The sequence below is a fragment of the Thalassophryne amazonica genome, chromosome 12, assembly GCF_902500255.1.
Source record: "Thalassophryne amazonica chromosome 12, fThaAma1.1, whole genome shotgun sequence".
Taxonomy (NCBI): Eukaryota; Metazoa; Chordata; class Actinopteri; order Batrachoidiformes; family Batrachoididae; genus Thalassophryne; species Thalassophryne amazonica.
In genome coordinates this window covers 62,539,684-62,683,862 of record NC_047114.1, presented here as the reverse complement: position 1 = coordinate 62,683,862, position 144,179 = coordinate 62,539,684, and the positions used below count along the sequence as shown (strand labels likewise).

The 144,179-nt window shown below is 41.8% G+C and overlaps 1 protein-coding gene across 5 annotated transcripts; it reads left to right on the top strand.

The window, feature by feature from the left end:
• Positions 1 to 33,106: 33,106 nt before the first annotated feature.
• On the top strand, positions 33,107 to 143,584 carry tcf3a (transcription factor 3a). 5 transcript variants are annotated; one of them, XM_034183310.1, is made up of 20 exons: positions 33,108 to 33,528; positions 51,996 to 52,092; positions 56,147 to 56,219; positions 78,932 to 79,005; positions 90,025 to 90,100; positions 91,362 to 91,402; positions 91,560 to 91,695; positions 92,902 to 92,951; positions 94,391 to 94,490; positions 105,623 to 105,759; positions 105,896 to 106,046; positions 107,228 to 107,283; positions 107,446 to 107,524; positions 132,658 to 132,734; positions 132,865 to 133,038; positions 133,178 to 133,289; positions 133,439 to 133,571; positions 136,364 to 136,602; positions 138,803 to 138,949; positions 143,241 to 143,584. In XM_034183310.1, the coding sequence occupies exons 2-19, from the start codon at positions 52,039 to 52,041 to the stop codon at positions 138,940 to 138,942; spliced, it is 1,902 nt and encodes a 633-aa protein (XP_034039201.1). In that variant the 5' UTR covers positions 33,108 to 33,528; positions 51,996 to 52,038; the 3' UTR covers positions 138,943 to 138,949; positions 143,241 to 143,584. The 5 variants fall into 5 exon arrangements, with proteins under 5 accessions (XP_034039204.1, XP_034039201.1, XP_034039200.1 ...); XM_034183309.1 differs by having other exon boundaries at positions 51,993 to 52,092; XM_034183312.1 differs by lacking the exon at positions 136,364 to 136,602 and adding an exon at positions 138,178 to 138,413 and having other exon boundaries at positions 33,127 to 33,528; positions 51,993 to 52,092.
• The last annotated feature ends 595 nt before the right edge of the window (positions 143,585 to 144,179 follow it).

The window sequence follows — 144,179 nt, the reverse complement described above, 5'->3', positions numbered from 1 at the left end:
GTTCGTTGAACGACCAGTGGAACGTCTGATACAGGCCCAGGACCAGCCAGAGGAGCGGCTGCAGCAGCGCCCTGCTCGTGCGCTTCCACCCTGGCGGTGAGAGCCTCCACCCTCCGATTAAGGAGGACATTCTGCTCGGTCACTAAGTCTAACCGAGCTGTGAAGGCGGTTAAGATCTGCTGCAGCTCACTCAACACGCCTCCTGCTGACGCCTGCGCTCCTGGTTCTTCCATAGGCCGTTCAAGCTCGGGTTGACACCCCTCGGAGTCCATGACGATGGCCGAGAAATCCTGTTGTGAAGGTGTCGTAGCACGGACCCACAACAGGGGGCGCAAATGAATGGACAATGACTAAACCAAAAGGTAACAATTTAATGTTGTGACGCTACACAACGAAAAGACACAGAAAATATGCACAGTCAATTAGCACCAGGTGACGTGTGGCAGGCTCGAAGATAGGAGACCCCCCCCCGACGAGAGAGAAGCCGTACTCCACACGGCTTCCACCACCAACGGTCTGAAGAACACCGGAGCCGCCAAGTCCTGAGTCCCCAGGTGGCCTCTGTTCCCGGCTGTCGACCCTGGTACTGCTGGCAGAAAGCAAAAACAGGATGTGTGAGTGTGAGTCCGCACACTCAGTAATACACAGTCCAACACTGATGGGAGGGAGCACCTCCACCTCCAATCATACACTCAAGCAGCTCCTGTCAGTCACTTATCTGGAGGGAGTGGGAGGCGAAGACGTCGCGGTTCCCACAACACGCCACTCCAACAAAACTGTCCCACAGGAATAAACGGCTGCAAACAGAGATCAAAACGTGGATTAATCCAAATACTGCAGAGACGGATTACCTCAGGAATGGTAGTCGATTTCTCGGCGAGGAGGTGGAGTTGCAGTCCGGCTTTTATGGTGGTGATAATGATGAACGAGTGACAGCTGGGGCAGGGGATGAATGACAGCTGTCACTTCTTCTAGGTCTGGCGCCCTCTCGTGCTTGGAGCCCGCACTCCAAGCAGGGCGCCCTCTGATGGTGGTGGGCCAGCAGTACCTCCTCTTCAGCGGCCCACACAACACTAAACCTTGTTCCAATAGTAAGTTTCAGTTTCAACAGTATATTAAACTGAAAATGCGTTTTGGGGTCAATGTGATTGAAAATGATCACAAATGTAATGAGTCAGAAATGTTTCACATTTTGTTCAGTATTGTCTTGGAAAATTTGATTGAATTACATTTTTGTAAGGTAACCTCTTTTTTTCATTGCCTAATTAGAACATCTAACAGTTTGTTAAAAAAAAATGCTATTTACTACTTTTTACATAGGAATAAAGTTAGTATTGTGCAGACTTGAGATTAGCCTTTTGCCCGGCCCTCCACAATATTTTCTGTTTCTCATTTGGCCCTTTGCATAAAAAAAATTGCCCACCCCTGCCTTATACCATAAAAAATAAAAGAATGTATACATAATGATTACCATTAAGGTAAACACAAAACATTTCCAAAATTTGGATCAAATTCCTGTAAGTAGGTAAGGTCAACAAAATGTTGCCTTCTGGCTTGTGTAAGGAACATTTAAATGAACAGTGGTTTGGGGCAGTTCCACGTGGGGATGGGGTGCTGATGTGAGGTCTTTGTTCAGCACTTAGAAATTGTCTAAGTGGAAAGTACTATAAAATCAAATTAATAATCCTTGAATTTACAGTCATAGTGGTTGGCAAGCATTTCAGCAATGTAACTGTTCTGTTTCTTTTGTTTGATCCAGCAAAGCAAGGATGAAGAACAGCAGCAGACATTTACTTATTTGGACCTGATATGCACCACCAACATAAGGAACATAACAATCTTAATTATCATCATATGGTAATGTGAAATTTCTATGTTTAAATTTTAAGTATGGTTGCATCTAATATATTCTTTATTCTGTACAAACACGTGTCCCTTCCTCTTCCCTGAATAGTGCAGCAGATAACTGAAACAATCACTTGGTGATACAAGCATGAGATTTGGCATGAATGTTCTTCATAAATCAGTGTTTGAGAAAAGAAATGCTGGCCACTTGAAAATCCAATATGGCAGCCAGATAGGGGTCAATGAAGAATTACACAGGGGTCAAAATTTAAAATTGCCCCAATCATATCGAAATCTATACCACATTATGTGTCTGATCACAAAGATTCCAAAAAGGTATAGTTTGGACTATCTATGACAATGTTATGGAGTTACGTGGTAAAAACAGCAAGAATGGTGACAAAGGTCAGTTTCATTTTGTACAGGGGTCAAAAGATAAACTTGCTCCAATTTTGGTAAAAGGTGGTGCAAATTATTGGTTGAGCTAATAGGATTAATAAATGGAATAGTTTTGACTGTGTTGAACGCTTGGTTTACAAAGTACATGTAAAACAATGTTGATGTACATTGGATTCTAGGGCATGTGACATACGAGGGCTGTCCGTAAAGTATAGGTCCTTTTTATTTTTTTCAAAAACTATATGGATTTCATTCATATGTTTTTACGTCAGACATGCTTGCACCCTCGTGCGCATGCGTGAGTTTTTCCATGCCTGTCGGTGACGTCATTCGCCTGTGAGCACTCCTTGTGGGAGGAGTCATCCAGCCCCTCGTCGGAATTCCTTTGTCTGAGAAGTTGCTGAGAGACTGGCGCTTTGTTTGATCAAAATTTTTTCTAAACCTGTGAGACACATCGAAGTGGACATGGTTCGAAAAATTAAGCTGGTTTTCAGTGAAAATTTTAACAGCTGATGAGAGATTTTGAGGTGATTCTGTCGCTTTAAGGACTTTTCACGGTGCGAGACGTCGTGCAGCGCTCTCAGGCGGCGTCATCAGCCTGTTTCAAGCTTAAAACCTCCACATTTCAGGCTCTATTGATCCAGGACGTCGTGAGAGAACAGAGAAGTTTCAGAAGAAGTCGGTTTCAGCATTTTATCCGGATATTCCACTGTTAAAGGAGATTTTTTTTAATGAAAGACGTGCGGACGGGTCCGCGCGTCGGGACGCAGCTGACGCACCGCGGCGGCACAGGAAAAACACCTCCGTGTTGATAACCATTTGTAAAATCCAGGCGGCTTTTGATGGCTTTCAGTGGAGTGAGTATATGAGAAATTGTTTATCAGCTGGAGATGTTCCAACTTGTTCTCAAGGCTTCCAACAGAGGTGTTTTTCCTGTGGCGGAGCGTCGCGGCGGCTGCGAGCCGACGCTGCAATCCGCCCGCACGTCTTTCATTAAAAAAATATCCTTTAACAGTGGAATATCCGGATAAAATGCTGAAACCGACTTCTTCTGAAACTTCTCTGTTCTCTCACGACGTCCTGGATCAATAGAGCCTGAAATGTGGAGGTTTTAAGCTTGAAACAGGCTGATGACGCCGCCTGAGAGCGCTGCACGACGTCTCGCACCGTGAAAAGTCCTTAAAGCGACAGAATCACCTCAAAATCTCTCATCAGCTGTTAAAATTTTCACTGAAGACCAGCTTAATTTTTCGAACCATGTCCACTTCGATGTGTCTCACAGGTTTAGAAAAAATTTTGATCAAACAAAGCGCCAGTCTCTCAGCAACTTCTCAGACAAAGGAATTCCGACGAGGGGCTGGACGACTCCTCCCACAAGGAGTGCTCACAGGCGAATGACGTCACCGACAGGCGTGGAAAAACTCACGCATGCGCACGAGGGTTCAAGCATGTCTGACGTAAAAACATATGAATGAAATCCATATAGTTTTTGAAAAAAATAAAAAGGACCTATACTTTACGGACAGACCTCGTATGTTACCCTGTAATGTGGCAACTAAGCATGACACATGGTGCAAACTATTCCTTTTGAAAACACTGATTTATGAAGAACATTCATGCCAAATCTGATGCTTGTATCACTAAGTGAACAATTCTGACCAAAAATCAAACTTATCTGCTCCACTAGAAGGCATGAGAGTAATATATTCAGTTAAACATGGTTGTTTTGTGGTTGCACGGTGATTTCGTGGTTAGCACTGTTGCCACACAGATCACTTCTCCCCTGGGCCTATCTTTGTGAAGTCTCCCTTTGTTTGTCTAGGGAACTCCAGGTACTCTGGCGTTCTCCCACTTCCCTAGACATGCAGGTTAAGTGAATTGGTGATGTTAAATTGACCATATGTGTGGGTGTGTGGGTGTGAATGTGTTTATCTGTCTATATATGACCCTTTAATAAACTCGCACCCTTTCTAGTGAAGCAGATAAGTATGATTTCTGGCCAGAATTGGCATGAATGTTCTTCATAAATCAGTGTTTGAGAAAAAAGTGCTGGCCACTTGAAAATCCAATATGGCGGCCAGGTAGGGGTCAATGAAGAATTACACAGGGGTCAAAATCCAAAAATGCTCCAATCATATTGAAAAGTATAATACATTATTTGTCTGATCATAAATATTCCAAAAAGGTATAGTTTGGACTATCTATGACTGACTGTTATGGAGTTATGGGGTAAAAATCAGCAAGAATGGTGACAAAGGTCAGTTTCAGCTTGTATAGGGGTCAAAAGATAAAGTTGCATCAATTTTTGTAAAATGTGATGCAAATTATTGGTTGAGTTAATAGGGTTTTAAAAAGGAATAGTTTGCACCATGTGTCATACTCAATTGTCATGTTACAGGGTAACATCTGTCACATGCCATAGAATAGCACTTTTTCCTCAAACACTGATTTATGAGGAACATTCATGTCAAATCTGATGCTTGCATCACCATGTGAAGGATTGTTTCAGTTATCTGCTGCACTATTCCAGGGTGTACCTTGCCTCTCACCCTATGGCTGGGATAGGCTCTGGGTGCCGCGCAACCCTTGAATGGAGTAAGTGGGTATAGAATGAAAGAATGTTTGTTTGTGTACCTTGAGTTTTGTCTGATCCACCCCCCAAAAATCAAATCGCTTTGTCCTTGTCATACCCTCAGTCATTTTACCATGTTTAGTCTAATTCAGATCAAACAGAGAGGCAGAACTGCAAAAGCAGTAGCCCCTGCAGGTGTGTGTGTGTGTGTGTGTGTGTGTGTGTGTGTGTGTGTGTGTGTGTGTGTGTGTGTGTGTGTGTGTGTGTGTGTGTGTGTGTGTGTGTGTGTGTGTGTGTGTGTGTGTGTGTGTGTGTGTGTGTGTGTGTGTGTGTGTGTGGTATTTTCCCACCATTCATTCATTTTCTATACCTGCTTATTCCAATTAAGGATCACAGGAGGGCTTAAGCTTATCCCAGCAGTCACTGAACAAGAGGCAGTGTACCTCCTGGATAAGCTGCCAGTGATTCACAGGGCCATCACATAGGCGGCTTCAAGCTTTTGTATCTTGGTCTGCATGGAGGGAGAAAATGTGTTGGGGTCATTCTACTGGAGGAGAATATGAAGAGTGTGTTGGGGTGAAGTGAGTGTCTGACAGGGTAACAAATGTTAAGTTCGAAATTGAAGGGGTGATGATGAATGTCATGAGTGCATATGCCCCACAGACAGGTTGTGAGATGAAGGATTAAGACGATTTCTCAAGTGAGTTGAAAGCATGAAAGAGTGGTGCTTGGAGGGGACTTCAGTGGGCATGTTGGTGAAGGGAACAGAGGTGATGAGGAAGTAATGGGTTGATATGGTATCAAGGAAAGGTTTGTGGAAGGGAAGATGGTGGTAGATTTTGCAAAAAAGCTGGACTTAATATTATCTTGAATACTTATTTTAAGAAGAAGGAGGAACACACTGACAGAGTGGAGGAAGATGCACATAGGTGGATTGCATTCTATGGAGATGCAACCTAAAAGAAGTAAGAAAATGAAAGGTGGTGGCAGAGGATAGTGTGGCTAGACAGCATCAAATGATGGTTTGTAGGTTGACTTTTGAGGTGAAGAAGAGGAGTGTGAGAGTTGAACCAAGGATCAGATGGTGGAAGCTGAGAGAGGAAGACTGTCGTGTGAAATTCAGGAAGGAGGTGAAATAGGTACTGGATAGAGGTGAAGTGATTTTAGACAACTGTACAAGTACTGCAGATATGGTGAGGGAGACGGCTAGGAAAATACTTAGTGAGACACCTGGACAGTTAAAATTTTAAAAAGTTAAAATTACTCCAGAAACACCATGCGCGCACGAACTGGATGTCATGCGCGTCAATATTTATGTGGAGCACTTCAGGGAAAAAAGCATTCATGGTACATATTTAATTAAAAGTTTAAAAAAATCTTTCTGTCTAATATCTCTCTGTGTATATATCTCATATTACAACGTGGAGACTCGCAGCTTATAGACAAGTGCGGCCTATTTATGTACAACTTTCTTTTTTTTTTTTCATAAAATTGGTGGGTGCAGCTAATATTCGGGTGTGCTCTATAGTCCAGAAATTACAGTAGTACAGGAAGATGGTAATGTGCTGACAAGTGAGGAGAGTATGTTGAAAAGGTGGAGAAAGCATTTTGAGGAGCCAATGAATGAGGAAAATAAAAGAGAGAAGGCTGGATACTGTGGAGAGTAAATCAGGAAGTGCAAGGGATACGTAAGGATGAAATAAGGACAACTACAAAGAGGATGAAGAATGAAAAATAGGACTGGGACGCCTAATTAAAATCATCAGTCAGGTATGATTAGTCATCAACTAGTCGGCAACTAAATTTGACATAGAATTAATTAAACCAATTTCATATCTTCATGCTGAAACTCAAACGTGACATTATTTTAACCAATATAGACACAAAATCACAAATAAAAAACAGCATTAGCATAAAGACAATACCTGCATTCATTTTGTAGGTTCCTTCTTAATGAAGCCACAGCTTGACACTCCAGTGGATGATTTTCAAGTTGCGATAGAGCATGCATGATGACGTCACAACTCTGTCCGGTTAGGGAGATGTAGTTTTGTTCAACACCAAGAAGTGTCAAGAAACTTTCTTGTGTGTAGTTGGAGTTGTGTGGAGGTAGGAATAGCCTTTTGAATGCCTGAATAACGATGTCAGTCACATAAAGAAATCAAATAATAGTGAAAACATGTTCATTGTGCCCAGAATGTTGGTATTTTGGTCATTGAACTTTCCTAGCAACGAATGTGAAGCCCCAGTCACACGCAACTAACAAAGGATAACAAAGCCAAAACAAGAAATCTGGACATATGTTGACTTTTGGAGACATCGTTTAACCAGCGTCCAGCTTTGATTGGTCAACTGCTCCGCGAGGCGTCATAACATCCAATCGGTTAGTTGCTCCATGAGGCATCATTACAACCAATCAGTTAGCCGCTCTGTGAGGCGTCATAACATTGGTTAGTCACTCCGTGAGACGTCATAACAACCGATCGGTTAGCCGCTCCGCAAAGTGTCATAACAACTGATTGGTTAGCCGATCCGCGAGGTGTCATAACAACTGATTGGTTAGCCGCTCCACGAAGTGTCATAACAACCGATCTGTTAGCCGCTCCGCGAGGTGTCATAACAACTGATTGGTTAGTCGCTCCATGAAGCATCATAACATCCAATCGGTTAGCCGCTTCGCGAGGTGTCATAACAACTGATTGGTTAGCCGCTCCGCAAAGTGTCATAACAACTGATTGTTAGCCGCTCCACGAAGTGTCATAACAACCGATCTGTTAGCCGCTCCGCGAGGTGTCATAACAACTAATTGGTTAGTCGCTCCATGAAGCATCATAACAACCGATCTGTTAGCCGCTTCGCGAGGTGTCATAACAACTAATTGGTTAGCCGCTCAGCAAGGTGTCATAACATCCAATCGTTTAGCCGCCCCATGAGTCATCATAACATCCGATTGGGAGAGGTGATGGTCTAGTGGTTAAGTGTTCGGCTTGACACCAGAAGATCCTTGGTTAAAATCTCAGCCTGACTGGAAAATCACTAAGGGCCCTTGGGCAAGGTCTTTTATCCCCTATTGCCCCCAGTGTGTAGTGAGCGCCTTGTATGGCAGCACCCTCACATCGGGGCGAATGTGAGGCACAACGAGAAAATAAAAAAGGATGGGGAAAGATAGAAAAAGAGAGGTCAAAAAACTGTGTGGCTCCACTCTGCGCTGCCTAACTGAACAATCCTAATAGGAAACCATGCCTACACATGAGCCCAACCTTGCCTATAATTATATGTGCATCACCACTTAAAGCCACAAGGGTCACAACAAAATACCACATATGGAACACACATGAACTCTCAAAAATCTGCCTTATCCACACACATTTTAAGTGCAATGAATCAAATACCACTCTATTACTCACTGTAAACACTGCAAACAGTCCCCACTTAACAGAGCAAACATAAATAACATGAACTGAAATTATTGATTGACTAAAATTTCATTTAGGCTCCTACACATTTACTAGGCAGACTACCCGTTTGAGCTGACTAATTCACCTGACAAGGTTCACACACTTTCTTCACTGAATGAAGGGAGGGGTGGCAGCTCCAGCAGGTCTATTCTTTTAAGGGTTAAACAAACATAAAATTGGCTTTCGACTAGTTGGCTAATAAAAAAAGTAGTCGATGTTAGCTAGTCATAGTCAACTATTACAACTAGCCATCCCATCCCTAGTGGAAAGGCAGTTGGTCTAGATGACATACCAATGGAGGAATGGAAATGATTAAGAGAGATGGCAGTGGAGTTTTTAACCATATTGTTTTATAAAATCTTAGAAAGTGAGAGGATGTCTGAGGGGTGGAGAAGAAGTGTACTGGCTCCACCTTTTCAGAACAAACGTGATGTGCAGAGCTGCAGTATCTACAGAGGCATAAAGTTGATTATCCACAGTATGAAGTTCATACTGTGGACACTTCATAGATAATTGGCAAAGCTTCTGGGGAAAACCTGGTCTTGTTAGGAGAGACAGCATCCATCCCACTTTGGATGGAGCAGCTCTCATTTCTAGAAATCTGGCCAGTTTTCTTAAATCCTCCAAACCGTGACTATCCAGGGTTGGGACCAGGAAGCAGAGTTGTAGTCTTACACACCTCTCTGCAGCTTCTCTCCCCCTGCCATCCCCTCATTACCCCATCCCCGTAGAGACGGTGCCTGCTCCCAGACCACCAATAACCAGCAAAAATCAATTTAAGCATAAAAATTCAAAAAGAAAAAATAATATAGCACCTTCAACTGCACCACAGACTAAAACAGTTAAATGTGGTCTATTAAACATTAGATCTCTCTCTTCTAAGTCCCTGTTAGTAAATGATATAATAATTGATCAACATATTGATTTATTCTGCCTTACAGAAACCTGGTTACAGCAGGATGAATATGTTAGTTTAAATGAGTCAACTCCCCCGAGTCACACTAACTGCCAGAATGCTCGTAGCACGGGCCGAGGCGGAGGATTAGCAGCAATCTTCCATTCCAGCTTATTAATTAATCAGAAACCCAGACAGAGCTTTAATTCATTTGAAAGCTTGACTCTTAGTCTTGTCCATCCAAATTGGAAGTCCCAAATACCAGTTTTATTTGTTATTATCTATCGTCCACCTGGTCGTTACTGTGAGTTTCTCTGTGAATTTTCAGACCTTTTGTCTGACTTAGTGCTTAGCTCAGATAAGATAATTATAGTGGGCGATTTTAACATCCACACAGATGCTGAGAATGACAGCCTCAACACTGCATTTAATCTATTATTAGACTCAATTGGCTTTGCTCAAAATGTAAATGAGTCCACCCACCACTTTAATCATATCTTAGATCTTGTTCTGACTTATGGTATGGAAATTGAAGACTTAACAGTATTCCCTGAAAACTCCCTTCTGTCTGATAATTTCTTAATAACATTTACATTTAATCTGATGGACTACCCAGCAGTGGGGAATAAGTTTCATTACAGAAAGCGCTGTAACTAGGTTTAAGGATATGATTCCTTCTTTATGTTCTCTAATGCCATATTCCAACACAGTGCAGAGTAGCTACCTAAACGCTGTGAGATAGAGTATCTCGTCAATAGTTTTACATCCTCATTGAAGACGACTTTGGATGCTGTAGCTCCTCTGAAAAAGAGAGCTTTAAATCAGAAGTGCCTGACTCCGTGGTATAACTCACAAACTCGCAGCTTAAAGCAGATAACCCGTAAGTTGGAGAGGAAATGGCGTCTCACTAATTTAGAAGATCTTCACGTAGCCTGGAAAAAGAGTCTGTTGCTCTATAAAAAAAGCCCTCCATAAAGCTAGGACATCTTACTACTCATCACTAATTGAAGAAAATAAGAACAACCCCAGGTTTCTTTTCAGCACTGTAGCCAGGCTGACAAAGAGTCAGAGCTCTATTGAGCCGAGTATTCCTTTAACTTTAACTAGTAATGACTTCATGACTTTCTTTGCTAATAAAATTTTAACTATTAGAGGAAAAAATTACTCATAACCATCCCAAAGACGTATCGTTATCTTTGGCTGCTTTCAGTGATGCCGGTATTTGGTTAGACTCTTTCTCTCAGATTGTTCTGTCTGAGTTATTTTCATTAGTTTCTTCATCCAAACCATCAACATGTCTATTAGACCCCATTCCTACCAGGCTGCTCAAGGAAGCCCTACCATTATTTAATGCTTCGATCTTAAATATGATCAATCTATCTTTATTAGTTGGCTATGTACCACAGGCTTTTAAGGTAGCAGTAATTAAACCATTACTTAAAAAGCCATCACTTGACCCAGCTATCTTAGCTAATTATAGGCCAATCTCCACCCTTCCTTTTCTCTCAAAAATTCTTGAAAGGGTAGTTGTAAAACAGCTAACTGATCATCTGCAGAGGAATGGTCTATTTGAAGAGTTTCAGTCAGGTTTTAGAATTCATCATAGTACAGAAACAGCATTAGTGAAGGTTACAAATGATCTTCTTATGGCCTCAGACAGTGGACTCATCTCTGTGCTTGTTCTGTTAGACCTCAGTGCTGCTTTTGATACTGTTGACCATAAAATTTTATTACAGAGATTAGAGCATGCCATAGGTATTAAAGGCACTGCGCTGCGGTGGTTTGAATCATATTTATCTAATAGATTACAATTTGTTCATGTAAATGGGGAATCTTCTTCACAGACTAAGGTTAATCATGGAGTTCCACAAGGTTCTGTGCTAGGACCAGTTTTATTCACTTTATACATGCTTCCCTTAGGTAGTATTATTAGACAGCATTGCTTAAATTTTCATTGTTACGCAGATGATACCCAGCTTTATCTATCCATGAAGCCAGAGGACACACACCAATTAGCTAAACTGCAGGATTGTCTTACAGACATAAAGACCTGGATGACCTCTAATTTCCTGCTTTTAAACTCAGATAAAACTGAAGTTATTGTACTTGACCCCACAAATCTTAGAAACATGGTGTCTAACCAGATCCTTACTCTGGAGGGCATTACCCTGACCTCTAGTAATACTGTGAGAAATCTTGGAGTCATTTTTGATCAGGATATGTCATTCAAAGCGCATATTAAACAAATATGTAGGACTGCTTTTTTGCATTTACGCAATATCTCTAAAATTAGAAAGGTCCCATGATGCACTGAGTGTTTCTTTCTCTTTTTGATCTGTATGCACCACTCTGCCCCTCCCTGAGCCTGGTTCTGCTGGAGGTTTCTTCCTGTTAAAAGGGAGTTTTTCCTTCCCACTGTCGCCAAGTGCTTGCTCACAGGGGGTCGTTTTGACCGTTGGGGTTTTTACGTAATTATTGTATGGCCTTGCCTTATAATATAAAGCGCCTTGGGGCAACTGTTTGTTGTGATTTGGCGCTATATAAATAAAATTGATTGATTGATTGATTGAAGTTATGGGAAGAGTAGTGGAAGTTAGGCTTCAAAAAGAGGTGAATATCTGAAAGCAGCAATATGGTTTCATGTCAAGAAATACCACTAGGGATGTAATGTTTGCTCTGTTAATACTGATGGAGAGGTATAGAGAAGGCCAGAAGGAGTTATACATTGAGTGTTTATGAATTTAGAGAAAGCTTATGACAGGTTGCCAAGAGAAGAGTTGTGGTATTGTATGAGGAAGTCTGGAATGTCAGAGAAGTATGTGACGGTGGTGCAGGATACGTACAAGGATAGTGTGACAGCGGTGAAATGTGCAGTAGGAATGACAGATGTATCCTAGATGGAGGTGGGAATATATCAACGATCGGCTCTGAGCCCTTTTTGTTTGCAATGGTGATGGACAGGTTGACAGACAAGATCAGACAGGAGTCTCCATGGTCCATGATTTGTGACAGAAGGATACCTGCAAGAGTAAAGGATAAAGTGCACATGATGGCTGTGAGAGCAGCTATGTTGTACGACTTAAACGGTGGCAGTTTAAAAAGACAGGAAGTGGAGCTGAAGAAGTTGAGCTTCTCTTTGGGAGTGATGAGGATGGACAGGATTAGGAACAAACATATCAGAGGGACAGTTCAGGTGAGATGGTTTGGAGACAAAGTGAGGGAGGTGAAATTGAGACCGAGATGGTTTGGAGATGTGCAGAGGAGGGACCCACGATATATAGGGAGAAGGATGTGGAGGATGAAGCTACCAGACAGGAGGAGAAGAGGGAGGCCAAAGAGGAGGTTTACGGATGTGCTGAGGGAGGACATGCAGGTTGTTGTTGTGACAGAGGAAGACAGAGAGGCCAGGGTGAGATGGAAATGGATGATCTGCTGTGGCAACACCTATAGGGGAGCAGCCGAAAGAGGAAGAGGGAACTCATCAGAAAAATGACAGAATGGTTAAATGTTACATAATGCTTTGATGATGTAATTAAAATCAGCAATATTTAATCTCCAACAATTCTTGATTGTGTATTTCCGCAGGCTAGCTTCAGCCATGGTCTACTATGGACTTGCTCTCAATACAAGTAACATGAATGGAAACGCCTACCTCAACTGCTTCATTTCAGCAGTCACTGACGTTGTGGCGTATATAGCCACCTGGCTGATTATTAATCGAGCTCCACGACCCACAGTCCTCTTTTTCTCCCTCATGTTCTCTGGCATCATTCTTGTCTCAATAAATATTGTCCCTGAAGGTTTGTATATTCTCATGGCTAAATGAGGAATCTGTGATCTGTATAAGACCCACTGTATTGTATAAAGTATATCTATACACGTATAAATATCTCGTGTTCAGATATGTCCACCGTGTCACAGGCATTTAGCTTGCTGGGGAAGATGGGTGTGTCTGGTGGCTTTGCCTATGCTTATGTGTTCTCCACTGTGGTCAGAAATATGGGGTTAGGCCTGGCCACCACAGCTGCCCGCCTTGGTTCTGCCATTTCTCCATATGTGATCTACACAGGCAAGTCCTGTCTTCATGAAACCAAGACACAGTAGATTTGTGTGTGTGTGTGTGTGTGTGTGTGTGTGTGTGTGTGTGTGTGTGTGTGTGTGTGTGTGTGTGTGTGTGTGTGTGTGTGTGTGTGTGTGTGTGTGTGTGTGTGTGTGCTGAGCAGGTCGAGTGTGAACTGACTGGGATAAGAATCAGCATCTCCATATCTGAGACTATGGTCCTCAAGGCACTTCACACAAGTAAGGTCTAACCTTGCCAAACCCCCCTGAGCAAGCACACAGGCAGCAGTGGTAAGGAAAAACTATCTCTGATGATGATGAGGAAAAAGCCTCAAGCAGACCAAACACAGAAGGGTGACCCACTGCTTAGGACATTCTAACTGTTACAAGGTTTTTACGAAGTTTTATCAAGCTGAAGAAAGAGGAAACATAAAAAGAAGAATAGCGTCAAAAATAAAGTGCATTATTAAGATGAGCATGCAGTCGTTGGTGCCACAGAAAGGGTGTCGTGAGATAAGTCCAGCACCCTGGGGTGCACAGCCAACATCAACCCATCACCTCATTAGCTTCCCTCTCATAAAAGCTGTCTTCATAGTGCAGCAGATTAGAGAATATTTACCGGGGAATCTTTCAAATGGTGATACAAGCACCAAATTCAACACAAATAGTCCTGAGACATTACTCTTGAAAAAGCAGACTATCCACTCGATTTTTCAATAGGCAGCCAGGTAGTGGTCAATGAAGAATTACACAGGGATCAAAATTAAAAGATGCTCCAATCATATTGAAAACTATACCACATTATTCATCCAACCATAAAGATTCCAAAAAGGTATAGTTTGGACTATCTTTGACTGAATGTTATGAAGTTATGGGGTAAAAACAGCAAAAACGGTGACAAAGCTCAATTTCAGTTTGTACGGGAGGCCAAAGTTAAAGTTGCTCCAATTTTGGTAAATAGTGATGCAAATTATTGGTTGAGCTAATAGGATTAATAAATTAAATAGATTTGACCATGTTGAATGTTTACTGTCCAAAGTAAAGGTCAAACAATGTCAGCGTCCATTGGATTCTATGGCATATGACATATGTTACCCTGTAACATGATAACTAAGTACAACACATGGTGCAAACTATTCCTTTTTAAAACCCTATTCACTCAACCAATAATTTGCATCACTTTGTACCAAAATTGGAGCAACTTTAACTTTGGCCCCCTGTACAAACTGAGATTGACCGTTGGTACCATTTATGCTGTTTTACCCCATAACGTCATAACATTCAATCAAAGATAGTCCAAACTATACCTTTTTGGTATCTGCATGATCAGATGAATAATGTGGTATACTTTTCAATATGATTGGAGCATTTGTAAATCTTGATCCCTGTGTAATTCTTCACTGACCCCTACTTGGCCGCCTATTGAACAATCAAGTGGATAGTCTGCTTTCTCAAAAGAGTAATGTTTAAAGAATATGTGTGCCAAATTTGGTGTTTGTATCACCATTTGAAAGATTGTTTCAGTTATCTGCTGTACTATCGTGGAAGACTGCATTACAAAAACAGACTGCAGTGGCTCAGAGAGGTCACCCTCAGCAAGGTGGTTCACGGGCAACTGTGTCAGCTTCACCCATGGCACCTCTTGGTCAGTCCAGCACCCTGTGGTCCACATCTGTCAATCTCACATGGTCACTTCAGTGCTTCAGACAGAGAGAAAAAGAGCAGAATCAGTCGGCTGGAAATAACTGCACCTAAGGTATGTGTTGACCAGCAGTAAATTGACAGAGAAGCAGAGGGGATACTAAGGTGATCGCTGGCAGCTAGCCCTGAGCTTCACTAACAGACCCAGAATTTAGATGAAGTGAGGCCAAGACCTGTTTCGTTGCTAATAAGATGAATTAAAAGGAGAGGAAGCATAGTTCCATACTATGCCAGTATGCTAGCCATACATCATTAGTCTGGACTTGAATGTCTCTACAGAACCTGTTTTATCTCTTCAGGGAGATCATTCCACAAAACAAGGGCACAATAAGAGAATGCTCTGTGGCCTGCCAATTATTTTATTCCCCCTTGGGACACAAAGTAGTCCTGCGCCCTGAGAATGCAGAGTTGGTACATAGAGTTTAATTAGGTCAACTTAGTAGGGAGGTGCTAGTCCATGAATAATTTTATAGGTTAGTAACAGAACCTTAAAATCAGACCTCTCAGAGACAGGAAGCCATCAAAATGCCCCAAGGACCTAGACCTTCATCGAGTCTAGCTTTGTGGATAACTGGTGATTGTAGATGCAAAACTGAATGAGGCGATAAGGAAAAAGCAAGAGCTGTTGCCATATACTGTATCATACAAATACAGATATGGGTAACAAATGATATATGGTAAACAATAAATTAGACATATCACAGAGCTCAGTTTGACTGCCCAAGTTGATTCTGTATTTACTGTCCTATGTCCTACTGTCCTATCAAATATTTAACACCATTATACAAAATACTAATTTGTATTTCAAATATACAATTGAAATACATCCATCAGAACTGTGCCCTTACCTGGTTATTTTATTACACATGCCTGAAATTCAACTATGCTATTATTCTGTTTGCAGGTCTTTACAGCAAGGTCCTTCCCTACATAATTTTTGGTGCACTCAGCATCATAGCTGCTGGTCTCAGTGTGTTGCTGCCGGACACCAGAAATGACAAACTCACTGACCTCATTAGCCAGACCAAACCCATATATGGTAGTCAGGAGGATATAAAGTCATCACTATTTATAAATTTTATGCATTGTAGTACACGAATGTGCCATTTTGATGTCAGAATATCACTTGTCTTGTGCTCACTTCACCAGAAGAGGGCAGCATTTTATGTCCATACCATGGAACCGTATATGGTCCATATGAGGCCCAGTGTTAAAATTACTCAGTCAGTAATGTCAGCTTCAATGAAACAGTATGTCCCGTGTACACCCTGCTGCCATCAAGATCGGCTAATATGTATTTGCAGAAACAAACAGTGCTGCAGTATATCATCTCTTTATTATGCAGGCAGGATAATTTGTTTGTCTGCATCTGGAGTTATAACCCTCCAAAAATGATTGGCTTTGTGCTTTGAGAATAACGTGTATGAGGGGCTGCAAAGTGATGACAGCAGGGAGAGTCTACCGCAGCAGAAAAATGGCATACTCTGCAGTCATTAATATGCACAAATGCAAATAAGAGGGTAATTAAGTTTGGGCATTTGGCTCTTTGATTGCTAATGCATTGCAATCTGCAAGAAAGGGGGAGGAGATGATGAAGTGAAAATGAAGAGAATAGTGTAGTATTTGTGTTTTTCTCTTGAACATGCTAAATGTAGGCACATTGAATAATTCGTATAATGTAAATGCTCTCGTAGAAACACAAGAGATGGTTAGACATTTTACACAATACACATCAACAAGAACATTTGGAACTGCCTTGCCTCAGGAACTGCTCATCATCTTTAACACATCCACCATCCAGTCTGTCCTATGCATCTCTATCTCTCTTTGGTTTGCCTCTGCCTCCAACCACGACAGGCATAGACTTCAACGAACTGTCAGGTCTGCAGAAAAAAAAAATCATCTGAGCCAGATACAGAGAGAGAACAGTTCAAACCAGAGTCAAATTCCTTGTATTCTTTGAAGATACTTGGCGAATAAAGGTGATTCTGATTCTGACATATTTATCCATGAGATAGAAGGAGAAGAATTCAGCAAGCAAGACATTGTGATTTAGCACCAGCTACGGATAAAATAGGAAAAACAGCAATGCGTTCACACTAAGACACACACTCACCTTCAACCACTTTGTCCAATTAAGGGTCACGAGGAGGGGGGATGTGCTGGAGCCTATCCCAGCAGCCATAGAGTGTGAGGCGGGGTACAACCCTGAACAGGATGCCAGGCTGTCACAGGGCCACATACAGACTAACAAACACTTTCACACGCGCACACCTGTGGACAATTTAAAGTTTCCAATCCACCTAATCTACGTGTCTTTGGATGTGGGAGGAAACCGGCGCACCCAGAGGAAACCCACGCAAACAGGGAGAACATGCAAACTCCACACATAAAAGTCACAGGCAGGAATCGATCACATGACATTCTCGCTGTGAGGCAACAGTGCTAACCACTAAGCCACTGTGCTGCCCTACACCAAGACAGTTTACATCAGGGGTAGCCAAGTTCGGTCCTCGAGAGCCACCTTCCTGACACTCTTAGTTGTCTCCCTGCTCCAACACACCTGAATCCAATGAAAGGCTCATTGGATTCAGGTGTGTTGGAGCAGGGAGACAACTACGAGTGTCAGGAATGTGGCTCTTGAGGACCGAACTTGGCCACCCCTGGTTTACATTATATAACGCCTGAGTAGATCTTTGTCACTTGATTGGTGGTTTGTGTGTCACGTGACATGGATTATTCGTAGCATTTGCCATTGTGTTTCATTTCCTGTGCAACAGTGCTTTTTTGTGTGCAATTTTGGTTCTATATGAAATGTGCTATTGCACGCCATCTCCGTGCACACTCGCACTACTTGGGATGCTGTTTAGCTAAACATGGCGGAGTTTGTTTTGCTGACGGACGATGATTTGAGCGAGCTAACTGACTGTGCTAATTGTTTTAACACACACACACAAAAAATCCACTACGCAGTAAGCTGTCTGGAGGTATGAAGAGCTGTTAGGATGAAGAGGATGAAGTTAGGATGAAAAAGCTGTACAATTTTTTGTTGGAGTGAGGAAAGCAGACGACAAATTTGTACTGAATTCGGCACAACAATGACATCACGGACTATATCATCAGAATTGTTTTTTGCAAGTTGATTGAGAATAATTTTGAACTATTTAAAGTTCATGTTGGACTGTTGACTTCAAAGCACCACTGACAAACACCAAAATGTAAGTCCCTTTTCTGTTGTTTTAAATTAATAAAATATCAAATGACAAGCACGTATTTTCGCTGCTATATAAAACAAATAATGTTTTTTCATTCTTTCTATAGAAGGAATATTTCATTCAGTGAAAGATGGTACATTCCATCTTTCGCTGAATGAAATATGCGTAGCATTGAATTCATAAACATTCATTATTTGTATATTAAAAGGACATTATCATTACCAAACAAAGCATATCAAGACTTCATATTGGTACACAAGTGTTTTGTGCCCTTTGTTATCATAACATTAAACAATTGTTCTCAAATAACCCCTTACAGAAGCCGCCATTACTCCTCAAGCAAATGCTTCGTTTTAGGGATCTCGTGCATGAAAGCGATGTCGTCTCGAGTTTCTGTTCTCCACTGTCATTATTTATGCTTTGTGTAACAAAGGACAAAAAACTGCATATTGAGTTTCAATTCTAAAATGTTGCAATGATTGTGTATGGGTTAGTGTTGGGAAGCAGAGTTGTCTATCTTTCTGGAGAGCTCAGCAATTTATTCCAGCAAGTTATCAAAATGACTCAAGCAATTAATGCACCTGACAGTCTGATGCCAATAACAACATAGCCACGCTATAGGAGACAACGTTTCTAGTCTTAAGGAGAAGGACTATAGATTTTCTGGCCGGGACTGGAGCCAGATGAGCACCGGCTCTACGATGTCGGCTTCGCAGTGCGAGACTTGCTCCTGTCCTCTGTCGAACCACCAACTGTGGGATCAGCTCGAATCCTCTCCCTCCACCTCACAACCTCCTGTGGACCAGTGAACATCTTTAGCGCCTACGCTCCCACACTCTGCTCTATAGTTGAGGCAAAGGATGCATTCTACGAGGACCTCGAGGCCAGGATTCAAGAGATTTCCAAAAAGGAGCATCTGTTCCTGCTCGGTGACTTTAATTCCCAAGTGGGTGCAGACCACAGCTCCTGGCACCAATGCAATGGACACTTTGGCACTGGCAAGCTCAATAAGAATGGTCAGCGACTGCTTGAACTTTGCTCCTACCATGACCTCTGCCTTACTAACACCTTCTTCGCCACCAAGCCATAGCACAGAGTGTCCTGGAGGTGCCCCAGGTCCCGTCACTGGCACCAGTTGGACCTCATCATCACCAGGAGATCCCTGCTGAACCAAGTGCTCATCACATGCAGCTACCACAGCGCTGACTGCAACACCGACCACTCTCTGGTCCTCACCAAAGTGCGTCTTCTCCCCAGACGAATCCACTGCTCCAGGCAGAAGGGTCATCCTTCAGCTATGACGTCAATGCCAGAACTGCGTGAGCACTTTGCCAGAGCCATCGATATTATAATCGAGGACTGCAACACTGACAGCACCACATCACGTTGGTACTACATCCGTGATGCTGTGTACCAGGCCACCACAGTCATTTTTGGAAAGAGAGAGCGTAGGAGTGATGACTGGTTTGAGGTAGGAATTGTCAAGCTGGAGCCCGTCATTGCAGCCAAGCGAGCTGCTCTCCTCGCATACAAGAGAGAGCCATCAGAGAAGACTCTCAATGCTCTACGCGCAGCCCGGAGAAATGCCCAGCGGACAGCCCGGTGATGTGCAAACCAGCAATGGCTAGTGCTGTGTCAGGACATCCAGACATCGGCTGACTATGGCAACGTCTGTGCCATATATGATGGCATGAAGCAAGCTTTTGGACCAAGCATCATAAAGATTGCACCCCTCAAGTCTGCCTCTGGTCAAGTTCTTACTGACCACAACCAACAGATGGAGAGGTGGGCGGAGCACTACCAGGAGTTGCACTCCAGGGAGAACATTGTCACTCCCAAAGCGATCAAAGAGACCAACCCACTACCCATTATGGAGGAACTGGACACCCCATCCACCATAGTAGAACTCTGCAAGGCCATCAACTCGCTAGCCTGTGGCAAGGCTCCAGGCAGCGGCAGCATTACGCCTGAGGTTATCAAAGCCATAAAGGACAGCTCCCTCCTGAACCACCTATATGAGCTACTGTTACAGTGCTGGGAGGAAGGGGCAGTACCCTAGGACATGCATGATGCCAAGATCATCACACTGTATAAGAACAAAGGGGACAGCAGCGTCTAACAATTATCTCACTTCTCAGCATTGTCAGCAAAGCCTTTGCCCGCGTCATCCTCAACAGATTGTAGCTCCTCGCTGAGCGGGTGTACCCGGAGGCCCAGTGCGGCTTCAGAGCCACCAGGTCGACCATCAACATGGTGTTCTCCCTGAGGCAGCTGCAGGAGAAGTGCCAGGAGCAGAGACGACCCCTGTTCATGGCCATCAGCTACCTGACCAAGGTGTTCAACCTGGTCATTTGAGAAAGACTCTTTGCTCTTCTGCACCAGATTGGATGTCCCCCCCACGCTCCTGAGGATGATCACATCCATCCACGACAACATGAGTGGCACTGTTCAGTATGACGGGTCATCTTTGGACTTCTTCCTAATTAGGAGCGGTGTGAAGCAGGGGTGTGTCCTCACCCCAACCCTCTTTGGCGTGTTCTTCTCCCTGAAGCTGCGCTATGCCTTCCATCAGTCTGAAGATGGCATCTTTCTCCACAGCAGAAGTGACGGAGGCTCTTTTACCTCACACGCGACCTGAGAGTAGGTGGCTTCAATCCTGTGGACCTGGAGTCGGCAGATGCAGACCACGCCGGCTGGCGGTCCACCACCAGAACCATCATCAGGGAAGCGGAAGAGAGGAGAGAGGCTCAGTGGGGGGAAAGGAGCTTCCGCCGACAGCAGAGACTCCAGCCAGCATCCACTACTATAGACACCCAACCGACAGATTACACCTGCAGCAACTGTAGCAGAGCGTGCCGGTCCCACGTCGGCCTGTACAGCCACACCAGGTGCTCAACAATTTGATGGACAACCTCGGGCCTAGAAACCATGATCTTACAGGATCAACAGAGCCAACTTAAGTAGCACCTCTGTCCTTGTTCATTTGCTTGTTCATTTGCTTCCTTGAAAATTCACCACTTTTTCCTGTTTTCTCTGTGGTGATGACAACTTTTATTGAGGTTCTCTTCAGTCTCTGAGCCATAGAAATGGTTTGTAACTCTTTTCAGATTTTTTTTTTAAGCAGTTTCTTTCATCATCCCATGTGTTACTTGCTGCCGTATTTTCTATTTCACATTGCTGTCAACATGAACATGCCAGATCTTACAATTTGTGTTTGCAGCTCATCTAAGCGCTGCTACTCTGAGTGTAGTGTGTGTGTGTGTGTGTGTGTGTGTGTGTGTGTGTGTGTGTGTGTGTGTGTGTGTGTGTGTGTGTGTGTGTGTGTGTGTGTGTGTGTGTGTGTGTGTGTGTGTGTGCGTGCGTGCAGGGGGGCGGGGGGTTGGGGAGATTTGTGTTTTTCACAGGAAACAGGAAACCAGAAGTCATAACAGGATGCCCCAGGTTTTCATACTGTACCTGATGCGTGGGTGGCTGTATGAGGGTAACCCATTTACAAAGCTATCGTGCTTATATACAAGTGAGAGCTCAGGAAAGTGTGGGTGGAGATGAGGGCACACACTTTTGGGTTAGGAAAATGGAGTTCCACTCTAAATATAGCTTTTTAGTGACTTGTGCAGTACGCTTCACCTCAGTGTTTTGGCTCCATGCTGTTTGTCCTACTTTTCTGAAAGGCAACAACCCAAACATGGTGGGATGCTTCATGTAGAGCAGTGATATGATCATTTCCATGGCAATTTCACGTGACGTGTTTCCCCAGGTGTAGAGGCTTCACAAATCAAATCTGTGGCACAAGATCCGTTTTGTCATAATGAGGTTGATCTGCTCCCACTTCTGTCAAACTCAATCTTATTGCTGCATCTATTGAATTCTGAACACAGCATTTTTGCCTATGGCTAAATACGATGCTGTAATACCATTTATGTGCATTTATTTTATCCTGAAAGGATAAGATGATGCCCAGTCTTTCAGAACAATGTTAATGTGTGCATGCCGAGCATTTGCGAGTCTCCGAACCACAAAGGGAATGACTGAGTTTTCTCATCCAGGCCGGCACAGATGTTAGTGGGGTTGTTTCCCCTTAAACCAATTGAGGTTTTCTCTAGAAAGTCTGAAACAAAACAGTGACAGTATTGCTGAAGCCTTGTTGACATAGTAACCACCAAGGTACAACTCAGAACGAAAAGCATGCAGTTTTCTGTTCATGACTGAGGACTTGTCCCAAAGTGTTTTCTCTGATTTGATGCTACTTTGGGTATGCTGATAACACAGTTTTGTTTTTCTCCACACATATTGACATTATTGATATAGTGACATTCAATTCAGTTCGATTTCAGTTGTTTATTTACACAGTGCCAAACCACACACACGAGCAAAGTCTAAACCTTAACCTCCTGTGCAAGCACATTGACAAAAATGGTAAGAATAAACTCCCTCAGGCATTTTTTGAGTTGAGCACGAGTAGGATTTATACTGCAGTTCATGGGTTCTCGTATGTTTAATAGCTTTCGGAAACACTTTCTCATCAAACAGCACAATCAAAATTGTGTATCAGATTAGGTATACACTTACTGATTTGACAAGCAACTAATAACCTGTTTTCTTTTTATTCCTTAAATCTTTGATTTAAGATTAGAACCAAAAAGCAGCTTTAGACAAAGACATAGCAACAACAAAACTTCAGAATTTAAATCGACTGCATTTATATAGCGCTTTTCCATCTGCATCAGACGCTCAAAGCGCTTTACAATTATGCCTCACATTCACCCATTCACACAAACACACTCACACACTGATGTCAAGGTGCTGCCATGGAAGGTGCTCACTGCACACTGGGAGCAACCTGGGGATGAAGGACCTTGCCCAAGGGACCTTAGTGATTTTCCAGTCAGGCTGGGGTTTGAACGGAGGAGCCTCTGGTCTCAAGCCCAACGCTTAACCACTAGACCATCACCTCCCCTATAAATTAATAAAAATATAACTTATATTAATAATAATATAATTTCCATCCAAATCATATCCACAGAAATCAAAACAATCCCAACACAATATTCATCACATTCGAAAATGAAATGTGTTAGAGGGCTGATGCAAACAGCAGAGACAGACAGGCTCATGGCCTGGTCTGTGCTTTCGGCGGCGAAAGCCAACAGAGTTTTTGGGATGATAAAAAGGGCCTTTTCGTTCATTGATAGAGATTCCTTTCTTATTGTATAAAATGTTCGTTCATCCTCATCTCGAATATTGTGTGCAGGCGTGGTTGCCATATCTCCAGAAAGACAAAAATCTTTTGGAAAAAGTACAAAGAAGGGCCATGAAGTTGGTACCAGAATTTAAAAAAAATCTGCCTTATGAGGAGAGGCTCTTGGAATCAATTCTTACCGCACTTGAAGATAGAAGAACTCAAGGGGACTTGATCGAAATGTATAAAATTCTCCACAGCTTTGAAAACGTTAATTTTAATGTGTTCTTCAAAATGAGAAGGTATGCTGGCCTTAGAGGCCATGAATTGAGCCTGGAAGTAAATAGATCGAGGTTGAATGTGAGAAAAAATTTCTTTTGCAATCGAGCTATTATGCTTTTAGAACAGTTTACCACCAGAAGTGGTTCTTTCACCCAGTATCAATGCTTTTAAAGCAAACTATGATTTGTATTATAGTGTAAATGCCACCAAGTTTTAGAATTGTTAATAACTATTTATTGTAACTTTTAGTAATGTTCTGATGTCATTATATACATTTATGTATACAATATTTTACACAATAAAATGAATTATTATGAATTTTATGATCATATATATATATATATATATATATATATATATATATATATATATATATATATATATATATATATATATATATATATATATATATATATATATTAGTAATCTTGTTCACACACCGACATACATAACCAATTATAATACCCTGCTGAGCCAATGTGCAGGGTAACCAAATCAACGCAATACAGTTAACTTCCCATTAGATATTAATAAAAAATGAAAACATGCACAGCAATAGATGACAACATATGCAGGTCACATCGGGTCTGGGAGCATGTGCTGGTGCCACATGTCACCGCATCCAACACACCACAGAATTACTTCTGGTCCTAGATGTTTCTGAACTCAGGCAGACACCCTGTCCATCACCACCTCTCAAAAGTAACCTTCTATCTATGAGGGGATATCAAAAAGTTTTGAGCCTCAAACAGAAAGAGCAAAATATTTGGATTTATAATGTTATTTTTCAACATAGTCCCCTTCCAACTCCATACACTTGTTCCATCTAGTTTGCCAGTCATTGATACCCAATCGGTAGAACTCAACATCTTGGACCCCTAACCAGCCCTCCACTGCAGCAGCCAGCTCATCGTCATCCTCAAATCTCTTGCCCCAAAGGTATTTTTTCAGCCTGGGAAAGAGGTGGAAGTTGCTAGGGGCTAGGTCTGGAGAATAGGGTGGGTGAAGAAAACGTTCATAGCCACACTCGCATACACCATCCATGGCAACCCGGCTGGTGTGGACTGGTGCGTTGTCCTGGTGAAGCAGAATGCCACAACTGACAGTGGAGGGTATCTCGTCCACACAGTGTTATGACTCAACAATTGAAATGAGCAATATGATCCTACATGAAATAAGTAGCTAAGGCATTGATGTGGATCAGGTGTGATGTATTGTAATATCCGACTGGGAAAAATGTGCGAGGCTCAAAACGTTTTGATATCCCCTCATACCTGTCACATTCAAGTGAAACATAGGCATCACCTTGGCCTTCTCCAGCTGCTGGGGTCCTCAACACTGAGTCACGTGTGTACTGGATCATACCCAAAGAAATGTGCCATATGGTTAAAAAGTAGCATCTCATTTTTCTTCCATCAGTACCTGAGGATCCTTTGAAAATACCTAACAGCAAAGACATCTAGCCATTGTCTTAGGACACTAGTGTCCAAGTCTCACATCCATACAACAAGACAGGAAGCACCAAGACTTGGACCTCCATATTCTTGCAAAGTCATCAGCATCACCAAACGCCTCTGTGCAGTGACCTCATGACTTCAGTGACATGCCAAGTCAGTCTGAGTCAATTGATTGGGAAAGTGTGTCTAATCATTTGACTGGTAGTGTAGACAACAATAAGCAATAGCAAAATATTCATATCTTTCAAAAAGATACTAAATCAAAAGCGTGGAAAAAGATTCTTGTATATGTCATTATAAAATCATATGTTAAACTTCACTTTTGTCAACAATATACACATTTCCATTGAAAAAATAAACATGAATGATATATGCTCTGATGTGTGCTGACAGCATGTGTCCCTCACCCGTCCTCCTTCACAGGCACGATGTGTCAAACCCAGGCGCGGTCCTCAGCGTCTCACAAACGAACGTCACAAGGTCGGGTTCCCGGCAATTCTGCTCGAATTACTCATGGCTTAAATGCAGAACGCCATCTCATTATCTGCTTCAGCTGAAAGTCTTTAAGTTTGCACGTGAGCATCATCCACAGGTGCTGCAAATCATGCTGATGAGGGTGAAGGACTCTTCTGCCAGCACCTTCTCCACAGATAAAAACCAGTTTGCATACCACCTGGAGAGCAAAGAAAAGAAAACAACACCATAATGTCCAGCCAAACCCCCCAACAACCAACACCAACTGTTTAGCATGGGGGTGGAAACATCATACTCTGGGGGTGCTGTTCTGCAAAGGGGACAGGGTGACTGCACCGTATTGAAGGGAGGATGGATGGGGTCATGTATTGCAAGATTTTGGCAAACAACCTCCTTCACTCAGTAAGAGCACTGAAGATGGGTCATGGCTGGGTCTTCCAGCATGGCAATGACCCCAAACACACAGCCAGGGCAACTGAGGAGGCGCTCCGTAAGAAGCATTTCAAGGTCCTGGAGTGGCCTGGCCAGTCTCCAGACCTGAACTCAATAGAAAATCTTTGGAGAGAGCTGAAACTCCAAACCTGAAAGATCTAGAGAAGATCTGTATGGAGGAGTGGACCAAAATCCCTGCTGCAGTGTGTGAAAACCTGGTGAAAAACTACAGGAAACATTTGACCTCTGTAATTGCAAACAAAGGCTACTGTACCAAATATTAACATTGATTTTCATAGGTGTTCAAATACTTATTTACAGCAGTAACATACAAATAAATTATTTAAAAAATCATACATTGTGATTTCCGGATTTTTTTTTTTTTTTTTTTTTTTTTTTTTTTTTTTTAGATTATGTCTCTCACAGTGGACATGCACCTAAGATGAAAATTTCAGACCCCTCCATGATTTCTAAGTGGGAGAACTTGCAAAATTGCAGGGTGTTCAAATACTTATTTTCCTCACTGTATACATATATGTGTGTGTGTGTGTCTGTGTGTGTGTCTGTGTGTGTGTGTATTACATGTAAATAATTATTTACTACCAAACCAACAGCATGTGAATTTGACTACTCTAATACAATTATAAAAATTCCCATACACACAATAATATAATGCAAACCAAGTAAACTGACAAAAAATAAACTAAACTAACATTTCAGAAACAACAAACATTTTTAATATTTTATTTTAAAAAATAAATGGCAGCTGAAACAGATTCAGTACAGTGTAATCTATTCATTTGAACTGGTTTGGATATTGAATATGCCTCAGTCACAGGTACACCATACAATAAGGGGGGCTACTATTACAAAGTTTTGTTGTGGCCACTAGTTGTAACACCTTGTTTGCAAATCTGATGACAACAAAAGGTGTTGAAGAGGTGGCATGTCTGTTAAATATGTAAGCTATGGAAGAGCTGCAGGACTGCAGGCCTGTTTAAACTGCTATTAATGAATTGTGCTCGAGTATGTCGGCCATAGGATATGCATGTCCAAAATGCTACCACCACCAAGAGACATTCTGTTCACAACACTGGCATTAGCAAAACACCCACACAATGCTATACACACCATCTGTCCACTGTAGCTGAAACTGGGATTCATCCGTGAAGAGCACTGCTATCTCGTGTGCCAGTGGCCATCTGAGGTGGACTCTTTCCACTTGTCTTTGGTCACTGGCAGTTACAGAGACAACAGTTTTATCAGCAGTCTGTGCGGCTGATCTCAGGCAATCCTGCAAGTTATATTGGCTGATACAGTATGACAGCTCCTGTGCTGGTTTAGTAATATGTGAGCTGCAGGCTGTAAAAGCTCTGAAACCAAATTTGAGACAGATTATAGTTGAGAAATATACATGCATGCCTGTGGCAGCAGTTCAGATAGATGACCCAGTAATACCAAGATTGTAATTTCACAAAACATGACACATTTGGAGTAATGTGTTCAACAAAAACTGACAATTTTAGAGATACTTTATACTGAGCAAAACATGCAACACAGATATGATCTTTATGGACACAGGACAGGTCTGGAAACATGCACTTGTGCTATGTATCACCACCTCCACCGCACCACAGAACTGCCCTTGGTTCTGGATAGCAACCATCCAGACAACAGTGGTCCATCCTCACCTACGGAAAGTAACAATCTATCTACATTAGCCAGGTAATATGTGGATGTCCCCTTGGCCTTTTCCATTTGCTGGGGTCCTATACAGTAAGACACCTGCATGTTTGATCATATCCAGAGAGGTGCGCCATGCGGGCAAAATGTCAGTGCTAATGTTCTCTCATCATGCAAATGATATGCAGCATCAGTCTCGCTCAAAAGCCATTCATTTAACACAAAGTCATTCCAACAGTACTCAAAGATCCTCCAAAGAGACTTAGGAGAGACATCCAGTCATTACCTTCGATCGGTGGTGTAAAAGTAGTTCAGGAAATGGCCAAGAGCCTGCATGTGTTCTCCACCAGTGTTATTACCATGGCCTCCAGTAGGTAATAACACTGATTAGCATCACTTTGAGAAGATGGGATGAGTTTGTCAGGCTCACTCAGCTGCAGATTTCATTAGGCAGAAATGAAAACCTGCACAGTCTGACTTCAGTCAGTGGGAAGTGTCCAAGTCTCACAATCATAGAATAACACATGAAGCACCAGGACCCTGAAGACTTGAACCTTCATTATCCTGCAAAGGTGTTATCATCACCAAACTCCTCTGTCCAGAGACCTCATTGCACTGGAAGTCTTTCCCAGACGGATGTCAGTCTCAAAGGCCAAAGCTATGGAAGAACTGCAGGACTGCAGGCCTGTTAAATGATATAAATGCAGCTGCCAAGGTAAATTAATCTGTATACAAATTTGACATTTTCACTGCATACAGATTCACTTCTGATGGCTGAGTTCCATTAGTCATTGAAAGTCTGGATCTTGATCCAGGACCATTGCTAACAGAGACACTCCGACTCCTCACTTAGCTTCTCAGAGCTGCAATGGGGCCAACTTTTGATGTCATAATATCACAGTATTGTCCATGAAGTCAAAGTTACCCAATTTTTCCTCACCAACAAAGGCACATATGCTGCTGGACTGCACAGCCTTACACAGTATCCAGTACATGCAAACAATAAACACAGTTGGAGCCAGTACAGATTCCTTAAGAACAACAGAATTCACAGGGACAAAGTCAAATACTCTGTCCCCCACTATACAGAGCAACAGAGCATTCACAGTGCCCATGTATAGGCAGGCGGTGATGTCCAGCAACAGTGGGGATCTCGTAAATTCTCTGGACATCTCCAATAGCAGCTTGGAAAACATACGAGGTCTGTCCATAAAGTATCGTACCTTTTTTTTTTTTAAACTATATGGATTTGATTCATATGTTTTCACGTCAGACAAGCTTGAACCCTCGTGCGCATGTGTGAGTTTTTCCATGCCTGTCGGTGACGTCATTCGCCTGCGAGCACGCCTTGTGGAAGGAGTGGTCCTGCCCCGTCGTTGGATTTTCATTGTCTGGAAATGGCGGAATGATTTGGGGTTTTTTTCCATCAGAATTTTTTCAGAAGCTGTTAGAGACTGGCACCTGGAAACTATTCGAAAAATTTATCTGGCTTTCGGTGAAAATTTTACGGGCTTCACAGAGAATAAGGTCTGTTAGTACAGCTTTATGGACCCCTTTAAGGACGCTCAGCGCGCCGCGCTCCGAGCTGCGACGACACGGCATAAGCCACCAGACCATTTCTGAGCTGATGGCTCTGTGGATACGAGACCGTCGTGTGCTCTTTCTCTGGTTATCACAAGAGCTGGACATCAGCCATTTTCCGGCAGATTTCACTTTTAACAATAGATTTTGTCATGGAAAGCCGCGCCGAGGCTTCACGCATCACGACCGATTCGCTTTGGAAGCGAGACAAAGGAACACCTCCGTTTCGGCGTGTCAGAGGACAAGTTTGGACATGTCCAGCTCTCCACAATTTCACTGATACTTACTGGACTGGTAAGCACTGAAAGCTGAGATAGACATGTCCAAACTTGTCCTCTGACACGCCGAAACGGAGGTGTTCCTTTGTCTCGCTTCCAAAGTGAATCGGTCGTGACGCGCGAAGCCTCCGCGCGGCTTTCCATGACAAAATCTATTGTTAAAAGTGAAATCTGCCGGAAAATGGCTGATGTCCAGCTCTTGTGATAACCAGAGAAAGAGCACACGACGGTCTCGTATCCACAGAGCCATCAGCTCAGAAATGGTCTGGTGGCTTATGCCGTGTCGTCGCAGCTCGGAGCGCAGCATGCTGAGGGTCCTTAAAGGGGTCCATAAAGCTGTACTAACAGACCTTATTCTCTGTGAAGCCTGTAAAATTTTCACCGAAAGCCAGATAAATTTTTCGAATAGTGTCCAGGTGCCAGTCTCTAACAGCTTCTGAAAAAATTCTGATGGAAAAAAACCCCAAATCATTCCGCCATTTCCAGACAATGAAAATCCGACAATGGGGCGGGACCACTCCTTCCACAAGGTGTGCTCACAGGCGAATGACGTCACCAACAGGCGTGGAAAAACTCACGCATGCGCACAAGGGTTCAAGCTTGTCTGACATGAAAACATATGAATCAAATCCATATAGTTAAAAAAAAAAAAAAAAAGGTATGATACTTTATGGACAGACCTCATAATCAATTCTGTTGTCAAAACCAACATAGGCTGCAAAGACACACTGCTGAGTTTCATGCTTGAGTTCAATGAGTACTCACAGAGGTAGAATGACTTCGTACACATGAAGCCAGACTGCGCCAGTCACTGAACGGCAAGTAAATGGGACTGAATCGATGTGGGAATGGCCCTTGCAAGTCCTTTGCCCAGTAGATAGGGCAGTGTAGTACCTCTGCAGTTGCTGCAATCTTTGTACCTCTGTTGGGGTAATACCATACCTGTCTCATTGATTGAGTAAACAATTGTTTGCAATGACAGGAGAGCAGCATGTCCATCTACATGACATGATGATCTTATAATCAAGGTTAACTTAGTACATTTTAATGCAAATGCAAATCTTCAAAGATAGAAACAAAGTTGCACAGTGAATTTTAATATACATAAGCTTAAAATGTCCTGGATCACCAAAATTGATTATAAATCATCTTTGTGTGAGCAGATTATTGTGATGTCCTCTGGCTTGTGCAGCAGTCACAGTAACATAATGGAAGCAATGCTGGAAATAGACATTACATGTGCAGTTCATGTGCAGTTACACATGGTTACACATTTTTGCTGCCTGTGCTGCCGTACTTGGGCTGCATGTCCATAGTGCATTTTTTTCCCTGGCAGAAAAGCGCTGAGTGAGCACCCACAAACATTTTATTCCCAGTGGTTTTGGCATTTTGAGTGGCGGGACAACCACTCCTCATGACATTCCAAAGACAAAAATAAACAGCTAACGACTTGCTTATAATGTATGGCGATATAACATACTCACCTGGAGGAAAGAACCAAGTGTCTGTTCAATCTGCTATCACAGATGACTGTTGTTGTCTCTATTGTGATAAGTGACAGGCCCTACCTCTGCAGTGCATGCATGCATATATATATATATATATATATAGAGAGAGAGAGAGAGAGAGAGAGAGAGAGAGAGAGAGAGAGAGAGAGAGAGAGCTATATATATATATATATAGAGAGAGAGAGAGAGAGAGAGAGAGAGAGAGAGAGAGAGAGAGAGAGAGAGAGAGAGAGAGAGAGAGAGAGAGAGAGAGAGCTATATATATATATATATATAGAGAGAGAGAGAGAGAGAGAGAGAGAGAGAGAGAGAGAGAGAGAGAGAGAGAGCTATATATATATATATAGAGAGAGAGAGAGAGAGAGAGAGAGAGAGAGAGAGAGAGAGAGAGAGAGAGAGAGAGAGAGAGCTATATATATATAGTGTGTGTGTGTGTGTGTGTGTGAAGATTCTCTTCCTGGACTTCTCAAGTGCCTTCAACACCATCCAGCTCTTTGTGCTCCAGGACAAACTGAACAGGATGCAAGTGGACCCCTGCCTGGTCACGATGTCACCAACAGGCCACAGTTGTCAGGCTGAGGGGCACCACATCTATGATCAGCAACAACGGAGCACCCCAGGGCACGGTTCTGTTCCCTCTTCTCTTCAACCTGTACACCTCTGACTTCTGCTACAACTCTGAGCTGTGTCACATCCAGAAGTTAACAGATAACACAGCCATTGCTGGCTGCATCAGGGATGACAGAGAGGAGGAGTACAGGAGCCATTTTGTATCACCAGTTATCCATCTTCATTATGAAGTGGTATAGAGGAGGATTTTCTTAAAAAGAAGACCTTGAAAGTTTAGCTACAAATTGCCAGAAGGTACATCTGAGATGCAAGCCTGGATGTGATCTGTTTTGGTGAAACAAAATCCTTCTCTGCTCTACTCCACTATGAAGCTAAGAGTAGTGATACAAAATGCAAAGCTTGCACAATGCACAATTTCTCCAATCACAGCCACATAAGTTCATAACTTCTCCTGGGTTGTCTGGGTGTCTTACCTCACTCTTCTCCTTCCTGCACAGTCACTCAGTTTTTGAGAACTGTCTACTCCATGCAGATTTACCATAAAGTGCCATATTGTTTGCATTTCTTTGTAATTAATGTAAATAAAGTCCAAGTCATTCAGTGGCAGCTTTACCATCAGAGAGCCTCGTCCACAACCACCACAAAAGACTCCAAGCTGTCAGTGATGTTAAAGGGGGCAACACACTGTATTAAGAAAAGGAGTATGCAAACTTTTGATCAGGGTCATTTGGGTAGTTTGTGTTATTATGATTTAAAAAGAGTAAACCTGGTTGTTTGACAATAAATGGCTTCACCCAACCACTAACCTTGAGTGAAAAAAAGTTTTTGTGTTATCATTCATATTCTCTGAAAAATGGCCCAAAAAACAAAAATTCCGCCAGGGTATGTAAACGTTTGAGCTCAACTGTATATACATACATACATACATATATATATATATATATATATATATATATATATATATATATATAGATATATATATATGTAAAATAAAAAAATGTATGCATCAAATTTAAGTGTGCCTTTCACTTTTTAGTGTGGGTTTATGTATATATGTACACACACACACAAAATAATATGATACACATTTTGGACTCTAGTTGCAAATGCCGTCATACTTTAACATTAAACCCGTACTTTTACAAACATTAGCCAATGACACTTTATAATGTGGTATATTTGCTAATACCCATAAAAAGTCACTTTTAATCAACTGTAATCTCACATAAGTAAATCTGGTGAAATCTCTTTGCGACACGCACAAATGTGTATGTTGCTCGGGGAATTAAATCAAAATGCTAGTAACCTTTAGGCGAAACGAGGCTGCCCTAAAAGGTTGATGCTGGCATATATTTGGGCGCCTCACATGCCAATCAAATTCTCTTCGTATCCCATTGGTCCTCCCACAGACATTATCATTACATCTTGGCCGGGCTCACTGTTGAAGTGTGCTCATCCGCTAGTCGATATAGTTCCCCGCGATTTGGTACTTGGATCATTTATTCTTTCTGTCGCAGCTACAAACCTTTAACAGTACGTAAAGATGAATGCATTCTCCGCATTCGTTCAGTGACTGTGGAAAGCTGTTTCGTTTGGTTTCTTCGTATGATTGTAGTTAGGGTCCGTGTCCTCCCGCAGGCTGTACCGCGGAGTGTTACTCCAGTGGAACCGACAATGTGGAGGCTGTTAAAATGTCTACTAGGAAAATGAAATGGTACTATTTTAGCAGTCGTACGAAAACAGAGTAAAATCGGCGTTATGGTTCGTGTAAAAGATATATTTTCAGTTTGGTGACGAAGATAAAGAGGAGCCCAGACAGCGAAGCGATTTGGTGTTTCCTCACCTTCACCAAGCCCACAGTGTCCGGACTGCGGGGAAGGATCCAATCCCCAACTTTGTTTTTCTCTCTTTTCTGTTGGATGCCACGTTGTTGAGTCCAGGTAAACTTGTTTAAAAATAGACAGTAATAGTAAACATGTGTGTGGTAACATGGGTGTTTCGGAATGGTGTTGGTAATGTTTTTTTTTTTTTAACGTAAAGTTTGGAGCGCACCGTTTAAGTTGTATTGAGTGGCGGCGATGGGAAAAGCGGGGTGTTGGATCGTCGTCTCTTCGGCCCTCAGTGTTATTTCAGAATTAATGGTGGAAAAAAGACTTCTTTGTTCATTTTAATGTTGCTGAACATTAGCATATTTATCACCCTGAGTTTGACTTATATTGCTGCATGTAGTGCTGGTATCCCTCCCCAACCCTTAGTCGTTAACATATAACAACTATATTAATAATAATGATAATACTAATTAACTTTTTATTCACCGTTTTGTTCATGTTAAGGCACTTTTTGCAAAGGTACGAAATTGTAGCTTGGGGGTTTTTCTTTCTTAAAACAGAGGCAAAGCTATCTCCAACCTACTTGAAGTAAAACCCAGTAATACCAACTGTTTTCAATTCTTAACAAAGGTCCAAAGCTATTTTTGGCTTGTGTCAGCAAATGTAAACTTTTTCTGGCTCGAGTCTTTGTGGTCATCGATGTGATTCCAGGCAACAGGTCCCCCATCCCCACGGCAGGATTGAATCTAAATTTAAGTGTCCAACTTGTCTTTTGTGACGTCTTTTTGTTATTTCTGGGTAAAAGCTGCTCTAAAATGGGCTGACTGAAGGTGCAACCTCCATTTGATGGTAAGGGTTACACTTGTCCCCCCACTGTGACGCCACCACATTGACTGAAATTGCCAGAATATTTGTTGCAGAAGTCAATAAAATAAAAACAAAAAAAATGTTTTAGTGCTAAAGTGCTTTATCTCCTTAACTGTAAAACATTTGTTACCCTTCTCAAGTTGTCCAAACCTGTATGTATCGCATATGGCTCTTCTTTCAGAACTTTTAACTTGCTGGACACATCAGCAAGTGCCATTGTTCTGGTGTCCCACTGATGCAGTCGTTCTTACCCTAAACATAACTGCAAATGTAAATGTACCCTAAAGGTGCCCTGACACTTGTGCGACTTTGATCCGGCCACTTGCACACACTCTGCCGTGCAGGACAGTAAACTCGTCTCAAACTCGTAAACTGTGCACGGCTTCGTGCAAGTTGTCCATTCGGCTGCTCCCGTTTTGTGTTCGGGGTCGCCACCGTGGATACAACCAGATCCATTGATATTTGGCACAAGTTTTACGCCGGATGCCCTTCCTGACGCAAGTCCAGTGTTACCTGGAGAAACACACACAGCCGTTGGTGTTCCAAAGAGGTCTCCCATCCAAGTACTAATCAGGTCCCGCACTGCTTAGCTTCTGAGATCTGACGGAATCAGGCTGACAGAGAGCAGATCGTGCACGTGTGCAAAGAAAATTTTGAAATGTTCACAACCTCCATCACGCATTAAATACGTGAACTTCACGTGAACATTGCGCAAACAATTAAAAACACTGCGTGTGAGTGCGAATGATTGCATCAACGCACCGCATCACAGCGCAGCTCATCTGAACGATTATAAGGAGATGTTAAATCTATCATAAACATACTTTTACAGCTACTCATAAGAAGGAATGAACATGCAACTGTTTTACCAAGCTATTACAATATAAACATTACAAATAATTACCTTTTAGATGGTTCCATTGCGTTCTCCACCTCATTAAGCGCACGAGAGAGAGAGGGGAAAAAAGCGGCAGATGAAACTCTGTGATTCCAGAAGCTATTAGAGGCGTTTTCAACAGCCAACTCAGAGAAAATGATAAAGCCACAACAAAACGCAGTGTCCAATGGAACAAAGCAAAGCATCCAGCTGAGAACACAGCGGGTGAGATCGTCACAGTGAAGTGCATGCAATTGCGCGGATCAAAGTCGTGCAAGTGTCAGTGCACCTTAACCTGTATCAGCACAAGAACCGAGTGTACAGCAACCTATGCAGACAGTATGCCAAATCAACATTTATTATCTAGACTAGATTCTTGTTACTGATAGCTGCATTGTCATTTTGCATAGTCACCAATCTAATTCAAGATATCTGCAATTAGATTTTTAATTCAGTTTTAACTAGTACGATTCAAACTTTTTTTTGCCATTCATCTGTATGGGGTTTCTCATTAGATATCCTTATTGCAGATGTCTGCAACTGAATTGTAGATATCTATTATTCCAGTTTGCGATATCAACAAATTAATTCTGAATAGTCGTAATTCAAGTTCAAGTTGTTTTAATTCCCCTCCATTTAACATATCGGCATCACCCATTTTAGATATCTTAAACTATGTTTCAGCTTGTCAGAATGGTGTAGTTATCTCAAACTGGAATTATAGTCAAATGTAATTGTAGATATCTATTATCAAGTTATTGATAACTTGAAATAAATTTAGATAGCGACATCTGATATTGCAGATATCTTTAATTCTCATTCTGCCTTGTCAAAATCTAATTATAGATATCTTGAATTAGAGTTTTGACTAGGCAGAATTATGTCACATATGTTACACCAGAGTTAATGCTGCCGCAAGTGGACTGCTGGAGCGAGTTTTTCCCCCCAAACCTTTGGCTTTCAGGCAGTACAGTGTTTTTAAATGTGTTTGTAAATGTAAATCTGAAACATTGTTCCGTCTGTAGAAAGATACAATGGGACATACACTATTTTCCTGCATGACATGATTCTGTATCTCAGTGGTAGAGTGCTCTTTTGACAATGTATGGGTTGGTGGTTCACATCCCAGTTTTTAGGTCATCTAACTAACTATCAAATTTTGCTGGATTTTTGTTTAGAGATCTAAGGATGGTGCACAGAACTTCACAGATTTGCTTGTTGTGATAATTACTAATATTGACTTTTCATTCAATATATAACTATGAACATGGTCATTTAGCTGGCCTCAGCATCTCGTCTTTTACAGGATTTTGTTGTTGTTTCCATAAGTCACCAACATTTCAGAGAGTTGCGCTGCTTCCGTCCCTTCGTCTCTTGTTCTCTGCAGGAGGTGCGGTCAGTCTGCTCTGTGTAGGAGGTGCTCATGCAGTAGTGAGCCAACCAGTTGAAACAATGCAGTGCCATTATTCCACTCAGAAACTTTGGTTCAAAATATGAACCTAAAAGCCAAAGGATCCACATTTGTGTTGAATCACTGTCCTCATATGAGATCAGACTGCTGCATGTGAATTTATATAGACAACATGACCAGCTAATTAGGAAAAGTTGGTGTTTTATGTGAATTGGTGTATGATTTCCAAGATGGGACAGTTCCTGAGTGATGACTGTGCCTACAATAGTTTCACATCTATACAGAGTGAGATTTTATGAGATTGTGTCACATGTGCAAAATCAAACACTTAGAATTGACAAAATATTCAAGGCAGTCTGGCTTGACATGTCGGGTGACTTAAAAAAAAACCAACTTGCTACACAGTAAATTCATCCAGTGTGAATGGCATGAGATGTAATCTGTTTCATAAACATTTAATGAAAAAAGAAAGTTTATATTTGCAGTTTATCTCATGGCTTTCCCGTGCCTGACAGAGTTGAGCTCTCTGCCTGCCTCAGCTACTGTATACATATGTTTTGAACACTGGAACAAATGATGCATCCATCTAGTATTAATGTGTTTTTGACCTTTTAAGCATTATTTATGACATGAAATGTAACATAAAATGATGAAATATGAAATTTGCATCATATTAAGTTTAACTTTAATTGGCTAAACTCGTGTCTCTTACAAGAGATAAAAAAAATTACAAGTCTTGAATGATTTATTTTCAATTCAGTTCAATTTATTTTATTTGTATAGCACCAAATTACAACAAAACTGCCTCAAGGTGCTTCATATGAGTAAGGTCTAATGTTACCAACTCCTAGAGCAAGCACACAGGTGACAGTGGTCAGGAAAAACTCCCTCTGGTTATAATGAGGAAGAAACCTCAAGCAGACCAGACTGCACTGCATAGGCCATTCTAACAGGCACAAGGTTTTTACAAATTGTACAAAAGTTTGTTTACAAACAGACAAAACAGAAGAGCAATAGAAACAACAAGCAACAACAAATTTTATTCTATTCCACTTTACATAGGCCCATTGACGTGTGAGAAGGGCCCATCATATGGAGAAAAGGGGTCATTAGCTCAGGCACTGATCTGCAATAACATAAAAAATACAAGAAGTTGTGATTATTTGTATGCAGAAAAGTCCATTGCTGTGCTGCGCCTGAGGGCTAAAACATAGCAGACATCACGCTAGCATTACAGCTGTGGTCAGTGTATAGCAAACATCATGCTAGTATTACAGAGGATTAGCAGATGGCATGTAGTCACGATCACATTAGTGTTGTTAGTTAAGTAAAGCTGCAAAGATATTCAAAGATTCAACCTTTTTAATGTCAGTGTTGTCAAGTCAAACTCAGTCGCAAGGAACACTGATAGCATGCCTTTCACAGTAAAAGTATTTGCTAGGGTGCTGGCATTGAATGTTTTATTGTGAAACGGTTCAAGCAACATGAACTATCTGATGTTTAACTTTGCTACCAGTAACATCAGTGAGCTGTGTCATCGTGGAAGTACGAATGTAACAGTGTTAATCAAAATAAAGGTTTTGAAAATTAATTCCAAAAATTTTCCTAATAAAGGATTTAATTTAATCTTTATTTAACCAGATTAGTCCCATTGAGATCTCTTTTGCAAGAGAGACCTGGACAGTTATAAAGTTTCCAATTCACCTAACCTGCATGTCTTTAAATGTATGAGAAACCCACGCAAACACGGGGAGAACATGCAAACTCCACACAGAAAGGCCACAGGTGGGATTCTATCCCGTGATCTTCTTGCTGTGAGGCAACACTGCTAACCACTAAGCCACCGTGCTGCTCATATATGTGAATGACTACTCTTTAGGCTATTACTACTCCAGCAAAGTAAAAGGGAAAATATGCATGTGCACCTCCTCGTGATGCACATGCACACTCACTGTGCACTATGCTCTTTTTACTTGTCAGAATAATTAAACAGGAATGCGTATTATGAAAATGGTGAAACTTTGTTGCACTGCTGATTTGCTGACAGTCTTAAAACTGCAAAAAAATATGGCTCGACAAATATGAAAAATATGGCTGACATCTGTTCTCATCTTGTGCATGTATATTTTCCTTTTAAGTAAAAAGTTTGGGTTCAACAGGATGGAACAGTGCACACAGTGCTCTAAATGCATTTTAAAAGCAGAGATTTTTTTTTTCTTTTTTGAGGCGCAGCAAGCACTCTGTTTAACTGTTTTGATTGGGTTTTTTTAGGATTTGAAGTAAAAACTGTTATTCCATACTCTGTATCTTCTGTGACCATTTTTAGACAGTTTATAGGTTAATGTGTGTGTGTGTGTGTGTGTGTGTGTGCGCACATGCGCCTATGTGTGTGCGTGCATGCGCACTTTGTTTATTATGCTTTTTACTGCCTTATTTAGATGATGGCACCTGACAACACCTCCCTTGTTATGGATAAGACGCGGATTGAGGAGCGGTCCAGTATCTGACTGAACCCAGCATGAAATAATCAGAAGCAGTTCCAAAAAGAAAATATTTATTTTTCTCCCTTTGTGCTATACATGAAATACTAAATAATTAAAGTTCTGGTGAGGTGAAAAGGCGGCGCGCTCTCTCAGCGTCTCAACAGTCGGAGTCCGAATGTTCAGGACTCAAGAGTTCCGCCAACACCCCCCCCCCAGGTGACTTTCCCAGACTGTACTCTGCGAAGGAGGAACAGAGATGAGATTATTCAACACTTATTACTACGAAATATTGTTTAGAGGCAAACCTATCAGCTACACGTTTAGGTCTGGTTTCAAACTTAGTTCAAAGAGGCTGCTGCTCACAGCTAGTGGAGGATCATTAATCCGCACGCCACTGCCGTGAGGAGCACGCCAAACAATTTCCACCAATAATTACTTATAGCTGCGTATAAACGCCAATTTACATTCACGGATAAACTTTTCAGAATATTCACCTCTGTCGTGTGCTGACAACGTTTGCCTCTCACCCTCGTCCTCCTTCACAGGCGCGATGTCAGACTCTGAAACGGCCCTCAGCGTCCCCACACGTTCGTCACAAGGTCGTATTCTCCGGCAATCTTATCCAACTCACTGCTGGTTTAAATGTAGTTCTTCATCACTACATTGGTACCAGCTGGAAGTCCTCAGATCTGCACGTGAACATCACAGGTGTCGTGGATTGTCCTGATAGAGAGCCGCACGAGAATGCAACAGGTGCAGCCAATCATCGTAACAGAGGAGAGAGACTCTTCTGCAGCACAGTTTCCTCAGAGAACAGCCCCAAATCACCTGGGAAGGAAAATAAACACAAAACAACCCAACCTTGTCCAGCCAAACCCCCCCAACACACAACATCCCTGACACCTAACATCGTGTTGAAGGGCTCAATATTGCCATTTGCTTGCTGGTCCGGCGGTGATTTGGCCCAGTGTCAGGCCAGTATGGGCCAGTACAATTTATAAAATGATGGCCCATTTGGGCCACTACAAATATTCACAAAATTCAATTAATTTTGCTGGCAAAGTCGAATTTCTTCACATCTGGGTGTCATCAAACTTTAGGGAGTCCGCTATGTTTGTTTTTGTCTCGCACCATGCTCCTGCAGAGTCTCACACACCCTCCACTGAGGAAACGAGATTTCAGGTCAAAGAAATGTATTGAACGGGCTATTCGAGAGAATAGCTGTAGTTCAGTGTAATTTCCCCTGTTTTTTCCCCCTCCCTCATCTCCACAATTCATTATTAATATAGCATACATTAGAATCTGTTAATCCCGCAACCCGGTTCCCGCAAGTGGTTGAAGATGAGTGAGTAAGTGAGAATCCATTAATGCTCCACACCCAACAGTTGGTGATGGTAATACACCGTGTTGATTTGCAAACCTCCAATAAACTCCAAAGAAGAAGAAGTGAAGCATGCATTCAGGCTTTTCCATTACCAATCTTTGGCAATCTTCACGAGCATCTTTAAATTTTCAGCGCAGGTAGCAGTCAAAGAAGACACAAACAGAGCAGAATGAATGAAACTCTAATATATTTAAATTACAACCACCCAAACCCAAACAACTGCCAGGAAAAACAAATGTTAAAGGAATTGGTCATAAGAGAAAGCTGGATGAGGAAGAATTAAGGGAGAGAGACTGGTTCTACAAGAAAAATAAAAGAAAGATGCTTTATTCCCACATGGCCACAGATGCAATGTCAGTTCCAATTAAAAAAAAAAAACAAATCATAAAAATTTGAAACAAAAATAACTGGTTAAATAGTAACAATTGAACACTTTTAATGTTATTCTGCACAAGTGTTATTGACATGCTCAACAGTGAATAGCATGTAATAAGTAACACAAAGTTATGTACAAAGTAAGTTCAAACATAAGTTAAAACATAAACATGTTCAAAACAAAAACTGAAATGCAAAAAAGTTATAAACTAATGGCAATTTTGTGCAGTCTTAGTGTTCATTAATATCAGCCTTAGTATGCACCAGAATGCACGAAATTGCATCAAAATTTAAAAATTTCAGCAGCTGTAGTTCATGTTTTGCACATACACCTGGACCAGTAAAATTTTGGTGGGGCCAGTAACTTGTCAAGCTATTGGCCCTGTGGGCCAGTGGCAACAAGTGCTCAGTGTCTAGCCCTATATATAAACTTAAAAATGTGAATATATTCACCATCAGTATTTCATTTGTTAGACCTTTTTATAGTCCAGATTTTGTGAGTCACAGAGGTCCGTGTGGGTACGGTTGAGGAGCGTTTAGAAAAGCGAAGAGTAGAAAGTGACTTCTTGTAACCAGACACAGCAGTTGCGACTTTTTCCAGTCACTGAAATGGTTTTAAAAGAAAATTGTTATTCATATTTTTCATGTCTGACTTCTTCCCAGTCATAGAAACTCCAGTTTAGGGTGCAGTGTTGCTGGTATGTCAAAATGACTTCAGATCATTTTCCTGTGTATTTTAGTTGTGTGCTGATTTTTTGTTGTTGTTGTTGTTTGGAGCAAGCAGTGAGCGATTTCATTGGAGCGGGTGAAAATTGTCTGGATTGCGGCTCGATAATCAACAGAGCAGTCTGCAGTGGCTGTGAGTGGGGGAACAGGGGGCGTGTACAGCTCCATTTGAGATGAGCAGAAATTCTCATCGCTGTGCTCCACTCATGCTTTGATCAGAACTGGATATAATTAAACAGATAAGGTGCACTGACACGTGCATGACTTTGATTCATGCACTTGCACGACCTGTGTTGTGCAGGAGAGTAAACTCATCTTTAACGGGTGCAGACTGAACGTGAGAGGGGTGCCGGCACGTGCAATTGCGCAAAGAGAATTTTGAAATGTTCAAAAAAATCTGTCATGTATAAATGTCGTGCTATGACGCGATCTGCTCGCCAACACGATGTGCAGCTTGTCAAGTGGAGTAAAGAAGTGAACAGAGGGAGTGGTTGCGTCAGCTGATCGCATCAGAGCACAGCTCGTCTGAACAATTATAACGAGATGAGATCCACTGTGATTCAGGAAGCGATAAGAGCCATTTTCAACAGACAATTTGCAGAGAAAATGATTACTCTGCTACAAAATAATTACTTTATATATGCAGCGTCCAGCGTAGAGCGCGTGGCAGGCAGTGGTACAAAGCACAGTATCCAGCTGGAAACACAGCGGATGGGATCATGCCGACAACATGCATGCAAGTGCGTGAATCAAAGTCAGGCATGTGTCAGTTAGGCCTGGGCGATTTGGCTGAAAAATAAAATCTCAGATTTGTTCAGAAAAAATTCAACTTTAGATTTTTTCCGATTTTTTTCCCCCTATTTGTTTTTAAAGAAAACATTTAGTAAAAATGACAGAGATAACTCACAACAAGTTTTGCTTTTATTTGATCAAAAACGGGCCATACTAAAATACGAAATAAGCGAAATGGGGACTGATAATCACGAAATGGGGGTAAAATGTAATGAAATGGAGCAGTGTGAACCAGACTGACTCCAAATATCCATCCATCCATCCATTTTCTTCCGCTTTATCTGGAGTCGGGTCACGGGGGCAGCAGCTCAAGCAAAGCTGCCCAGACTTCCCGATCCACACACACCTCCCCCTGCTCCTCCGGGGGAACCCCAAGGCGTTCCCAAGCCAGCCGAGAGATGTAGTCCCTGCAGTGTGTCCTGGGTCTTCCCCGGGGCCTCCTCCCAATGGGATGTGCCCAGAACACCTCTCCAGCGAGGCGTCCAGGGGGCATCCGGAAAAGATGCCCGAGCCACCTCAACTGACTCCTTTCGACGCGGAGGAGCACCGGCTAGACTCCGAACTCCTCCCGAGTGACCGAGCTCCTCACCCTATCTCTAAGGGAGCGCCCAGCCACCCTGCGGAGGAAACTCATCTCGGCCGCTTGTACTCACGATCTCGTTCTTTCAGTCATGAGCCAAATCTCATGACCATAGGTGAGGATCGGAACGTAGATCGATCGGTAAATAGAGCCTTGCCCCGCTACTCAGCTCTCCCTTCACCACGACGGTCTGATACAGCGACCGCATCATTGCAGATGCTGCACCTATCCGTCTATCGATCTCACGCGCCATCCGTCCCTCACTCGTGAACAAGACCCCGAGATACTTAAACTCCTCCACTTGAGACAAGGACACTCCACCGACCGGAAGAGGGCAAAGCACCTTTTTCTGGTCGAGAACCATGGCCTCGGATTTGAAGGTGCTGATCTTCATCCCGGACGCTTCACACTCGGCTGCAAACCGCCCCAGTGCACGCTGAAGGTCCTGATTTGACGAAGCCAACAGAACCACATCGTCCGCAAACAGCAGAGACGAGATTCTGTGGTTCCCAAACCAGACCCCCTCTACACCCTGGCTGCACCTAGAAATTCTGTCCATAAAAATAATGAACAGAACCGGTGACAAAGGGCAGCCCTGGCAGAGGCCAGCGTGCACTGGAAACAGGTTTGACTTACTACCGGCAATGCGAACCAAGCTCCTGCTGTGGTCATACAGGGACCGGATAGCCCTTAGCAAAGGATCCCGGACCCCGTACTCCCGGAGCACCCCCCACAGGGTGTCCAGAGGGACACGGTCGAACGCCTTCTCCAGATCCACAAAACACATGTGGACTGGTTGGGCGAACTCCCATGAACCCTCGAGCACCCGATGGAGCGTGTAGAGCTGGTCCAGTGTGCCATGACCAGGACGAAAACCACACTGCTCCTCCTTAATCCGAGGTTTGAGAATCGGTCGAATTCTCCTCTCCAGTACTCTGGAATAGACCTTACCGGGGAGGCTGAGGAGTGTGATCCCCCTGTAGTTGGAACACACCCTCCGGTCCTCCTTCTTAAACAGAGGGACCACTACCCCGGTCTGCCAATCCAGAGGCACTGTCCCTGATCGCCACACGATGTTGCAGAGGCATGTCAGCCAAGACAGTCCCACAACATCCAGAGACTTAAGGTACTCAGGACGGATTTCATCCGCCCCAGGAGCCTTGCCACCGAGGAGCTTTCCAAGCACCTCAGTGACTTCGGCTTGGGTAATGGATGAGTCCGCCTCTGAGTCCCCAGTCTCTGCTTGCTCTTCGGAAAACGTGACGGTGGGATTGAGGAGATCCTCGAAGTATTCCTTCCACCGCCCGACAACATCCCCAGTCAGGGTCAACAGCTCCCCACCCGCACCGTAAACAGTGCTGGTGGAGAGCTGCTCCCGCCTCCTGAGGCTTCGGATGGTTTGCCAGAATCTCTTCGAGGCCGACTGATAGTCCTCCTCCATGGCCTCCCCGAACTCCTCCCATACCCGAGTTTTTACATCTGCGACCGCACGGGCTGCGGCATGCTTGGCCTGCCGGCACCTGTCAATTGCCTCCGGGGTCCCACCTGCCAACAAAGACAAGTAGGACTCCTTCTTCAACTTGACGGCATCCCTTACTTCCGGCGTCCACCACCGGGTTCGGGGATTGCCGCCGCGACAGGCACCAGAGACCTTGCGACCACAGCTATGAGCGGCCACATCAACAGTGGAGGTGGAGAACATGGTCCACTCGGACTCCATGTCTCCAACCTCCCTGGGATCTGGGAGAAGCTCTCCCCGAGGTGGGAGTTGAAAACCTCACTGACAGAGGGTTCCGCCAGTCGTTCCCAGCAGACCCTCACGATACGTTTGAGCCTGCCAGGTCTGACCAGCTTCCTCCCCTCCCAGCGGATCCAACTCACCACCAGGTGGTGATTGGTCGACAGCTCTGCCCCTCTCTTCACTCGAGTGTCCGAGACACGTGGCCGAAGGTCAGATGATATGACTACAAAGTCGATCATCGACCTCCGGCTCAGGGTGTCCTGGTGCCACATGCACTTATGGACACCCTTGTGCTCGAACATGATGTTCGTGATGGACAAACGGTGACTAGCACAGAAGTCCAACAACTGAACACCACTCGGGTTCAGATCGGGGAGGCCGTGCTTCCCGATCACCCCCGTCCATGTCTCACTGTCGCCGCCCACGTGGGCGTTGAAATCCCCCAGGAGAACAATGGAGTCCCCAGTCGGAGCGCTATCTAGTACCCCTCCCAGGGACTCCAAGAAGGTCGGATGCTCTGCACTACCGCTCAGCCCGTAGGCCGAGACAACGGTGAGAGACCTGTCCCCGACCCGAAAGCGTAGGGACGCAACCCTCTTGTTCACTGGAGTAAACTCCAACACATGGCGACTGAGCTGGGGAGCAATAAGCAATGCAACCCCAGCTCTCCGCCTCTCCCCATGGGCAACTCCAGAAAAATGAAGCGTCCAGCCCCTCTCCAGGAGTTGGGTACCAGAGCCCAAGCTGTGAGTGGAGGTGAGCCCGACTATCTCTAGTCGGTTTCTCTCAACCTCCCGCACAAGCTCAGGCTCCTTCCCCCCCAGCAAGGTGACATTGCACGTCCCAACAGCCAGGGGCTGTGAGCATGGACCGGGCCGCCCGCCATTGACCGCCACCCAGTCCTCTCTGCACCCGACCCCCATGGCCCCCTCTGCAGGTGGTGAACCCACAGGAGGGCGGGCCCACGTCGCTCTTTTGGGCTGAGCCCGGCCGGGCCCCATGGGCTAAGGCCCGACCACCAGGCGCTCGCGCGCGAGCCCCAACCCCAGGCCTGGCTCCAGGGTGGGGCCCCGGCTCCGCCATACTGGGCGACGTCTCGGTCTTTGATTTTTTTACTGGTCATGGAGGTTCTGAACTGCCCTTAGTCTGACCCATCACCTAGGATGTATTTGCCTTGGGAGACCCTACAAGGGGCACAAAGCCCCCGACAACATAGCTCCTAGGATCATCTGGGTACGCAAACTCCCCCACTACGATAAGGTGGCAGCTAGAGGGGGAGTGACTCCAAATAATTACTTTATTTAATTGTTTAGCTTTTGTTTTATGTGAGATTTGCTTAGTACATGTAGTAGGGGCAGATGTGCCATCTTTCATTCGAGAGATGAAACTTCAGTTAATGGGTCAGCTCCATTTCATTAAGTTTTACCCCATTTTGTTATTATCAGTCCCCATTTCGTCCCATTTACCAAAAAAAAAAAATTAATAAAAGTACTTAATTGAATCATATTTGGAGTCAGTCTGCTCCATTTCACTACGTTTAACCCCCGTTTTGTTATTATCAGTCCCCATTTTGCTCATTCGCTTAAAAATAATTAAATAAAAGCAATTAATTGAATCATATTTGGAGTCAGTCTGGGTAAATCTGCCCCATTTCATTATTTTTACCTCCATTTTGCTCCATTTGGGCAAATTATTCCACCAGAGTAAGCTGCTTTTTAGCAGGAGTTTGCGCTCTTGTTCCCCTCGTAAAGTGTGGCATTTCTCCCATGCAGCTGGATGCCTGTTTTAGATGCTAGAATAAGTTTATTGTGCGGTTGCCTTTTGTTGCAGTGGGCTTTAGACAAACTTTGCAGCGTGCAGTCGCAGCAATCCCAAACCACTAACGAAACTTTTCACTATTGTGTGAAGGAAACGGGGACGGGGGAGCTATGGAAGGTCCTGGAGACAAAAACGTGCGCCGTAGCAAGAGGAGAAAAAAACTCAAATTTTTTGTTTTTTAAATTGTCCGCAACCAAAAACTTGAATTAATCGATAAAATCGATATATCGCTCAGGCCTACTGTCAGTGCACACCTTTAGTCTTGCCTACCACAAAGTGAAAGATTTGACTTGATATTGATCCATATTGATTTCTTCTTATGAGTGATGAAACAAAGGTACTGTACTGTCCGTAAAGTATAGGTCATTTTTATTTTTTTCAAAAACTATATGGATTTCATTCATATGTTTTTACGTCAGACATGCTTGAACCCTCGTGCGCATGCGTGAGTTTTTCCACGCCTGTCGGGGACGTCATTCGCCTGTGAGCACTCCTTGTGGGAGGAGTCGTCCAGCCCCTCGTCGGAATTCCTTTGTCTGAGAAGTTGCTGAGAGACTGGCGCTTTGTTTGATCAAATTTTTTCTAAACCTGTGAGACACATCGAAGTGGACATGGTTCGAAAAATTAAGCTGGTTTTCAGTGAAAATTTTAACAGCTGATGAGAGATTTTGAGGCGATTCTGTCGCTTTAAGGACTTCCCACGGTGCGAGACGTTGTGCAGCGCTCTCAGGCAGCGTCATCAGCCTGTTTCAAGCTTAAAACCTCCACATTTCAGGCTCTATTGATCCAGGACGTCGTGAGAGAACAGAGAAGTTTCAGAAGAAGTCGGTTTCAGCATTTTATCCGGATATTCCACTGTTAAAGGAGATTTTTTTAATGAAAGACGTGCGGGCGGATTGCAGCGTCAGCTCGCAGCAGCCGCGACGCTCCGTCACAGGAAAAACACCTCTGCTGGAAGCCTTAAGGACATGTTGGAACATCTCCAGCTGATAAACAATTTCTCATATACTGACTCCACTGAAAGCCATCAAAAGCCAACTGGATTTTACAAATGGTTATCAACACGGAGGTGTTTTTCCTGTGCCACCGCGCCGCGTCGGCTGCGTCCCGACGCGCGGACCCGTCCGCACGTCTTTCATTAAAAAAATCTCCTTTAACAGTGGAATATCCGGATAAAATGCTGAAACCGACTTCTTCTGAAACGTCTCTGTTCTCTCACGACGTCCTGGATCATAGAGCCTGAAATGTGGAGGTTTAAGCTTGAAACAGGCTGATGACGCTGCCTGAGAGCGCTGCACGACGTCTCGCACCGTGGGAAGTCCTTAAAGCGACAGAATCACCTCAAAATCTCTCATCAGCTGTTAAAATTTTCACTGAAAACCAGCTTAGTTTTCGAACCATGTCCACTTCGATGTGTCTCACAGGTTTAGAAAAAATTTTGATCAAACAAAGCGCCAGTCTCTCAGCAACTTCTCAGACACAGGAATTCCGACGAGGGGCTGGATGAATCCCCCACAAGGAGTGCTCACAGTGCGAATGACGTCACCGACAGGCGTGGAAAAAACTCCCGCATGCGGCACGAGGGTTCAAGCATGTCTGACGTAAAAACATATGAATGAAATCCATATAGTTTTTGAAAAAAATAAAAAGGACCTATACTTTACGGACAGCCCTCGTATATTGCTATTATGTCTGTTTCTGTTGGCCCATACAGTGCATTGCGTTGCAGTGTTTGCATTGCTACAAGGCCTATTAGGCAGTCAATGTGAGAATACTCCCAGAAACAAATTCCCATTCCAGTTGATTCACTCTATTTGAAAATAACACTGGTTGTACATTAAAATACAAACATGTCAAATTTGAAAAGTTCAACACATTTTAGCTGCACAAATGGGAGAAGTCTGGAATGGAACTTGAGAAATCAATGAAAATGGCGTGCATTGTATATATACAATGCTGACACTGCGCATGCACGCCAATGTAATATATATATATTACATTAAATATTACATTGGACGTCCCAATTCTTGGACATTGATGCGTATTTTGACCTGTCTTTCGGTTTCCTTTCCTCTCCAACTTGTATTGACAGCATCAACAGAGACAGACTGGCTTCCTGCGTTGTCGTTGGGATTCAACACAGCCTCACGTGCGCTGGCCATAATTTAATACTTAATTATTTAATTATTATATCTAATGATTACATGTATATGTTTAACTCAAACAAGCAAGAGAATTTTGTTGACGTATTTACATATTGTAAATTACTCTTGATAATCTGGTTAATCTGGATCTCATCGAGCCTGTGCTTTTTTCCTGCACGTTTTTAGACATGTTAGTCTTGTGTAGATTGTAGCATAACACTTACAACTTTTTTTTTTTTTTAAATACAAACTTGGATAGAAGAAGAATACCCCCAAAAAGTGCATTACATGTCATAAATGTTATTGCAATTCACAATAATTTCTAAATTCCTTTTTTCCTTTTCTGCTGTTATACCAAGCACCCAAAGCAATAATAATCATCATCAAGCTTTCTGTGCTTTTCTTGTCTATAGGACAGATGTAGAGCACATAATTACGACTGCCAAGGACGTAATAAAATCACCTGCGTTTATTTGTCTGTCTGCCTGTCTGTCTGTTAGCAGGATTACGTCAAAACTACTACACAGATTTTGACAAGATTTTCACCACAGATAGATAATAGGCCATGGAAGAACCCATTAAATTTTGGAGGTGATCCGGATTCTGGATCAAGATACACTTTATATAGGCTTTGAAGGATTACATGAAAACTTCTTCACGGCTTCTCACCAGATTTGACCACAGATACATATTAGGCCATGGAAGACTCCATTAAATTTTGGACGTGATCCAGGTCCAAAACTGGGTTCTGGATCAAGATTTCACTTTATGTACGCTTTGAAGGATTGTACAAATCACAACAAAGTTGCTTCAAGGTCTAACCTTACCAACCCCTAGAGCAAGCACACAGGCGACAGTGGTAAGGAAAAACTCCCTCTGAGGATTTGAGGAAGAAATCTCAAGCAGACCAGACTTAAAGGGGTGACCCTCTGCTTGGGCCATGCTACCGGTACAATGAACAGTACGAATATACAGGAAATTTGGGCAAATTTTGGGAGTCCATGCTGGTGCACAGGACAGGAGGACTGCAGAAGAAGACACCCACTCCCATCTCTGGATGAAACCGCACCTCAAACAGAGCGAAAAAACAGAATCAGTTGGCAGAAAGATAACAATACAGTATAATTTGTCAGCATTAAGCAACAAGAAAAACAGGAGAAATACCAAGGTGATCGCCGGCCACTAGCCCTAAGCTTCACTAAAAGACCCAGACTTTAGATATTTGAGGCCGCAGGCTGCTCTGTTTACTAATAAAATGAATTTAAAAGGGTAGAAACATTGAAACATACTATGCCAATATGCTAGCCATATGAAAGGGAAAATAAGTGCGTCTTAAGTCTGGACTTGAAAGTCTCTACAGAATCTGACTGTTTTATTGATGCAGGGAGATCATTCCACAGAACAGAGGCACGATAAGGGAAAGCTCTGCGACCCGCAGACTTTTTATTCACACTAGGGTTGGGTATCAAGAACCGATTCTTTTCGAGGATTGTTAAGAAATGATTCGATCAATAGCCTTTTTGCTTCATGATTCCCTTATCAGTCCTTCAGAGCAGCCATTGTTTTTGAGGGTATTTGTCGGGAAAATGATCATTTCTCTATGTTGATTGCAGACCCTACAGTGGGTCTGTAATCATCCGCTTCTGTAATAGCTCCCCTTTGAAACTTGAACCAATGAAGCAGTGCTCCGATCCGCTGCTTCATTGGTTCTCTGCTACGCTGCTTTTCAGAAGTGGAGAGTCCGCTTCTTAATCCCTCTCAAAGCCATTTAAAGATGTCAATCATGAGTCACTTTTGTGCGGATTAAAGTCACTAACTGGGACTCTTGTCTTGTTGCAGGAGAGAAACGAGAATCATCCTCTGATCTATTCGCACAGCTCCAAACGCTGCACTGCTCTCTGCTGAGTCAAGTTAGAGTCCGGCCGGAATTAATAACTTCAAAACGAATTATCGTTTTAAATCAGTGACACCTCTTTCCAAACATTATAATATAAACAATAAACTACAATTGACCAAAATGTTTTTTTTCCTCCTAAATGAGACATCCTGCATTCTTTGATGTGCAGCGCAGCCGGCTGAATTTAGCTCAGAGGGTATGGAGTTACATTTGTGCCATTAATGTCTGAAAGGAAATACTTTTGACAAAAACTACAGATTTTGTTTATTTCTGTAAATATCCAGAGATCAAGGATTCACCATGTAGAGTTTATTTATGTCAAGAGATCAAGGATCCAGTGACCAATTTCATATTTATTTACTTTAAGACTCAATAAAATGTTGTTGACATAGAAAACCTGTAAAGCCTACTTTTAGTACACAGAAAATTCACAAGCGGTATTGATAAGGGAATCGATAAGGAATCAGATTGATAAGCGGAATCGATGGCATTGATATCAATAAAATCTTATTAATACCCATCCCTACAATGGACACAACGTAGTCCTGCACCCTCAGAACGCAGAGCCTGGGCCGGTACGTAGGGTTTAAGTAGGTCAGCTAAGTAGGGAGGTGCTAGCCCGTGAATAATTTTATAGGTTAGTAACAGAACCTGATCTGATCTCACAGGGACAGGAAGCCAGTGAAGAGATGCCATAATGGATTTAATGTGGTCAAACTTTCTGCTTCCTGTCAAAAGTCTGGCAGCAGCATTTTTGACCAATTGGAGAGCCCTAATGCTGGACTGCGGTAAACCAGAAAACATTGTAGTATTCCAATCTAAAAGAAACAAATGCATGAATCAGGGTCTCAGCATCAGTCATAGACAGGATGGGATGAATCTTCGCTATATTTCGCAGGTGGAAAAAAGCAGTCTGGGTAATATCTCTAATGTATATGTCAAAGGGCAATGTGGGATCAAAAATTACCCCAAGGAGCCTAGGCTAAGTGTTAGCTGGTCAAATTGATGCCGATGTCTCACTGGACCAAGAACAATCATTTCAGTCTTGTCAGAGTTTAAAAGTAGGAAATTGCTATACATTCAACTTTTCACTGAAGCAAAGAAATCTTCCAGTGATTTTATGTGGATGAGATTACCAGCAGTTATCGGCATGTATAACTCAGTATCATGAGCATAGCAATGAAAGGTAACCACAAAATGCCCCAATCTGGTTCTCAAGCACAGGCACCTAAGTGGCTGTACTGTGTTTTTTGTTTTCCCCTCAATAAAATATTTAGATGTACCTTACATAGTATCCACTAATAGAGGTCCACCTTAGATTTGGAATGTATAATAGAAGATATACCTTACTGAATTTTCATGCATTATTTTGGTGTCTGTGAATATTGTCGAGCTGCTTTGTTTTGTAACTTTGTAAATTGCAAAAGTTGACTATTTAAAAAATGGCAAAATATATTTGTGTTCTCTTTACTTCTGCCAGTAGTTACTTGCTGAGACCGAAAGGGCCGCGTGAACAGCAGCAGAAAATGACTGCAGTGGGAACAGACAAGGAGCTCAGTGACTTGCTGGATTTTAGCGCGGTAAGATCTCCCTGAGCAATGTTTGGATTTGGCAAGTGTGCATCATATAAAGAATGACACATTTCTAATCAAATTTTCAAACTAAGTTAAAAAATTTTTTCTGTTAAGGTTATTCCTAAATTTTACTTCAGTAATAAAAACAATTATTGAATCATTTTTTACATGTTAGTATCACACATTGTAGCAGTGAGTGCATAAGGGCCCCTTCACACATAGTACAAATATGGTTGAATTTCGCATGAAGCGTTTGCAACATGTAAAATCGTAGCTGCCTCCAGCGCCTCGTACACCTGTTGCTACAACTATTTATGCACACCAGCGGCTGAAAGACAGTGTGCCCTGTGAGAGCCCATCGAACCCTCTCGCGGCAGTTGTCGGGCAAATTCCAGCTGACACACACACCTAACACCGCTCGCTTAGTACTTAGAGAATGTGTGTCCATTTGCGCTATTGGCACAAAAGCAGTCAACAGACAATCACTTTCAAGCTGGATGTGAAATTTGTCCAAGTGCCCCCGCAAGTGTGGTTTTGCAAACAGACACAATGGCACGTCGGTGTGTGCGCTGAACTGACAGGGGGTCTGTCCGCCGACAGGAGCAGCTGTGGAGATTTGTGGTTCTGGACATCCCAGCTGGAGAACATGTATCGCATTTGGACGGACATGAACTAACAACTGCCCACTGTGATACGCATGTGTCTGCTTGCTGTCCTCACGTGGACATACGTAAAAACATCGCTGTTGCAATGGGCTGTGGCAAGCACGCACATGTTGCGTACATTGACAGGCTATGCCAAGTGAAACGGACAGTCAGATCATAACACGCATTGGGCGATCTGAATGTCACATCACTCATGTGAGTTCTGTTCCACATGACGCGGTGTCTGTCCTGTGGCGAGCCAGACACGCGTGTGGGGTCAGCTGGACATGCCGACAGCAGATGTGGATATGGTAAGAGTGCCCTGCTTCTCATTCATGTCATTTCATGACTGTACGTCTGTGACCATGGGTCATCTACAGAGGAACAGATGGTTCATACTTGTATTGTCCGCTTGATAAGAGGGATTCAATAAAATGCGGTGTTTTTATATGGTGTGTGGTTGTATTTCTTTTTAAATATGTCCATGTCCTTTTGATATCAGCCATTTTCCCGCACCTTTTACAGGACAGCAATGGTAGCTCAGCGGTAAAGTTTCTGGCTGGCAATCAGAGCTTTTGGAAATTGCAGGTTCGAATCCCGTGAGTGGCATGTATTTATTTATTTATTTTTTTCACACCAGCTGCGCAATGTGGTTACACACACTGCAGCTGCTCGCACTGTGTTCCTGTGGCCATGAAACCGTTGCAGTGGGTTCGTTCACGCCTGTCCTTGGGCTCGATGTTTTCGTGGTTCGCTCATATGAGGGGAGGTGATGGTCTAGTGGTTAAGGTGTCGGGCTTGAGTCCAGAAGATCATGGCTTCAAATCCCAGCCTGACTGGAAAATCACTAAGGGCCCTTGGGCAAGGCCTTTAATCCCGTATCGCTCCCAGTGTATAGTGAGCGCCTTGTATGGCAGCACCTTGACATCGGGGTGAATGTGAGGCATAATTGTAAAGCGCTTTGAGCGTCTGATGCAGATGGAAAAGTGCTATATAAATGCAGTCCATTTACCATATGAGCTGTTCCGCTCTGATTCGCCCTGTTTTTTACTTATTCGTACTATGTGTGTAGGAGCCCTAAACTGTGTTCAGTGCGGAACCAAAATTCTTTTGGCTGTTTTGAATAAGCTGGTTGGAAGAGTTCAGAGTGATCGAAATGTGCTTGAAAGGTTTTGCAACTGTTTGATCACAGCATCCTGAAAGTTTTCGAACAGCTCACAACAAATAATACTCTGATCTGCTGCCTATTGTCTTAAGCCGCGTTCACACCGGGCGCGATCAGATGCTACAAATTCGCGTGGGTCGCCAGGCGACGGACGCGCCTCCTTCGCCCGGTGTGTCGCTCTGCTTTTGCTGCGAAAATTCGCCCCGGTGCATCATCAAATAGGAGGAGCTTCCATTCCGCTCGCCGGCTCCGGTTTTCAGTCAAGTTAACATGACGGACCTTGATCACATGGAGAGAGTTGTTGTGGAAAGCTCCCAATACAGGGAGTATTTGCTGCAGGAGCTGCGTCTGGATGATGGCTGCTTTCAGCGGTCTTTCCTCCTCTGCGGGACCCAGCTTGAGGACCTCCTGTCCCGTTCACGCGCGCACATGTAAACAATTAAAAAAAAAAGAAAACTCTGCTGCCTCCTGTGGACTGCAGCTTGCTCTTCCCCCCAAAAACTGTCATAATTGTATTTAGAAACCAGTCACCATTTGTTTTATTATACATCTGTGTAGTTAATAAGTAAAATAATCTCCACAGACGATTCACTCGCGCGCGCACTTAAAATAAAAGAAGAAACTCCACTCCCCGCTGCTGTGGTGCTGCTGCTCGCTCCAAAAACTCTCATGATTGTGAAATAAAGGACAAAAGAGACACAAGTCCTGCTCACAGGCTGCTACAAGATACAGGACATGTTCACATCTTCAGTCAAACTCCAGACATCTCCACGTCACTACATATTCAGTCCCTGATTGGTTATCGCGGCACGACGAGACGAAAAAGTTCAGATTTTTCAACTTGGGGAGGAGGGCAACGCGACGTGACGCGACGCAATATCGCGCCACAAACGTGCAAAACGCTCAGAATTGCTTCACTCGCGTCGCGCTGTGCGGTTTGGGGCCAAAATGCGTCCTTACATAGGGATTACATGGCAACCTGTGGCTGCAGTCACTCGTGTCGCGCCTGGTGTGAACGCGGCATTAGAATTACATCAAGCAAGAGTAGTGTTTATAGCTATGTTTTGTCGTACTTTGAAGAAATATGCAGAGTGTAGGATTAAGATTGTGTGGAATTTAACGCGTGTAGGAGTGATGTGTGAAGTCTCAATGGATATTTCATTACTATCTTCCTTTGTTTATTCATAGCATTAACCCTATTAGCCCAAACAATTCCAATTAGAATTACATTTTTGTATGTCTTTTTTTCCTCACTAAGATGCAGTCTAATCTGATTATTCACTTTAAAGTTGGGACAGTTATTTTGATTATTAAAATAATACATGCAGCTCTACAATAAGTACATTTTGTGTACAGTGAAATATGCGATATCTGTGAATACCGTAATTTCCAGACTATAAGCCGCTACTTTTTTCACACGCTTTCAGCGCTGCGGCTTTTACAATGATGCGGCAAATTTATGGATTTTTACACGTTTTTTCCATAAGTCAAAATATGTCAGTTGATAATGGCAATTGATTTACTGTAAGCTGTGCTCCTCATGTGGTGTAAACTCACATGCAGTGTAAATACAAGTTTCGTTCCTTTTAGTGAAGAAAAGTCCCTCTACGGCACTTTGCCCCAGCGTTACGGCATCAGATCAGTTAATGGAGTGGAGCCTTCTCCCCCCACCCTTCCAAACCGGTTCTCTGTCTTGGCGCAACAAGTCGAAAAAGTCACGGCACCTCATTAACGTCTAATTTACCACAGACTCCATCTGATCCTGGCTGCGCGCGCCGAAAGTTAGAAAAGAAAAAGTTAAAGTTACTCAGTTCTCTGTGTTGAGCGGAGACACCGTGCACGCATGCTAGATCTTTGTCTAACATCTTTCTGTGTAAATATCTCATGTTATAATGTGGAAACCCACAGCTTATAGACAAGTGCGGCATATTTATGTACAATTTCTTTTTAAAATTGTCTGTGCAGCTAATATTCAGGTGCACTCTATAGTCTGGAAATTACGGTAAAAGGGTTAAGAGGACAAGATTTGAAGATTCTGCTCTGCACGCATCAACTGCCAATTTACAATACTGTTGTGTGTCATATTTCTCTACCCACTCATTCATTTCTGAACTTTGTTGTTGGTTCTGACTAAATAAGATTATGTGATTTCACATCCAATAAATCTTCATCAAAGTGACTGCAGTATAGGTCAGTAAAAATCGCATATTTATACTATGGTTTGTTTACTGTATCCATATTGTCATTACAGATGTTTGAGCTCCCGATTTCTAATGGGAAGAACCGCCCAACAACTCTTGCCAGCAGTCAGTTTGGAGGTTCAGGTAAGAAATTTCTGTACCAATATATTTTTTCAGGGTTATTTTAGGATAACCACACCGCTAACCACAGTGGCTTAGTGGTTAGCACTGTTGCCTCATAGCAAGAAGATCCTGAGATAGCTTTTCGCCACGTCTTTTTTGTGTGGAGTTTGCATGTTCTCCCGGTGTCCACGTGGGTTCCCTCCAGGTGCTCTGACTTCCTCCCACTTCCAAAGAGATGCAGGTTAAGTGATTTGGACACTTTAGTTTGACTGTAGCTGAGAGTTTGAATGTGTTTGTCTGTCTATATGTGACCCAGCAATAGACAGGTAGCCTGTCCAGAGTGTACCCTGCCTCTTGACCATATACCGTATACTGTATACCTCTTGAATAATGTCCACTGGGATAGGCTTCAGCTGTTCCTTGACCCTTAATTGGAATAGGTGGTTATAGAAAAATTAATGAATACTTCTAGGACCATGTGACTTTAAATAATTCAATTAATGCATTTTTGCCTGAGGCCAAAATATGGCCATCGGGTATTGAGAAGGCCTTGCGTCCGTCCGTCCGCCTGGCTGTGCTCTGCATAACTCCAGTCCTATTACTGCCAGGGTCTTCAAATTCACAGGGAACATTCGTGGGACACAGACCTTGGACAAGGTCAAAGATGTCTAGCCTTGACCTATTTTTTAGAGGTCAAAAGATCACATTCTGATTCCTATTGTTATGCTCATAGGGCCGACAGTATGAGTATAAGTCCATTCTTGTTTCTGCCATAGTCTTCAAATTCACTGGGAAAATTGTTGGGAGACAGATCTTGGACAAGTTCAGAGATGTCTAACCGTGACCCATTTAACAGGTTAAAAGGTCATATTCTGTTTCCTAATTTTATGCTCATATGGCCGAAGGTATTTTTTGCATTATATTTAACTTTAAGTTTATTGCGTTTTTTTAAAAATTATTTTCTTTTTCCAACTTATTTTCTTCTTTACACTTTATTTTGTTTTGCTTGTTGCATTTAATTTTGTTGCCTGAAAGACCACATGGTGTGGTGAATGTGCCGATGTGCATTTCGAATGCATGCTCCCAAACTTAAGTTGACTGAAAGACTGAAATGTCATGTTCTGTTTTTTTCCTCCCACCTGCATCCAGTGCTGTAAGGTCTTAATGGTGTTTTGTGTGCACTGCTAGTACATGTCTCAATAGAAAACCTGGCAGTGATGAGCTTTCACAGGTTATTTTAAACTTGACAACCCTTTCTTCATTCACTGTTCCTGTTTTGCTTCATAATAAAAAGGGGAGTTGTTCCTGTACTTCACTTTGTCTGGTTTCATATCACTTGAAAGAGTCCTATAAGGTATTGGAAAACTATTTTACATAATGTCAATCTGGAATCATTGTCTTTGTGGTTCCTTATCCTTTCTGTTTGCCTTGGAAGTTTCCCTTCCCTCACTTTCTCAGGTGTTGCCATTCATTCACTAGCTATGGAGGATGGAGGGGAGTGAGGAACTGTGGGGGTTGATGAGAACAGCTCAATTAATCTTTGGTGCTTACTCTGTGAAAACTGCATTCCTTTGACCTGAAATCTTGCATCCTAGTTTTCTCCTCATATGACTTGTTTTTATGAAGACTGTTATCCACCCTGTTCAACTGCATTACCAGCTAAATCCTAAAGGCCCCTTCACACACACCATGAAGTTGGGCGAATGAAGCAGGAACTGGCTGAAAAACCATGGGGAAAAAAAAGAAATTGGGGATCTGCGAAAAATTCCACCTGCTGTCAGGAGGGACACAATACAAGAATGATCCTCCTCTAAGACGTACACCAGGAAGTGGTGAACTGACATGATGGATTTTTCTTCTTTTATTTTTTTACATAAATGACCTGATGCACTCGTATCATGAACACATGAGCCAGTGCGCGCCGCTTGTCCGGCGCGCACTGAAATGCTGGTGACTGTCTTGCAAAATTGATATGTGTTTTTAATTGATTACAATGTGAGGAGAGCCTGCTGATGCACAAGCCTCATGGTGGTGTCTTGTGATATTCTGCATCACATCAATCAATCAATCAATTTTATTTATATAGCGCCAAATCACAACAGACAGTTGCCCCAAGGCGCTTTATATTGTAAGGCAAGGCCATACAATAATTATGTAAAAACCCCAACGGTCAAAACGACCCCCTGTGAGCAAGCACTTGGTGACAGTGGGAAGGAAAAACTCCCTTTTAACAGGAAGAAACCTCCAGCAGAACCAGGCTCAGGGAGGGGCAGTCTTCTGCTGGGACTGGTTGGGGCTGAGGGAGAGAACCAGGAAAAAGACATGCTGTGTGTTGTGTGTGGACCGCCAGAAGAGGAGGTACTGCTGGCCCACCACCAGTGGGCGCCCTGCCTGAAGTGCGGGCTTCAGGCACGAGAGGGCGCTGCCTCCATGGACACAGCCGGGGGTGACAGCTGTCACTCATTACCTCTTGACAGCTGTCACCCATCTACTCAACATCATCTCACTCCATAAAGACCAGACGTCATCTCCACCTCGTTGCCGAGATATCATACTTCATTGGAGGTAATATCCTCAGCCGTTTTACAATATTGTTTGTATATTGTGAGTGTTTGCAGGAGTACCGGTACCGCTGTCAGTGGAAGCTGAGAGAGCGCTAGAAGGCACTCTTTTTCCCTGAGGAATCTTCAGTACTCTGCAAGTTATTGAGTGAGAGGTGGAGGTGGCATTCCCACCGCTGTTGTTACTGGGTGTACACACACCCACACTTGACTGTCTTTGTTCTCGCCAGCAGTACCAGATCCGACAGTCGGGGACGGTGATCACCTGGGAATTCGGGACTTGGCGGCTCCAGTATTCACCAGGTTCTGTGGTGGCGGAAATCGTGTGGTTCCGGCTCTTCTCAGGACGGACGTCTTCTATCCTCGAGCCTGCCCACACGTCACCTTTGTGGATTGACTGTAATTATATTCTGAGATTGTCTGTATATTCGTTGTGCACATTTCACAACATTAAATTGTTACTTTTGGCTCATCTATTGGCCGTTCATTTGCGCCCCCTGTTGTGGGTCTGTGTCACTACACTTTCACAACACTGTGGAGGGGAGCAGAGATCAATCACTAATGATTAAATGCAGAGTGGTGCATACAGAGCAAAAAGAGAAAGAAACACTCAGTGCATCATGGGAACCCCCCAGCAGTCTAAGTCTATAGCAGCATAACTAAGGGATGGTTCAGGGTCACCTGATCCAGCCCTAACTATAAGCTTTAGCAAAAAGGAAAGTTTTAAGCCTAATCTTAAAAGTAGAGAGGGTGTTCTATTGGGGTGATATGGTACTATGAGGTCCCTAAGATAAGATGGGACCTGATTATTCAAAACCTTATAAGTAAGATGAAGAATTTTAAATTCTATTCTAGAATTAACAGGAAGCCAATGAAGAGAGGCCAATATGGGTGAGATATGCTCTCTCCTTCTAGTCCCCGTTAGTACTCTAGCTGCATCATTTTGAATTAACTGAAGGCTTTTCAGGGAACTTTTAGGACAACCTGATAATAATGAATTACAATAGTCCAGCCTAGAGGAAATAAATGCATGAATTAGTTTTTCAGCATCACTCTGAGACAAGACCTTTCTAATTTTAGAGATATTGCGTAAATGCAAAAAAGCAGTCCTACATATTTGTTTAATATGCGCATTGAATGACATATCCTGATCAAAAATGAGTCCAAGATTTCTCACAGTATTACTAGAGATCAGGGTAATACCATCCAGAGTAAGGATCTGGTTAGACACCATGTTTCTAAGATTTGTGGGGCCAAGTACAATAACTTCAGTTTTATCTGAGTTTAAAAGCAGGAAATTAGAGGTCCTCCATGTCTTTATGTCTGTAAGACAATTCTGCAGTTTAGCTAATTGGTGTGTGTCCTCTGGCTTCATGGATAGATAAGGCTGGGTATCATCTGCGTAACAATGAAAATTTAAGCAATACCGTCTAATAATACTGCCTAAGGGAAGCATGTATAAAGTGAATAAAATTGGTCCTAGCACAGAACCTTGTGGAACTCCATAATTAACCTTAGTCTGTGAAGAAGATTCTCCATTTACATGAACAAATTGTAATCTATTAGATAAATATGATTCAAACCACCGCAGCGCAGTGCCTTTAATACCTATGGCATGCTCTAATCTCTAATAAAATTTTATGGTCAACAGTATCAAAAGCAGCACTGAGGTCTAACAGAACAAGCACAGAGATGAGTCCACTGTCTGAGGCCATAAGAAGATCATTTGTAACCTTCACTAATGCCGTTTGTGTACTATGATGAATTCTGAAACCTGACTGAAACTCTTCAAATAGACCATTCCTCTGCAGATGATCAGTTAGCTGTTTTACAACTACACTTTCAAGAATTTTTGAGAGAAAAGGAAGGTCTATGATATGTGTTCTCCACTTTTGAGTAGCGATGACACAGTGGTCAAGTGCATTTAGATGGGGTTGGGGCGATGTCGTCATCATTTGCACCACACTTTGCACATGGATGAGTGGAGCACATGTGACAATATGTGTCCCCAACTTTACTTTACGCTGACGCTGCGGTCAGCTGCGATGTGGAGCGGCACAAGCTGCAGGACTCGCTGTGGCCAGTGGTCAGCTCCCTCCCTGCATGATTTCAAATGTCATCCATCCCATGACGTGATTACATGTCAACCACAGTCCCCTGACAGATGCATAACTGTTTTGCATGTGTGTGCGTGTGACCATGTCAATCAGTACATTATCGACATGCCCACCTCTCCTCACATGAATGGGCTCACTGTCACTACATACCCTGGCACACGCATTTACAAAGAGGTAAGGTATGATGAGGAAAGTGCTCACATGAATTTTGCATTGTGGTGGCGTGTTGTGAAGAAGTCCTTTTCTTCATGGCACGATAGCTGTTCTCCAGCTTTCTCCATGACACAGTGTGCAACATGGCTCGCCTTGATGAATGCGCGTGTGATCATCTGACGGCTTCGGTGCGCCGATGTGTCCTGACATCATCTGATTGCCTCAGTGGGCACGCCTGGGTCGTGATCATCAGCGATCGTGTGTCACATCATGTGGCTGTCCGGTCTGCTGGTGCTGTGACACGCAGGAGGGCTGGGTTTTTACTTACATTTCTGTTGTGGTGTGGGATTGGGATATACCATGGTGTTCCACAGCTGTCAGCTGTTCTATCATGGACATGACAGCGACCCAGCTGTGCGTGCTGTGCTGACTGATCACACTGCACTGCAGTCACCGTGCGAGCCTTCGCAACCTCAGCCGCACCTTGATAGGCTCGTGGTGTGCAGGGGTGGGGGCACACACTCACACGCCATCTGTTTTGCGTGGGTGGACACCGCACACACGTGCCATTTGAGGTGCTGGCGGTGGGGGGCACTGTGTTGCTTCGTAATGGCACACTTGTGTGGCACTTAGAAAATATGGGGCCATTCGCACATCCAGCTCGAAATGGTCGCCTGCACTCTATTTTAGTGCTGGCAGCTAAGTGCCCCGCAAGTGGTGTTGTATGTTAGTGGGTGGCACCTGAACTCCAACCAACTCCAGCTGAGACTGGGTCGAATGGGCACTCATACGGCATTCGACGACCTTCGCCCGGTGGTGTGAAGGCTGCCTTGATGGCATCATTCAGCCACAGTTTGACATGGAGGATGATTTTGTGCAGCTGATCGGCCGCAGCACGATATCTCTGACCTGCGTATGACATGCCATTCAAATGCTGCAACCACGAGCAGATGGCAGTGCGACCTCATCTTGCCCAATGTTCGAATGGGTTTCCAGCGCGAGCATCACGTGAATATAGTGTGCATTGGTGATTCTTTAACTACGGGCACTATTGGCCTTGTAAATGTAATTTCCACCACACCATTGCCTTACAATATAAAACGCCTTGGGGCAACTGTTTGTTGTGAATTGGCACTATATACATGTGCTCTGATGTCACTGTTTATCTCCATAGAAACTACCCAAACAATCTTTCATACAAACAGTTTAAAGGGACATTACAGTGTTGTGGTGGAAATTACGGCAATAGTGTGGGACAACTACATTTTGTTTAAAAAAAAAAATCACAACAGTTGTATGACATTGAATACCCCAATTATGTTTTGATTATTTTACTGATATTTTATTCAGAGATATTTTAAAACATTAGAAAAAACGTTTCTTTACCATTCATTTTTATCATTGAAGATCAAAAGTCTGGGTGTGGGACATGCACAAAACAGCAGTATTTGCATATAATGATGCTGAAAAAAGGTGAAAAAGTCATCATAGACTACTAGAACAAATTTCTTAACACACTTTCATTGTAAAGATAACTATAAAAGTGTGAAATTTCCCCTTTTTTCTGTTTTTCATACAATATGATCAAAGGACATAAGTGCCCGTAGTCTAAGAATCACCCGCATGCATGTGCAGTGCCCGAATGACTGTGGCGACTGCTGTTCGAGGTGTTTGACTTCTCCTCCGTGCGCCATTCTGCCTCAATTGTGTTATGTGTGGAGGGGCCCGAACATTCATTTTGAACAGTCTTGGGGACAATGAGTATGAGTTTTCCTTCCATCTTGTGGATTATTTGGACAGCTCTTATCCTGTTATCCATCAGAATAGCCTTTATTCTCCAAATATCTACAACAATACAAGGAATTTGACTCTCTCTGTACAAGCACGTATAAATATACACTAAACACTACGTAATTCACAATAAAAAAAAGTACAAATAAAAATGCAAAAAAAGTGTGCAAAGGAGAAACAGACAGATTGAAGCTGTACCTGAGGTATATGAGTTAGTGAATTTTTTTGCGAGGTAAAGTCCTTCACAAAACTTTAAAGTATGAAAGTACTCATTCTCTTAAGCCTCTTTAAAACATGCACTGCAATCCTGCAGTTGCCTAGCCATTACTCCAAGGAGCTGTATGTATGTAAGACCGCAAAACCCCAAATCAGTTGAACCAGACATTAAATAGCTTTTAACCTGCCAGCTCCCAAGGACAAAATCTTTGCCGTATCAGGTGAACCCATATATGAATAGCACAGGTCATTGTCTGAAGTCTGGAGGACTCTCAGCATGTGATTCAGCATGCTCCAAAGCTGGAAGCATCCAAATTTCTGAGGCGAAAGAAGAACAGCCATTGCCAGTCACACATAGACGTCAATGAAAATGTTGAACTGAAGAAACAATGAGATTCCGGAACGTCTGCCTGTAAAGTTTGATAGCAAAGTCATCAGACATGAGACCAGTGAGAGCAATTTCCTTAGCATAGTTTTTGAATCATGTCCTGCTTGCTGTAAGCATTTCCCAGACATGACTTCTCATGTAAACCAAACAGAGTGTTTCTACCGGATGACTACACATCTAACATGGACAATGAATCTCCTGTTTTGTGCGATATGTGAAAGGGCAACACAGCACATTGTCCAGAGATCATATGAGGAAATGGCTCTCGCTAGCATAGTGTATATAGTATACAGGATAGGATGACAGAAAGGCAAGCATTAGCTGGGTGGGTTGTAGGAAACTGTTACTAATCTCTTGAGATTCACTTAGATGGGAGGTCCAAATATACTTATATAAGGTGTGCATTGATCTTATCAATCTAATGGCTGCTTACTGTTTTGTCCTTCAGATATGGTAAATAAATGGACTGCATTTATATAGTGCTTTTTCATCTGCATCAGACACTCAAAGGATAATATGATCTTCCACCAAAAAAGTGCAGTTTTAAATCCTCTTCTTAAAGTTTATGCAAGTGTTTTTGTTGCATCCTGTAGCAGTTGTTCAGCATTTGGACCACAACACAGTTAACTTGTGTTAACACAGTTAGCCACTTATGTTAGCTTCATGCTTGTTTTACAGTCTCCCCTGAGTCTTTACAAGCCAGTTGTAATAGAGGGTCTCATTCCTGTTGTATGCAGATGAATGAGCGACTAATCGACTTGTAATGTCTCAGTGGAGACCAGTGCTGCAGTTGGTTTCAAAAGTTTCTTTACATTTAGTGAGGAAAACATCCATACCATAGGGATCCTCTCCATGCTACTAAGACACTTCTAATGAAAATGAAAATTTTACCTGTTCAGTGGTGACAAGAAGCAGCTTACTATTGAGTGGTGTGAGCCTGCCCCATACAATTACATTGTGCCCGTTTAGCCTATGATGAAGTTACGGCTACTTTGCTCCACTTACATATGCGTTGGTCTAGGCGGGCATTTCAAACTGTGTAACTATTGCTGTCCGCATACTTCTAAATGTCCATTGCATTCTCACAGAGATTAAGAAAAACATCCAGTAGAGGGCACGTGCCATCTTGAAAGCTTCTGACAACATGAAACATGGTGATGGTCTAGTTGTATTGCTGTATCGTCCACAACAGAATAGGCAGCAATGTAGGCAGAGGTGGTCTGTTCAGCTAGTGAATACTTCACAACAAGATTTAACATAGAAATTTTAATTTAATTTAACCATTTTAGTCCCATTGAGATCTAGACCTCTTTTGCAAGGGAGACCTGGACATTTATAAAGTTTCCAATTCACCTAACCTGCATGTCTTTAAATGTGAGAGGAAACTGGAATACCCAGAGGAAACCCACGCAAACACGGGGAGAATATGCAAACTTCACACAGAAAGGCGACAGGTGAGAATTGAACCCATGACCTTCTTGCTGTGAGGCAACACTGCTAAACACTAAGGCACCATGCTGCCCATGTTAAACCTTTGTTAAAACATGCCACCATGGGGGCCATCAGTGTGACGTAACAAATTAGTCGTTACCTCGGAGATGGACCACGCTGGCTATAAACAAAGAGGTGCTCCTCTGTGTGACTTTTTGCTCCAATCATTTTATCACACAGCTCCTTCAGACCTGCGTAATTTACATCAGCCATCAATCGTACTTTGGGCTGCTCTGTTCAATTCAGTTGAATTTGACAGAATTGTCTGTTTTCCTCTTTGTGTCCTTTTGCTTTAAGGTTATATCTCCCTTGAACTTTGGTTATACTGCCTTTGCAATTACAGGTGATATTGCTCTGTTTTGTTCATATCCGTAAGCTTTCAGATAATTGACATAAAGTAAGAAATGTACGCAGTCTGGCCAAAAGGCTCCACCAAAATCTGTATTTAACTTTCAGCGTAAAATACCTTATAGCATTCTAAATCAATACTCGACCAGCTAAATTTGTTTTTGTCTCGAGTGAAAAGATAACCCCAAAAACTTCCAAAAAAAAAATAATAATAAAAATAAATAAATAAATAAAGCCCACATTTAAAAATACTGGAGTTCCCCTTTAAGAGAGTATTACACGTCATCATATCAAAGAGCCTCTGTACTGTTTTATTACCCATAATTATTTTTGTTGCTTCAGCTAAAAGCCATGCTGATGTGCAGCATTGCTGTAGTATACATGGCCTTAGCACACACCTGGCTGTGAAACAGCTGAATATCCAATTGTATGATTACTTTTGGATCCTTAAAACAGGTGCTGTGTGTTTTTGCTATTTTCTTGTTGTGTCTTGTTGCCAAATAGTATGAAACATATAGTATTAAACACTTTTCTCCAGCACATTTATGACAGTTGGACACATTTGGAATCTGTTATGACGAATGAGCCATTCTTTTAAGATGTCCATGCCTCCCCCTTTTGTAAAGCAGCAAGAGATGTAACTGTTATAACTGCTGTGTTACCCTGCAGAAGGATGGTGCTTAATTGTCCAACATTTTTGTATCAATTTAAGCACAGTGTTGCCCTTAGTGCAGCAGGGGCTTTGATGATGGGATAGGCCAGCCAGGTAGCATGTTAATATGTAATATGTAATGCAATTAATATGCACAGGTCAGAGAACGATTACAACAAAATCATGTTGTAGTCTTTAAAGTTATTGATGTGCGTGTGCCATGTGTGTATATACAGTTGTGGTTAGAGGTTTACATACACTCATGGGCATGAATTTCATGGTAGCTTTGGGCTTTTAATGATGTCTTTGAACTGTTCTTTTCCATGTTGGAATGATTATACAACATATATCATTAATAACTCTAAATTATAAAGCAATGCTAAAATACAGTACCCTCAGCCGTATGAGCATTGCCTTCTTTATAATTTGCAGTTGTTTAATTGGTATCCCAGTGCAAAGTGCATCTGTGTGCATGCGTGCGTGCGTTTATGTCAGACGTGTACATGTAAAAACAACGGTCCATAGATGACAAAAAATTTAAAAAGTAACAGTCTAATAAAATTTGAAAAAGTATATAAAAATAAAATAAAGTACAACCCCTGGCAAAAATTATGGAATCACCAGCCTCGGAGGATGTTCATTCAGTTGTTTAATTTTATAGAAAGAAGCAGATCACAGACATGACACTAAACTAAAGTCATTTCAAATGGCAACTTTCTGGCTTTAAGAAACGCTATAAGAAATCAGGAAAAAAAATTGTGGCAGTCAGTAACGGTTACTTTTTTAGACCAAGCAGAGGGAAAAAAATATGGACTCACTCAATTCTGAGGAATAAATTATGGAATCACCCTGTAAATTTTCATCCCCAAAACTAACACCTGCATCAAATCAGGTTGAATTTGCGAGCACATCTTTCATTAAAAAATGTCCTTAAACAATGGAATGTCCGCATAAAGTCCTCATGCCGGCCTCTTCTGAATCTTCTCTGTTCTCTCACGATGTCCTGGGTGAATTAAGCCTTAAATTAGGATGTTTTCAGGTCGAAACAGGCCGACGACGGCGCCTGGAAGTGCTGCACGACGTCCTGCTCTGTGGGAAGTCCTTACAGCGACAGAAACACCCCATAATCTCTCATCAGCCGTTAAACTTTTCACCGAAAACCAGCTTAATTTCCCGAATAGTGTCCACTCGGATATTCCTCACAGGTCCAGAAAAAATGTTGATAAAACAACGCGCGCCGTCTCGAGCAGCGTGTGAAACAAAGGAATTCAGCCGAGAGGGTGGGACCACATCTCACTCAAGGCCTGCCCACAGGGAAATGACGTCACCGACACGCGTGAAAAAACTCACGCATGCGCACGAGGGTTCAAGCATGATTGGTGTAATCGCATGTCATTCAAATCCATATAGTTAAAAAAAAAATAAAAGTGTCGGTTTATTATCTAATAGACCTCGTAAAAATAAAAATCACAGTCAATTATCTGGTTAGTTATCTGGTTACAAAAACGGCGTTTTCAGTTTTAGAAGTGATTATTTCTCGCTAGCTTTTACATAATATATGACAAAGACATTATATTTACACAAACAAAACTGAGTTTGCAGCTAGCTACCAGCCTGTGATGTCACCATGCTAACGTCCGCTAAATGTCTTGTAAATCACTTCAGAGATGTTATTAGGTTCCAAAAACAGCGTTTTCAGTTTTAGAAGTGTTTATTTTTCACTAGCTTTTACAGAATACATGAGAAACATGTTATATAAACAAATAAATGAAGCATTTTTAGAGAGATCTGCCACTGACATCATGGTGCCATTCTAGTCTGGTTGACTGTCATCTCCGTCATTCAGAACAAAATACTGAACAGATTGAAACAGAACGTGACTTTTTAAACTTCTTAAAATACCTCTTAAAATAGGTCAAGGCTAGCCATCTTTGAACTTGCCAAGATCTGTGTCCCAAGAATATTCCCTGTGAATTTGAAGACTCTGGCAGTAATAAGACTGGATTTAAGAGACACAAAGTCTTTGCAATACCTGATGGCCTTGCGTAAAAACAAGAATTGGGTGCACAAGTTTGAATTTGTTTAGAATCTTCTCTAATCCACACAGGCTCAAATATATACTTCTGCCATTGTCATTGACCAGATGCTTTTGCCAGCCATCAACAAACTTATAGCATAATTCTGCCTGGATATTTGACTACTCTTCTTGGCAAAATTGGTGGAGTTCATTTAAATTGGTTGGTTTCCTGGCACAAACCCAGCTTGCTAACATAACACAAATTTTCAGTAGGGTTGAGGTCAGTGCTTTGGGAAGGTCATTCCAGAAGCTTAATGTTAGCCTGATTTATCCATCTCACAACCAGTTCTGATGTGTGTTTTGGATCATTGTTCTGTTAGAACGCCCAGTTGTGCCACGTTTCAACCATCTAGCTGTTGATTTGAGGTGATGTTGAAGAATTTGGTGGTAGTCTTCCTTTTTAATTTTTCCATCCACTTTGTGCAATGCAACAGTACCACTGACAGCAAAACAGTCCCAGAGCATGATGATCCTACCATCATGCTTGACAGTTAGTACAGTGTTCTTAGGTTGGAAAGCCTCACCTTTACTCCTCCAAACATACCTCCTGTCAGTGTGATCAGATAGCTCAATCTTTGTTTCGTCTGGCCATGAAAGACATTTAGCAGACATTAGCGTGGTGACGTCACAGGCTGGTATTTATTTATTTTTAGTCACACATGCCCATGTCCCAAATCCCAGCCAGCCAGTATGGTTAAGGTTTGGGTTTGTGAGGATCCAAAATTAACATGTGATGGGAGGGGAGGTGATGGTCTAGTGGTTAAAGTATTGGGCTTTAGACCAAAGGATCCTCGTTTCAAATCCCAGCTGACCGGAAAATCACTAAGGGCCCTTGGACAAGGTCCTTAATCCCCTAGTTGCTCCCGGTGTGTAGTGGGTGCCTTGCATGGCAGCAGCCTGACATCGGGGTGAATGTGAAGCACTAATGTGTAAAGCACTTTGCGCATGTGATGCAGATGGAAAAGCGCTATATAAATGCAGTCCAATTTAACGTGTGGGTCAGGGAGACACCAGCTTTAGAATTTTTTTGGCTATGGCAGTATGTCTATCCTTTTTTCATGTGCCTGCTTAGCAGCTAGTCAGTTAACTATGTGTGTACGAGGGCTGTCCGTAAAGTATAGGTCCTTTTTATTTTTTTCAAAAACTACCATATTTTCCGGACTATAAGTCGCACTTTTTTACATGTTTTGGCCGGGGGTGCGACCTATAAATGAAAAATATACCGGTAGGATCTCAATTAATTTACTGTAACAAAACAATTTTACGTGACAGAGTCGATCTATGTTTTAAAATGGCCACCAGAAAAGGAAATGCAATGCATCATGGACACTGTAGTATGGCGGCCGTCCTATAAGTCATGCTGGTCGCGATAACCAATCAGAGAACAGAACGTTGGACGCGTATTCCTCACCTCACCCACAGCGTGTGAAGCTGACGAATACGGTGCTTGCTGTTATTCCGGCATGGCGAACAAAACAGCTTCAACCCTTGGATATCAGTGTGAGCAGAGTGTTTAAGTTGACGCTGAGAGCTGCGTGGGAGCACCGGGTGAGCGACGGCGGAGGATTAGTGTGTGCACTTGGAAGGAGCTGGCGTCGAAGATTGTGAATAGCGTTTGAAGCAGACGAACATGGTGTTTATTCCGGGATGGCTAACAAAACAGCTTCAACCCTTGGATATTAGTGTGAGCAGAGTTGACGCTGAGAGCTGCATGGGAGCACTGAGCGACGGCGGAGGATTAGCGTCTGCACTTGGAAGGAGCTGGATCGACAACGCTGGGTGGTCATGAGCTGCGCAGGTAGGTGCTGCATGGTTCAGCTCGCAATGTGGTCCGCAAAATACAAACATATCTGTAGGTAAATGCAGCTCACGAGAGGGCACTCAAGGCTTGTGTGACTGTTCCTGCGACTTCTGACTACCATAGAAAAATACAAATTTCAACGTTACTGATAACTTAACAAGACAACGGAGAAGGCCCGAAAAAATGCCACCAAAAAGAAAATCATACTCTGCAGATTGTAAGTTACGACTGGTGAAATATGCATCTGAAAACGGTAGCCGTCACATTATCATCTGAACTTTTCATGTTAAGTTAACATACCTGTATGTCCATGGGACTTATAGTCCAGTGCAACTTATTTATGGTTTATTTTTCTTTATAATGGATAAAGTGGCTGGTGCGACTTATACTCCGGTGCGACTTATAGTCCGGAAAATACGGTATATGGATTTCATTCATATGTTTTTACGTCAGACATGCTTGAACCCTCGTGCGCATGCGTGAGTTTTTCCATGCCTGTCGGTGACGTCATTCGCCTGTGAGCACTCCTTGTGGGAGGAGTCGTCCAGCCCCTCGTCGGAATTCCTTTGTCTGAGAAGTTGCTGAGAGACTGGCGCTTTGTTTGATCAAAATTTTTTCTAAACCTGTGAGACACATCGAAGTGGACATGGTTCGAAAAATTAAGGTGGTTTTCAGTGAAAATTTTAACAGCTGATGGGAGATTTTGAGGTGATACTGTCGCTTTAAGGACTTCCCACAGTGCGAGATGTCACGCTGCGCTCTCAGGCAGCGTCATCAGCCTGTTTCAAGCTTAAAACCACCACATTTCAGGCTCTATTGATCCAGGACGTCGTGAGAGAACAGAGACGTTTCAGAAGAAGTCGGTTTCAGCATTTTATCCGGATATTCCACTGTTAAAGGAGATTTTTTTAATGAAAGACGTGCGGACGTGCGCGGCGGCACAGGAAAAACACCTCCGTGTTGATAACCATTTGTTAAAATCCAGGCGGCTTTTGATGGCTTTCAGTGGAGTGAGTATATGAGAAATTGTTTATCAGCTGGAGATGTTCCAACTTGTCCTCAAGGCTTCCAACAGAGGTGTTTTTCCTGTGGCGGAGTGTCGCGGCGGCTGCGAGCCGACGCTGCAATCCGCCCGCACGTCTTTCATTAAAAAAATCTCCTTTAACAGTGGAATATCCGGATAAAATGCTGAAACCGACTTCTTCTGAAACTTCTCTGTTCTCTCACGACGTCCTGGATCAACAGAGCCTGAAATGTGGAGGTTTTAAGCTTGAAACAGGCTGATGATGGCGCCTGAGAGCGCTGCGCGACGTCTCGCACCGTGAAAAGTCCTTAAAGCAACAGAATCACCTCAAAATCTCTCATCAGCTGTTAAAATTTTCACTGAAGACCACCTTAATTTTTCAAACCATGTCCACTTCGATGTGTCTCACAGGTTTAGAAACAATTTTGATCAAACAAAGCGCCAGTCTCTCAGCAACTTCTCAGACAAAGGAATTCCGATGAGGGGCTGGATGACTCCTCCCACAAGGAGTACTCACAGGCGAATGACGTCACCGACAGGCGTGGAAAAACTCACGCATGCGCACGAGGGTTCAAGCATGTCTGACGTAAAAACATATGAATGAAATCCATATAGTTTTTGAAAAAAATAAAAAAGGACCTATACTTTACGGACAGACCTTGTACTTTTATTTTTTGGTCACTAGAAACCGAGAATCCTGAAATGTATTTATAAACGGGTTATGGGCTGAAATGCAGAAGAGAAGGAGTTTCAAATTTGCATAAAATGTTACCATTTTCAATTATAGAAGGAAAGTGAAGTCGAGATTATAGAATATGCAATTCATGTAAGTTTTGTTAAAATTTAAGTTTCTGGCATACAACATTTCACCATTTAAGTGTACAGAATTTTAAATTCTGTCTGAATGATTCCCATTATAGGTGTCGAGTCAACTGTGTTCACAATTAAGATGAAGACATTAATGGGTCATGGATGGTAGTTGTGGTCGGTACAGTGTTGTATTTAATGCCTCTTTAGTTGCTTACAGGTTAAAAGAGCCAGACCTCTGTTATTGTTCATTGTTCAGCATTTCATTTACTCAGTTCACTCTCTTGAGATTTGATCTGACACCATGCTTTGTGTCTGTATGATTCACAAGGGAAGGAGTAAGATGCGTAGACAAAATAGCACACTTGGATATAGGTGCCTGAGGCAGCCGTCCCATTACCAAATAAGACATGTCTGCAAGTTGAGTCGATGTATGCGGCTCAGTTTTTGCTCATGAAACCTATGACTCAGGCTGGTTATCTGTTTCCAGTACGTCTTCCTGTGTAATTATAGACTAGCCATGTTTAAATGGGTGTTGTATGCTGGGAGGAGAAGTACAGTGGGTTTGCCAGAGAATTTGTCTGGCATTACTCACCCTTCTCTCTCCCTTTTTCTCTCTCCAGTCCTCGTCTGATTACTGTGCTGCTCATGATTTTAGCATTTACTATACACCTAATTAAAAATAGTTTCTTGAAATGTCATGTAGAGATAATGTTAATCCTTTGTTGTAAAATGTAATTTATACGACAGTTATTCCAGTTCACTTGCATAAATAACATGTAGTTGTTTGACACACTGTGTCAAACAACTACACTTAACATGTTCCTAAATGGCATCAATCAGTTAAATGACTGTTAGGCAATATTTACAAACTCCTTTGAGCCAGCTTTGCGAATAGAAACAAAATCAAATGTAACCAGCATGTGTGAGATGGAAGTGTGAAAAAAGTGAATTGTGAGAGGAACAGAAAGAAAATTAATCCAACACCTGTGAAATGTCTGAAATTTTTTTTACAACCAAATTAAGCTTTACCAGCTGTATATCATCTACATATCCGGTTGTTAAGTGTGACGTAACGCATCATGTGATTTTCAACTTATGGCTCCAAACAAAAAAGGCGCGCTGTCATTAAAGGCCCAGTCACACGGCACTTCATTGAGAACTGCACTGAGACGATCTGATCAGGCTGCACTTACACCGCTGTACACGAACAACAGCATTAACACCGTGACATAAAACTTTTTGTATATTGTGCCTAAAACTCTCCTGGATATATTAACTGGGTTTTTAGACGTTGTTACTGCATTTGTTTTATGTAAAAATGTCAGACGCTCAGGCTGTTTCTCCGTTATTTTCAGTGGGAGTTGCTCCGAGCTGCGATCGCTTCCTGTTCATGTCGTTTGGGGAGAAAGTGAAGTTTGCACTTTAACGCAGTGGTGTCAAAAGTACACACATTTGTTACTTAAGTAGAAGTATAGATACTGCAGTTTAAAAACACTCTGGTAAAAGTTGAAGTATCAACTTGACCTCTTTACTCAAGTAAAAGTGAAAAAGTATGTGCTCCAAAACCTACTTAAAGTATAAAAGTATAAAGTAACCTTTTAAAAAAAAAAGGTAGATGCCACTATATGAATTGAAAGCTTAATTTAAAAACTGATTCGTTCTACATGTGGCCCAAGACCCAAACCCAAAATTACCCCCAACACCACCTGCACGAAAATGTTTCAATTCTAGAAGCTCTGAAATGCAATCTGGGACTATTCCAGACAATAAACTGCAGTGAGTGCAGCATCCATTTAGTGAAGGGGGAAAAAAACAAACAAAAAAACACAACTTTCCTTATTCAAATTCATTCCAGTAGTATTCTGCTCTTACTAGGATGTAGCAGTTTTCTAGTTTGGCAGATAGTTCTGGAGGAAATCACTGAAGAAATTAACACAATGAAAATATGGTTTGACCGAAACAAACTCATTAAATAAGACAGGGATGAAGTGGAGGTATAAGAATCACTAGGTGTTCACAGGAAACACTCATTTATTTATGTATGTATTTATTTACGTATGTTCATTGTTAGTTGCTTTTATATTTTCTGTTGTGTTTCTATTCAGGTTCTTTTTGCCTCTTTCTCTAGAATTGTATATAATAATCATTAGATTATTAATATATAAACAAAAATAAATTTAAGAAACATTACAATTTGAAAACAAATGCACTCGAACGTGATGACAGCTGCAACTGCATAATGCTAAGTTTTAACATTGAAAATGCCATAGACATGCTAACGCGTTAGCATCGCTCCCGTTTTTAAGTTATAAAATACATCCATCAACTGTTTCAGAAGACCATAACAGGTCAGTTTAACATAGAAAAGGTAAATAATACTCACATAAGTATGCTCTTTAGGGTTTTAGCGGGGGAAAATTAAGCGAAAGAAAGAAAGAATAAACAAAGCAATGGTCGTAGCATTGCTTCAATCTGCAAACTACTGCTTTGATTGGTTCACGGTTCACAGCAAAGCCGTGCTGCAGAAAAGTTGATTACAGGCGCACATGACGTGAAATATATATATAAACATTAAACTGAAGCCAAAAGTAACGAGGCTGTTTGTTTTAAAAATGTAAGGAATAGAAAGTACAGATACTTGTGTGAAAATGTAATGAGTAGAAGTCAGAAGTAGGCAGAAAAATAAGTAATGGAGTAAAGTATAGATACCTAAAAAGTGTACTTAAGTACAGTAACGAAGTATTTGTACTTCGTTACTTGACACCTCTGCTTTAACGTCCTGTTTATTGTAATAAATATTTTTTTTTTATTAACAAACAGACACGTATATTTTACTTGTGCATAATAAAATATGTAAAGTAAAAGAAAAAAAAAAATTATTAAGTGTTCCGACCATGGAGCCAGACGAATGCGGTTAATGGAGGTGGAGGCGGAGAAGGGAGGGACGGAGGTTTGCGCACAATGTAAACACAAACTAAACTTAAACTGTAAATCCTTAAAAGGATCATACAGACGTAACTTTAATTGTAAACTTGGAGGTCTTTGGACCCGGAAACAGATTTATCACGTGACGCGTTACGTCAGTGCTTAACAACCGGATTATGGCTCTGTATGTAATGCTTCATGTTTTCAATTAATGCAGTTTATTTATTTTAATAATTATTTAGTTGATTAAATTTTTGAAAACAGTATTTAAAAAATTGTTTTCTAAACACATATGATATCTTAAGATGTGGTGTTTTGGCTGATCAAAGGACAAAGCTACGATGTTACTCCATTACTAGAGGTCCAAGCACAAGTGTTGTGAAGGACTCCATTATAATTGTAAGGATTCTGTGGAGTTGCGTCAGAAAGAGCATCTGGTGTAAAACGTGTGCCAAATCAACATGTAAATCAACTATGGATCCGATTCCGGGTCAGAACCAGCGAGAAGCCGTAGGGACTTACTTTACTTCTTATTTCTCCCCAAACATATCTGGAGCTCATAAACTGCAAACCCTGCAGCAACCAAACTTAGCACATCGGTCCAAAATCCCCACCACTACTCAGTTCCTGAAAACAACAGTGATCAACCTGACAGTGGCACTATAATAATCACTTCTACCTTTTGGCTAAAAACTTCTGAACCTTGAGTCATAGAATCAAGGTTATTTATTTATAGATCCATTGGGTCGTACTACATCAAACCACCCATTTCAGTTGGATTTTTATTTTCAATTTTTTTTTTTTTTTGTAGTTTTGAAATTTTTTTTTAAGTGTTTTCTGCTATTCAACCTACAGTTTTTGCTAATTCTTCATAAAATGTGGCATGTGCAATTTTTGAGCTGAGCCGCACAAAATTTATTGAAGTGAATTTTTTTTCCCTGCTGCCGCAGTTGCAAATTGAGTGGGTTTGACTGCTTTCACTACATCTGCTATAGCTCATGAATGAATACTCTATTGAAGTCAAACTTGGATGTATGTAAAAACTGACATGAAATGATCTAATGGGGGCATGACAACCACCACAGTAGACTTGTGGCAATAGGTGTTGTAGAATCATGTTTTTTTTTCTAGTATTCTTTGTGCTTAGATGCATTCCTGCCTATGTTTTAGATATTTTAAATTATTGTGCACTATGGCGATATCACCCAAAAATCATACGATATTTCTGAGATGTTTCATGATAACGATATTATTGATAATATCACAAAATGTTATCTTTTTTTTTTATAATTTAAATAACTGCAACTTCAACAGACCAGCATTAAAGTAATTTACCTCCATCATATCGAGTAATAAAATCTTATTTCTCTCATTTGTCAGCAATAGCTCAGATTGAGATTCATGTTCTGTATCAAATATTACAAATATAACAAACCATCACATTTCATGTGCAGTTTATAATTACAACGTTTTCCCTGGAGCTTCAGTACATAAATGTATCCAGCACTAAAACAAACAAAAAAAAAAACATCAGTTTGAAATATACAGGAAAAATTAAGTGTAAATTTTTCAGTTATTTCCCATGAAAGCAAGAGTAGCTCAATTTCAGATTCATATTCTGTGTCAAATACAGAAGAATGAAATCAACCACCACATATTAAATGCTTTGCATAGTTTGCAAATATAAAAAGATTACCCTGAATCTTCATTGCAAAAGGTAATGGTGGTGGATACAAAAACAAAAATAAGTTATCTAATAAAACTGGTTTGAAAACAGTGAGAATCAGATTCTGCTTAAAATATGAGTAGTACACAAAAAATAGAATCAATCCCAAAACCTAAGTGCTCTGCACCCTAGGGATGTGAATCGTACAACAACTCACACTTCAATTCGATTCCGATTCTTGGGGTGATGATTCGATTCAGAATCGATTTTCGATTCAGAGAGCTCTGAGAAATAGTTATATTACTTAAAAAATGTTGATGTTTAAGAAAATGCAGCTTTACAAGGTTAATCAAGTGATTCTAAATGTAAATTTACTTATCTGCTTTGCTCGTTCTGAGTTGACTGGCAGTTTAGCGAAGCACTGGTCAGTAGTCGGCAGATGCCGCTGCTCCCCTCTTTTAGCTCCGGGTGATGGCGTAGCATGTGGGCTTGCGGATTTGAAGTGTTTCCGAAGTTCTTGACTTTCATTTGGCAGAATTTGCACACTGCATAGGTCATGTCAAGCTCCTTCTTACGCAGCAAATAATAAAATCCAAAATGCACACAAACATTTGCCTTCAGCAAAGCTCTTCGTCCGCCATGCTAAGCTGCAGCCACTGAACTCTGCAGCTCACGAGTGTTTGAAGCACTCCAGGACCCCCCCGAATGACGCTGTAGTATGGAAGCCGTTGCCTGACAATCAGTACACGCAGCGAATAAGCAAGAAAATGTAAAAAAAAAAAATGCTTTTTAAAAATAGATTCTTGGACATTTTGGATCGATTCAGAATCGTAATAAATAAGAATCGCGATTCGGACGTGAATCAATTTTTTTTCTGACACCTCTACTGCACACACAGTTTGCAGTGCAAAAATACCCCCCAAAACTGAGTAATATAAAAGTATCTCCAAATGACGTATTGTGCTGAAAAAGCACCTTTGTTACAAATATCACAACGTAGCAAGCAACTAAATCCCAGAATAAATGTGAATTTCTCCATTGTGAGATCAGTAAAGTCTTATCTTATCTAAAGGCAATTTATAATGTTATTCGATTCTCTTTTATTTCCAACAATATCTTGATCTATCTCAAATTCATTGTAGTGCATTTAACAGACCATGTAAAGCTGTTGATTTTTCCACAACTTTGCATGGGTGTCAATAAGGAACTTTAGTAGAACTAAACTCAGAACAGCATTTTCCAAACCTTAAGATTGTGTAGTGCAGCTATTAACACTTTTCTGCATTTTATGATTGCTTACAACATGTTTCTTTGGATTAATATAGGTACCATTTTATATATTCAGGAAAAAAAAAATGCTTAACATTGGGCTTGGTTTTTCATAATGTAGCAGATCTGGGCAAATGGATGGTCGCAGGAATTTATTATATTTTAAATTAATGGCTGGTGATGGTGTTTTGCAGTTGTTAAGTTGTTAGAGGGTATGCACAAGGTATTTAATAATTGAGAAAATAAAATAGATGCCTTGAATACATGTGACCTTTTTAGGTTTTTGGCCATTTCCTTTGAAGAACAGACACATTACCTCTCCAGTTATTGTGAAAATGTCCCCAGTTTGAAACTACAATGACAATGGCTAGTATGAGGTGAAGATGCCATCTTAATAGCTATGCAGCGATACACTACTAAATCTGTGGTCCTCTGGTTTTCTTGAGATTACTATTTAAAACTCATACGATTCACAAAAGGGGAAGCAGTCAAAACTACTAATCATTACAGTGGCATGTTTCTTGGCTGGTGCTGGATGCGAATGACTTGCAAGAGAAAATAAAGGCTCCTGCTTTTTCTCTATCATGTTTGATTGGCATGAAGGGTGACTATCAGGCATAGAGATGGAACAAGTCATTGTCTCCCTAATCATTAATTCTGCTGTTTTTTTGTGTGTGTGTGTGTATCATATTTGTAATAACAGTCTAGCAGCACTCAGCGCTCTGGACCCATCACTCTCTTCTGCTGTTCTTGTCGTGATTCTATCATGCCTCTACCCCTCCTTTCTCCCCTCTCTGCTTTTTAATTAGACAACAAAGCAAAAAATATGAATATTCATAGCGCTTAGCCTAATTAATATGCACAGTTATGGAAATCAGCACACAATTAAGCTTCAGTTATCCCCACGAGATGCTGTATTGTGGTACTTGACAAGACAGAGAAAAGAATTGGGCAGGGATTTCTGCTTCACCAATATGTGAAATCGCATATTTCTAATACGGTCACCTTTGTGGAAGCTATAGTGCTCTTGACAGGCACAGTGTGGTCTTATGTGTTCATTTGAGACCTTTTGGTGCACATTAAGGTGAAGGTGTTGGCTGAGTGAGTGAAAGGATGCTGTGAATGACTGTTGCCATGGAAAAAGTAAGGGAGTCAAGTGGGAGAATGAAGAATGCCGAGGATGATTCTGGAAGCCTCATACTGAGTGTTAATTATTCAAACTTCCTACAGCTGATATCCATGCTCTGTGACAGTGCTGTCACTATGCTGTCTGTGTGTGAGTTATGAAGTGTAGTTCAGTGAAGGAGGTTAACTTGAGGAGCTGAAGAACCTTACCAAAGAATTTTAACTTCATATCTCTGAAGTTAGATTCAGCATTTGTGTCATAAATGTGCCTGCCAATGAGTGGCTTACAGGCTACCCACTCTGTATGTTTGTCTTCCAGGTATTGAGGAGAAAAGTGGGTCCAGTCCCTGGGGTCCAGGAGAACAAAGCAGTCCAGCTTTTAGCCAGGGAAGGGTACGGTACACTTCACTGACAACAGTCACATCATATATGTCTTATGCACTTGCTTCGTAAAGTATATACATTTAGGTAGCACATTACAACAGTTTTGTTCCTTTTGCCCTTATAATCTGGGCGTGACATAGACCATACTGTATCTCTATACCAGGGGCCACCAACCTTCCAAGAGATTACCTGCCCTGCATGTTTAGCAGTGGGTGAACAGGGAGAATTGAGAAAACATGCAAGCCAGGTGCTCTCCAGGAACAGGGTAGGTGACAGGTTATACCTGTGCACAGGTACAAGCTGTTTAATCCAGTTTGGGCCATACGTACTACACTCTAAACAAGGAACTGCTGTCTCAATGAGAAAAATTTATGTAAGAATTTGCACAGATTTTTTAAAGTTATTTAAATAATGCCACACGACTTCTCTAGTTAAGTTGAAATAACTTTAGTTGAAATAACTAAAAAAAAAAAAAAATCTATGCAAATTGTTACATCACTTTTTCTAGTTGAGACAGCAGTTAATTTCTTAGAGTGTAGAATAACAGTCGGCAAAGTACAAAATGACTTGATTTTGCTAATCGTATAAGTATTTCTATCCGCCAGCACGGACATGTAAAGGAAGATGAGTTCTGTTCATGCTTTGTCTATCCATTTGTTTGTTGTGCTGTCGATCCAGACAGAGGTTGAAATACATTCAAAACTACTTAGAATTAGATGAAACTTCCCAGTTTTCTTAGTTGTGTACTAGTCACAGTTGGGTTTGAGGAACATGCTTGCACATTAATTTTTGACAGTTATAACTGGAATGCTTTTTTTAGTAAAAGTGTTTTAATGTCAGGCCACCTGCAGCAGACAAATGGTGGAATACATTTTATACAACATATTGATTTATTCTGCCTTACAGAAACCTGGTTACAGCAGGATGAATATGTTAGTTTAAATGAGTCAACACCCCCGAGTCACACTAACTGTCAGAATGCTCGTAGCACGGGCCGCGGCGGAGGATTAGCAGCAGTCTTCCATTCCAGCTTATTAATTAATCAAAAACCCAGACAGAGCTTTAATTCATTTGAAAGCTTGACTCTTAGTCTTGTCCATCCAAATTGGAAGTCCCAAAAACAAGTTTTATTTGTTATTATCTATCGTCCACCTGGTCGTTACTGTGAGTTTCTCTGTGAATTTTCAGACCTTTTGTCTGACTTAGTGCTTAGCTCAGATAAGATAATTATAGTGGGCGATTTTAACATCCACACAGATGCTGAGAATGACAGCCTCAACACTGCATTTAATCTATTATTAGACTCTATTGGCTTTGCTCAAAATGTAAATGAGTCCACCCACCACTTTAATCATATCTTAGATCTTGTTCTGACTTATGGTATGGAAATAGAAGACTTAACAGTATTCCCTGAAAACTCCCTTCTGTCTGATCATTTCTTAATAACATTTACATTTACTCTGATGGACTACCCAGCAGTGGGGAATAAGTTTAAGTTTCAGTACACTAGAAGTCTTTCAGAAAGCGCTGTAACTAGGTTTAAGGATATGATTCCTTCTTTATGTTCTCTAATGCCATATACCAACACAGTGCAGAGTAGCTACCTAAACTCTGTAAGTGAGATAGAGTATCTCGTCAATAGTTTTACATCCTCATTGAAGTCAACTTTGGATGCTGTAGCTCCTCTGAAAAAGAGAGCTTTAAATCAGAAGTGCCTGACTCTGTGGTATAACTCACAAACTCGTAGCTTAAAGCAGATAACCCGTAAGTTGGAGAGGAAATGGCGTCTCACTAATTTAGAAGATCTTCACTTAGCCTGGAAAAAGAGTCTGTTGCTCTATAAAAAAGCCCTCCGTAAAGCTAGGACATCTTTCTACTCATCACTAATTGAAGAAAATAAGAACAACCCCAGGTTTCTTTTCAGCACTGTAGCCAGGCTGACAAAGAGTCAGAGCTCTATTGAACTGAGTATTCCATTAACTTTAACTAGTAATGACTTCATGACTTTCTTTGCTAACAAAATTTTAACTATTAGAGAAAAAATTACTCATAACCATCCCAAAGACGTATCGTTATCTTTGGCTGCTTTCAGTGATGCCGGTATTTGGTTAGACTCTTTCTCTCCGATTGTTCTGTCTGAGTTATTTTCATTAGTTACTTCATCCAAACCACCAACATGTCTATTAGACCCCATTCCTACCAGGCTGCTCAAGAAAGCCCTACCATTATTTAATGCTTCGATCTTAAATATGATCAATCTATCTTTGTTAGTTGGCTATGTACCACAGGCTTTTAAGGTGGCAGTAATTAAACCATTACTTAAAAAGCCATCACTTGACCCAGCTATCTTAGCTAATTATAGGCCAATCTCCAACCTTCCTTTTCTCTCAAAAATTCTTGAAAGGGTAGTTGTAAAACAGCTAACTGATCATCTGCAGAGGAATGGTCTATTTGAAGAGTTTCAGTCAGGTTTTAGAATTCATCATAGTACAGAAACAGCATTAGTGAAGGTTACAAATGATCTTCTTATGGCCTCGGACAGTGGACTCATCTCTGTGCTTGTTCTGTTAGACCTCAGTGCTGCTTTTGATACTGTTGACCATAAAATTTTATTACAGAGATTAGAGCATGCCATAGGTATTAAAGGCACTGCGCTGCGGTGGTTTGAATCATATTTGTCTAATAGATTACAATTTGTTCATGTAAATGGGGAATCTTCTTCACAGACTAAAGTTAATTATGGCGTTCCACAAGGTTCTGTGCTAGGACCAATTTTATTCACTTTATACATGCTTCCCTTAGGCAGTATTATTAGATGGTATTGCTTAAATTTTCATTGTTACGCAGATGATACCCAGCTTTATCTATCCATGAAGCCAGAGGACACACACCAATTAGCTAAACTGCAGGATTGTCTTACAGACATAAAGACATGGATGACCTCTAATTTCCTGCTTTTAAACTCAGATAAAACTGAAGTTATTATACTTGGCCCCACAAATCTTAGAAACATGGTGTCTAACCAGATCCTTACTCTGGATGGCATTACCCTGACCTCTAGTAATACTGTGAGAAATCTTGGAGTCATTTCTGATCAGGATATGTCATTCAAAGCGCATATTAAACAAATATGTAGGACTGCTTTTTTGCATTTACGCAATATCTCTAAAATTAGAAAGGTCTTGTCTCAGAGTGATGCTGAAAAACTAATTCATGCATTTATTTCCTCTAGGCTGGACTATTGTAATTCATTATTATCAGGTTGTCCTAAAAGTTCCCTAAAAAGCCTTCAGTTAATTCAAAATGCTGCAGCTAGAGTACTAACGGGGACTAGAAGGAGAGAGCATATCTCACCCATATTGGCCTCTCTTCATTGGCTTCCTGTTAATTCTAGAATAGAATTTAAAATTCTTCTTCTTACTTATAAGGTTTTGAATAATCAGGTCCCATCTTATCTTAGGGACCTCGTAGTACCATATCACCCCAATAGAGCGCTTCGCTCTCAAACTGCAGGCTTACTTGTAGTTCCTAGGGTTTGTAAGAGTAGAATGGGAGGCAGAGCCTTCAGCTTTCAGGCTCCTCTCCTGTGGAACCAGCTCCCAATTCAGATCAGGGAGACAGACACCCTCTCTACTTTTAAGATTAGGCTTAAAACTTTCCTTTTTGCTAAAGCTTATAGTTAGGGCTGGATCAGGTGACCCTGAACCATCCCTTAGTTATGCTGCTATAGACGTAGACTGCTGGGGGGTTCCCATGATGCACTGTTTCTTTCTCTTTTTGCTCTGTATGCACCACTCTGCATTTAATCATTAGTGATCGATCTCTGCTCCCCTCCACAGCATGTCTTTTTCCTGGTTCTCTCCCTCAGCCCCAACCAGTCCCAGCAGAAGACTGCCCCTCCCTGAGCCTGGTTCTGCTGGAGGTTTCTTCCTGTTAAAAGGAAGTTTTTCCTTCCCGCTGTAGCCAAGTGCTTGCTCACAGGGGGTCGTTTTGACCGTTGGGGTTTTACATAATTATTGTATGGCCTTGCCTTACAATATAAAGCGCCTTGGGGCAACTGTTTGTTGTGATTTGGCGCTATATAAAAAAAAAAATTGATTGAATTGATTGATCACATGGGGATTGGGGTCATCCTTTCATGGATATTGCAGACAGCAGCAGTAGGACAAGCTAACTGCTGAATGAAACTTCATGAAATGTGCACCTACAATGTGGGGCTGCACGAGTGTGGGTAAAATGAAAGCCAAGATTTTATCCGTCTCTGATTCTTTTTTCAGTGAAGTGTTAAAATGACAGTGTAAAATAGAACAGCATTGAAGTAAATATCTGGCACCAAACAACGTCGCCCAAATCATTGATCATGATAAAGGAACACTGGAGCACTTTTTAAAAACATGTACAATCCTGACCTGATGTAAAAACTGAGTCCCTGGGGCTGCTCCCTCGTTTTTCAGTCGGGGTCGCCACAGTAGATCCAAGGTAGAGCCGCATGTTTATTTTGGCACAAGTTTTATGCCGGATGCCCTTCCTGACGCAACTCCACATTATAGGAATGCTTGCTTGTTGCACCTGATGCCACATATAAAAATACATCAGAATCATCATTAAAAAAAAAGATCACACAGAGGTATGGATCATGATTGTGATATCAGTACAATTAGTCGTGCAGCCGTACTGCGATGTTACATAAATAAAATGCAGTATGTTGCTTACTTTAAATCATTCCTGAACTATATGAAAGCTTTCCCATGGTCGAGGATATTGACTATGACTTATTAAGTCAAATACACTTCATATGGATTGAGAAACTAATGTTAGTAGGTATTATTATAGTATGTATTTTACCCACAGCTTATGGCTGTGTCGGGCATGGAATTCCAACATTAATTGAGACTTGCACAGTGACACAATTTCTGTGGATTTGTCTCTGCAGCACCACAGTGAAGCTGAAATGAAAGATGATGTACTTGTAGTATAGACTTTTAGCTTTCAGAGAAGCATAGCCTCAAAAAATGGAAAATTTCAGCTACGGTTTGCCAGAAGGCACAGTACATGGGAGTCTGAAGCCTAGATTTGATCTGTTTCCTTATAAGAAAACCCTTAATTGTTCCATTTAACTATGAAGCTTTGACTGTTGTGCCAACAGTCAAAAGTTGCACTATGCACTAGGGCTGCAGCTATCGATTATTTTAGTAATCAAGTATTCTATCGATTATTCTGGCGATTAATCGGATAAAAAGTACTTCTGTGTTTTTAAACAACATCAATAGTCCAGGGCTCTCCCTAAGCAATGGTACAATGTCACTGCGCCAAAGTGTTGGCATTTTGCTGAAATGGCGATGGAATGTGGCTTTCTGTTTTGTTTTCTCCAACTTGTAAAATTTAACCATTTTTAAGTTTTTTTTTTTTTTTTTATAAAGGTTGATGGACTGGGGTCCCTGCGTGATTTTTTTTTGTATCCTTTCTCTGCATTTCAGCTGGAGGTTGAACATGCAGCCTCGCAGTCAGTTTTTTTTTTATTATTTTATTTAAGTTACCATGTTTGTGAAGTGTTGTGTGTTGCCCAAAAAAGCAAAAATTAAAAAGTCAAACACTCAGTGCGAGTCTGAGGGAAACAAAGAAGAAAGAGTGGACTTCTGCTGTTTGTCAATGTAGCCGGGGACAGAGCTGTGACTCGCCCGTTCTGAGAGCACCTCACACTGGGCAGAGAGAGACAGCAGCCGGCCACCGGGTCAATAGTCCCTCCCCACGTAGAGCAGACCGTGTGTTTTTTAAAAATAGACAAACACATTGCCTCGCTTTAAATGCACAGGAACTCTATTTCAGATGATCAGTGTGGACGATCTTTCTCTTAAAAGGCTTTAATTTACACTGTGTCATGGTGGAAAGCGGTAGCTATCGTTGCTAATTTCATTAGCTGTTATGCTCCAGTCTTCTGGGTTTTTTTTTTCTGCGGATGTTGCAGCGCCACACACAGGCCTGGCATATGTATTACAACGTTAAACGAAGCTTCGAGGTACAGAATTTGCCTCAAAAAAATTTTGTAATCGAATTATTCGAGTTACTCCACTAATTGTTTCAGCCCTACTATGCACAGTTTCTCCAGCCACACCCACTGATAGCCTAAAATTCCATCAAAGCTATCTGGGTGGCTTCTCTCACCTGTCTCCTTGCATATTCAGTTTTTGAGAACTTCCAACTCACAGACAGATTTACCATACAGTACCACACCGTTTGTATTTTGTCATGTTTGATGTAAATGAAGTTCAAGAGTGAATTGAAAATGTTCCCCTGATGTGTCTAAAGAAAGACAGCTATAAATTTATTTGTATTCAAAATAATCCTTATATTTAGTTTGTTCAATTACTTATAGACTGTGTATACAAATGGTCATTTCAAAAATGGTTAATGTGGTAGTTTTTTAATCAGACGAAAGTTGAAAGTCTGCACAACAAGCATATCTTGGTGGTTTCATATAAACTCCATTGTAGAGGTATACAAAGTTAGAAAAATGTGTCACTCTACAACTACCTTTAGATGTGTTGGTGTATCATTATTGCACATAAATGAATCATTCTGAAGGCTGTTTTCCCTGTTTATGGGGAAAGGCTTGTTCAGATGCCAGAATACATTTAAAATAGGAAACACTATCTAAATACAGCATTTTGCTACGGCAAACTAAAGCATAAGGCTTATAATGAAAAGCACAAGTCCACCACATTCTTGGAAATTCAGCACAATGTGGCATTGAAAAAAAAATTGCCTAGAAAAATATATGTTCCCTGGCAGCTTCTGGTGCATACTCAGCAACTTCTGGTTTAAGCTTAAAGACTTGCAGATTCCCTGCCTTTGAGTGTTCCAGCTGTAGACATGATATTTTCAACATAACCTTTTTGAAATAAATGTGTACATTTGTCATTGTTTCCGTCATCATTACTAACATTGTCAAATCCCACTGAAAAGCTTTTAGTTTATTTACACAGAACCCCACACTTGTCACTGACACTGTGTTTACGCCACAATATTTTTATTCACTCAGACAATGACTGGACTGAAATAATTCAAAGCAAAGCCCAGCTCAAGTGTCATTACTAATTTCCACCCGACAGTTTTTACAACCAGTGCCTGCATCCTTTAAATAACAGTCATACTTCCACTTCTGCAGTCATGTTGTTCCAAAACTGAGGTGTGGTTGGGTGTAGAGCTGGCACATTGAGATCTTCCATCACTGGAAAGTGTTTGCACCTTAAGTCAGCCTCCCATTGCCAATTGCAATAAATAAGTGGATGCCTAATTGAGGCCTAAAAATATGTGCAATCTATGGCAAAGCAGCATTGTAGAATGTTGTGAGCAACCGGGAAAGTCTTGAACATGTTTAAAATATTTATGATGTCGGAACAGATTTTGATGCTCAAACATTAATAATCTGATGTAATTTGGGCAGATGGGGTAATATAATTTAATTTTACGGATGCCTTTGTTTGTTTTTTCCTTAATGCATCTTGAAATGCTTTCTGCTTGAATGTGGATTTGGTTAGTTAGTTAGTTTGGTAGTTACAGTGCATCCAGAAAGTATTCACAGTGATTCACTTTTTCCACATTTTGTTATGTTACAGCCTTATTCCAAATGGATGAAATTTTTTTCTCTCAAAATCCTGCACACAATACCCCATAATGACAGTGTGAAAAAAGTTTTTTTTTTAAATTTATTAAAAATAGAAACACTAAGAAATCACATGTACATAAGTATTTACAGCCTTTGCCATCAAGCTCAAAATTGAGGTCAGATGCATTCTGTGTCCACTGATCATCCTTGAGATGTTTCTACAAGTTAATCGTGATATTGTGCTGCCATCTTGGCCAGGTCACTCTTGAAAAAGAGGAGAGTGCATGTCAGAGCACAAACCAAGCATGAAGTCAAAGGAATTGTCTGTTAAAATTGTCTGTAGACCTCCAGGACAGGATTGTCTCGAGGTACAAATTGGGGGAAGGTACAGAAACATTTTTGCTCCTTTGAAGGTTTCAGTGAGCACAGTGGCCTCCATCATCTGTAAATGGAAGAAGTTTGGATCTGCCAGAACTCGGCCTAGAGCTGGCCGCCCATTTAAACTCCGCGATTGAGGAGAAGGACCTTAGTCATGGAGGTGACCAAGAACCAGATGGTCACTCTGTCAGAGCTCCAGCATTCCTCTGTGGAGAGAGAAGAATCTTCCATAAGGACAACCATCTCTGCAGCAATACACTAATCAGGCCTGTATGGTAGAGTGGCCAGATGGAAGCCACTTCTTAGTAAAAGGCACATGGCAGCTCATCTGCAGTTTGCCAAATGGCACCTGAAGAACTCTCAGACCATGAGAAACAAAATTCTCTGGTCTGTGGAGACAAAAAAATGAACTCTGGCATGAATACCAGGCATCATGTTTAGAGGAAACCAGGCACCATCCCTACAGTGAAGCATGGTGGTGGCAGCATCACGCTGTGGGGATGTTTTTCAGCAGCGGGAACTGGGAGACTAGTCATGATTGAGGGAAAGATGAATGCAGCAATGTACAGAGACATCCTGGATGAAAACCTGCTCTTGACCTTAGACTGGGGTGACGGCAGGACAGTGACCCTAAGCATACAGCCAAGATATCAAAGGAGTGGCTTCAGGCAACTCTGTGAATGTCCTTGAGTGGCCCAGCCAGAGTCCAGACCTGAATCTGATTGAACATCTGGAGAAATCGGAAAATGGCTGTGCACTGGCGCTCCACATCCGACCTGATGGAGCTTGAAAGGTGCTGCAAAGAGGAATGGGCAAAACTGCCCAAAGATAGGTGCACCAAGCTTGTGACATCATATGCAAGAAGCATTGGGGCTGTAACTGCTGACAAAGGCGCGTCAACAAAGTATTGGCAAAATATGTGAATCCTTATGTACGTGTGATTCCTTAGTTTTTTTATTTGCAACAATTTCAAAAAGACTTTTTTCATGTTGTCATTATGGGGTGTTGTGAGTAGAATTGTGAGAGGAAAAAAAATGAATGTGTTCCATTTTGGAATAAGGCTGTAAAATAACAAAATGTGGAAAAAGTGAAGCACAATTTTGATGCAAGGCTGCAGTTTAAGCTAAAAATAAAATACAATGCAGATTGTTTTGTTTTGCAGCTAACAGTGAGCAATTTCATTGGACTGGGGTTGAAAATTGACTGGCACTGATCATGTGCACCCGGTCTGCTGTGGCTTTGTGAGGTGCGCAGTTCTGTGAGGCACAAAGCTCTGCTTCCTCTGGCAAAAGCATAGATTTCATGTATCTTGTATAATATCTAAGTGGGAAAAGTAGGTAATGGTGGACATGTGGATATAACATGAAGTGATAGGGACCTACCATTCTTTGAGCAGAATTCTCCACTACAACATAAATCCATTGCATAAATCCCATGAAAACCCTGTCACACTCTTCAGCAGAAGACAGTTGTGAGATGCTAACATACATTTTTGCTTTGTGGAAAAGTATGGAAATAACCATGGGAGCTTTGTGGAAAAGTGTAGTAATAAGCACAGGAGTAACACATAAATTGTATGGAGTAGCGTTGTCCACCACATTTGCACAAGCACTTGTGAAGTGGGACTCACCTGTACTTTAGTGTAGTCTGCATTAATAGTATGAAAGACAAAATTTTGCCTGTTGTTTCAATAAATCAGGCCTAATTTCTTAATTTTTAAAATTGGAGCCAAGATTCTGTAAAGCAAGGTTTTAGACCAACAAAAAACAAATCCAACTCCAGTATTAGTGCAGCAGATAACAAAATATTTGCAGAGGAATCCTTCAGATCCGGTTACAAGCACCAAAGTTTGACTGTGTATACCTTTTGGTACATGTTTTAGAAAAATAATGTTAGCCATTTGAATTTTCAATAGGGGGCCAAGTAGGGGTCAATTGAAGAAGTGCATAGGGAGATTCCAAAAAGGTATAGTTTGGACTATCTGTGACTGAATGTTACGGCCTTATGGGGTAAAAACAGCAAGCATGGCAACAAAGGTCAGTTTCAGTTTGTACAGGGGTCAAAGTTGCTGCAATTATGGTAAAACATGATGCAAATTATTGGTTGAGTTAATAGGATTTTAAAAAGGAATAGTTTGCACCATGTGTCATGCTTCGTTATGATGTTACGGGGTAACATATGTCATGTCATACAATCCAATGGACGTCGACATTGTTTGACCTTTACTTTGAAGACCAAACATTAATTCAACCAATAATTTGCACCACGTTTTACCAAAACTGGAGCAACTTTAACTTTTGACCCCTGTACAAACTGAAACTGACCAATGTCACCATTCTTGCAGTTTTTACCCCATAACATTCAATCACAGATAGTTCAAACTATACCTCTTTGGAATCATTATCATCAGACACATAATTTGGTATCACTTTCAATATAATTGGAACATTTTTTAATTTTGACCCCTGTGTAATTCTTCAATTGACCCCTACTTGGCCCCCTATTGAAAATTCAAATGGCTAAATTTATTTTTCTACAATATGTACCAAAAGGTATACACAGTCAAATGTTGGCGCTTGTAACCAGATTTGAACTATTCTTACAGTTACCTGCTGTACTATATGGTCTAGCACCATACAAAGAATGCAACAGTCAGAAGCACCTGACATAAGCAGATTCTGTCTGTACATGTTATCACCAGCAACCTGTAGTGGTGTAATATTAATAAGATGGGGTATAGCCTGATTGGACTTTATAGGCAAATACATTTTCGTAGTACAGCTGTCACCATAGAGCCAGAAAGCAATGATGACATAGAATCATTATAGGAGCTGAACAGCGGTTCTGTAATAAACTGTCAAAACAACAGTGGGCTTGGGCTGCAGCGCCACAGAGCCAAGTTTTGTTATGTACAGTCAACTACTATTACTCATTCATATGTACACACACATCGTTGTTTTTGTTTGACATTGGTATTAATAGCTGGCTTTTTATGTATTCATCTTTAAACTGTATGACTTAAACTTGGATCTTTTTCTGCTCAGGGTTATGGTGAAGATGGCCTTTACAGTGAGCAGGAGGGCATTGTCTCCACTGCTGTGTTTGGATCAGGGATTATTGGTAAGGAGATGTAAAGTTTACTGCAAGCACAGCATGATTTTCATAAAGTACTCATTTGAAAATTTAAGAAAAGTCGTAGATTATTAAGCCACTTTTTCCTTATAATGGCACTTAAATAAACCAGTTGTGTTTCATAAATTGCAGGTTTTTTTTAAAACTGATTTACCATAAGAAGATTGAGCAGTACACATAAACATACATTCAGATAAAATGAAAAAGAAAAACTGCATTCATTTTGCTTAATTGTTTATACTCTTCCCAACAAACAAAAATTTGGGTGGGATAGTGGTGGTGTATGAACACCCTGTCCGCTCATCTGTCCATCTGTCTATGAGTGCAACTCCTCCTTTGGTGGATTTCAATGACACTTTATACAATAATTGCACCATATGAAGATCTGCATGAAGGAAAATGATTCTGGTCTAAAATGTTCGAGGAGATTAATGGAATTTTGTGTTTAATTAATACGTCACATAATATTGACTTCATAAACACAAGTCCTCCTAAACCAGCTTATGGGCTTCATTGAAACTTCACCATGTGAAGATGTTTATGAAGGAAAACAATTCAGGTTCAACATTTCAAGGGTAATCAAGAACACAGTTTATGTTAAGTTTCCTGCACATTCAAAAATTGAAGTCGTGCTCCCTTCATGAAAATGTTGTGCTTTTCGTGGCAGTATCATAAACCAATAGATTAATTTACTTTTCATGATGCCATCATGAAATGGTATTAGATTGGGATTCATATTCATAAGGATTACAGCTCCAAACTGGCAAAGCAACTACCAATAGCTTCCTGAAGGGAACAACTTTAAACAGAGAAGGTTTTGATTGAGAAGAACATTGTTGTGTCAGATACAAAAGCACCATTAAGGAGAATCCATGTTAATGTTTAGGTGGTAATGGATGACGGGAGGATGTGGAGGAAGGGTTTGTTTGTGTGCTACAGTTTGTGTGTTCAGAGTGGGAGGGTGTAATGGGCACCCATGCACAAACAAAGCTTTCCCTTGAGATCCATCGGGCCTATAGTTGTCCTCAGTTTAACTGTCAGGGGAGGAGACAGAGGTTGCACACAATTGCCCCTGGACCATTTATAATGGACCAATTTGTTCTTGTGTTGCTGTTCAGGGTCATAAATACCACACACCATGTATATTTGCATTTCAGATATGAGGTACCCAAATAGTGAAAGATGGTGGTATTGTAGTATACATAAAAGTTGCAATTTTCATGATTATAACCACCTTCTTTTCTAATAGGTAAGACAGAACGAGGGCAGTACTCTTCATTTGGAACCCAGGTATATCATTTACCGTTCTTTTCTTCCTCTTGTGATTGTGTCATATTTTTTCCCCTCATGTTACTTTTGATTCAGCTTTTTGATTCACCTTTGTTCTTGTCTTTTTATGCTGTTTGAACTTATGTTTTTATTTCATTTTGTTTTTACCCTTTTGCAGCCAGGCTTTATGCAGAATGAGATACCTATGCCCAGCCCTGATGCCCTCTTTCCACCTGGCCTGAAATCCAATTCACAGTTTTATTCCTCCTATGATGGCTCCAGTTCTCGAAAGAGACCCTCACAGAACACCATTGGTAATATTGTGGAGGACTGTTGTTGGAGCACTTTGTTGTTTTGGTTGTAAAATCTGATGTTGAACCACTATTTTGCCATAAATCTTTCTTTCCAGTGGTTTATAATTTAGTCCAGGGCCCGGTTTCATAAAGCAGTCTAACCTTTTAGTCCACTAAATGTACTTAGTCTACTAAAATTAGTCACCCAACATTAGTGGTCTAATTAGCGGGGGGTGATGGTCTATTGTTTAAGGCGTTGGGCTTGAGACCAGAAGATCCTCAGTTCAAATCCCCGCCTGACTGGAAAATCACTAAGGGCCCTTGGGCAAGGTCTTACTCCCCTATTGCTCTCGGTGTGTAGTGAGCGCCATGTATAGCAGCACCCTGACATCGGGGTGAATGTGAGGCATAATTGTAAAGCGCTTTGAGCGTCTGATGCAGATGGAAAAGCCCTATATAAATGCAGTCCATTTACCATAATCTCCCTTTCACATCGATGACGAAACTTGTAGATTAGCCGTCTAACACTAGTCAACAGTTTTCACAGGCATAAGTGGCCTCATCAGTGCTGTTGCCAAGAAACGCCTCCAATGCGTGAGAGTTTAGTTTACTTCCGGGTTGTTGTCTGCTACAAACATGGTCGAGTCCGCTGCACCAGAGGAGAAGCACTCCCAGCCTTGGTGTCCGTAAACATCTCCAGTGGATTATTGTGGTCCCAGAACACCCATTCCTGCCACAAGGCTCGCCTTCCTTTCTGCTCCATCAATTGGTGGTACATGATAGCTGCCATTTTTGAGGCAAGACACTGAAGACTTGTCGACTAAAATAAGATTAGCCTCCTCTGTGCCAGGCTAAAAACTTTAGTCGGCTAACGTGAAACTTTAGATGACGATGCACTTTGTGCAACAAATAACATCAAAAGATTAGTCAACTAAGTGAGTTTAGTCGACTAAACAAAATTAGACCACTTTATGAAACTGGACCCAGGTCTATTTCTGTTTTTAAAAATGTGTCTGACTACTTGTGTGTCACAGTACTACATAGTACTTTACACTGGATTTGCAGTGATTAACAATAATAACTAGTAAAAACAACAGATTGGTAGTTTAGCAGGGCTGAATAGAGGAAGTCTTTCATTATTGCTAACATAATTGAAGACACTTGTACTTGAAAAGCATACTCGTGATCTCATTTCTTTTTTGTGATATTTTCTCTCATTTCATTTAGAACCCCAGCCTAAAAGGATCAGGAAAGTGCCCCCTGGCCTGCCCTCGTCAGTGAGTACCCACATCCAGAAGTGCTGTGGCCCTCTGTTGTCAGTCCATGGGATCCAATCTTCTGATCTCACCTCTTTTTTCCAGTTTCATTTGGTATCCTAAACCTCTGTAGACAGAGAGAATGAGCTGTAAAGGGGACTTCCAACTCCTCCAGCTGGTTAGCTGAACTAACAAGAAACAGCCACTCAATCACCTAGTCACTCATTTGCTGTTGCTGCATTTATATTTAGTCTGTCATATTTGCAGGCTCTTTACTCTGTGGCCATGTATTCATCTCTGCCAAGTGTACTGATTAGCTCATCGAATTCAATTCATCATGTGGTTTGATGGTTCTTACCCGACCTTGTTTTTTTCCCCCGCCACTCTCCTTGGGTCCAGTTTCCTCCTTTTCTGTTTCTTCCTTCCCCGTAACACCTCCTCCGCTCTACCCCCAAACCCCTCCCATCACCACCTCCTCCCACCACCAAGAACCACAGCCCTCCCCTTTCTCATCGCTCTGTCCCAGCTGCCAATGGAGTTGGCTGCCATCCAGAATTCGGCAGATGGTTCAGTAATTAGGATTGCATCTCTCTGCTCCATCTTCTCCACTCCCCTCTTTGCCTTTTCTTTTTTTCCCCTCTCTGTTTAATCAAATTACAGAAAGAAAACTTTAGTCCACTTGTATTTTGAGATTTGTCTTATTCTCACTATTTGATACTTGATTTCCGTGTAGAATTGATTTGAGAATGTCTCAGAGAGCCCAAAAAGCCTCTGGCACTGCACAGATGATATATTAAACTCGGTAGTCCAGTCTGCAAGATCACAACAGGCTGCTTATTGGAAAAAGGAGTAAGTCCAGACAGTAAAAATAGATTTTGTCTATTATATGTGGTGTTTTGTGCATTTAATTTGTTTTTTGTTGGTTCTGTAAATAATTTTGCTAATATGCAGGGATAAAAGTTTTGTCATTGCTATGACAGATTTCTGTCAGTTGGACTCCAGAAAGGCTGTATATGAGAGCCGAAGAAAAAAACAGATTTTGGGGGGGGGGGGGGGGGGGGGGGGGTTTGCAGTCTTACTACCAGGTGAAGTGGTTATGAGTATTTTGGGCTGCATGATTGATTGAATCTTCAGCGTCACAATGATATGACCATGCACGATGAACACTGTGGAAAAGACTGCCTCAAGTTTGATGAATAAGAAAAATCATTTTATTTACAAACACCATGGCAAGAGGAAATATTTGACCTGGAAGTGTTGGCTCAGTTTTTTACAGTGATTAGAGTGGGAAGGTAGTAGTTGGCAGTTTGGTGTGCACGCTATAGCTGGTTTAAAACATATTAATAAAAATATTTACTGGAGATAAAATACAAATAAATGTTATTTTCTTATCTGTTGTGTGGCGGGGAGGGGGTGCACTTTGTATTTTTTTTTTATTTCCTGTTTCTTTGTTTGTGTAGGTGTACGCATCTGCCTCAGGAGAGGATGCTAACAGAGATAATGTTGGGTTCCCAGGATCCAAGACAGGGAATGTCTATGCGTCCCCCTTCTATATCCAAGGTCAGTGGAAACATGCTAAAGTATATATGTGTAGTTAAAAATTCTCACTTCTTTGTAGTGCTTGCTGAAAAATTAATTCTGAGGGTGGGGTTGATAGTTATGGTAAAATAAAAAAATGGGGGGTGGGGTGACAACTCCATATCTAATGTTGTAATGCTATAATCGAGTTTGAGAACTAACCTGGCAGTGACTGACACCTGAAGAAGCTGCCTTTTATTGTATTTAATTTTGGAAAGCAGTTTATGATTATTACAGCAGTGCATGTCCAAAGCTTTTACTGTTATTTACTTCTTTTTTTTAGTGACATTGGTGCAAAAATGTTCTCTCTCCACACAACTTTATTTTGTTTCCTGCTATAAGTATCATTGCAGTTATATAAATAATGAATGTTTGAGTGCAATGGTAAGAATGTTTGCATGTGTTGAAAAATGGAATGTTTTGTCTTTTAGTGCATGAAAATATTCTTTCCATTGCACTAATCGGAAAACATTTCTTTATTTGTTTCATATGACCCCTAAATGGATACACATCATTTGATATTTTACTTAATTTTAGGCAGGTGTTTTTTCACAGAACAGGAAGCCCAAAGCAGCGGGGCGGGGGGGGGGCTCTGTGTCCGCACAGCATTTGACTCCACTCTGCAGGTGACCAGCTAATACACCAAGTAGCAGAGCAAGCGCTGCTAAGGACTGAAGTGGAGTGTGCAAAAGCACATCTGTTTTTCTATATAGGAACTTGCTCAACTCTTCATCTGACAGTGTCTTTACCGCCACTAAAGATGCCCTACGCAGGCTTTTAATTGGCTTATGCTGTTTTGGATTTAGCTTACTTGTATTATAGAAGCGTTTTTGCAAAAAGGTAATGGAGTCATTCAATACAGTGAAACATATGAGAGAAAAATGCATGGTACAGTAGTGTTCAGAATAATAGTGGTGCTATGTGACTAAAAAGATTAATCCAGGTTATGAGTATATTTCTTATTGTTACGTTGGAAACAAGGTACCAGTAGATTCAATAGATTCTTACAAATCCAACAAGACCAAGCATTCATGATATGCACACTCTTAAGGCTATGAAATTGGGCTATTAGTAAAAAAAAAAGTAGAAAAGGGGGTGTTCACAATAATAATAGTCAGTGAGTTCGTCAATTTTGTGGAACAAACAGGTGTGAATCAGGTGTCCCCTATTTAAGGATAAAGCCAGCACCTGTTGAACATGCTTTTGTCTTTGAAAGCCTGAGGAAAATGGGACGTTCAAGACATTGTTCAGAATAACAGCGTAGTTTGATAAATTATAGGCTGTTCATCTACAATGATCTCCACTGCTTTAAAATAGACAAAAAAAAAAAGACGCATGGAAGAAAACGGAAAACAATCATCAAAATGGATAGAAGAATAACCAGAATGGCAAAGGCTCACCCATTGATCAGCTCCAGGATGATCGACAGTCTGGAGTTACCTGTAAGTGCTGTGACAGTTAGAAGACGCCTGTGTGAAGCTAATTTATTTGCAAGAATCCCTCGCAAAGTCCCTCTGTTAAATAAAAGACATGTGCGGAAGAGGTTACAATTTGCCAAAGAACACATCAACTGGCCTAAAGAGAAATGGAGGAATATTTTGTGGACTGATGAGAGTAAAATTGTTCTTTTTGGGTCCAAGGGCCGCAGACAGTTTGTGAGACGATCCCCAAACTATGAATTCAAGCCACATTTTACAGTGAAGACAGTGAAGCATGGTGGTGCAAGCATCATGATATGGACATGTTTCTCCTACTATGGTGTTGGGCCTATATATCGCATACCAGGTATCATGGATCAGTTTGGATATGTCAAAATACTTGAAGAGGTCATGTTGCCTTATGCTGAAGAGGACATGCCCTTGAAATGGGTGTTTCAACAAGACAATAACCCAAGCACACTAGTAAACGAGCAAAATCTTGGTTCCAAACCAACAAAATTAATGCCTCGCAGATGTGAAGAGATCATGAAAAACTGTGGTTATACAACTAAATACTACTTTAGTGATTTGCATGATTACTAAAAAAGCAGTTTGAACATAATAGTTTTGAGTTTGTAGCGTCAACAGCAAATGCTACTATTATTGTGAACACCCCATTTTCTACTTTTTTTTACTAATAGCCCAATTTCATAGCCTTAAGAGTGTGCATATCATGAATGCTTGGTCTTGTTGAATTTGTGAGAAACTACTGGTACCTCGTTTCCCATGTAACAATAAGAAATATACTCAAAACCTGGATTAATCTTTATGGTCACATAGCACTACTATTATTCTGAACACTACTGTAAATATAAGTGGGACAAATAATGAATCTCATGTGACACACAATCCCCCAATCAAATGTCAAGGATCTGTTTAGGTGTCATAATAAAGCCTCTATATTGCCTTTTTATCAACAATTTCCTCAGCTTTTGATGATAATGCAAGTATGCTTTCATAGTCTGTTTATGCCCATCATGGGTTTCTCTCTCCTACCCCCCCCCCCCCCCCCCCCCACAGTAATTTTTTCCACACCATTTCAAGCACTTTCAGCAGTACTTATACAGAGTGTTGCCACAGTAACTTTGAAAAGTTACTTTATTAGGTATGTCTTACAGTTACTTTATACAGTTACTTCATTAGCAGTTGTGGACAACTTGTTGGCACCTGCTGAATGTAACTAATAAAGTCACTAGTAATTTAACTTGGTTATTTTTAAGATTCAGTACTCAGAAAAGTAACTATTAGTTAATTTGTTGATTACTCAGTCTTGAGTAACCAAATTCGATTTTTAGTTACCTTATCAGTTACATTAGTTATAAGTTACAAGTTGTCTGCAGCTGCTAATAAAGTAACTGCATACACCTGCTGATGAAGTAACTGTATAAAGTAACTAAAAAAAGTAATAAAGTAACTTTTCAAAGTAACTGTGGCAACACTGTTCATACAGCACTTCTTGGTAGGAAATAGTCATGCAATTTGACATGCAAGCTAAAAGCTGTTGTTCTTATGTTTATTTCTCCTGTGTAGTAGATTGTTAAATATGTCCATATCAGGTGTAAATATCCAAAGCTTATTGTGTTAAATTTTATCTCAGTATGTTACTGTTTCGTCCTGGCTTTGACTGTTCAGTAGTTGTAGACTAGGTGTTGGGTAAGATTGTGGAAACAAGCAGCTTAGGTTCCTTTATCGGTGATGAGAGGTTTACCGAGTTTGACTTCACAGATAATGCTGTGATCTGTGCAGAACCTTGGATCCACCTTGGATTTGCTGTGGTGACCCCGATTGCAAGCAAGGGAGCAGCTGAAGGGACTTACTTTTTCATGTTACATATTCCAAAATATGGAAAATTCATTTTTTTCCCTCAAAATTATACTCACAACACCCCAAAATGACAGCATGTACACTAGGATTCACACCCGTTGCTTAATGCATCTTTGGCAGCTATTGCAGCCTCAAGTCTTCTTGAATATGATGTCACAAGCTTGGTGCACCTATCTTTGGGTAGTTTTGCCCATTTCTCTTTGCAGCACTTCTCAAGCTGCATCAGGTTTGATGGGCGTGTCAATGCACAGCCCTTTTCAGATCTCTCCAGAGATGTTCAATCAGATTCAGGTCTGGGCTCTGGCTGGGGCACTCAAGGACATTCACAGAGTTTCCTGAAGCCACTCCTTTGATATCTTGGCTGTGTGCTTAGGATCATTGTCCTGCTGAAAGATGAACCGTCACCTCAGTCTGAGGTCAAGAGCGCTCTGGAGCAGGTTTTCATCCAGGATGCCTCTGTACATTTCTGCATTCATCTTTCTCTCAATCCTGACTAGTCTCCCAGTTCCTGCCACTGAAAAACATCCCCACAGCACGATGCTGCCACCACCATGCTTCACTGTAGGGATGGTGCCTGGTTTCCTCCAAACATGATGCCTGGTATTGCCAAAGAGTTCATTCTTTCTCTCATCAGACCAGAGAATATTGTTTCTCATGGTCTGAGTCCTTCAGGTACCTTTTGGGTTCTTGGTCACCTCCCTGACAAAGGCCTTTCTCCCCCAATAGCTCAGTTTAGATTGGTGGCCAGCTCTAGGAAGAGTCCTGGTGGATCTGAACTTCTTCCATTTATGGACGATGGAGGCATCTGTGCTCATTGGGACCTTCAAAGTAGTAGAAATATTTCTGTACCTTTCCCCAGATTTGTGCCTCGAGACAATCCTGTCTCGGAGGTCTACAGACAATTCCTTTGACTTCATGCTTGGTTTGTGCTCTGACAGGCAAATGTCAAATGTGGGACCTTATATGTAGACAGATGTGTGCCTTCCCAAATCATATCCAGTCAACTGAATTTACCGCAGGTGGACTCCAGTTAAACTGTAGAAACATCTCAAGGATGATCAGTGGAAACAGGATGCACCTCAGCTCAGTTTTGAGCTTCATGGCAAAGGCTGTTAATATTTATGTACATGTGATTTCTTAGGTTATTTTTATTCTATTTTTAATAAATTTGCAAAAAGCTAAAAAACAACCTTTTTTGCATTGTTATTAATGGGGTATTGTGTGTAGGATATTGAGAGAAAAACAATTTCCTCCATTTTTAATTGAGTCTAACATAACAAAATGTGGAAAAAGTGAAGCACTGTGAATACTTTCTGGATGCTTATTCATGAGTCTGAGTTCTTGGTCTTTGAGATTGAGAGATGCCTGAGAAGAGTTTATGGAGACATGGGGTCCCTGGACAGAGGTTTTTTTGGGGGTTTTTTTGGGGGGGGGGGCATTGCCAGTATCTTTGCAGCAGAACAAAGGTCCATGTCCTTGGGGTACTGGTGCTTCTTTTTTTAATTGTATGGTTTTGATACTTGGAGCCTGACCAGTAAAGTATGCCAAAAAAATAGACGTCTTTGGCACTGGGTGTCTTTGTAGGATCCTTGGATACTGCTAGAATTATTTTGTGTGACATAAACCATTACTTCAGGAGACTCAGATGAGGAGTATCACTTATTTTTTCATGAATGTTAGCTACCACATTTTGGCCATGTAACGTGTTTCTCTGGGTATGTTTCAGTATGCTGGTGCCTCAGAGTTTAGTACCCAGGCAGCTGCAGAAAGCCAAGGGGATACATTTTATAATTATTTTCAAGAGGTGGGGATGAACTGCCTGTCTGCCTGGGTGGTTGTGATCCGGCTCCCATTGTGGTTCCTAAAGCATGGTTTACACAGACGGTTTTGTCGGCGGGTAGTACGTAGACCGAAGTTTGCGGTAGTTCCGACTGTTTTCGCGGTGGAAAGGGGCGGAGCATTTCGCCGGCGTTTTGACAGCCGTACTAGCCGCAAATACGCGGATAAAACGCCGCTAAATCCGCCGAATAAAGTGGCGTTTTGACGCCATAGCATCTGGCACACGTCAGGCAACAGGGGTTAATACCCAGTTCTATCCTTTACAATCGCAGGTTAAGACGCGCGTGAGAACTGCGGTGTTCTGCTGCCGCCGATAATGCCCTGTGTACCGCTGGATTTATCCAGGCAAATCCTGCGTTACTCCAGGAACTTTTGCATATAGGCACCGCCCCCAGAGTATAATAGGCTGAAGCCTCTGTCACTGCAGGGGGAGGGAGATCATACTCAGCCTTTTCTTCTCCTTCCTTTTTCCCCTCCTCAACGTGTTGCTCCGTCTCTACCACAGGGCTACCCTCTGCTTCTGAACCAGACCTCTTGGTAAGTCCTTGCCGCTGCCAATTTTCTTTTAGGAGGCATACTGGAGCTTCTCTGCAAAAATATCTGGAGCTGGCCGCGAGTGAGAGGCCTGCATGCAGCGCACTAGTGTTTTTATATTGACCGCCGCCTATCGGCCGTTTGGAACACCGTTAACCGGGACGTGGCGTTTAGAACGGCGTACTGTCCGCCAGCGCCACCGTTTTGTCTGCCTCTGTCGCCGGTTAAAACGCCCTTGAAGACGCCAATGTGGGCTCTATTGCCCTTTTACACGCCGTTGATTAGGGATACAACGCCGGCCGCCAATTACGGCGGTGTAAACTGCGGCACTACAGGAAGGGGCAGGATGAAACGGCAATTAAAAAGTATCAGACGCCGTTGTTCGCGTTGTCTCCGTCGTCACACGAATTGTCCGGGAGCGCTCCCGGAATTATTCGACATGTTGAATAATTTTTTCGACGATTTCTGGTAAAGCCGGAACTAAGCCACGCCCCCTAGTGCCGGCGTTCACGGCGTGTGATCCTTAAGACGGCCAAAAACTCTTCCGGGACGCTTCCGGGAGCTCTTACCGTCTGTGTGTAAACGGGGCTTAAGTGTGGTGGATGCACCCAAGTGTTGCATCAGTGCATGCTCCCAGACCTAATTTCTTATTGTTTGTTTCATTGCCCAGCTGTAGACAGGGCTGATTAAAAGTTTGTGATCCGCACCAACGTGGATAAGAGCCCTGTCACACCTATGCGTGTGAATGAGGCCAAATCAGCCCAAATGGGGAAAACAGCCACAATTCGAGCTGCATTCGGGAGCGACAGACATTTGGACAGCTATGTATGAATGCCGTACGAATACTCAATGTGTGCACATTCGGCGTGCAGCAGCTCCTGACATCAGGTCGACTGCTGCCCGAACACAGTACGAAACCCCACAATGCCAGCAGAATGCTGCAGGAGTATGCAAAATGCACCTGTGTGACCTGTGTGTGGTACGATAGCCACCCGAGGTCTGTGTGGAATGAATGCAAGGGGAGGGGTGTGGTCGAGCAAGCACTGTGGTCTCTCTTTTGAAGACCTGCTGCTTCTCACTGCTGGGGTTCACGACATCCAATCCATGGACTGATTACATGTAAACCATGGTCTCTGTTTCACATCGTTTCTGCTTTAGAATGATTTAAGAGGTTTTACCTTGGCATCCGATGGTTAATAATTCCATTAATCCATTTGATACTTTTGGTAAAGAGACTGTCTCAGACGAGTGGATGAGCTCCGAAATGACCCATGTGCAGTGGAGGCAGGACGGACCAATTTTTAGGGGGGACCGCTTGGTCTGCAACAGTGGTACAGCTGTACCTTGACTGCCATTTGTTTGTTTTCCAACATGAGTAGAGTGCATGTGCTCTGGCTGCACGAATGTGCTGACTACTCTGGAAGAATGCTGTACGAGGTGTTTGAATGTAGCTCGAATGTGCCGAGTGTGGCTCGAATTCTCATTCGTACAGCATTCAGCCTCATTCGTGTTCTGGTGTGACGGGGGTATACCAGTGACATCGATTTTTTTCCTTGACAACCACTATGGGTAGAACAGTTACATCTTGGAAGTTACTTTTTATATGTCAAAGCCTAGTCTGGATTACTGTATGCCAGCGAACACCCTGCAGTTCCTGGGTGCTAGGGGTCCATACCGGTTCTCAGTATTACCGTATCACCTGGTATAAGACATCCAGTTTGCATACCAGTACACGTTTTCAATACATCAGTGCTCAGTGTAGCAACCAGTTAGTCCATTTCTTTGTGCAGAAGAACCACGTGCTTTAACTTGGAAAACAAATCATCAACACTGTGCGTTGTCTCACTGTGTTTCATAGCACAGAGCCAACACACCAAAAACAGCAGCATATCCACCCCCCATCACCTTAGAGTAATGGTCCACTTTTGAATACATTTTGGACTTTTTTTTTTTGGGGGGGGGGGGGCATATAACTTTAGCTTTATTACAATTATGCTTGAAGACTTCAAACATAATTGTAATAAAACTAAAGTTTAACTAGAGACATTGATCACAAAATGCCCTTTGCGTAGGGCAGTCAATTATTACAATCTTCGTCAATCGCGATTATTTTTCATTTTTTTCGTGATTACCGTGAATTATTTATTTTATCCACAAGGCATAAAACAACTCAGAATCTGACGTCATTGTGCTGCAGCCTTGCTCTCGTCTTAAGGTGAGACAATAACATGGAGGCTGAGGAGCGATCCGTCGTGCCGTTTGGATAAGACGGCCGATTAAAACAGTGGCCGCCTTCTTCAAAAGCCGTCTAAAATGCGGAGCTGTGTGTGTGTGTGTGTGCACGCGCGCGCGGAGTCAACAGGCTGCAGACTGCGAGGGAGGGGGTGGGTGAGGGAGATTCCTGAATGCAGGCGCGACACGTTACAGTCTCAGAACCATCAGTGCGCAGCGAGCATGGAGCAGAGAGACGATTTTAACCCGAGTGAACGTTAACAACAACAAAAAAAAAACGTGAAGCTGCTTTTACTTCTCTCTGAACTTTCTCTAAAGGTGTGATTCTGTTGTTACCGTCCTGTTCACACCATGTGCACGTAGTATGCTTAATTTATGAGATCATGAGATGAAATAAACGGTCAAATAGCTTTAAAAACATATTTAAAAAATGAGAATATATGAATGAACTGAGCCATAAAAAAACAAAACCAAGACATGAAGAAGCTGTGGTGATGTTCAGACGCACAGATCACAAAAAGCAGGTAAGAACTCTGAACGCTGTTATTTTCCAAAGGTATTTATTTGTTCATTCTTGAGCTTAATGTAGTGTTTAAGCACAAAACGTGACTGATGAGGAGAAACAATTTCAGAAATGCAACAGAAACAACCACAAATCAGAAAAAGTTGAGACTGTAAATGAAGATAAAAATAAAAATGTTGCACCATTCCCAGTTTCTCCACTCACAGAAGCCAAACGTTCTTCCAGAGTTGTGTAATTATACTACAATAGTAGAATATAAAGGAGAAAAAAAGAAAAGCAAAAATAGACAATATATTCGTCAATCGCAATTATTTGTCTGACAGTTAATCGTCTCCAGAAATTCCTAATCGTGACAGCCCTACCTTCGCGCAGTACTATTTTCCATGTAAAGTGCAGTAGTATGTACATGTGTGGGGTAGGTATTTGATTGAACCCTCGTGTTTGATGTAAACTGGGATACACAGTGGAAAAATTGGAGATTGACATTATATTTATTTGGAGGATGTGGCCAACAGTGACCATAAAAAGTTGGTAGTCTTCGAACAAATGCAACTATTGGTAATTTTTTTTTTTTAAGTAGGTCAACGTCACTGGCTTCGAACCCATGCAAAGTACTCCTTCAAGGCATGTACCCACCAAATATGAAGTTTTTGCGAGCAATAAGTGCAGAGATACGTTGCGGCGAACGATTTGCGGACGGACGGACGGACAGACAGACAGACGGAAGGATGGACGGACGGACAACCCGGATGCTATATACCCCGCCTCGTGGCACAAGCGCCGCGCGGGGCATAAAAACATCTGTTTACTTAATTTAACTTTTCTGCATAGCTAAAATGGGATGTAAAGCAATATCTAAGTTAGAGCATAACTAAGCCTGTTTGGGGTTCTAACTTTAAAATCAGCTCACTTAGGGTTATGGAGGCAATAAATCTGAAAATGATTAGACATGTTGCGCATTTTTTAATGTCCCAGTTAACAAGACAACATAAAAGTACTCATGGTTGTAAGTCTCTGCACACACGTGCTTGTAATTAGAGGTCACTAGTATATTTTATTCCTCTCACTCTGAGCGTTAGCAGGTGCATTTCTGGAAACTGTCTCACTCGGCAATTCTCTGCATTTTTCGGCATGTGGCATACATTTTAGAATGAGCAGAAACATCTCGATGACTGACAGACAGAGATAAACAGACCTGCTCCGTCTGAAAACGAAGCTTCTGAGCTGCCGTTTGAAAGTGATGGCTCGGATTTACAGACAGGAGATGACACACTTCACCTCGAAACTCTTAACTTTTTCAGACTGTCGGTTTTTGGAACCTAAAGTGTGGTAACATGCTGTTTGTGCGGATGCTAGTTTACTGAAGCTGTGGACATGGACGTGGGACATCTCCATGACGCTGTTTTTAACAGACTTCCTGACCCGCAGATGGATTTGTTACATTGGAAAAAGTCAAAATACATTATTTCCAGGAGTTAATGGACATTACGAGTATTTTACGTGCCACAATTGTGAGAGAATTAAAGGCTAAGCTGCAGCCGGCGATCGCGCGTGCACGCGCTTCTTTGTCCGTGAGAAGTTTGCATTTGGCAACAAATCACGGTGAGTCTGGCATGTTCAAGATTTTACCACTTTTGTGTTTTGTGGCAAGCTTTTTTTTTTCTTTTCTTTTTTTTCTTTGTGTGTGTGATTTTGGAGCTGGTGTGTGTGTGCTGCTTGTTGCTTCTGTCAGCTCCTGCTACTGTGAACATGAATGTCTCCACGTTTTTCCCCGACAGCAGATATATATTTTTTTAGATTTTATTGATAACAGCACTCATAATAAATTGTGCACAAAGCTGAACCTCGAGCAGAGATTGTTATTGACAGGCTGCGTTTATGACTCACATAAACCTTCTCAGAGCTGCAGCTTTTACCGTGACTGCATCAAAATGAACAGTTTTCACTTAAAAATGAGTCATCACAACACGACATCACACTTATGTAAACTTTAGAATTAATCTACATTCCATTGAAGCACTATGTGCTTCAATGGAATGTAGTAGATACATCACTTGTTGGAAACACACAAGTACTCAGAAGTACTTTGTTTTCAGACGTCACTGTAGCTGTTTGTTGTGAATGCCATATACTTTGAAACCGTCACGGAAGTGCACAAAATAATGCCGGTGGATCATCGGATGGCCACTAACAGCCTAAATCTTAATTTGTGATGATTTTAGTGCGACATGTCCTTTAAGGGTCTCAAGGTTTGTAATCTTTTCAGACAGACATGTAGGTTGAGAAGTCAATTCGCGATTGGGCAAAAGCAAGGAAAAGGTGAAAATGTACTACCGACCTAATAGAACCACACATTAAGCATTAAAAAGCATCAAAAGTATTAAAAAGCTACTTTACACACAAACACCACACTACATACATTTAAATAAAATTTATATAAGCAGTATTAACCTCGTATGTATCAAGTATCAGCGGTCCAATGATAAATACCATATCAGGTTTTGAGAAACTGTATACCGCTCTACTGATTGCCAAACAGCCATTATAGACACATGAATTCATTACCATAATGTGACATTCCCTGTGTGCTTTTCATTTTTTTTTTTTTTTTTTTTCTTGTGGCTGTTTAACAATATTCCCATTACTCCTCACCCTTCTTCCCACCGCCTCCTATCCTCTGATAGAAGGCCCCCACCCAAACTCTGATCTCTGGGGCTCTGCTGGGTCAAGTGTTCAACCTGGTTATTCTGCTGTAATGGGCAACTCCCCCCATCTGAATCAACATGGTCCCTTCACTGCCATCAACCCCCAAGACAGACTGGTGAGCCCTGCCTTCACACGTTGGACTTGTTTTCCTTCTGAAGTATAATGATGTCTTTGACTAATTGTGACTGATGTGTCTTTGAGGACTACTGTCTGGTTGTTCATTTAAATCTCTGGGTATGTCTGTTTACCAGAAACGTCATCCACTTCCTGTGTCCCCCCAAAACTTCCCCTTGCATGGCAGTGAGGTGAATGGGACTCATCCTGCTTCTTTCCATTCTGGATCCAGCAGCTTTGTAGTGCCCAACCATACATCCCCTATTGCTGGCACTGACACTGTTATGGGTAAAAAAAAAACAAACTTGTTATAGAATTTAAGTTTTCATGCAGTACTGAACAGAATCAGAACAGCCTTTATTTGCCAAGTATTCACAAGAATACAAAGAATTTGACTTCTGTTTGAGCTACACTCTGTGTGTGGTATGTATAAATATACACTAAACCCTGAATAATTCACAGTAAAAATGTGCAAGTAAAATAAAATGTGCAATAAGAAAAAAATATAATGCAATGCTAAAATACCCTTGGCCATATGAGCATTGTGTTATTTATAATTTGCAGTTTAATTAATTATTACAATCCTGTTGTCTTACATACAATTTGTACATGTTCAAATAATTTTGTTCATGTGCAAATCAAGGAATATTTGTAGATCACCCTCTGTGCATTTGCACGTATTGATATTAAGACAAATTTAACTCCATAGAAAGTTTTGAGTTAGCAAAAGTTAGCATGCAAGCTAATCTCCACAAAATGTCTTATAAATGACACCAGAAGTGTTATCAGGTTACAAGAACAGCGGTTTCAGTTATAGAAGTGTTTACTTCTCGCTTGCTTTTATATAATATCCCAGAAACGAAGCAGTTAGCAAGTCGCTAAACTAGGAAGTGATGTCACTACGCTAATCTCCATAAAATGTCTTATAAATACGTTCACAGGTGTTAATAGGTTCCAAAAACAGTGTTTTCAGTTTTACAAGTGATTACTTCTCGCTAGCTTTTACATAATATATGAGAAACGTATATAAACACACAAAATGAAGTGTTTTTTGCAGAAACCAGCAACTGACGTCACAGTGCAGCTTTACTCATTAAAAAATGTGAACAGTACAGGTTATTAAGCATACCTTTTAGATTAACATACTTGTTAATCCAAATTTTATTCTAACATTACAGTTAATGTAAACTTTAAGAAGCCATGTTTGTCTGAATGAACAGTCTGCATTATATTTGTGAGCTGATCATCAATAGAAATACTGACCTTTTTAAGTATATGTTAAACAGTGCAGTAAATAGATAGCAGCAGCTTTTTAAAAAGTAATTACTGTGTATACTTTTAATGACCAGCTTGTGTTTGCCAAAATATGAGTGGTTATTTCAGTGAATTGTAAAACTGTTAACAGGCTGAAAATCTTTGTTTTGTATTTGGTCAGCTCTTTTAATATTTCTCTGTTTTCATTCTGAAAGTTAATCGAGCACCACGTGGGAGCTCAGGTGATGAGATTGGAAAAGCCTTGGCATCTGTAAGTCTCAATTAAGTGCACATTTACAAACATGTACACTTGTCACTTTTTGACCTAAGAATTTCACTCTTCAGTATTAAACTATAAATTTGTGTGTTAAATTACTGTAACTATAGTGGTACAGATTGGATTTCATTACATTAATGTGAAACCTCCGTACAGATTTATCCTTCAGATCCAAACAGCAGTGCCTTCCCGTCATCGCCGTCTACGCCCTCTGGTTCTCCACAAGCTTTATCAGGTAAGTTAAAACCTGTAGCCAGTATTTTTCCACCAAGATTTCAAGGTCAGTTGGCTTTTTTGATTTATTATTAACACTTTTTGTTTTTATTAAGCGATGTGTAATGCTTGGACACAGGATTTTTACAGCAAATTTGGAACTGATTTAAAGTTGGGCAGAGTCTGGGGTTCTTAATGATAGTTGGAGGTAACTGCTTGTAGGAATTGCAGCAGTAAATGCACCTGTGTTTGATGGTGAAAGAACCAGACCTTTGTTACTTTGATCCCAGTTGCATCAGTGTTTAAAAACTCACTGTTTCTGTATTTGATGTGTTTGCAGCTGAAAGCATCTCTCGCTCTCTCTCACTCATTCACACACACACACGTGTGTGTGTGTGTCTCTGTGCATTGTAGCCAGTGATAGGTGTGACCTGACAAAGTGATGGAGACCATCAGAAAATAGTGAGCATGTAGTTGGATGCAAATCATTGTGAACATTAAAATGGTTTTGCCTGCAGCTGACATAAGCATGAAGCAGTCCATGCTACGTAATTCTCTTCATCTGCAGTTTACACTACAGTCTGTATTTCTGTAACGTATGGGTTCTTTCTATAATTAGCAGTTGTGTTTATAACCCAGACTGAAACTTGTCAAAATTACGTCAATAAATGTTGACTGTCAACAGTCGTCACTTCAGACTGAAAGTCTTTTGGTGTTGCGTCATCTTACGAGGATGAAAAACTGTTTGGAAAAAATGTAGTATTTTCTTCTTTCTAAGAATGAATGATTTATTACTGTAAACCATTCATTGCAGCTCCATCTATGGGGACAAAGGTGGAAGTAAATAATTGGTTTACATTTCTTGATTTGTGTTTGGGGATCTATACTAACTGTTGTGTGGAAGTTGTATGACAAACAGTCTAGATCAATGGAAAATTCTTCTGTTGTCCCTCCTGATTCCAAATCTAATAACAGCGTATTTCTTGATAACACTGATATTAAACAATCCAAACATGTTCTTATTTAAGTCTGTGAGTTTAGCAAGACCTGTGTCCTACACAAACAAAGCACAGTGCTACATTTACCTTGCAGTACTACTTTGACATTTAAGTTGTCTGATTTAACAACAAGTTATTTTTAAGGAACAGCTCACATAGTTTTGCAGAAATTCAAAGGAAATCCCCCTTTTTATTTATTTTTTAATTTGGCTTTCCTTTTTTTATGGCATCACTCATGTTACTCAAACCATGTTTCTCCACCACATCTGCAGTTGTTGTCAGATGTTTACATACATTGATTATGAACATTAATGTCACGGCCGTGTTGGGCTTTCAATGTTTTTTTTGTTTTTTTTACCTGTCCATTTTCTGGGACAGAAAAATTGTACAGCATAGTCTTCCGGGAGTGGGAGCATGCACTGGTGCAGCACATCACCTCTTCCAGCACTCTGTGGGCTAGGGCTGCCACAAATGACTATTTTGATAGTCGACTAGTCAACGATTATTTTTGCGATTAGTTGACTGTCGGATCATGCGTAATTTCCTAAATTTAAGGCCTGCAGCATTTTCCGAGAAACGTCAGGGGATGAAAACATGAACATTTCCAAATCAGTGACTGTTTCTTAGACAATTTACATCAGTCATTCAGAAATACAGTGTGGTACTTTATAGTGAATCTGTCAGGTAGGCAGTTCTCAAAAACTAAATGTCCATGCTGGAAGGAGACAAGTGAGGGAAGCCACCAAGACAACTCTGGAAGAATGTTTGGCTTCTGTGAGTGGAGAAACTCGGAATAGTGCAACATTTTTATTTTGAGCTTCATTTTACATATAGTCCCATCTTTTTCTGATTTGTGTTTATTTCTGTTGCATTTCTGAAATTACAGAACTGCTGTAAAGAAAGGTTGAACATTTTATTGTGTTTTAAAACTTTGTAGAACAAATGCAAACACCAAACTCTTATAAAGAAGGAAAAAATACACGGACATGTGCAGGCAAGCTTTGATATAAACTGAACAGAACAATGCAGGCTGATTTGACTCTCCATATTTTTTTGTATAAATAAATCAGAATAAAATAAGAGGTAACTCACTTTGAAAATAATAAAACATATAGCTGCAGCTTAATAACTTTGAAAAATAACAAAAATCAGCAGCTTGTATTTTTATTCTGACTCCAGTTAATTTTAGTGTGATGAAGTCATGCTTTTTTTCTCCTCATCAGTCACATTTTGTGCTTGAACACTACATTAAGCTCAAGATTGAACAAATACATTCCTTTGGAAAATAACAGCTGTTAAACTTCAGAGTTATCACCTGCTTTGTGTGATCTGTGCCTCTGAACATCACTGCACAGCTTCTCCATAGCAGGGTTTTTTTAAACCCTTGTATGCGTAATTCTTGCTCAGTTCATTTATATATTCTCATTTTTAAAGGATTTTTTTAAGGATATTTGACAGTTTATTTCATCTCATGATCTCATAAATTCAGTATACTACCCGCACATGGTGTGAACAGGATGGTGCCGTCGAACCCACACCGGTAGAGAAAGTGCAGAGAGAAGTGAAGGCAGCTCCACGGTTTTGTTTGTTTTGTTTTTTTGACATGTTCACTCCGGTTAAAATCCTCTCTCTCTGCTGCGTGCTCGCTGTCTCACGTGCACTGATGGTTCTCAGCAGAATGTAACAGCTCGTGCCTCCGGAATCGCCCTCCCTCCCTCGCAGTCTGCAGCCAGTTGATTTTGCACACACACACAGACAGACAGCTCCTTTGGTAAACTGCGCATTTTAGACAGCTTTGAACAAGACGGCCACTGTTTTAATCAGCCGTCTTTTTCAAAATTTGAACGTCCAAATGGTGGCAGGACGGCTCACTGCCTAAAACTATGAAATGAGAGGAAAAACAAAGACTTAAATAAAATAAGTGACTCGTCAACTACTAAATTAGTTGTCAACGGTTTCAGTAGTCGCCGTAGTCGTGACTAGCCGACTAGTCACAATCGGTCCATTTGCCACCTCCCACAAGTAGCCATCTACCCGCCACAGCGAGGTTATAACATGGGCATCTCCTTGGCCTTTTCCACTTGCTGGGGTCCTCAGCATTAAGGCACCTGCGGACTGGATTATGCTCATGGTCATAGTACTGTAGCTAAAATTTCCTCATAAAGCAAGAAGTATGCTTCATCCACATCTTAACTAATTGCTCATTTGACACAAAATCATTCCAGTGTTACCAGAGGATTATATGCAGTACCAAGCATGTACCGGTAGTTGTTGCCTTTGGTCACTGGTTATTCTGGAGGTCCTACAATCATACAGTATGTCCGAAAGCACCATCACACTCAAGACTTGATTAAATTAATCCAAAATAATTAACATGTTGCAGAGTAAACTCAATAAAAGTCAATGATCAGTGTGCAGGTGAAGGATAAACAACAGCTGTATGAAGCCTGTGCTCTATTTCAGCCCTCAGTCACATCCATATTGTTGCTACGTCATCAGGAGAACAGGACCTGCTGATTCAAGCCCACATCAATTGCAAACAGGGTGGAGGTTGAGTTGTTTTCAGGTGAATTTTTTTTTTTTTTTTTTTTTTAAGTCCAGTCTGAGGGTGATTCTGAAGAAGCTGTGGAGGATACAGCCTTATGGTTCTGAGTCTTATTTAGACCACAATGAGGGAGACAAAACCTTGGAGGAAGACCTTCAGTAATGACAATATTAGCATAGTTCAGAACACAGAATGGTGATTATTAAAAAAAAAGATGGACTCAGACAATAGCGATCGTCCTCGAAGACGCTCAGCCTTAGTCGCCAAAGAGCTAGCAAGGCTTGACATAGACATTGCTGCACTCAGCGAGGTGCGCTTTGCAGACCAAGGGTCACTCACCGAGGAAGGCACAGGCTACACACTGTTCTGGTCAGGGAAGGCTAAAGAAGATTGTCGACTCTCAGGGGTCGGGTTCATGATTAAGAGCGCCATAGCACATAGGTTACACAGTTTGCCAGTTGGACATTCTGACCGACTCATGTCACTCCGGCTCCCCATCAACAACAAGGATTTTGCCACTACTGTTAGTGTGTATGCCCCAACCATGCAGGCCGACATCGAGGTTAAGGAGGCTTTCTATAGCGATCTGCACAACCTTCTACAGCGCGTCGACACCCAGGACAAGCTCCTCATCATGGGAGATTTCAAGCCAGAGTGGGCCGTGACTCTGATGTATGGAAGGAGGTGCTAGGGAAACATGGCATAGGCATTTGTAACGACAATGGCCGCCTGCTGCTAGAGTTCTGCTCTGCACATGACTTGACGATCACCAACAGCCTGTTCCAACAGAAAGAGATTCAAAGCAACCTGGAGACACCCATGCTCCAAACACTGGCACCTTCTGGACTGCGTTCTGACGTGACAGCATGATAGAAGAGACGTACTACATACCAGGGTGATGCCTAGCGCGGATTGCTATACGGATCATCGCTTGGTCCGTTCCAAGATTGCTTTCACTTTCAAGCCCCTTCCTAAGAAGAAAGGCCCACAGTTTAAGAAGCTACAAGTCCACAAGCTGCAAGACATAGACACAAAAATGGAGTTCCAGGCCAAACTAGAGGAGAGACTGGGTGGAGAAGAAGGCCTGCCTGACGACCCTGAACAACAGTGGATGAGATTAAAGACCATCCTTCAGGAGATGGCAGCAGAAGTAGTGGGCTTCTCAGCCAGGAAAAATAAAGACTGGTTTGATGAGTCTGATGCACAGATCCAGGAACTACTAGAAAAGAAACGTGCATGCCACAAGACTCTTTTAGCTAAACCTGATGACCACTCTGCCAAGACAGCTTACAGAAATGCCTGCTCCACACTGCAAAGCAAGCTCCGCATACTGCAGAACGACTGGTGGCTAGCTTTTGCTGAGAAGACAACACGCCGATGCCGGAGACATGCGCTCCTTTTATGAAGCCCTTAAGATCATCCATGGGCCAGCACATCAAGTGCAAGCACCCCTGCGCTCCTCAGACGGCTCCACCCTTCTGACGGACAAGGAAACCATTATGCAGCATTGGTCAGAACACTTTGAAAACCTCTTCAGTGACAAGCGCACTGTGCAAGAGTCATCAATCGAGAAGATTCCCCAGGTGGAGGTGAAATGGGAACTTGATGACCCCCCAACACTTGAAGAGATCCGAAAGGCCACCACGCAGCTGAATCCAGGGAAGTCTCCTGGCATAGATGGCATCCCAGCAGAGGTGTACCAAAATGGAGGTGAGGCAGTCCTCGACAAGCTTCAGATTCTCTTCTCCAGTTGCTGGGAAAAGGGAATGGTTCCACATGACCTTCAGGATGCGGTCATTGTCTCCCTGTACAAGAACAAGGGCGACAAGTCCGACTGTTCTACACTCAACAAAAATATAAACGCAACACTTTTGGTTTTGCTCCCATTTTGTATGAGATGAACTCAAAGATCTAAAACTTTTTCCAGATACACAATATCACCATTTCCCTCAAATATTGTTCACAAACCAGTCTAAATCTGTGATAGTGAGCACTTCTTTGCTGAGATAATCCATCCCACCTCACAGGTGTGCCATTTCAAGATGCTGATTAGACACCATGATTAGTGCACAGGTGTGCCTTAGACTGCCCACAATAAAAGGCCACTCTGAAAGGTGCAGTTTTATCACACAGCACAATGCCACAGATGTCGCAAGATTTGAGGGAGAGTGCAATTGGCATGCTGACAGCAGGAATGTCAACCAGAGCTGTTGCTCGTGTATTGAATGTTCATTTCTCTACCATAAGCAGTGTCCAAAGGCGTTTCAGAGAATTTGGCAGTACATCCAACCAGCCTCACAACCGCAGACCACGTGTAACCACACCAGCCCAGGACCTCCACATCCAGCATGTTCACCTCCAAGATCGTCTGAGACCAGCCACTCGGACAGCTGCTGAAACAATCGGTTTGCATAACCAAAGAATTTCTGCACAAACAGGTCAGAAACCGTCTCAGGGAAGCTCATCTACATGCTCGTCGTCCTCATCGGGGTCTCGACCTGACTCCAGTTCGTCGTCGTAACCAACTTGAGTGGGGAAATGCTCACATTCGCTTGCGTTTGGCACGTTGGAGAGGTGTTCTCTTCACGGATGAATCTTGGTTCACACTGTTCAGGGCAGATGGCAGACAGCGTGTGTGGCGTCGTGTGGGTGAGCGGTTTTCTGATGTCAGTGTTGTGGATCGAGTGGCCCATGGTGGCGGTGGGGTTATGGTATGGGCAGGCATCTGTTATGGACAAAGAACACAGCTGCATTTTATTGATGGCATTTTGAATGCACAGAGATACCGTGACGAGATCCTGAGGCCCATTGTTGTGCCATACATCCAAGAACATCACCTCATGTTGCAGCAGGATAATGCACAGCCCCATGTTGCAAGGATCTGTACACAATTCTTGGAAGCTGAAAATGTCCCAGTTCTTGCATGGCCGACATACTCACCGGACATGTCACCCATTGAGCATGTTTGGGATGCTCTGGACCAGCGTATACGACAGCGTGTACCAGTTCCTGCCAATATCCAGCAACTTCGCACAGCCATTGAAGAGGAGTGGAACAACATTCCACAGGCCACAATTGACAACCTGATCAACTCTATGCGAAGGAGATGTGTTGCACTGCATGAGGCAAATGGTGGTCACACCAGATACTGACTGGTATCCCCCACAATAAAACAAAACTGCACCTTTCAGAGTGGCCTTTTATTGTGGACAGTCTAAGGCACACCTGTGCACTAATCATGGTGTCTAATCAGCATCTTGATATGGCACACCTGTGAGGTGGGATGGATTATCTCAGCAAAGGAGAAGTGCTCACTATCACAGATTTAGACTGGTTTGTGAAAAATATTTGAGGGAAATGATGATATTGTGTATGTGGAAAAAGTTTTAGATCTTTGAGTTCATCTCATACAAAATGGGAGCAAAACCAAAAGTGTTGCGTTTATATTTTTGTTGAGTGTAATTACCGGGGCATCACTCTCCTCTCAATAGCAGGTAAGATTTTGGCTTGAGTGCTGCTCAACAGGCTTACCCCTACCATAGCGCATGAAAATACTCCCGAGAGTCAGTGCGGATTTCGGGCCAACAGGGGAACCACCGACATGATCTTCGTCCTGAGACAGATCCAGGAGAAATGCAGAGAACAGAACATGGCCCTTTATGCAGCCTTCATAGACCTAACCAAGGCTTTTGACACGGTCAGTCGTGAGGGTTTGTGGAAGATTCTTACACGCCTTATGCTGCCCTCCAAAGCTCCTCACCATCATCCGCCAGCTGCATGAAGGCCAGATGGGACAAGTGAAGTACAACGGGACTCTGTCCGGCAGCTTCCCCATCTCAAATGGCGTCAAACAAGGTTGCATCCTCGCACCCACTCTGTTCTCCATCTTCTTCAGCATGATGCTTCGTGAGGCCAAAGAAGACTTGACAGACAGCATCTATATCCGCTTCAGAACCGACGGAAGTCCGTTTAACTTGCGGCGCCTTCTGTCCCACACTAAGATCACAGAACAGCTAATCATGGAGCTGTTCTTTGCAGATGACTGCGCCCTCGTCACCCATACGGAGCAAGCCTTGCAGCACATTGTCAACTGTTTTGCTGAAGCAGCAAGAGCCTTCTGCCTCACCATCAGCCTGAGAAAGACAGAAGTGCTATATCAACCGGCCCCCCATACAGCATATACCCCACTCCAAATCAACATTGAGGGTACCAGCCTGAATGCAGTAGAGCACTTCACGTATCTCGGTAGTGTTATCTCAAACGACGCATCTGTTGCCAAGGACCTAGACAGTCGCCTTGCCAAGGCCAGCAGTTCTTTTGGTCGACTCTCTAAGAAAGTCTGGCAGAATCATGCACTGCGCCTTTCCACAAAAGTGCAGGTCTACAGAGCCATTGTGGTCCCTACCCTCCTGTATGGAGCTGAAACCTGGGGTCTGTATCGCCAGCAGATCAGATTACTGGAACGCTTTCATCAGCGTTGTCTCCAAAACATCTTCGGGATCAAGTGGCAGGACTACGTCTCAAATGAGGACATCCTTACCAGAGCCAAATTGCCCAGCATGGAGTCTATTATACTCAAACAACAGCTTCGTTGGGCAGGTCACGTAGCCACGATGGATGATACACGCATGCCGAAATTAATTCTCTTTGGTGAGCTCAAGGAAGGGAGACGAAACCAAGGGGCCCCCAAAAAGCGCTATAAGGACCAGCTGAAGAAACAGCTCTCCCTTGCAGGCATTCAGCATCAGTCATGGCAGCATCTACAACCCCTGGCAAAAATTATGGAATCACCAGCCTCGGAGGATGTTCATTCAGTTGATTAATTTTGTAGAAAAAAAGCAGATCACAGACATGACACAAAACTAAAGTCATTTCAAATGGCAACTTTCTAGCTTTAAGAAACACTATAAGAAATCAAGAAAAAAGATTGTGGCAGTCAGTAATGGTTACTTTTTTAGACCAAGCAGAGGAAAAAAATATGGAATCACTCAATTCTGAGGAAAAAATTATGGAATCACCCTGTAAATTTTCATCCTCAAAACTAACACCTGCATCAAATCAGATCTGCTCATTGACATTGACCCTGTGCCATGACATTGACCCTACGTGTCTTTTTGCAAGGAATGTTTTCGCAGTTTTTGCTCTATGGCAAGCTGCATTATCATCTTGAAAAATGATTTCATCATCCCCAAACATCCTTTCAATTGTCCAAAATATCAGTGTAAACTTGTGCATTTATTGATGATGTAATGACAGCCATCTCCCCAGTGCCTTTACCTGACATGCAGCCCCATATCATCAATGACTGTGGAAATTTACATGTTCTCTTCAGGCAGTCATCTTTATAAATCTCATTGGAAAGGCACCAAACAAAAGTTCCAGCATCATCACCTTGCCCAATGCAGATTCGAGATTCATCACTGAATATGACTTTCATCCAGTCATCCACAGTCCACGATTGCTTTTCCTTTGCCCATTGTAACCTTGTTTTTTTTTCTGTTTAGGTGTTAATGATGGCTTTCATTTAGCTTTTCTGTATGTAAATCCCATTTCCATTAGGCGGTTTCTTGCAGTTCGGTCACAGACGTTGACTCCAGTTTCCTCCCATTCATTCCTCATTTGTTTTGTTGTGCATTTTTCGATTTTTGAGACATATTGCTTTAAGTTTTCTGTCTTGACGCTTTGATGTCTTCCTTGGTCTACCAGTATGTTGCCTTTAACAACCTTCTCATGTTGTTTGTATTTGGTCCAGAGTTTAGACACAGCTGACTGTGAACAACAAACATCTTTTGCAACGTTGCATGATGATTTACTCTCTTTTAAGAGTTTGATAATCCTCTCCTTTGTTTCAATTGACATATCTCGTGTTGGAGCCATGATTCATGTCAGTCCACTTGGTGCAACAGCTCTCCAAGGTGTGTTCACTCCTTTTTAGATGCAGACTAACGAGCAGATCTGATATGATGCAGGTGTTAGTTTTGGGGATGAAAATTTACAGGGTGATTCCATAATTCTTTCCTCAGAATTGAGTGATTCCATATTTTTTTCCTCTGCTTGGTCTAAAAAAGTAACCATTACTGACTGCCACAATATTTTTTCTTGATTTCTTATAGTGTTTCTTAAAGCCAGAAAGTTGCCATTTGAAATTACTTTAGTTTTGTGTCATGTCTGTGATCTGCTTTTTTTCTACAAAATTAAACTGAATGAACATCCTCCGAGGCCGGTGATTCCATAATTTTTGCCAGGGGTTGTAGCTACAGATAGACTCAGCTGGCGTTCCAGCATCAAATCCGCCAGCTTGAAGTTTGAGGCAGAAAGAAGTGAGGCCTCATGCCAGAAGCGTCAAAGACAGAAAGAGCGGGCAGCAGCACAAGCCCAGCCTACTCAAGTGTTCATTTGGCCCAACTGTAACAGGTCTTGTGCATCCCGCATCGGACTTTTCAGCCACCAGAGGGCTTGTAGAAAATAAACTTAAAAAAAAAAAAAAAAAAAAGGCCTTCCCACTATCCTCTCAAGCGAGGAAACTGCCAACAACAATAATCGGTCCTTCAGAGTGGCCGTCGTTTTGGCGGGTGTTTGTCAGGAAAGTGATCGTTTCTCTACATTGATTACAGACCCTGCAGCGGGTCTTAATCAACTTTTCTGCAGCGCGGCTTTGCTTTGAACCTTGAACCAATCGAAGCGTGGTTCGCAGATTGAAGCAATGCTTCGGTCGATTGCTTCGCTTAATTCTTTCGCTTAATTTTTCCCCCACTAAAACCCTAAAGAGCATACGTCTGTGAGTATTATTTACTTTTTCTATGTTAAACCGACCTGTTATGGTCTTCTGAAACAGTTGATAGATGTATTTTATAACTTAAAAACGGGAGCGATGCTAACGCGTTAGCATGTCTATGGCATTTTCAATGTTAAAAGTTAGCATTTAGCAATTGCAGCCGTCATCACGTTCGGGTGCATTTGTTTTCAAATTGTAATATTCCTTAAATTTATTTTTGCTTATATATTAATAATCTAATGATTATTATATACAATTTTAGAGAAAGAGACAAAGAACCTGAATAGAAACACAACAGAAAATATATAATAGCAACTAACATAAATAAATAAATAAATAAATAAATACATTCAGAAATCAATCAATCAATCAATTTTTTTATATAGCGCCAAATCACAACAAACAGTTGCCCCAAGGCGCTTTATATTGTAAGGCAAGGCCATACAATAATTATGTAAAACCCCAACGGTCAAAACGACCCCCTGTGAGCAAGCACTTGGCTACAGTGGGAAGGAAAAACTCCCTTTTAACAGGAAGAAACCTCCAGCAGAACCAGGCTCAGGGAGGGGCAGTCTTCTGCTGGGACTGGTTGGGGCTGAGGGAGAGAACCAGGAAAAAGACATGCTGTGGAGGGGAGCAGAGATCGATCACTAATGATTAAATGCAGAGTGGTGCATACAGAGCAAAAAGAGAAAGAAACAGTGCATCATGGGAACCCCCCAGCAGTCTACGTCTATAGCAGCATAACTAAGGGATGGTTCAGGGTTTCCTGTTCACAGGGTTTCCTGTTCACAGGAAATAAATGTTTCCTGTGAACACCTAGTGACTCTCACACCTCCATTTCATCCCTGTCTTATTTAAGTTTAATGACAGTTTGTTTTGGTCAAACCATATTTTTAGTTTGTTAATTTCTTCAGTGATTTCCTCCAGAACTATCTGCCAAACTAGAAAACTGCTGCAACCTAGTAAGATGTAGTATTTTTAGTAGTATGTAGTATCCTAGTATTTTTTTCTCACCTAAATGGATTCAGCACTCACTCCAGTTTATTGTCTGGAATAGTCCCAGATTGCATTTCAGAGCTTCTAGAATTCAAACATTTTCGTGCAGGTGGTGTTGGGGGTTAATTTTGGGTTTCAGCTTTTTTTTGTTTTTCACCACTTTCATCCCTGAATATGAGTTGTGATTCACTTTTGTGCGGATTAAAGTTACTAACTGGGACTCCTGTCTTGTTGTGAGAAAGAAACGAGAATCATCCTCCGTTCTGTTCACACAGCTCCAAATGTTGCGCGGCTCTCTGACAAGTCAAGATAGAACGATAGAATTCAGTCTGAATTAATAACTTCAAAGGGAAACACAGTTTTGTTTATTTTTATTTATGATTTATATCAAGGATGCAGTGACCAATTTCGTATTTACGAGGGCTGTCAATAAAGTATAGGTCCTTTTTATTTTTTTCAAAAACTATATGGATTTCATTCATATGTTTTTACGTCAGACATGCTTGAACCCTCGTGCGCATGCGTGAGTTTTTCCACGCCTGTCGGTGACGTCATTCGCCTGTGACCACTCCTTGTGGGAGGAGTCATCCAGCCCCTCGTCGGAATTCCTTTGGCTGAGAAGTTGCTGCTGTTAAAGGAGATTTTTTTAATGAAAGACGTGCGGACGGGTCGCAGCCGGCGCGGTGGCACAGGAAAAACACCTCTGTGTTGATAACCATTTGTAAAATCCAGGCGGCTTTTGATGGCTTTCAGTGGAGTGAGTATATGAGAAATTGTTTAACAGCTGGACATGTTCCAACTTGTCCTTAAGGCTTCCAACAGAGGTGTTTTTCCTGTGCCGCCGCACAGGAAACCCGTCCGCACGTCTTTCAATAAAAAAAATCTCCTTTAACAGTGGAATATCCGGATAAAATGCTGAAACCGACTTCTCCTGAAACTTCTCTGTTCTCTCACGACGTCCTGGATCAATAGAGCCTGAAATGTGGAGGTTTTCCGCTTGAAGCAGGCTGACGACGACGCCTGAGAGCGCTGCGCGACGTCTCGCTCCGTGGGAAGTCCTTAAAGCGACAGTATCACCTCAAAATCTCTCAGCCGTTAAAATTTTCACCGAAAACCAGCTTAATTTTTTGAACCGTGTCCACTTCGATGTGTCTCACAGGTTTAGAAAAAATTTTGATCAAACAAAGCGCCAGTCTCTCAGCAACTTCTCAGACAAAGGAATTCCGACGAGGGGCTGGACGACGACTCCTACAAGGAGTGGTCACAGGCGAATGACGTCACCGACAGGCGTGGAAAAACTCACGCATGCGCACGAGGGTTCAAGCATGTCTGACGTAAAAACATATGAATGAAATCCATATAGTTTTTGAAAAAAATAAAAAGGACCTATACTTTATTGACAGACCTCGTATTTACTTAAGACTCAAGGAAATACATAGAAAACCTGTAAAGCCTACTTTTAGTACAAAATTCACGAGGTATCGATAAGGGAATCAGATCGATAAGCACAATCGATAATGGCATCGATAAAACCTTATCAATACCCATCCCTATCTGCGAGGCATGGAGTCAACCAACTTGTGGCACCTTTCAGCTGTTATTCCACTCCAAGATTCTTTAACAACATTCCACAATTCATTCGCATTTGTTGGTTTTGCTTCAGAAACAGCTTTTTTGATGTCACCCCACAAGTTCTCAATTGGATTTAGGTCCGGGGATTGGGCAGGCCAATCCAGAACATTAATTTTGTTGGTTTGGAACCAAGATTTTGCTCGTTTACTAGTGCGCTTGGGGTCATTGTCTTGTTGAAACACCCATTTCAAGGGCATGTCCTCTTCAGCATAAGGCAACATGACCTCTTCAAGTATTTTGACATATCCAAACTGATCCATGATACCTGGTTTGCGATATATAGGGCCAACACCATAGTTGGAGAAACATGCCCATATCATGATGCTTGCACCACCATGCTTCACTGTCTTCACGGAAGTGTGGCTTGAATTCAGAGTTTGGGGGTCGTCTCACAACCTGTCTGCGGCCCTTGGACCCAAAAAGAACACTTTTACTCTCATCAGTCCACAAAATATTCCTCCATTCCTCTTTAGGCCAGTTGATGTGTTCTTTGGCAAATTGTAACCTCTTCTGCACGTCTTTTATCTAACAGAGGGACTTGCGGGGGATTCTTGCAAATAAATTAGCTTCACACAGGCGTCTTCTAACGGTCACAGCATTTACGGGTAACTCCAGACTGTCTTTGATCATCCTGGAGCTGATCAGTGCGTGAGCCTTTGCCATTCTGGTTATTCTTCTATACATTTTGATGATTGTTTTCCATTTTCTTCCACACATCTCTTTTTTTTGTCCATTTTTGTTGTGTGGGCCGCTGAAGAGGAGGTACTGCTGGCCCACCACCACCAGAGGGCGCCCTGTCTGGAGTGCGGGCTCCAGGCACCAGAGGGCGCTGCCGCCTCACAGGAGCAGCCGGGGTGACAGCTGTCACTTATCGCCTACGACAGCTGTCACCAATCATCTGATCAGCAGTGGTATATCAGCAAGACGACATCTCCACCTCTTTGCCGAGATATCGCTCTACCTAGGAGGTACAGTACTCAGCCGACTGTGTTGTCTTTTTGACATTAACACTTTGTTACTTTTGTGCGTTAAATAGCAGACATTCTTCCGACGAGAGGTGGAGGTGGTTTTCCCGCCATACGGGTTGCTGGGTGCAAACGCACCCACATTTAACTGTTTTTGTTCCTCGCCAGCAGTACCAGATCCGACACGCGGAGGCAGTGGCCACCTGGGAGTTCGGGACTTGGCGGCTCCAGTATTCCCGGGGTTCGGTGGCGGAGGAAATCGTGTGGTTCCGGTTCTGCTTTGGACAGACGTCTCTTATCTTCGAGCCTGCCCACGTGACACATTTTGTGAATTGACTTCTTTGTCTATTGTTGTAATCTGTTGTGTTTGTTGTGCTTATTCACAACAGTAAAGTGTTATTTGACTTCCTCCATTGTCCGTTCATTTGCGCCCCCTGTTGTGGGTCCGTGTTCCTACACTTTCCCAACAATTTTAAAGCATTGGAGATCATTGTAGATGAACAGCCTATAATTTTTTGCACCTGCGTATACATTTTCCCCTCTCCAATCAACTTTTTAATCAAACTACGCTGTTCTTCTGAACAATGTCTTGAACGTCCCATTTTCCTCAGGCTTTCAAAGAGAAAAGCATATTCAACAGGTGCTGGCTTCATCCTTACATAGGGGACACCCAGGGCTGTGAAAACTCCGTGGATCCGTGGGATTCCGTGGATTTCATCACGGGGAGGAGAGGTGGGGTGTTAGTGATGTACTCGTTAATCATAGATAGATAAACTTTATTGTTCTCACAGAGGAGAAATTCACATTACGTCAGCTCATAATCGTGAACATCACTGAGTTTTTAAAATGCCTATCGCAAAGCTTTCTCTTTTTTACGATGTGTAAGTTTTATAAGTTCGCGGACACTGATCTGTGTGTTACAGATACAAATCAGTTTCCTCGGTTCCGCGGAGGAAAAATGCCACTCAAAGCGTAGCCGTTACGATAGTTGTCGTAAAGCAGGACTGGTTGGTTGCTGCGGCGACGCTGTGTGGCTCCTGTGCGACGCATGTGAACATCCCAAACTTTTAGAGCTTTCATGTTTTTAAAAGATTTGTGCAGCATGTCTGTGTCACGGACCGACGTCGCACAGAGAGAAGATGGCGAGAAAGACTGTTTGAAAAAGTCTGATAAGGACAAGAATCCGTGGAATTGTCACTTCATCAACAGACCTGAAAGATAAAAAAAACGGGAAAAATGAACTGTGCCCTCAGGAAAACACGGTAAGAATTTTTCTCTCCCTGGAAAATAAACATTCTGCTGTTCAAACAGGATTTTAGACAAGATTATGTGACTTTTGTTGGGAAGGTGTCGTAACACGGACCCACAACAGGGGGCGCAAATGAACGGACAATGGATAAGAGAAGGAGTAACAATTTAATGTTGCGAAAAAACACAACGGAATATAAACAAGAGTAATGCCAATCATACACAAGAGGACTGCGGGCAGGCTTGAAGATAGGAGACCTCGGATGAACGAAGAGCCGGGGCCCACGCCGCTTCTACCACCAACGGCCTGAAGAACACCGAAGCCGCCAAGCCCTGAGTCCCCAGGTGGTCTCTGTCCTCTGTTGTCGGCCCTGGTACTGCTGGCAGACAGAAACAGAAGGTGGTGAGTGTGAGTCCTCACACCCAGCAACCTTGATTAGTGATTCCTCCGGGAGGGATAACCTCCACCTCCAGGAACGTCTTTACTTGTGAAGCTCCCGTTTGTCCCTCTCCTGGGTCTTCACGGGTTTGCAACTGCACACAGAACAATAGTAGATTAATACGTGATCACAGCAGAGAATTACCTCTAATCGTAGAAGATTTCTCGGCGAGGAGGTGGAGTTGCCGTCCGGCCTTTATGGTGATGGTGATGAGATGAATGAGTGACAGCTGGTGTTGAGGATGAGTGACGGCTGTCACTCCCAGTGGCTCTGGCGCCCTCTTGTGCTTGAAGCCCGCACTCCAAGCAGGGCACCATCTGGTGGTGGTGGGCCAGCAGTACCTCCTCTTCAGCGGCCCACACAACAACTTTCTTTCATTGAAAAAAAGACTGTGGCTTTGAATGAATTTAGGCTGCATGAATTTACACAAGAATATAAGTGACTTTTTAGTATAAGGTATGTTACTGATATTTTACCATGATTTTCCAAATATTCTACAAGCTTTAGCTGTGGTTTTTGAAATGCTGTAACAATCTTTTCAGTCTTCATAAATTTAATGTAGTTTAATTGTTCTGAGTTAATGCATAATTTGGTTTACAATAAAAGGAAAAATCATTCCAGGTCCTACTTCCACGTCATATTCTGTTATTTCAACATGATCATTGACAGGTCAAATAAAAGTTTGAATATAGGATCATTTAAATATCCACTAATTTCAGGATTTGTTCTTCCAGAAGATGCTGAAAAAGTATCATTAGATAAAAATTTAATTCTGGGGCCCCACAGGGCCCTAGACCCCAGCTTCTGGGGAGCTGTACCCCCCCCCCCTGCAAATTTTCCTCGGATTTCACAGTTTTCATTTCACAGCCCTGGGGACACCTGATTCACACCTGTTTGCCCCACAAAATTGACGAACTCACTGACTGAATGCCACACTACTATTATTGTGAACACCCCCTTTTCTACTTTTTTTTTACTAATGACCCAATTTCATAGCCTTAAGAGTGTGCATATCATGAATGCTTGGTCTTGTTGGATTTGTGGGAATCTACTGAATCTACTGGTACCTTGTTTCCCATGTAACAATAAGAAGTATACTCAAAACCTGGATTAATCTTTATGGTCACATAGCACTGCTATTATTCTGAACACTACTGTACATATCAAATCTGAAAAATGACAGCACCTAGGAGGGACTGAAAATAGCAGCTTTTTAAAAAATAAATCTTGTTTCCTTCTTGAATACAGTTCGTGTACTGTACATTAGTAGTTTAACATATTATTAAATATTAAAACCATTCTCACAAGGAGTAAATATATAGTCTTACCTGTCCATTTCAGTGAGATCATCTTCACAGACTGATGAAAACGTATCCACATAAAGCCTGATTTTGGAAAACGACATCTGAAAATAATTTAATTCCTTGTCCTGGCTGAAGAAAAGTCCCTTTGTCACACCGGCAGTTTGGTGCCAGGTTACAGTGCTGGCACATGTGTAATCAGTTAATTGCGTCTGCGGCTGATGGTTTGAGTCTTTGCTGTGAACGGAATAGAGCTGCCACAAACAACTATTTTGATAGTCGACTAGTCAACGATTATTTTTGCGATTAGTCGACTAGTCAGATCATACGTAAATTGCATCTTATCTCGTTTTATTGATAGATACCATTATCGATTCCGCTTATCAATCCGATTCCTTATCGATTCCCTTATCGATACCTCCTGTGAATTTTCTGTGTGCTACAAGTAGGCTTTACAGGTTTTCTGTGTCAACAACATTTTATTGAGTCTTAAAGTAAATAAATATGAAATTGGTCACTGGATCCTTGATCTCTGGACATAAATAAACTCTACATGGTGGATCCTTGATGTCTGGACATAGATAGAAAATGTAGTTTTTGTCAGAAACATTTCCTTTGAGACATTAATGGCATGGATGTCACTCCATACGGCTGATCTGAGCTGAGCTGGCTGCTGGAGTCTGCCGGTCTGCAGCCATACAGTCTTGGGCTGCTGCACCTCAGCCAGGATGTCTCATTTTGGGGGGAAAAACATTTTTGATCGCAGTTTATTGTTTGTATTAAAAGGTTTGGAAAGAGGTGTCATTTGATTTAAACGGCGATTCACTTTGAAGTTATTAATTCCGAGCAGACTCTGTCTTTCTAACTTGACTCGGCGGCGCAGCGTTTCGAGCAGCGGAATGGATGACGATTCTCATTTCTTTCTCGCAACAAGACAGGAGTCCCACTTAGTCACTTTAATCCGCACAAAAGTGACTGACGATTGACATATTTTAATGGCTTTGAGAGGGGATAAGAAGCGGAGTTGCTGCTTCTGAAGAGGAGCAAAGCAAAGATCCAACGAAGCAGCGGATCAAAGGTTCAAGGCAAAGGTTCAAGGTTCAAAGCAAATGACTCGTCGTCTACTAAATTAGTTGACTGTTTCAGTAGTCGACGTAGTCGTGACTAGTCGACGTAGTCGTGGCAGCCCTAAAACGGAGTGTCCTCTTTTTCCACCGGGCCTCTCTGCGCCACAAGTTTAAAGACTTGCAGCACCTCATCTGCTGCACGTAATGAAATTATCCCATGGTCCACAAAAAAATAAAATAATGTGAAAATACTCAGTTTTGCCTCTGTGTGTGGTGGAGACGACGCACAACGCTGTGCACACGCGCTCGTCAGTATAAGTGTTCCACCTGCCAATCAGAAGGGTTCTGCCTGCCAGACTTAACCGTTCTGACACATATAATACCATGCAACAGTGACCCGAACCTTCTTCTTTGTCTTTCGGCTGTTCCCGTTAGGGGTCGCCACAGCAGATCAATCGTTTCCATCTCACCCTGTCCTCTGTATCTTCCTCTGTCACACCAACCACCTGCATGTCGTCTCTCAGCACATCCATGAACCTCCTCTTTGGTCTCCCTCTTCTCCTCCTGCCTGGTGGCTCCATCCTCAGCATCCTTCTCCCTATATACCCTGGGTCCCTCCTCTGCACATGTCCAAACCATCTCAATCTCGCCTCTCTGACATTGTCTCCAAACCGTCCCACCTGAGCTGTCCCTCTGATATGTTCCTTCCTAATCTTGTCCATTCTTGTCACTCCCAAAGAGAATCTCAACATCTTCAGCTCTGCCACCTCTAGCTCTGCCTCCTGTCTTTTTGTTAGTGCCACTGTCTCTAAACCATACAAGATAGCTGGTCTCACTGCTGTTTTGTAAACTTTCCCCTTCACTCTTGCTGATATTCTTCGGTCACAAATCACTCCTGCCACCTTTCTCCACCCACTCCACCCTGCCTGCACTGTCTTCTTCACCTCTCTACCACACTCTCCATTACTTTGAACAGTTGACCCCAAATATTTAAACTCATCTACTTTCACCACTTCTACTCCTTGTAACCGCACTATTCCACTGGGCTCCCTCTCATTCACACACATGTTCTCAGTCTTGCTTCTACTGACTTTCATTCCCCTTCTCTCCAAAGCATATCTCCACTTCTCCAGACTAGACTCAACTTGCTCTCTACTCTCACTACAGATCACAATGTCATCTGCAAACATCATAGTCCATGGGGACTCCTGTCTGATCTCATCTGTCAACCTGTCCATCACCACTGCAAACAAGAAAGGACTCAGAACTGATCCTTGGTGTAATCCCACCTCCACCTTGAATGAGTCTGTCATTCCGACTGCGCATCTCACTGCTGTCACACTATTCTTGTACATGTCCTGCACTACCCTAATGTACTTCTCTGCCACTCCAGACTTCCTCATACAATGCCACAACTCTTCTCTTGGCACCCTATCATAAGCGTTTTCTAAGTCCACAAACACACAATGTAACTCTTTCTGTCCTTCTCTGTACTTTTCCAACAGTATTCTCAGAGCAAACACTGCATCTGTAGCGCTCTTTCTCTGCATGAAACCATATTGCTGCTCACAGATCTTCACCTGTTTTCTAAGCCTAGCTTCTACTACTCTTTCCCATAACTTCATGCTGTGGCTGATCAGCTCTATGCCTCTGTAGTTACTGCAGCTCTGCACATCACCCTTGTTCTTGAAAATAGGAACCAGCACACTTCGTCTCCACTCCTCAGGCATCCTCTCACTTTCCAAGATTAAACAATCTGGTTAGAAACTCTACTGCCATCTCTCCTTGACATTTCCATGCCTCCATTGGAATGTCATTTGGACCAACTGCCTTTCCACTCTTCATCCTCTTCATAGCAGCCCTCACTTCGTCCTTGCTAATCTCTTTTACTTCCTGATTTACTCTCACCACATCATCCAGCCTTTTCTCTCGCTCATTTTCTTTATTCATCAACTTGTCAGCACATTACCATGTGCATCTTTTACCACCCTAACCTGCTGCACATCCTTTCCAGCTCTGTCCCTTTGTCTGGCCAATCGGTACAAGTCCTTTTCTCCTTCCTTACTATTCAACTTCTTGTACAGCTCGCAATATGCCTTTTCCTTTGCTTTTGCCACTTCTCTTCTCGCCTTACGCCGCATCTCCTTGTACTCCTGTCTACTTTCTTCATCTCTCCGACTATCCCAAAACTTTTTCGCCAACCTCTTTCTCCTTATGCTTTCCTGGACCTCTTCATTCCACCACCAAGTCTCCTTGTCTTCCTTCCACTGTCCAGATGTCATACCCAGTACTGCCCTAGCTGTCTCCCTCACCACATCTGCAGTAGTACCATCCTATGCTGTCTAGTGACACTCTCTTCTGCTACCACCTTACAGTCTGTGATTTCTTTTAGCTTGCATCTCCTATAAAGAATGTAGTCCACCTGTGTGCACCTTCCTCCACTCTTATATGTTACCCTGTGCTCCTCCCTTTTCTTAAAGTAGGTATTCACCACAGCCATTTCCATCCTTTTTGCAAAATCAACTACCATCTGTCCTTCCCCATTCCTATCCTTGATACCATATCTACCCATTACTTCCTCATCACCTCTGTTCCCTTCACCAACATGCCCATTGACGTCTGCTCCTATCACCACTCTTTCATGCTTGGGCACACTCTCCACCACCTCATCTAACACACTCCAGAAATCTTCTTTCTCCTTCATCTCACAACCTACCTGTAGGGCATATGCACTGATGATATTCATCATCACCCCTTCAATTTCCAACTTCACACTCATCACCCTGTCAGACACTCGCTTAACCTCCAACACACTTTTAACATACTCTTCCTTTAAAATGACCCCAACACCATTTCTCTTCCTGTCCTCAGCATGGTACAGTAGCCTGTAAAAATCCATAAATTTGCCACATCATTGTTTAAGCTGCAGTGTTTAAAGAGTGTGAAAAAAAAGTACCGCTGGTCCACAATTCATGCACGTGATCCTTAGGAAACTGAAACCAGCTGACACCACCTGCAAGTGTTATAATAAAAACTTGCAGCAAACTCATCCAGCCGGCATAACTCCAGAAATGAAGCACTTAAATACAGACATATGTCCGATCGCTAACCAAACAAATGGGGCTGTTAAGTAAATGGTTCTCTCTTCCTCCTTCTTCTCCAGTGTTGTGAGTCACCCGGAAGTTCCTGGTTTTTAATGGTAAAATCCGTTCAAAATCCGAATATTTATCCCTTCAATAACCACACACTGGGAAAGCATTCATTTCAAATTGTTGTTTAATTTTACTTTTACATACTCAAAAAACATTACATATCCTGTCACCTACACTTTAAAGCTACTGTGTGTAGATTTGTGAAAACTGCTGCAAATAAAAGCTCACAAAATGTCTTGCAAAAAGTTTATTTTATTTAGCCTAGAGTTTAATTGGTATTGAATTAAGTAAAAGCTCTAGGAAAGTTGTCCCATTAAAATTGGTTTATCCTGAAATATTTAAATAATGTGTAGGTTACACCATTTCTGTAATATGTTGCTACATTACAAAAGGGTTTCTACAAAATGGTAGATGGCGAACAGCTCATGGTTTGGCTGTTAAAAAAAAAAAAAAAATTCCAGAGGGTTTTTTTTTATTTATTTTTTTTTATCCATGCTGTTTATGAGCGATGCATTAGGTGTTGGCCCCCAAAATCAGCTCATACTAAAAAAAGAGAGATTGATGCAGAATTTTTGTTTTTTAACAAAACTTGAACCACTGAGTATTTATTTACTGAAGCCAAAGGTAAAGCAATGAGTTTAGTTTGTGGAGAACAGATTGCCGTGTTCAAGGAATACAGTTTGAGACTAAACATGCAGATAAATTGGCCAATAAAGAGCTTGAACAGACAAGTGTCGTTTTCCACATCCAGGGATACAGCAGCCAAGGCCACTTTGTGATATCCTACAAAATCACAAAAACCAGTAATTCATTCTCTGAGGGGGAGTTAACTAAAAAATATTTGGTCGACTCTGCTGCACTAATTTGCCCTGAGAAATAAATCTTGTGCCACACCCTAAAGAGAAAGATTGAGCTCATTGTGGGAAATAAGAGCTGCAGCTGCAAAACAGAGTGGACAATTTCAACTTTTCTCCTTGGTTCTGAATGAGAGCTATGATGTCTATTACACAGCCCAGTGTAAATTACATGCTTTGATAAACTGGGACTGAAATGGGACAAACTGGAATGCGTTACAACCAAATGTGTTACAACCAAATCAGTTCTCCAAATCTGAGAAGCAAAAATGTTGAACTTTTGAAGCGAATGCAAGATAAAACAATTGAAATGAACCCAGAACTGAAATGGGCATTTTCCATTGTATTATACATCAGAATGTGTTGTGATGCCAATGCACTTTTTCAGGCCCAACAGAGACTAGAATTCTTTCACTGAAGATGAAAAAGAACTGAAAAATGACAAATGAGGTTGTTAGATTAAAAATGGTAATAGAATTTTTTATGAAGTTGATTGAATACTGGTCTTTGAAAAAATGGTTTGTTCACTATTGTTTTGGGGAATTTTAATAGAATAGATTATATAATGTTAATGCCTACTTCACTTTTTCATTGCTTAATCATAGCCACAACTTGTCAAAACAATACAACTTGCTGTTTTTATAGCAATAAAATTAATATGCGACAGAATTGAGTTCAGTATATTGATCCGGCCTGCCACAATATTTTCTGTTACTCATGTGGTCCGTTGGGGAGGCTAATTGCCCACCCCTGTACTAAGCCATCTTACTGCCCTGTTTTGTTACATCCAAGATAAATTAATTTCTCAACAAGTTCAACACTTACACCACAAACAGACCTCTGACGGCTGAGTCCAGGAAATCATTGAAAGCTTAGATCTTAGTCATGATTCAGGACAATTGACGCTCTGACTTCTCACGTCCTGATCAGAGCATCATTCAAAAAATCTAGGTCAATGAAGGTTTTCTTATCGACCAAGGCACCGAACCCCTTGGTCACATTATAAGAGACAGATGCAAAGCGCTGACCAGCAATTCATTTTCAATCAGTTAGACACAAGAAACAAGTGGTCACTTTGCAGCCAGCTAGGCAGGGCCAAAATTGACAAAAGCCTATTTTATGCAAATGCTGAGCGATGCAACATGGTGACTGCCAATCCAAGTGAAGGCAGCGTGATGACAGCATAACATACATTGGTTGGTTGTTCTAACAAATGAATCCAAAATGGGTGGAATATGGTCCCAGATGATGATACATGTTTTTTTCATATAATAAAAGTTGGCAAGAAATAAAAATCTAAATCTAAAAACCCTGTTTTTGTTACCAGATAATACCTCTGAGGTGATTTACATCTTTCAGAGATGTTAGCAAGCGATAGAGAAATGTCACTGTTTCACCCATTGTAATGAAACAAATCATTCAAACTTTGTTTCCATCAAGTAGTCAAGCATGGAGGTACCCATGCTCATAGTGACAGTGTTGGGTTCCCCTGTCCTTTAATCTATCATTACACTGTACACACTAAAGCCAAGTAACCATGAGCTGACCACGCCCCAGGATCATCCATCATGGAAAAAAATCACCAACTGCTTGTCATCCTCATTTGTAGCTAATATCACTGTAGGATAGTTTGCACCATCTGTCATGCTTAGTTATCATGTTATGGGGTAACGTATGTTATATGTCATAGACTCCAATGGAAGTTGACCTTGTTTGACCTTTACTTTGGACACCAAGCATTCAACACAGTCAAAACTATTCCATTTATTAATCCTATTAGCTCAACCAATAATTTGCATCACTTTTTACCAAAATTGAAGGAACTTTAACTTTTGACCCATGTACAAACTGAAACGGAGCTTTGTCACCATTTTTGCTGTTTGTACCCCATAACTCCAGAACATTCAGTCATAGATAGTCCAAACTATACCGTTTTGGAATTGTTATGATCAGACAAATAATGCGGTATCATTTTCAACATAATTGGAGCATTTTTAAAATTTTGACCCCTGTGTAATTCTTTATTGACCCCTGTAGCTCATTAGAGGTCAGCTCCAGGATGGCTCCATATCTGGAAATAAACATTAGTTAATTTAGAATATGTATGCCAAAAATTTATGTTTTTATCGCAGAATGCACAATTGTTTTGCTATGCTGCCCCACTCTTCATGATGAGTGTAAACCTCTGACCAAGTGTTCAGAAGTTGTAAAAATACAGAAATGTAAGACGGTTGGTTCACTTCACTTACCCATGTGATTGCTTCTACATCAGAGGTCTCAAACTGATTCCAGAAATGGCCAAGAGTGTGGAAGTTTTCTTTGCAACCACCCACTCCACCAGGTGATTTCACTGATTAACATCACTTTGAGCAGATGGAATCAGTTAGTGAAATGACCTGGTGGAGTGGGTGGTTGCAAAGAAAACTTGCACCCTCTTGGCCCTTTCTGGAATGAGTTTGAGACCTCTGTTCATTAAATGTATTTGTTAGATCATCAGACACCTGCTGTTCAGTGGATTTTTTTAAGTTGATTATCATTATTTGAAATCTATTATAATGTGAAAATAGGTGGATTTTTAAGTTTTATATCTGAAACTCCTTTTAAGCATGGACCTGTTTACATATGGAGAAACAGTCAGCCCAGCAATAGCAGAGATTTGACATTTAAATAATAGCTGTGATGTTCATTGTTCATATTAATGTGTATATGCCACATGAGGTTTGAACTATTCAAAGATTTCTTCTTTGTTGTGATTTGGTGTTTGCAAAGCTTGTAAAGTTTGTAAAGCTACATTTTATATCCTCATATCTGTGAGGTCATCAGTGTATGTTACTCTTAGTGTGCCATATGTTGCCTTGATAAACGTGTTAGGTGCATCTAGCTATGCTTGGTGTCAAGTAATCATGCAATGAAAGCCTCAGATGCTGGCCATCACACTACAGTAAGTAGCTCAATGGGCAACTGGGCTACCAATATGTAGAGCTGGGTTAGATTCTTGGTCATGCTACCTGTTTGTGTCCTTGGACAAGGCACTTCATCTGCATTGTCTCAGTCCACCCAGCCATCCCTTGCTGGGAAAGTAACATGCACTGCCTTGGCATCTCATGCAGTGGCTTCAGTGCCTCTCTTGGATATTTCATCAAGCTAAATCTTGTGGACTGTACTTTGTGTTCCCGCAGGCTCAGCATCTCAGTGGACCAGGTCCTCTGGTCAGGCCACACCTTCACCGAATTTTGAGGGTGGAATTACAACCATGGTGAGGAAACACATTGTATTTCTTTTGCCTGTAAAATAGATTTGAGAATGTTAAATATTATAAAATTAAATGACAGGCGTAATTTATACATCATCTGTTTTTGCATACTCATGCTGTTTTTCTTGTGCAGCCAACTAAAATAGAGGATCGTCTGGATGAAGCCCTCAATGTTCTCCAGCGTCATGCTAATGGACAGGGTGGGCCAGGGCTGTCTGAATTACATAGCCTGCTCTCATCTGGCCTGGGACTACCACAGGTTTTCAGCAGTTCAGCACTGGGACTGGCCAGTCGTCTGCCTGGACTGGTAAGCTTGAATAATGGTCTTTGAAAGCAATTCACAAACAACTGCATGGAGGCATGGAGTTTAATAATTTACAATAAATCTGACACTGTGATGTTTAGCAAGATAATTTAACTGATCTGTCTGATCAATTGTCTTAAAGGTTTCCAGTCAGCGTGAAGATTCTGTTAGTTTGCCCTCTAGTGGAGGACTTTTGCATGTTCACCACAGCCCCACATCTGTCCAGTCAGGCTCTCAACATGAAAGTTTTACTGGTGAGGCTTTGATTTGCTCTGTACTCCATTAATTGTTGTCCATAGTAAGAACATGAGAGGCCAGATAACATTATTAAAAACATGCCAGTGTAATGATTGTTTCTTTGACTTATTTATTGACAATGCCATTTTTTTAACTCTTTGTGCAGGGTTTCCTGGTAGCATAACCTGTGCTACTAGTGCTGATATAAAAAAAGAGGACAACGAAGATGATGAAAACTGCTCCATTGCTGACAAGTCAGACGATGACAAAAAAGACATAAAGGCCCGCATTCAAACAAGGTTCCTAAATCCTTTATACTCATTTATAAGTGAGATTTCATGTTTTTTTTTCATGAAATCCAGAGAATTGTCTTTTTAGCCTTTCCGATTGTTGTCTTGTTCATTTATATCAGATTATATTTCATTTATATCAGATTTATATCAGCTAATATATCAGATTTTAGAAGTGGTAGCTTGTTAATTTCAGCACAAACAGATAACCTAGATCAGACTTAATTCTTGTTAATCAAGTCTTTAATGAAACATGGTCTGAAACAAAAACATTCTGCTGGTTCAGTTCATTTTATTTATTCATTTTATTTATATAGCTCCAAATCACACCAAAGCTGCCCCAAGGCACTTCACATTGGTAAGGTCTAACCTTATCAGCCCCTCTGAGCAAGCACATATAAGGAAAACCTCCCTCTGAGGTCCTTAAAGTCCCCTTCACACATAGCGTGAATAAAGTACAACTCAGGGCGACTCACGGTGAAACAGCTCGTATGATTGAACCATGAAACATCGCGCCATCGTGCCAGCAGCTGCTGGCAGTGTGTGCTGCGACGGTTTTGTGCATGCAGGAACACAGCAGCTTTTCACAGCACCACATCGCGCAGCTGCTGAAAATAAAAATTACATGGTACCCACTGGACTCGAACCCGCGCCTTCCAAAAGCTCTGATAGCCAGTCAGAAACTTTACCACTGAGCTACGATCTCTGTCCTGTGAAAGTTGCGGGAACCTGCCTGATATGAGGAAGGAGATGGACATATTTAAAATGAAATAAGCCCACACACCATATAAAAACACTGCATTAATCAAGCAGGCAATACAAATATGAGCCGTCTGTTCCTCTGTGGATGACCCATGGCCACAAACATACAGTCATGAAGGGGCTGTTAAATAACAAGAAAAAAATGCCACGGGATTCAAACCCACACATTCTGATTGTCAGATGGAAACTTTACCACTGCGCTACAATCACTATCTTGAAACAGGAGTGTGAAATAGGTAAAATCAACTATAAGATAAACATATTTTCTTAAAAAAAAAAAAGTGACGTATTTGTCATACTGTTGGCTTGTCCTGGTCGTGCGGCACGTCACTCAGCCCTCATGGCCCGAAACGCGTGTCCTGTCAGACATGACATTCAGATTGCCTGCTGCATGTCCAAACAAAAGCGATATATGTTTTTATGTATTTCCACACAAGCACACACGCATGTCTGTCAAAACATGGGACGTGTGCTGCAGCTGTGATGTCCAGAACCGAGATGTCCCAACAGCTGTGAGGCAGCCAGCCACACCCCCTGTCCTGTCAGCACAGACCAAGATGTCACTGTGTGATCCGATGAGAGATGCCTCGCCTGCGGGGGGTGGAGGACCACACGCACAGATCTGTTGCTGGGAGGGGGTGTGCGAACCACATGCACACATGTTGTGGGGGGAGCCGACACTCTGGCATGCCACATGTACACTCGGCAACTTCACAGTCGTGGAGCACTTAAACAAATTTCACATCCACCTCGACAGTGATCATCTGCTGGCTGTTTTCGTGATGATAGTACGAATGACCACACATTTTCTAAGTGCCATGCAAGCAGTGTTAGATGTTCTTGCATGTCAGATGGAATTTGGCCAACACCTGCCGTGACAGGGTTTCATGGGCTTGCACACTGCACACTTTGTCTTTCAGCCGCTGGTGTGCCCAAATAGTTGTAGCAACAGGTGTCCAAGGCGTTGGAAGCAGCTCCGATTTTACGTTTTGCACACGACTGCTACTTCATGTGCACTTTCTGCGCAAATCGACCAATTTTGCACAATGTGTGAAGGGGCCCTAAGGAAGAAATCTCGAGACCAGACTCAGAGGGGTTACCCACTGTTTAGATCATTCTAACAAAATTACAAGCAGTTGCATGATAGTGCAAAGAACATTAAGGCCAAGTCAACAATACTTTGCTGATAATACGTTATTAAGATATGTAACAACTTGTACTTTCATACAAAAACACACTGCAAAATAATCACACGCTGCAACCTTAACATAAAAAGAAAACTCACAAAATCATCTATCAGAGTGAACATATAGATCACTTGATGGTGCATTTCCAAGCCAAACAGTTTTTAACTTACTTTAAAAAGTGATGCAGGTGATGGCTCTCTGTACTTCCGTTCAGGAATTTGCAGGGAGCTGAAACAGCTGCATTCTATATGCATGGCTCGTGTGGTCAGTGAACAATCTTCCCACATAGTAGCTTGTGGAACAGGTGTTGACATCGAAGTCACAGAATATTATGTGTCTTTTGCCTTTTGATTCCATATGCACAGTTGTGACCTCACCAAATAACCTCTCACATTAGAAGGTGCCCTCTTAAACCAATACACAATCACTTGGTGAACTTGTTTCTTAAAGACAGACGCAAGTTCCACTTTGATTGGTTGATTTTATGCTATGCCTGTGATTAATTTGTCTTTCTCAGTTTCTTTAAAATAGTCATATTATACACCTTTTTAAGAAGATATCATTACAAAAATCTGCTGCAACCGTTTAGGCTCACGCAAAAAAAAAAAATGACTCATTGGATGAACTCAATTCAGTTACGTGCAGGATTTCCATCTAATAAATATACGTAGCCCCAACTCAAATAAAGCACATCCATGCATGATAGTTTAATTTAATTTAGTTGGGACTACAAATATTTATTAGATGGAAATCCAGTCCAATGAGTCAGTTTTTTGACTGCAGTAATTTTCAGAGAACTGTACCAATATTGTTCTTTCCTTCCCCTTCCATCTGCCATTGATTCTTCACTAGTCTGGATGATAAGGTTGAAGATGAAGATCTGCCAGTGGAGATAAAGGCTGAGCGGGAGAAAATACGGAGGTTGGCAAACAACGCACATGAACGGCTACGTGTGCGGGACATCAACGAGGCGTTTAAGGAGCTTGGCCGCATGTGTCAGCTCCATCTGAGCTATGAGAAACCACAGACCAAATTGATCATACTGCAACAGGCTGTTAACGTTATTGTCAACCTGGAGCAGCAAGTTCGAGGTCAGTGGGTGTCCAGGGAGAAAGGAAGAAGAAGGGGCAGCCACTTTACAATCCATAAAGCCCACAGAGCTTCATTTCCCCTTCTGTCTTCTGTTATTCTGCAGTGAATCTTTACAGGCTTGTAATATGTTCGTGTTAGTCCATGCATTGGTGGAAAAAATTTTAACATAGACTACAAATATTTTCACTCTTAAAAGTCCCTCTTAAAAAATAAGTAAAAAAATAGCTACATTGATAAGGAAAGGGGATAAGGAAGTGAAGCTGTGTGACTTTTTAAGGCCGTTGTCCCGTTCATCTTGCAAGTTTTTGTCCTCCGGTAACACATACAGAAACTCTTTGTCATGATGCAGTATGTGTTGCTGTCTGTCTGCCTCTAATGTTGTAATTGATGTTCTCTCTGCCCCTCACCTTTGATTGGATTAACACGTGTTTTTGTGCGTATTTGCTTTTAACATTTATGCCTTACTCTGTGCATTTCTTAAACCAATTTAACCATGTCGGCTGTAAAATTAGACATTTTAGCTCTACAGATTTGAATTTCTGCACATCTCTCAACCCTTGAGTTATATGTTGTCTTTCACTTTTTTAAATGCCTCTACTCATTAATCACTGTCACTCACTGTACTGTGCCTGATGAATACCATTTAGTACAAATAAGGCACGTTGGCATGAAAAGCTGTGTCTGTTATGTATATTAACCACGCTCTAACTTTGATGCTGTGTTGTATGTTCAGCATTTTCAAACATTAACTCTTTCATTTTGATACCCTGTTTTCAATAACCTTTTTTATTGACTCATTCACTCCTTCGTCCTCTTATGTGTCTCTTTGACAGATGGCAACAGTGACCTACGCTTCCTCACATTCAGATAAATACATCTCCCAGTGATATATTTTAACAGGATGCTTTCATCTTACTTTGTGGCTCTTTCTATGTGCCGTGGTTGGCAGAGGGTTTTGCTTCCTCTCTCCCTTTCTCTCTTGCGCTTCAATAACATCTTTCATTCTGCTGGACAGTTTCCACATCCCCTCAGCTTTCATTCTGGACCCCAGTGACCAAAATAATCTCTGCCAGATGGTCAGAGCTGATAGGTTTGAGACCACTTGGTGCAGTACCGCTGATTTTTTGACTTGTAGTACTACATTCAGTGTCATTGGTCATGTCAAAGGAACTATTCCAAGTTTGACTTTAGACCTAGGTTTAAATAAATGTCTATTAATTTTATCCAAACCTAAAATAAGATGTAGGTTTTTAACTTAATATATGTCATCTATATACTGTGGATGTAGATTACGGAAGACTTTACCAAAAATCGCCGCTCTGCTCGCTCTCCTCTAAAACAGCACTGCTCCACTGGAATCTTCAAGACAATTATTGGCTTTGCGTTTCTTTAAGTTAACTACATACTTTCCAGCAGCAGCACGAGGATGCGTCCTGTCTGTAGGAGGAATTTAAAAGACTTCAGTTTTAAGCCAATGTACCTGCAGAGTTGTTACGAGTATTAGTGTCGTATCAGTGAGCGCTGTGATTTGGTTGTGTTAACCGGGCGCTCCAATCCCCTTCTCCTGGCTACAGCATTGTCTCGGTGACTGATGAGAACCTCACTGCCGAGGAGAAGGAGCAGAGAGAGCGTGAGCGCCGCCTAGCCAACAATGCTAGAGAGAGGGTGCGCGTACGTGACATTAACGAAGCCTTCAGAGAGCTGGGCAGGATGTGTCAGGTCCACCTGCAGAGCGACAAGGCCCAGACCAAACTTGTCATCCTGCAACAAGCTGTCCAGGTCATAGTCGGTCTGGAGAAGCAGGTGCGAGGTAGGTCAGCCCAAACAGGAAGCCAGAGTAATCTACTGCAAGGCATTTTTCATCATACCTCAACAAAACCACCACTCATTTCACATTTTGGAAAATCTATGAAAGTTTGTTCTCATTAACTCACAGTGTCCTGTGTGTCTTACTCCTTGCTGTTTGATCGCATGATAAAAATGAAAAGAGAAAGAAAGAGAGAGGAAGTATATCCCTGTTTTTCTGCCAAACTGCAGTTCTCAAATGACTATTCATTCTCCAGGCTTGTTTTGTTGTACGCTCCATCTTTGTATGCTCAGAACCCTACTTTACTATCTGTACCCCTCTCCCCAAACTGTAGTTAATATTTTCTTTTTGTCATATTGAATCTACAGTATGTGTTTTTCCTTTTGTTAAAGAGCGAAATTTGAACCCAAAGACTGCCTGTCTCAAGAGAAGAGAGGAGGAGAAAATGCCAGGAGTGGACTCCCAGATGCAGCTCAGTGGAGGTCACCCCGGTCTGGGAGGCGACGGACACAACCCTGTCAGCCATATGTAATTCTCAGGTAAGCTACATTTCTTTGCAATGAATTGTGTTTCCTTTGAGTTTACAGCCTTATTTCCAAACAAGTTGAGATTATGTGTAAAATGTTAATAAAAACAGAATGTGATGATTTGCAAATCATTTATATTATATATTTAATTGAAAATAATTCACTAACAATATGTCAAATGTATTTGAAAGACATGCTTTTTGAATTTGATGTCAGCAACACAATGGAAAAACACTTGGCATGATAGATAGAGGTTCTTATTTAACATGGGTAGCCAACAAAACCCCGAAGCTTGTTTTCAGAAGGGCCCACGGCATGTGTCTCTCACTCCTCGCCAGCACTGTTGTTGAAAGTGCCATTTGGGAGCGTGGCTGCAACTGGGAAGCGAACCCGGATCACTGGCGTCCCAGTCCAACATGGAAACCATTACACCACCACCTCCCATGATCATGTGTTGACCAGTTTTTTACATAATGATGTCTTTCAGAAACACTTTTGCCTTAGAAATCACCAGTTTCTTAAGTTTAAAAAGTGGGTTGTACTATATTTTGCACTTCATAATGTCTCACATGTTCTCTGAGAAATCATAACTCAGACTGGCTAAACAACTGCAAAAAATAATTATACTTAATTACAAATAATTAACTGAAGGAGTTAAAGTATCTCTGGTCTTGCTGACGAGTGAGGGGGCAATGGAGCATGAGATTTGCCAGAGAATCCGCGCAGCAGGGGCGATATTGCATCGCGCTACAGTACTATTGTGACGAAAAGGGAGCTGAGCCAAAAGGTGAAGCTCTCGATCTACTGGTCAGTCTTCGCTCCTGCTCTCACCTATGGTCACAAGGAGTGGGTCATGACTGAAAGAACTAGATCGTGGGTACAAGTGGTCAAAATGGGTTTCCTCGGGAGGCTGGTGGTGGCTGTTGTTTGGTGTCTCCCTTAGAGAAAGGGTGATTAGCGTGGTCATTCATGAGGAGCTCGGAGTAGAGCCACTGCTCCTTCATTTTGAAAGAAGACAGCTGAGGTGGTTCAGGCAGCTGGTAAAGATGCACCTTGGGTGAAATTTGTCCTCTGCATTTAACCCATCTTAAAGAGACCCTGGGGAAGACCCAGGACTAGGTGGAGAGATTATATCTCCACACTGGCCTGTTTGCCTAAATAAATGCAAAGAAACTTTTCCAAATGACGATTTTACAGTTAGCATCTTACCTTAGCCTCCAACCTGTCATTACAGCTCAGTTGTCATTGAGGAGCTCGGTCCTGTTGTATGCAGAAGAATGACATTTAATAAGACATGCTTTCCAAAAATGATATGTGATGTTGACTCATCAAACCCCAAAATGTAGATCCACAGTGCTACTGAATATCTCGGATGTGACTGAGTCCAAGAAAAGTGGGCGGGGCTTCTGTACATCATTGAAGTTTCCAGTCAAATGCAGCAGTTAACAGTGGAGACTCCCAAATGTTTCTTCTTGAGCTTGTGTAGTGATGTCCCATATACAGGGCTGTGAAAACTCTGCAGATCCGCAAAATTCCACAGATTTCATCATGGGGAGGAGGGGGGTGGGTGTTAGTGTTTTACTCTGTAACTGATCGTCACTGAGTTTTTAAAATGTCTATCACAAAGTGTTCTTTTTTTCATCACATCGTGTGGTGGTCCGTGGACACTGATCTGTGTGTTACAGATACAAATCAGAGTCCTCGGATCCGTGGAGTTTTGAGGAGAAAAATCCATCTCTCGAAGCCTGGCTGTTGCGACAGTTGTCGTAAAGCGGTACTGGTTGGTTGCTGCGGCGACGCTGTGTGGCTCCTGCGCGAAGTTTAAGTTAAATGTAGCACGTGGACATTGCAAACCTTTAGAGCTCTAAAGTTTTTAAAAGAAGAATTATGCAGCATGTCTGTGTCACGGACCGACGTCGGACAAAGAGAAGATGGTGAGAAAGACTGAAAAAGTCTGATAAGGACAAGAATCCGTGGAATTGTCGCAGGCTTCATGAACACACCTGAAAGATAAAAGAAACGGGAACAGTGAACTGTGCTGTCAGGAAACATGGTAAGAACTTTTCTCTCTCTGGAAAACAAACACTGTGCTGTTCAAACAGAATTTTAGAAAAGATTATGTGACTTTTTTCATTAATCTAGACTTTCTTTTACTGGAAAAAAGATTGTGGCTTTGAATGGATTTACTTGAATTTACACAACATTGTAAATGAGCTTTTATTAATGTAGACTTTTTTCATGGGAAAAAGACACTGTGGCTTTGAGTGGATTTACAGAAATTTACACAAGAATATGTTGCTTTTTTACTATAAGGTATGTTATTAATATTTTACCATGATTTTCAAAATATTCTCCAAGCTTTAGCTGTGGCTGTTGAAATGCTGTAACAGTCTTTTCAGTCTTCATGAATTTCATGTAGTTTATTGTTCTGAGTTAATGCATAATTTGGTTTACAATTTAAAGGAAAATCATTCCAGGTCCTACCTGATCATTGATGGTTCAAATGAAAGGTTGAATATAGGGTCATTTAAATATGCACTAATTTTGAGATTTTTTTTTTCCAGGAGATGCTGAAAATGTATCATTAGATCAAAATTAATTTGGTTTCTGGGATCCCACGGGGCCCGAGACCCCGGCTCCTGGGGGCCTATGCCCTCCAGACCCCCTGCAAATTTTCCTCAGATTTCACAATTTTTATTTCACAGCCCTGCATATAAATGCATGATGCTTTTACAGTAAGTGACATCTGAGGGCCCAAAGCTGTGCATGCTTGTTGTTTACACACAGAGATCTAACCACATTCCTTCATTCTTTTAATGATCCAGAACTGTAGAAGGTGAACAACTGACAATCCGTCTGATTTGTGATTGAGGAAAACTCACGCACCTTGAGCTATCTTTTCACCTAAATAGCCAAGGAATATACAGTGAGGCAAATAAGTATTTGATCCACTGTAAATTTTGCAAGTGTTTCCACCTACAAAGAATAGAGAGGTCTATATTTTTTATCGTAGGTACACGTTAACTGTGAGAGACGGAATCTTAAAAAAAAAAAAAAAATCAGAAAATCACATTGTATGATTTTTAAATAATTAATTTGCATTTTATTGCATGAAATAAGTATTTGATCACCTACCAACCAGCAAGATTTCTGGCTCTCACAGACGTGTTAATGTTTCTTTAAGAAGCCCTCTTATTCTGCACTCTTTACCTGTATTAATTGCACCTGTTTGAACTTGTTACCTGTATAAAAGACACCTGTTCACACACTCAGTCAGTCGCATTCCAGCCTGTCCACCATGGCCAAGACCAAAGAGCTGTCTAAGGACATCAGGGACAAAATTGTAGACCTGAACGAGGTTGGGATGGACTACAGGACAACAGGCAAGCAGTTTGGTGAGAAGGCAACAACTGTTGGCGTAATTATTAGAAAAAGGAAGAAACACAAGATGACTGTCAATCTTCCTCAGTCTGGGGCTCCATGCAAGATCTCTCCCAGAACTACACAGGAGGGACCTGGTCAATGACCTGAAGAGAGCTGGGACCACCTTTGCAAAGATTACATTAGTAACACACGACGCCGTCATGGTTTAAAATCCTGCAGGGCAGCAAGGTCCCGCTGCTCATGCCAGCACATGTCCAGGCCCATTTGAAGTTCACCAGTGACCATCTGGATGATCCACAGGAGGCATGGGAGAAGGTCATGTGGTCAGATGAGACCAAAATAGAGCTTTTTGCTATCAACTCCGCTTCCTGTGTTTAGAGGATGAGAACAACCCCAAGAACACCATCTCAACCACAAAGCATGGGGGTGGAAACATCATTTTAGGGGGTGCTTTTCTGGGGACAGGATGACTGCACCATATTGAAGGGAGGATGGATGGCGTCATGTATCGTGAGATTTTGGCAAACAAGTAAGACCCATCTTCAGCAAGAGTACTGAAGATGGGTCGTGGCTGGGTCTACCAGCATGACAATGACTCAAAACACATTTCAACATCCTGGAGTGACCTGTTGCTGCCACCCAATTTAAAATGAGCATATGTTTTTCTAAAAATGATCAAATTTCTCAATTTCAACATTTGACATGTCTTTGTTTTATTTTCTGTTAAATATGTGGTTTAGTTGATTTGCAGATCACCATATTCTGTTTTTATTTACAGGTTATACAGTGTCCCAACTTTTTTGGAAGAGAGTTTGTAAACAGCAACAGTTGTAATCATTGTCATTATTTATTTCAGCCTTCATTTGTGGTATTTGCGTGGAAGGATGTTCATTCATTTTTCTCTTTGTTTCTCTACAGCCCCTTAGAACACGTGGCCTTAATCTCTCATCAAGCATCTATCTCGGTGTATCAATCGACATTGGGAAAGTGTGACACACACACACACACCTCATTACTGACAAAGTAGGTGGCCACATTCCTGACTATAAATATGAGAAAATGAACACACTCGTGCAGTGAGACGTTTATTCATCTTTCTGAGGATGAACTTTGGACACTGGTGTGGACACAATGAAACTTCAACACAAGGACATTCTGGAGAAACTGGTTTTGTAGGAGTTTTGTTTTTTTTAAAGTTGCTTTGCATTTTGGGAGCAAACGGTATTTGGATCAAATGATTCTTTTGGATCAATTGCTGGTGGGAGCATAATTATGCCCGTCAATGAAGTTGGAGGAGGTTATGTTTTCGCCCCTGTTTGTTTGTTTGTCTGTTTGTAAACAGCCTGGAGCCCACAGTTTTTCATCTAGTATCATGAATTTTTTTTTACTGAAGATTTATATCCTGATAGGCAAGATGTGTTCAAGGTCATAGGTGAAAGATCAAAGTCAGGAAAAATCTTGGAAAATTGGAAAATCCCTATTTTAATATTAAATGAATTTTTTAAAATTTGTACCTCTGTCAAAAAAGATCAAATTTCTTTCATAATTGAGGGCATTATGTAGGATGGTACTGTTTATCGACTGACAAGTTTCCGGATCTGATCCAGATTACAGATTTTATGGCCAGTTAAATTTAACATTGAAAACCCCATTTAATATATATTTTACATTATATCTTAATCGAACGTGCCCCAGTCACTCTCATATTCACTCACTGTCGCCTGACAAAGATTGATCTGAATCTGATCTGGATTGTGGATTTTTTTGGACATTTGAATTTAAAATTGAAAAGCCCATTTGGTGTACATTTTGCATTATATCTCAAACAAAAGTGCCTCAATCACTCTGATTTTTCTGT

Bases quoted from the DNA above. Each gene is read 5' to 3' on its own strand.
- tcf3a (XM_034183310.1), top strand. From the start codon at position 52,039: ATGACTGCAGTGGGAACAGACAAGGAGCTCAGTGACTTGCTGGATTTT. The intron at 91,403-91,559 runs GTATATCATTTA...ACCCTTTTGCAG, and splicing joins ACTCTTCATTTGGAACCCAG to CCAGGCTTTATGCAGAATGA. The intron at 133,572-136,363 runs GTTCCTAAATCC...ATTCTTCACTAG, and splicing joins AAGGCCCGCATTCAAACAAG to TCTGGATGATAAGGTTGAAG.